Source organism: Hyla sarda, chromosome 6, assembly GCF_029499605.1.
Source record: "Hyla sarda isolate aHylSar1 chromosome 6, aHylSar1.hap1, whole genome shotgun sequence".
NCBI classification, from domain to species: Eukaryota; Metazoa; Chordata; class Amphibia; order Anura; family Hylidae; genus Hyla; species Hyla sarda.
Window position 1 is genome coordinate 218,634,110 of NC_079194.1, and position 121,896 is coordinate 218,756,005.

General features: G+C 42.4%; 1 protein-coding gene across 2 annotated transcripts; it reads right to left on the bottom strand.

Annotated features, from left to right (window-relative positions):
• Positions 1 to 15,737: 15,737 nt before the first annotated feature.
• Positions 15,738 to 121,440, bottom strand: LRP4 (LDL receptor related protein 4). Of its 2 annotated transcripts, XM_056526454.1 has the most exons (39): positions 120,969 to 121,440; positions 54,428 to 54,574; positions 54,089 to 54,205; positions 51,539 to 51,652; positions 49,934 to 50,050; positions 49,434 to 49,562; positions 49,150 to 49,269; positions 45,292 to 45,417; positions 44,587 to 44,712; positions 44,319 to 44,453; positions 43,755 to 43,880; positions 42,879 to 43,109; positions 42,497 to 42,653; positions 42,113 to 42,330; positions 41,824 to 42,000; positions 41,583 to 41,705; positions 40,308 to 40,516; positions 39,369 to 39,450; positions 38,518 to 38,623; positions 38,230 to 38,431; positions 37,964 to 38,153; positions 37,544 to 37,675; positions 37,299 to 37,439; positions 37,096 to 37,182; positions 36,814 to 36,985; positions 36,548 to 36,710; positions 34,758 to 34,983; positions 34,330 to 34,633; positions 33,224 to 33,442; positions 33,003 to 33,137; positions 32,785 to 32,893; positions 32,539 to 32,683; positions 32,346 to 32,459; positions 31,648 to 31,768; positions 31,487 to 31,551; positions 20,582 to 20,669; positions 20,193 to 20,334; positions 19,990 to 20,050; positions 18,444 to 18,574 (listed from the first exon to the last, which is right to left on the bottom strand). In XM_056526454.1, the coding sequence occupies exons 1-38, from the start codon at positions 121,018 to 121,020 to the stop codon at positions 20,009 to 20,011; spliced, it is 5,409 nt and encodes a 1,802-aa protein (XP_056382429.1). In that variant the 5' UTR covers positions 121,021 to 121,440; the 3' UTR covers positions 18,444 to 18,574; positions 19,990 to 20,008. The 2 variants fall into 2 exon arrangements, with proteins under 2 accessions (XP_056382428.1, XP_056382429.1); XM_056526453.1 differs by lacking the exon at positions 19,990 to 20,050 and having other exon boundaries at positions 15,738 to 18,574.
• Positions 121,441 to 121,896: the final 456 nt, after the last annotated feature.

Genomic DNA, 121,896 nt, shown 5'->3' on the forward strand with positions numbered 1-121,896 from the left:
AGCCACGGGGTGAGGATCGGATCAGTTAACATGGCGGACAGAGGTCCCCTCACCTGCGTTCCGGCAGACCAGAGCAGATGATCGCCGATAATACTGATCAGTGCTAGCAATCAAGTAATTGCTATAAATAGTCCCCTATGGGAACATAAAAAGTGTAAAAAAAATTAAAGGGGTATTCCAGGCCAAAACTTTTTTATATATATCAACTGGCTCCGGAAAGTTAAACAGATTTGTAAATTACTTCTATTAAAAAATCTTAATCCTTCCAATAGTTATTAGCTTCTGAAGTTGAGTTGCTGTTTTCTGTCTAACTGCTTTCTGATGACTCACGTCCCAGGAGCTGTGCAGCTCCTATGGGGATATTTTCCCATCATGCACTGCTCCCGGGACGTGACATCATCATTGAGCAGTTAGACAGAAAACTTCAGAAGCTAATAACTATTGGAAGGATTAAGATTTTTTAATAGAAGTAATTTACAAATCTGTTTAACTTTCCGGAGCCATTTGATATATATATATAAAAAAAAAAAAGTTTTTTCCCTGGAATACCCCTTTAACCCCTTAAGGACCAAGGACGTACCGGTACGTCCTTGGTCCTGCTCTTCTTATATAACGCGGGGTTACACAGTAACCCCGCGTCATATCATGGCGGGCCCGGCGTCATAGTGAAGCCGGGACCCGCCTCTAATAGCGCGCAGCGCCGATCGCGGCGCCGCGCGCTATTAACCCTTTAGCCGCGCGCTCAAAGCTGAGCCGCGCGGCTAAAAGTGAAAGTGAAAGTTCCCGGCTAGCTCAGTCGGGCTGTTCGGGATAGCCGCGGCTAATCGCGGCATCCCGAACAGCTGACAGGACAGCGGGAGGGCCCCTTCCTGCCTCCTCGCTGTCCGATCGCCGAATGACTGCTCAGTGCCTGAGATCCAGGCATGAGCAGTCATCCGGCAGAATCGTTGATCACTGGTTTCTTATGAGAAACCAGTGATAAACATAGAAGATCAGTGTGTGCAGTGTTATAGGTCCCTATGGGACCTATAACACTGCAAAAAAAAAGTGAAAAAAAAAAGTGAATAAAGATCATTTAACTCCTCCCCTATTAAAAGTTTGAATCACCCCTTTTCCAATAAAAAAAAAAACACAGTGTAAATAAAAATAAAAATAAACATATGTGGTATCACCGCGTGCGGAAATGTCCGAATTATAAAAATATATCATTAATTAAACCGCTCGGTCAATGGCGTGCGCGCAAAAAAATTCCAAAGTCCAAAATAGTGCATTTTTGGTCACTTTTTATATCATTTAAAAATGAATAAAAAGTGATCAATAAGTCCTATCAATGCAAAAATGGTACCAATAAAAACTTCAGATCACGGCGCAAAAAATGAGCCCTCAGACCGCCCCATACACGGAAAAATAAAAAAGTTATAGGGGTCAGAAGATGACAATTTTAAACGTATTAATTTTCCTGCATGTAGTTATGATTTTTTCCAGAAGTTCGACAAAATCAAACCTATATAAGTAGGGTATCATTTTAATCGTATGGACCTACAGAATACATATCAGGTGTCATTTTTACCGAAAAATGTACTACGTAGAAACGGAAGCCCCCAAAAATTACAAAACAGCGTTTTTTTTTTCAATTTTGTCGCACAATGATTTTTTTTCCCGCTTCACCATAGATTTTTGGGCAAAATGACTGACGTCATTACAAAGTAGAATTGGTGGCGCAAAAAATAAGCCATCATATGGATTTTTAGGTGTAAATTTGAAAGAGTTATGATTTTTTAAAGGCAAGGAGCAAAAAACGAAAATGCAAAAACGGAAAAACCTCCGGTCCTTAAGGGGTTAAACAAAAATAAAAAAATATGAAAAATCCCCTCCCCCAATAAAAATTACCCCCAAAAAGTGTAAAAAAAAAAAAAAGTAAATAATAAACATTATTGGTATCACCACGTGTGCAAATGTCCGAACTATTAAAATATAATATTAAGGATCCTGTACGGTGAACAGCGTGAACATAAAAAAAAATTTAAGTCCAAAATTGTTCACATTTTATTAAAAAAAAATTATTATAAAAAAATGTGTAAGAGTTTTATGTACACAAATGTGGTATCAATAAAAATTACAGATCACAGCACAAAAAAGGAGCCCTGATACCGCTGCTTATACGGAAAAATGAAAAAGTTATAGGTCGTCAAAATAGAGGGGTTTTAAAGGGGTACTCCGCCCCTAGACATCTTATCCCCTATCCAAAGGATAGGGGATAAGATGTCAGATCACCGGGGTCCCACTGCTGGGGACCCCCGGGATCGCCGCTGCGGGATCATTACTGCACAGAGCGAGTTTGGGCAATGACGGGCAATACAGGGGCCGGAGCATCGTTACGTTATGGCTCTGCCCCTCGTGACCTCACGGCCTGCCCCCTCAATACAAGTCTATGGGAGGGGGTGTCTAAGGGGGGCAGACCGTGATGTCACGAGGGGCAGAGCCACGACATCATGCTGCTCCGTCCCCTGTATCGTCATGCGCGGTGCCGCAGCGGCGATCCTGGGGGTCCCCAGCAGCGGGACCCCGGCAATCTGACATCTTATCCCCTATCCTTTGGATAGGGGATAAGATGTCTAGGGGCGGAGTACCCCTTTTTAAGTGTAACAGTAATAGAAAAGTATGTAATCATGGGTATCATTTTAATCATATTGACCCACAGAATAAAGAGCACATGACATTTTTACTGTAAATTGTACGGCATGAAAACAAAACCTTCCAAAATTAGCAAAATTGCAGTTTTCTTTTTAATTTCCCCACACAAATAGTATTTTTTTGGTTTCGCTTTACATTTTATGGTAAAATGAGTGATGTCAAATTTTTTGAAGCCAGGTAGGGGGTTAGGGCTAGATTACTACTAGGTAGGGACATATTAGATTATATAGTACTTGGTGGGAGCTACACTTTAATGAAATGATAGAGAATACAGTATGATCGCATTTCTTTGTATGCTGTGTATATTTAATTTTTACTTATCCTATATTAATTTATTTTGTGTATTATATCTGTATTTATAGATATTATTTTGTTTTTCTACCTACTTGTAGAAGATTGTTGTGACCTTTTGTTGCTCCGTGATTTTTGTTTTGTTTCCGTTCGGTCAGCTGATCATGTGGTCCGCGAGCGAGTTCAGCGTCACTTCCTCCTTGTCAGCTGACCTTATGTTCCCGGATCGACATGTAAGCCAATTAAGTCATTGATTGTATTGTATTTCTATCATATATATATTTATATGTATTGTGGTCATTCTCTCTTTGTAAACCTGATGAAGACGCCGGTCCTGGTGTTGAAACGCGTTGTTCGGATTAAACTTTTATACTTTATCTCGCCCTGCCTGATTATCTATTTGGCCATTGCTGCTACTTACCTGTTGCGCCATCTAAAATCCCTGAGTGGTTGGAGGCTGTTTCGTTATAACTTTATGATGCAAACATGAAGTATAAACAACAAATCCCCCTGGGGATTCCAGGGCAAAATATGCAAACAACAACTTTTAGGGGTGCTCCCCCAAAGGGGTTAACCCTAAAACTAGAAATCCCCCCATTTAAAAACTTCAATGTTTTATTATAACTCTTAAAATGAAACAAATAGGGAACAACATTAGTGTTTGGTGCACATACAAACATACGTTTCGTCAGCCCAGCGTGGGCTGACGAAACGTCGGGGGGCAGATGGCTAGCGATTTATTTTAAGCAGCGACCATAAAGCCAGCATAGACAGAAATACATATATGAGTCCACAGCTAAAAGCCATATGAAAGAGTGAAAGGCTGATATACAGCTCAGCTTATTGTATCTATGAATCCACTAGTATACCCCCCCTCCGCCCCTCAATGCAAGCCTATGGGAGGGGGCGTGACGCCTCCTCCTGTAGGCTTGCATTGAGGGGTGGAGCTTGACATCACAAGGGGGCGGGGGCGTGATGTCACCCGCCCCCCGCCCTGTGGTCGCCGGTAATCAGTCCCGGAGCGAACACGCTCCGGGGACTGATTACAAACGGGGTGCCATGTGCAAGATCACGGGGGTCCCCAGCGGCGGGACTCCCGGGATAAGATGTCTAAGCACCGGAGTACCCCTTTAACCTCTTAAGGACCCAGGACGTACGGGGACGTGCCCGCACCCTGGGCTTTAAGGACCCAGGACGTCCCCGTACGTCCTGGCGTTTTCCGGTCCCTGCCGCGCGCCGGGCAGAAATCGGAAGTGGATGCCTGCTGAAATGCTTCAGCAGGCATCCAGGGCAAACACCGAGGGGGGCCAAATCGCGAGGGAAATCGCCCTTGCGATCTCTGGGACCCGACCGCCCGGTAATTTTGCATGATCCCGGCTGTCACAGACAGCCAGGACCATGCTAAAGTATAGGAGCGAGGTGGCAAGCCTGCCACCTTCTCCTATCCCCTGCGATCCGTCGGTTAGCTAACCGACCAATCGCAGGGGGGGGGGGGCGGTTACTTCCTCCCGCCCTGCCCGGCCCCTTGAAGTCCGGAGAGGACGGGAGAAAGACCAGAGGACGCGGCGGGGGACGGGGGAGTGCTGGGGCCCGGCCCCGGTACTTACCTCGTCCCTGAAGACCCGGATCCCGGCGATGAAGACGGCGGCGGCGACCCGCGGTCGGGCCCTTTACAGCAATGCATGTCGCCGTAAAGCGACATGCATTGCTGTATTGGGACCCTGTATACTACAACTCCCAGCATGCCCAGACAGCCCTTGGCGTCTGGGCATGCTGGGAGTTGCAGTTTTGCAACTTCTGGAGGTCCACAGTTTTGGGACCACTGTGCCCTTCCAGATGTTGCAAAACTACACATCCTCAGCATGCCCTTACTGTCCAGGCATGCTGGGAGTTGTAGTTCTGTAACATCTGGCCCTTCAGATGTTGCAGAACTATAACTCCCAGCATGCCTGGACAGTTTTGGCATACTGGGAGTTGTAGTTTTGCAACATCTGGAAGGGCACAGATTGGAAACCACTGTATCAGTGGTCTGTAAACTGTAGTCCTCCAGATGTTGCAAAACTACAACTCCAAGCATGCTGGGAGTTGTAGTTCGGCAACATCTGGCTCTAAAGATGTTGCCGAACTACTACTTCCAGCATGCCTGAGAATGTTTGGGAGTAGGGGTTTTGCCACAACTGGAGGCACACTGGTTGGGAAACATTGTCTGTTTCCTAACTCAGTGTTTCCCAACCCGTGTGCCTCCAGCTGTTGCAAAACTATAACTACCAGCATGCACTGATAGACTGTGCATGCTGGGAGTTGTAGTTTTGCAACAGCTGGAGGTCCCCCCCTGTGAATGTACAGGGTACATTCACATGGGCAGGGGGCTTACAGTGAGTATCAGGCTGCAAGTTTGCAATGCAGCAAATTTTGCGCGGCAGCTCAAACTCGCAGCGTGTAACTCGCTGTAATCCCCCGCCCGTGTGACTGTACCCTAAAAACACTACACTACACTAACACAAAATAAAGTAAAGAACACTACATATACACATACCCCTACACAGCCCCCCTCCCCAATAAAAATGAAAAACGTCTGGTACGCCACTGTTTCCAAAATGGAGCCTCCAGCTGTTGCAAAACAACAACTCCCAGTATTGCCGGACAGCCGTTGACTGTCCAAGCATGCTGGGAGTTTTGCAACAGCTGGAGGCACCCTGTTTGGGAATCACTGGCGTAGAATACCCCTATGTCCACCCCTATGCAAATCCCTAATTCAGGCCTCAAATGCGCATGGTGCTCTCACTTCGGAGCCCTGTCGTATTTCAAGGCAACAGTTTAGGGTCACATATGGGGTATCGCCGTACTCGGGAGAAATTGCCTAACAAATTTTGGGGGCTTTTTCTTCTTTTACCCATTATGAAAAGATGAAGTTGGGGTCTACACCAGCATGTAAATACATTTTTTACACTAACATGCTGGTGTTGCCCTATACTTTTCATTTTGACAAGAGGTAAAAGGGAAAAAAGCCCCCCAAAATTTGTAATGCAATTTCTCCCGACTACGGAGATACCCCATATGTGGGCGCAAAGTGCTCTGGGGGCGCACAACAAGGCCCAGAAGGGAGAGTGCGCCATGTACATTTGAGGTGATTTGCACAGCGGTGGCTGATTGTTACAGCGGTTTTGACAAACACAAAAAAAACAAAACCCCACGTGACCCCATTTTGGAAACTACACCCCTCACGGAATGTAATGAGGGGTGCAGTGAGAATTTACACCCCACTGGTGTCTGACAGGTCTTTGGAACAGTGGGCTGTGCAAATTAAAAATTTTGTACAGCCCACTGTTGCAAAGATTTGACAGACACCAGTGGGGGGGGGGGGGGGGGTAAATGCTCACATTACGCTTTGTTAATTTCCAAATTGGTATGCCATGTGGGGGTTATTTTGCTGTCCTGGCACCATAGGGGCTTCCTAAATGTGACATGCCCCCGAGCAAAATTTGCTCTCAAAAAGCCAAATATGACTCCTCCTCTTCTGAGCATTGTAGTTCGCCCGTAGTACACTTCAGTTCAACTTATGGGGTACCTTCATACTCAGAAGAGATGGGGTTACAAATTTTGGGGGGTATTTTCTGCTATTAACCCTTGCAAAAATGTGAAATTTGGGGGGAAACACACATTTTAGTGAAATTTTATTTTTTTACATATGCAAAAGTCGTGAAACACCTATGGGGTATTAAGGCTCACTTTATTCCTTGTTACGTACCTCAAGGGGTCTAGTTTCCAAAATGGTATGCCATGTGTTTTTGTTTTTTTTTTTTGCTGTTCTGGCACCATAGGGGCTTCCTAAATGCAACATGCCCCCCAAAAACCATTTCAGAAAAACGTACTCTCCAAAATCCCTTTGTCTTTCCTTCGCTTCTGAGCCCTCTACTGCGTCCACCGAACACTTTACATAGACATATGAGGTATGTGCTTACTCGAGAGAAATTGGGCTACAAATATAAGTATAAATTTTCTCCTTTTACCCCTTGTAAAAATTCAAAAATTAAGTCTACATGAACATGCGAGTGTAAAAAATGGAGATTGTGAATTTTCTCCTTCACTTTACTGCTATTCCTGTGAAACACCTAAAGGGTTAAAACGCTGACTGAATGTTATTTTGAATACTTTGGGGGGTGCAGTTATAATGGGGTCATTTGTGGGGTATTTCTAATATGAAGACCCTTCAAATCCACTTTAAACCTGAACTGGACCCTGAAAAATTGTGAGTTTGGAAATTTTGTGAAAAAATTTAAAATTGCTGCTGAACTTTGCTGTCTGGTGTCTTCCAAAAGTAAAAACACGTAAATTTTATGATGCAAACATAAAGTGGACATGTTGTATATGTGAATAAAAAAAATAATTTAATGGAATATCCATTTTCCTTACAAGCAGAGAGCTTCAAAGTTAGAAAAATGCTAAATTTTCAAATTTTTCATCAAATTTGGGGATTTTTCACCAAGAAAGTGTTATGATTCGGCTAGCTGGATGTGGATCCTCTGTGTCAGCGAGGGATTGGCGTGGACCGTGTCGGTGGACCAGTTCTAGGGTTGCTACTGGTTTTCACCAGAGCCCGCCGCAAAGCGGGATGGTCTTGCTGCGGCGGTAGCAACCAGGTCGTATCCACCGGCAACGGCTCAACCTCGCTGACTGCTGAGAAGGTGTGGGACAGAAGGACTAGGCATAGGCAAGGTCAGACGTAGCAGAAGGTCGGGGCAGGTGGCAAGGTTTGTAGTCAATGAGGATAGCAGGAGATCTGGAACACAGGCTTTGGACAACACTAACGCTTTCTCTGGCACAAGGCAACAAGATCCGGCCAGGAAGTGCAGGGGAAGTGAGGTAATATACACAGGGAGCAGGTGGAAGCTAATTAGACTGATTGGGCCAGGCACCAATCACTGGTGCACTGGCCCTTTAAATCTTAGAGAGCTGGCGCGCACATGACAGCCGGGGACCGGGACGGGTAAGTGGCTTGGGATGTGATTCGCGAGCGGGCGCGTCCCGCTATGCGAATCGCATCCCCATTGCGAATGTCAGTGCAGTCAGCGGGTCTGACCGGGGTGCTGCAGAGAGGAGAACGCCGCGAGCACTCCGGGGAGGAGCAGGGACCCGGAGCGCTCGGCGTAACAGAAAGGATGCAAGATACCACCAAATTTTACCACTATGTTAAAGTAGAATATGTCACGAAAAAACTATCTCGGAATCAGATTGATAAGTAAAAGCATTCCAGAGTTATTAATGTTTAAAGTGACAGTGGTCAGATGTGCAAAAAATGTCCGGGTCCTAAGGTGTAAAATGGCTGGGTCCTTAAGGGGTTAAAAGAGCAGTGCGTGACAGACAGCCCAGAACTCTCAAAGAACTGGAAGACTTTTGTAAGGAAGAATCGGTAAAGAGACCTCAAACAAGAATTGAAAGACTCTTGGCTGGCTACAAAAAGCGTTTACAAGCTGTGATACTTGCCAAAGGGGGCAGTACAAGATATTAACTCTGCAGGGTGCCATTTTTTTTTGTTTTCTGTTATTTTGGAAGTGTAAATGATGGAAATAAAATCTAACTTTTGTTGACATATTATAAGAATATCTAATCTGTAATTTGATGCCTTTTGGAGATTTTTCCATCTTTCCTTGGCTTCTTTATGCACATTAATACAAATTTTTACCTGGGGTGCCCAAACTTTTGATCCCCACTGTATGTCACTTATAGATCCTCCATGGTTACTCTTGACAACAGACGCCTCAAGGTCCGGTTGGGGAGCTCTTTTGCTAGTAGGAAAGGTGGCTGAGAAATGGAATCTAGAAGAAGTTCTCTTCTCATCCAATATCAGGGAGCTAAGAGCAATCTACTATGCGCTTCTTCATTTCGAACCCCTTCTTCTAGGAAGAGCTGTCAAGGTGAGAACGGACAACATGTTAGCTGTTTATCATATTAACAAACAGGGAGGAACAAGATCTGTTCTGCTACTTCAAGAAGTGGCAAAGATCTTCCGTTGGGCAGAAACATGGATACTCCGGTTATCCGCTGTCGACATAAAGGGAGTCCAGAATATCCTTGCAGATTGCCTGAGCAGAGACTTGACAATTCCTGGAGAGTGGGCCTTAAATCAGGAGATATTTTTCCAACTCGTAGACGTTTGGGGTCTTCCAGAAGTGGATCTCATGGCCACAAGGGTCAATCGAAAACTGGACAAATTCTGCTCTCTTAATCCAACCGACATACCTTTTTGGGTAGATGCCATGACAATTCTTTGGGATTTCAATCTGGCTTACATATTTCCGCCAACTTCCATGATACCCATGGTATTGATGAAGATCAGACAGGATCAGGCCTCAGTGATCGCCATCATACCATTCTGGCCCAAGGGATCCTCGTTCTCCCATCTCATTCAGATGAGCAGGGGTACTTACTGGAGACTTCCCCTCAAGCACAACCTATTGTCTCAGGGCACTCAGCTCTGCCAGAACCTCAGAATGCTCAATCTAACTGCATGGAGGTTGATAGGTCCTTATTGAAAGCCAGAGGGTTTTTAGACAGTATACTGGAGACGCTATCTCACTCTAGCAGTGAGGCGCCTAGCAAGACCTACACCAGGATCAGAAGCATCTTCCTTACATGGTGTGATACAGGGAACATTGACTCCTCCTTCTATTCTGGAATTTTTGCAAGATGGGTTTGACCAAAGACTATCTCCAAACTCTATTAAAGTACAGCTAGCAGCCCTATATGCTTCTCTTCAGAGATGAATCACTCAGGAGCCGGTGATAAAATCTTTTATTAAAGCCATCACTAGAATCCGTCCTAGATCCGTGAAACCAGTTGCTCCATGGGATCTGGCGTTAGTCTTGCAACAACTTTGTGCTCAACCCTCAACGCTCAACGCTTAAAGTGGAACTTAGATTCCTCACTCTTAAAATAGTTTTATTACTGGCCATTACTACTGCCTAAGGGTTAGTGAACTCCAAGCTTTAGCTTCCTCCGAACCCTATACTATTTTCTTACCTAACAAGGTCCTTTTGAGATTTCTCCCATCTTTTATGCCACAAGTTCCTTCTTTTGCTAATATTAATCAGGTAATTTCTCTCCCACAGTTTTCTCCTGCGCCTGGAACTGCTCAGATGGACCTTGCGACCTTAGATATGGTAAGAGGTTTAAAAATTGATTTAGAAAGAACTAAATCCTTCAGAAGGTCAGAGAACCTTCTTATCTTACATCAGGGGTCTAAAAAAGGTGCTAAGGCATCTAAACCGTCCATCTCCAGATGGATTTGTGAATGCATACATTTATGCTATACCTCCAAGGGTTTGACTGCACTGGAGTTCACAAGAGCACACTCCACTAGGTCTATTTCTACCTCTTAGGCAGAGCGGAATTCTGTTAACCCCCTCCCTGCCTTTACATATTTATTTTTTTTACTATCTGAGAAAAAATGCCTTTTTGGCTACCTGATAGTGTGCTTACTTACCAGGTAGACAGGCAGACTTCCACAAGCAGGCGCGACATCACTGATGCCTGCTGGAGGGGGCTGACTTCGGCCCTTAGCTCATCTATACAGGGTGTCTCCAGCTGTTTCACCACTACAACTCCCAGCTTGCCCTGACATCTATTGGCTGTCAGGGCATGCTGGGAGTTGTAGTGGTGAAACAACTGGAGGCAGCCCGTGTTGAAAACAAAAACTTTGGCCATGGCCGCAGTGCTACCCCGAACCCCGCTCTGTCCCACCCCCCGAACCCCACACTCATACCAAAGTGCAGGACAGCAGCGGCGTATATGCCGGGACGCGGGGCCGGCATGTGAGGCCAGGGAGCCAATGCGCGCATCCTCTGTTCTCATCGCTTGCTCCCACCTGTCTCATTGACAGGCAGGGAGCGAGCACAGGCTGACTGAATTAGGACCGATTGCCCGGCCGGCATCGGTCCTAATTCACTAGTCACGTCATGTCAGGCTGCAGCCGGCCACTACGAGGGAGACCCCTAGTGGACAGTTTTTAAATGTAAATTACACTATTTTAATGATAAAAAAAAATAATGAAAATATATTAGAGATATGTTGTAGTAAATAAGTACTACAACATATTAAAAAAAAAAAGTTTGGTGACAGTGCCCATTTAACATTCTTAAAACATTATAGGGTGGATACTTTCTTGTCTAGTGAAACTTTTTTCACTAAGACCATCTTAAATTCTGCTATGCAGGAGAGCCTTCCCTAGGGGTTATTCTTGCTAGATTCCCACATTGTGCTGCTGAGGGACACTGGGGAAGACTAAATTTAGTAAGTTCATTTGTTTTTCCTTAGTCTCCTCAGCAGCACAAGCTTCCTTCCCTACTTAGTTTATTTGTACCTTATAATTTAGTCACTGTCCTGATTTGAGCAGGTCGCTTTATAGCCATTGTATGGGAGTTACCTAGGATTTTAATTTGATTTCATAAAAAAAAATCTCCGGTCCTAATTAGCTCACAGGGGCAGAGCCACCCCACATTGTGCTGCTGAGGAGACTAAGGGAAAACAAATTAGCTTACTAAATTTAGTCATATTTGTCACAGATGTTAAATGACTATGGACGAATTGGTCTCGGAGACTAGGTCCTTGTGTAAATGTAAGGCTGGGTTTAAACCCTACAGCTGAAATAAGGTCCTGATCTCTAGAGAGAAGATGCCAATGACTGTGTAAAATTGCCATGACTTGGTTGGTATATCAGTCATATGTTCCTATGCATCTCACTTTCTTTTGAGTGCCACTAATATGGGATTGTGATAGCAGAGAACTTCTGTCACTCACAATGGCTCTCTTATAGGCGGTCTTCAAATATTTCCGAGGATAACCTTGATGTCGGAACCACTGGTATAAGTTGTTGCTCTTGTGCTGAAACCTAACCTCCTCTGAACACTTCCTCCTAGTCCTGAGGTACTGGCCAACCGGAATGCTCCTTTTGAGAGCATCCGGATGCCAGCTCTCCCAGTGCAGGAGTGAATTGGTCGAGGTAGGCGTCCTGTAAATGTCCATTTGGATTTGATTCTCTATGTTCACATATATCTTCCAATCCAAAAAGTTTATGGTACGTCACACAACTTCTGAGGTAAAGGCCATCCCAATGTCGTTTGTGTTTAACAACCAAACAAAATCATCAAAAAGTGCACGTGACCCATCCCATAAAATGAGGACGTCATCGATGTAACATCCCCAAAATAAAATGTGCTCCGTGTAACAAACCAACTCATCAGAAAAAAACAACATGTTTTCCCACCACCACAAAAAAAGATTCGCGTAATTCTGCGCACAGGAAGCCCCCCATTGCTGTTCCCTGTGTTTGGTGATAGTAAGTGCCGTTAAAAAGAAGATAATTGTGAGTAAGGATGAATTCTTGTAGTGAGAGTACAAAAGTGCTGTGCTCATGGAAAATAGTGCTTTTGGAGGACAGAAATTGAGAGACAGCTTTAGGACCCAGATCGTAACGAATATTGTTGTACAAGCTTTCGACGTCCAGACTGATGAGTATAGTAGTGTCAGTGAGTGATATCGGAAAGTTTCAAAACGGTGTCTTTAGTGTCTCTTAAAAAGGAAGGAAGTGAAGTGACAAACTGTGCTAAAACCTTATCCATGTACAGACTTACCACCCTGTGTAAGGCAATCGTTTCCCGAAACAACTGGTCTCCCACGAATAGGATTGGTGCTCTTATGTGTTTTCAGGAGAGCATAAAAAGTGGCAATGGTTTGATGGGTGTTGTAAATAAATTTTAATTCATCTTCTGAAAGGAGGCCTTTACTCTTAGCAGACGTCAATAGATCCTTATATTCCTGTAGGTTTACATTGGTGGGGTCGGCAGAGAATATCTCATATTTCGTGCGGTGCAACAGTAGGTTCATCACCATGTCAATATAGCCCTCTCTGTCCATCAGAACAATGTTGCCTCCCTTATCACTGGGTTTGATAACCAATCATGTATTAGATTTCAGGGAATTTAATGCCTCTTGTTCCTCCCTTTCTAAATTGGAATCCGATCAGGCCTTTCTTAGGACGAATTGTGCCAAATTCTTGGGTTACAATATCAACAAAGATTTAAATATTAGGGAATTGGGAGAAAATAGGTGTCATCTTTGATTTAGGTTTGAAGTCGGTAAACAGAGCTTCAAACCTCATTTCAGCTCCTTGACTTTCGCTCAGTAATTACTCCAATGTATTCACTGCTCCCTCATCACGTTGGAACGGCGTCGTTCTGGTGTCACTATCCCTAATGCCAATTTTGTAGCACTACCTTACGCGCTAACAGGTTGATGTCCTTAACCCACGAATAATTACATTTCGGCACCGGCGTGAATGATAACCCTTTACTCAGCAGACACACCTCTGCCTCTTTCAACTGGTGGGATGATAGGTTAACTATTTACAAAGAGTCACTAGGTCTATTGGTCTCATTCACAAAAGAGGTGCTCACTGGTGTCAGGTTGACGTTGGATGTGGAGCCGTGGGAAATGCCAAAAAAAGAGGGTGTCAGCATGGTAATACTCAATGGTTGGCTTAAAAAGAGGTGGCTGGTTGCGATGTAGGAAGCATGGTGGTTTTCATAGATCTCCTTTGAGGCAAAGGCCCTGGATTTATATGTAAGGGTGCTGCTGATGGTACTTGGTTACCAGTAAATGGAATAAAGCCTGAAGCAGATGGTAAAATACCAAATGTCTGTGGGACAATGCCCATCTGTGAGGTCCTTTGATCTAGTGGTGGACATAAGTTGTTAGTGGTCTGCGGTCCAAACTGTGGGGTTTGTCGCTGCTGGGTATTACATTTTGCCTGCGGTGGTTTACCCGTGGGGTCTTATTCTTCCTCTTCATGTAGTGTCTTTGTGACTGGTTAGTATCGTATAAAAACCCATCAGTATCAGAAGTCTCCGACTGATATATCTGTCTGCTTGTGTATTGGGTTTGAAAGTTGTTGCGTTGATATTGAACCTGAGGATTATGCTGCCCACGGTAAGTATATACCTGATTTGTGGCAAAATCAGTGTAAGCCCTGATGTATTTTTTATGTTTTTTATCTTTGATCTCGTTTTTATAACTTTAACTCAAGAGTGCCAAATTCTGGCTGACCAGAAAAGTTATGAATATTCTTCAACTGATTTTCAAGGTCCCCACTGATTTTAGACAGGTGTTTCTTTTCATAATCTAGTAAATAATTGATCATGTGCAGGGAGTTCTCAGTGAGAAGTTGCTCCCAACCTTGAAGAAAAGTATTGTCTTCACGATGCGAGTTAGGGACAATAAAAACCCTCAGACCACAATACTATGCGTTGTACATGTGTTTCAAGGCTTGTCACTTCCCATACGGACCTAATGTATTGTTTATATGTCTTAGGCTCCTGAAGGCCTGTTGAAACAGAGACTACCTATTCCCTTGCTAGGCTAAGTCCCTAATCATGCGCAGTTTAGCTTTAATCCCGAGCATGCACATTAGGTCACAATTAGCCTGATATACTTCTCATCACACATAAGAACTCAGCGTTGGCCTCCCGCGCATGCGCTATGTCTGAATTGCGAAGTCAGGCGCATGCGCGAGTAAGTCTCGCGATGGGGGAATGGGACACTTTGTGATGACGTGATGGATACTACACACGGTGATCCAGTCACCAAGGAATCGCTATTGTTTACATGCCCAAGGATAGGTAGAGCATGACATCAGGACCCAGAAATGATCGTTATTATGATACCTTATTGGAAGAGTAGATATCACACTTGTAACGGAGGCATCTATAGGTAAATTCAAGTGGACAATGACTCATGATGACACCATAGTCATCTATAAATAGTACTTCCTGTATGCCGGGACCGCCATAGCCACGCTGACCTCTTGATAATGTTGTTTTAACAGCAAAACATGTCGAGGGTGGCTGTTCTATAAGATATTTTAATCTGCACGCAGTCCTAGTGCTAAATATGGGTGTACTGGAGCACCATTCATAATTGTGTACAGCAGACAATGGGCTTCTTGCCGTTATATTAGTATTGTGTACAGCACTATCATGGCACACTTTTAGTTCACTTGTGGGATTTTAAATTATATCAATAAAAGTTACATTTTAGGCGGAAGGCTACAAGAGGGGAGTTAGTGACTCCAGGCTTCGGCCCTGGAGTTTGTTGGATATTATTGAGATAGGACCCCTAACCCTCAGTTTTGTGGTAATTTGTGATTTCTTGGCTAAACATTAATATTTCTTAATACTTCATAAGAAAATTATATTTCCTTTTTATAGTATTCCTCCGTGCTCTCTCCTGTCTGATAGGACAGGAGAGAGCACAGAGGAGTCCCATCAGACAGGAGAGAGCACAGAGGAGTCCCATCAGACAGGAGAGAGCACAGAGGAGTACTAGCCCTCCCTCACTTACTGGACTTTGTCCTTCCCTATGCTTCAGCTTGGACAAAGCCATGATTTTATAAGTCATGATTTAAATAAAAAGAAAATAGGTAACATTTTCTTATCAAGTATATTAGAAGGGTTAATGTTTTGCCAAGATATACAACATATAAAATGTTTTTGTATCTGACAGTGCCCATTTAATGGTACCATTTTTTTATTCATTCTTTTTATGCTATATGAAGTGACTAAAAATATTCAATTCAGAACTTTGGTATTTTTTTTACGTGTACGCCATTGGTTTAATTAACATTTTATTTAAATAGTTCAGACATTTACGCACACAGCAACACCAGATGTTTATTTTTTTTTTTACATGATTTTATTTAAAAAAAAAAAAAAAAGGAAGGGGGGTGATCCAAATTAACTTGTTTTCAATTTTTTTTAATTTTTTTTAAACTATTTTTAGTCCCTATAGGAGACTATTACATGCAATCATAAGACTGCATACACTGTTCAATGCTATGCCAATGCATAGCATTGATCAGTCTTTTCTGTGCTCTATTGCTTGAGCGTGCCATGGCTGGCTGACTGGAGCATTGAAGCGAAGATTGGACAGCGGGACACTAGATCATCTGGAAATCTCATCCCACTGAGCTGGCTTGGATTAGTTTTCTCCGATCAGCAATGTTTGCCATTATCCAGGGGTCCCGGTTGCTGTTAGCAACTGGGACCCACCGGGTATGAAGTGCGCTCAGCTCCTGAGTGTGCTTCACATAACGGGGGCGGGCAATAGATGTAAATGTACATCCACTGTGCTTAAGGAGTTAAGGTCATTGCCAACCTGTTACATTCAACAGTCCATGCTAAATATTTTCTTTACTAAAAAGTATGTCTTTAATTACTACCACAGTATTTGGGTGAGTATTTTACATCTATATTTGTAAGCCAATACCAGGAGTGTAAGACAGAGAAAGGTATCAAGGAAAGATTTGCACCTCTTCCCAGTTTTAGACTCACTCTTTGATTTGGCTTATACTGATGCAAAGTACTGACTGAACTACGGTCATGTGAGAGTGGTCTCACAACTAAATGCTGTCAAGGCATGTTGGAAATTGGAATTTTTCAACAGTCGAGAGCCACAGGTTGCAGATTACTTCTTTAGATGAAGGTAGTGTATAAATGTGTAGAGATTTTCTTCTGAAGGAGTAACCATTCCTTCATTTAAAGAACTCTCTGACTAATTCCAATAAAACAGCCTATATATCAGTACACACTGGTCTATCCAGTAGTCATCTTCATCAAATCTGACAGGCATAACAACAAAAAAGGATTAATTTGGCATGTAATAATATTTCTGCAGTAGGGAAATTAGGTTTTTAGTCTTGTCTAAAATACAACAGTCATATTGTATAATACAGCTGAATCTGAAGAAAGAGTTCATTTATCATTAAATTATCCAGAATATCTGTTCCGCTTTCCTAGATATATCCATTTCTGTTTCTTCCCTTGTCATAAATAAAAGGGGATAATGCAATTCGCAAAAGCAGTTCCTAATACATGTTTCCAGAGCTAAATGTGTGTAGTGTGCAGTAATATAGAAGCATATGAGCCACTTACTACTTTTTAAAGTAGTTGTTCCACTAAAGCAACCTATGTCAATATCCCCATATAGAATATATGGACATCATTGAAGGTGGCCTTCTAAAGACCCCTCTGTAGCAAGGAGGTAAGAAGCAGTTAGCTAAGAACTTCTCCCTGCTTGTTCTAGCAATAGTGGGGGCTCAGTACACAAAGACCCTGACAGATCTAAACTTTTGCCATGCCTCTATGGCAAGTCAAAAGCTTTTTGAAGCTTTTAAAAACTGTATTTTTCCAATAACACCCAAATGTTATCTAGTCAAGTCTTTGGGGAAAAAAATAGATCCTCCCTATGCAAGTTCAGACAAAACCATTAGAGGTTATAATAATGGCCAAAATAAATTTTGATCATGATATTCAAACACATTGTATTAGCATTTCTCAATTTCCGATTATCGAGTATACTTGAAAAGTCCTAGATCTTGAGGAAGTTGCGACAAATAACTTTAACATCCACTTATGAAAATCTATCTTTATATTAAGTTATCACAACAAGTCTAAAATACAGAGGTTAAATAAAATAGAAAAAAAAACATCCAGAAATCCTTGTTAAAAACATTATAAAATAAACAACTCATCGCGGACAGTTTTTTTTGCTCCGACTTAGTATAAAAATTAGAATTTATCTTTATAATTCAGTGAGGATCAGTGCTTAACCCTTTCTGTGCTGACAGGGCCCGCAGATCTCTGTTCAATTCTGGTCAATTTGCAAGATGAGAAAAAGTTAGTTATGGTCTTCTCAGGTGGTCTTGGCACAGATGTTGGAGGTCAACAGTATTTGGCAAATATCGAAGAATTGTCCAAATCACGAATGCAATGGCAATGCTGGTTATCAGTAATTAACTAAGCGTTGTAGACGACTTCTGACACTTTTGTATTTTTGTTTAAAAACAACCTAAACAATCAATCAAATACAAAAGCAGAGCACTTTGCCTTGAGTGACCACTAATGCATGACAACATCTCATCTGTGTGTTCTTCACAAAAAGCTTTAGATTACTTCCATCCAAAATGGTGAATGCAGCAGCCAAACACTGACACAAGAAGGAGGGTATGTACCAAATAACGACAAGACTTGCCCTTTACGGGTGTTCAGTCACAGACCTTTGGAGAGTCCAGTTTTGTCCAAGTGTAAGGTAGCAAAGTCGAGTGCTCAAGGAAGATACGTAGACTCCCAATTAGTTGAGTAGTACTGGGCAGGGGTAAACAGAACCTATTCCTCCCTCAGCCCCATTTCTCATGTCCTACGGTGTCTCACACCTCACTCTCAGTGGAGGGTAAGTGTCTTCCTCTCCAGCCAGTGTCTGATAAGGAGACTCTATGTTCAGGACTTGGTGGCAGTGTGACACTGCCTGTCTCAGACTGTTCTTCTTGAAGCAGCTGCTGTGTCTCTGTGAGGTCCAGAGAGGCTGTACTGGCTTGTAAAGAAACAGTGTCTGTCTTGATACACACATGGTCCCGAAGGATGCTTGTTCGAGATGGCTTCACCTGTTTGAGATCATCCCACTCACTCTCATCCCCAGACAGTAAACCAAAGCCCTCCAAAATTCGGATTTTCTCCTTGGTAAAACCATTGTCAGAGACAGCCTGCAATAATGGAGGAGATGGAGAATGACTGACAAAGAAAGAAAAATGCAATAATCCCTAATAGAAGGGGCAACAATTCTAGAATGTAAGCTATGCATCCACATCTCTGCAATAAAGAGTTAAAACTGCAAGAAAGAAAATTGGAAAATAAGAAAATCACTCCAATAGCTACAATACAAAAACACAGAAGATTGTGTTATCACAGATATCTATCCTAAAGACAGAAGTCACAATAAGAGCTACAGAGTGAAGCAAAACCAAAAATTATTTCTTAAAAATCCAACAAATAGGTGATTCTTTAACAAGAATGTCTGGCAAAGGTTTTAGAGATTTAAGCTTTCAAACTGAAATGAAAACAAAAACAAGAAATGAACAGGGTATGAAGGTTACAATTTTAAAATGGTCAAGTATTTCCTGCGCAAAAAATAATGTACCAATAATAAAAATATAAGGCAGAAAACGTGTTAGGTAAAGGGCATGCTCACACAGTTAGAGATATAAATCAGGAGCACTTAAAGTCTGTCAAAAAGCAACAGGATGGGGATAAGTGTCTGATCGCAGGGGGTTTGACTGCTGGGACCCCCGATGATTTCCTGAACAAGCCCAGGCTCTCTGCGAGGAACACCTGCTACAGACGGCACTCACTCCATTAATTTCTATGGAAGTTCTGGAGATGCCTGAGTTCAGCACACAGGTATCTCCAGCCCCTCCCATAGAGAATGAATAAAGCAATAAAAAAAACATTTAAAGAAAATGAATGAAGCACATGCAGTGTGTAGCACATGCTCCTCTTAGAGAGCAAGGGCCCCATTCGGGAGATTGCAAGGGGTCCCAGCAGTAGGACCTCCTGTGATCAGACACTTATCCCCTATTTTGTGAATACGGGATACGTTGCTTTTCACTGGACCACCCCTTTAAGGCTTTGATCTTCAAAACAACCACATCCTCAATCAAAAGAAGAACATAACCAGATCCCTCATGGATGCACAGGTTAATTAGTAACCGTGGATAAACCTGCCACAGATTTAGGCAGAGCTATATGTACAGACCCAGTATAACAGTCAAATAACTAGGGGGGCTGTAAGGACGTGTGTTGCCTTTTGGTTGCTCGGTATGGCACTATATTCTTGCATAGAAGCAATTCCTCCAGGGGAGAGTATCCCATAATATAGAATGCAGTAAAGCATGCCACAATGGTTTCCTTACAAATTCATGCATTTATTAATTTCTTTTTGTACTTCATAAGATTGGAGGGAGGTAGAGTACATGTTCATAGTTTATTAAGGAGCCATTAAAATCCACAATACTACTGTAGGTGGTAGCCCTAATACACCTGGCTCCTTAGGAGATCTGGTAAAGAATTCCATAAAAGAACAGATAATCAAGCGTCATCCACGTGCAGCATCCACTAATACCTGCCGGTATCAGAAGAAATCAGAAGAGGAAAGGGGAGAGACTATCAGAGGGAGTAGAACGCTGCAGGAGAGGAGATGAGCAAGATGGAAAAGGTTAGATAAATACTTGTAACACAAATGCTAAAGTGATCCTGTGGCTCAATAGTGATACAGAATGACTACTCAATCTTTGCATTTCAGTATTCCCCTCATTCAATGCTCACCTCCTTGCGATGCCTTTGTAGATGACAAGCTCCTGGCCTGTGCACAGCCTCAATTTTTACTTCTTGAGTTGATGTGCGGTAGGAAGGATTGCTGTAGGTCAGTGTCCCCAGTGCTGGGTCTGACAACTTTGCCCGACGATGCCTTTACAAAACAAATGTATGATCTTTACACACATGGCAATTGGAAATTCACCCACATATCTAACTATGTGCTCTTTCTCAGACCTCGTGACAGAAGCAAAAGACCATTTTTCACCGAGTTTCAGAGTTCATGTCTTAATGCACTCTTCAACCATTAAAAGAGTTTCTATTGCATTCCTCATAAGGAGCTTTATTTCAGTTGTGCCAACTGCCCATCCCATTTCATTTATTTTAAGCTAGACACGCACCTGTAAATCAGCAGAGCACAGATCAAAAGCAGCAGGCACAAGAGAGACAGCGATCCAGCAATGATGTGAGGTACACGCAGCTTGTCCCCTGAACGCACAGTAAAATAATAATAAATGGAAGAAAAAACAAAAAACAGCGGTCAGCACAATATAGATGCTATCTAGAGATGGAAGGGTGCAAATGCAAAGTGTGCAGTAGTATAATCTGCAATGTACAAAAGCAGGGGGCACTTACGATATACAGTGCAAGCTTCCATGTTTCCACTTTATTAGTGCAGATACAAATTACCAACAGACCACATGACCGTAAGTAATATGTATGGGAGGATCACCTGTATACTTCCTAGCAATGCTTCATGGACACTATAAATCTGCTATGTGCAATAATACACACTATTGACCTACAGAAAAAAACAATGCAGCAGAAAGAGTATCAAACATTATTGAATATAATGGATAAAAACAACATACAAACAGTACCCTATGCAATTTCCAATACATATGTATAGTCTTTTCATACTATATAGCATATATATTTCATTCTTCAGTTGCTGACATCTATGATTACATATTTATGCATGTTGTTTTTATCCAATATTTTCAATAAAGTTTCATACTTATTTGCATATTTTCTAGTGCATAAAAACGGAATCAGGTGAAGATGCAAGTAAAAACAGCAAGGTAGCAGCTATTTTGTGCACAACTAGAGCTTTATCAGGCCACGTCCATCTGTGACGCAGGGTTGGAAAGGCACTAACAAATTACAACAGATAGAATACAAGGGTTAAAAACAAAGCTGGATCAATACCCACAATATACTATACAAAAACACTAAGGTCTATTCAATCATTTATCCCTAGTCTCCCTTGCAGTAATTGCACTTTGTTTTCCCGCACGGTGTACAAACAAATAAGTTACTCAAGGAGTACTTCAACTCCTTGTTTGTAAGTGTGAGGTCACTTTTCTCCCACACACCTGTGATCGCTTCAGTGCAATAGACCAGTGTTTTCTGATCAGGGTGCCTCCGGTTGTTGCAAAAACAGAATTATCTCCCTCCCACCCAGCAGTCGCTCCACCCATTGAAGCAGACAGGCTCCCTCTGAACACCTGACTAGTGATGTATTGTCTCGGGCCGCACTGCAACCTGGGAAAACCTGAGACAACACTCATTTTGTATGCTGTTAAAAATAAACCTTGGGGCAAAAACCACAAAAAAATTGCGAGATCACAATGAAACACAGGTACAGACACTATATTATTAACTACAATAACTTTACAGCCCCTGTATTATAGTCAAATTAAAAAAATCCCCAAATACCCCTTAATGGTCTATTCACACGTACAGTAGCCTGAGCAGATTTGATGCGCAGGATTTTCTGCTGCAGATTTCAATGTAAACTGAATGACTGAACACAGCTTCAAATCCTGCGCATCAAATCTGCACGTCAAATCTGTGCAGAATACTGTATGTGTGAATAGACCCTTAAGGGCTAAATAATGGAATAGACCTCTGAGTTTTTGTATAGTATATTGTGGGTATTGGATCCACCTTTTTTTTAAACCTCTGTTTTCTATATCTTGTAATTTTATTGTAGAAATGTTCCCAACACTGCTTTACAGATGGGTATGCATATTAACACCTGAATGCAGGAGTGAAGCGCTAGTTGTGCGCAAAACATCTGTAACTTTGCTCTGATCACTAGCGTGTGAACCTGCTTCAATTTTTATGTTGTATCTGCACTTATAAAATCGGAAGCCTAAAGCTTACTTGTTAGATCCCCCCCCCCCCCCCCAAAAAAAAAAAAAAAAAAACTGTTCTGTTACTCAGTACCTCATCCTGATCATATACCTGTTATGTCTCTATCGCCGATATTTCACTAAAAAAATAGCATAATAAAGCTGCTCAATGTCTCTCATCTATCCATAAGGAGGGGGCGTGTCTTTTTACTTGCACTGAGATGACTCCTTCCCCTCTCTCACTCTGCTGATTCACTACTCTTGGAGGAGCATAACAGCCCTGCTCTGTAACCCTTTCCTCTCTGGTTTTATGCTGTACACACACATTGGAGATTGCCTGTACTCTACCAAAGACAATATGGTGAGTGTAGAACTTAGATATTCCTAAATTAGTGAAAAGGTTTAGTGCTAAGGTATAGTGCTAAATGTACAGTTTATGTATGCATTCTTTTTATATATTTTCCCTTTGCCATTCATGTGTATAATCCTTTGCTAGTCCTGTAATGCTGGGACTTGTAATTTTGGAATAGTTGGAGGTACAGTGTTTGGATAACTCTTTTTTGCAGTAGTGTTGCCTTCAGATATGTGCCTACAGATTTTGCAAAACTACGACTCCCAGCATGCCCAGACATCCTTTGACTGTCCAGACAGCTTGGAGTTGTCAGCCAGCCATCTCGCGTCCATGACCGATGAACACACTCATGCTGCTGTGTCACTTATCAGTGTCCCAGGAGGTATGGGGACCCCTAGTGGTGGGATTTTCAAAGACAGTTTTCTTTAATGAAATGTGAATAATTATAATTTTTTTTTAAAAGTATATTAGAAAAACTTTTGTTTTGCCAAGATGTCCAACATATAATTTATTATTATTTTTTTATATCAGACAGTGGCCATTTAACCTCTTAAACCCATTTTCCGCTTAAGGACCTGAGCATTTTTTGCACATCTGACCACTGTCACTTTAAGCATTAAAGGGGTAGTCCAGTGGTGAAAAACTTATCCCCTATCCTAAGGATAGGGGATAAGTTTGAGATCGCGGGGGGTCCGACCGCTGGGGCCCCCTGCGATCTCTCTGTACGGGGCCCCGGCTCTCCGCCGAGATAGCGGGTGTCGACCCCCGCACGAGGCGGCGGCCGACACGCCCCCTCAATACATCTCTATGGCAGAGCCGGAGATTGCCGAAGGCAGCGCTTCGGCTCTGCCATAGACTTGTATTGAGGGGGCGTGTCGGCCGCCGCCTCGTGCGGAGGTCGACACGCCCCCTTCCAGCGGGCTGTCGGGGCTCCGTACAGGAGATCGCGGGGGGCCCCAGCGGTCGGACCCCCCGCGATCTGCAACTTATCCCCTATCCTTAGGATAGGGGATAAGTTGCTCACCACTGAATCACCACTGGACTACTCCTTTAATAACTCTGGGATACTTTTACTTATGAATTTAATTGAGATTGTTTTTTCGTGACATATTCTACTTTAACATAGTAGTAAATTATTGTCGATACTTGCATCATTTCTTGGTTAAAAAAATCCCAAATTTCATGAAAAGCTCTCTGCTTGTAAGCAAAATAGACATCCCAAATAAATTATATATTGATTCACATATACAATATGTCTACTTTATATTTGCATCATAAAGTTGACATGTTTTTACTTTTGGAAGACATCAGGGGGCTTCAAAGTTCAGCAGCAATTTTCCAATGTTTCACAAAATTTTCAAAATAGGAATTTTTCAGGGACCAGTTCAGTTTTGAAGTGGATTTGAGGGGCCTTCATAATACCCCATAAATGACCCCATTATAAAAACGGCAACCATTAAAGTATACATAATGACATTCAGAAAATTTGTTAACCCTTTGCGTTTCACAGGAATAGCAGCAAAGTGAAGGAGAAAATTCAAAATCTCCTTTTGTTTACACTGGCATGTTCTTGTAGACCCAGTTTTTGAATTTTTACATGGGGTAAAAGAAGAAAAATCCCCCCCAAAATTTGTAACCCAATTTCTCTTGTGTAAGGAAATACCACATATGTGACCACAGAGGGCTCAGAAGTGAAGGAGCGACAATGAGATTTTGGAGAGTGAATTTTGCTGAAATGGTTTTTGGGGGGGCATGTCACATTTAGGAATTGCATAACAGCAAAAAAATAAAATAAAACCCACATGGCATACTATTTTGGAAACTACACCCATCATGGCACTTCACATCGTACAGTGAGCCTTAACACCCCACAGGTGTTTGAAGACTTTTCTTTAAAGTCGGATGTGTACATTAAATTGTATTTTTTTTCACTCAAATACAGTTTTTTCCCAAATTTACCATTTAACAAGAGGTAATAGGAGAAAATGCCCCCCAAAATTTGTAATGTGTGGACATAAAGTGCTCTGTGGGCGCACTACAATGCTCAGAAGAGAAGGAGTCACATTTGGCTTTTTGAAAGCAAATTTTGCTGAAATTGTTTTTTGGGGGCATGATGCATTTAGGAAGCCCCTGTGGTACCAGAACAGGAAAAAAGAAGCACATGGCATACTATTTTGGGAAACAACACCCCTTAAGGAACGTAACAAGGGGTCCGGTGCGACTTTTACAAATTTCCGCTAAATTTTTAAGTGAAAATGAAAAATTAGATTTTTTCACTAAAATGCTGGCGTTACCCCAAATTCTGTCAGACACCTGTGGGGTTTAAATGCACACTACACCCCTTGTTACATTCCTTGAGGGGTGTAGTTTCCAAAATGGGGTCACATGTGGGGGGGGGGGGGGAATCCACTATTCTGTCACAATGGGGGCTTTGTAAACACACATGGCCTTCAATTCCAGACACATTCTCTCTCCAAAAGCTCCTTCTCTACTGAGCATTGTAGTGCGCCGCAGAGCACTTTACGCCCACACATGGGGTATTTATATACTCAGAAGAAATGGTGTTACAAATTTTGGGGGCTTTTTTCCTATTACCCCTTGTGAAAATGAAAAATATGGGATAACACCAGCATTTTAGTGAAAAAATAAAAAAATTTCATTTTCACGTCCAACTTTAAGGAAAATTCTTCTAACACCTGTGGGATGTTAAGGCTCACTATAAGCTTGTTACTTTCCGTGAGGGGTGTGGTTTCCAAAATGGGGTCACATGTGGCACTAAATTGTTGCCCGGGGAGGGGGGGTGGTACAGGTACGCCCTGGGTCCTTAACCCCTTAAGGACCCTTGACGTACGCGTACGTCATGACACCCTGGTACTTAAGGACCCATGACGTACGCGTACGTCATGGAAAATTTCAGCCCCCGCCACGCACCAGGCAGGGATCGGACCGGGATGCCTGCTGAAATCATTCAGCAGGCATCCCGTGCAAAGGCCCAGGGGGGTCATCAGACCCCCCCATGTCGGCGATCGCGGCAAATCGCAAGTGAATTCACACTTGCGATTTGCGTGATTCCGGGTCTATGGTGACCCGGAATAGAAGGGGGATCGCGGGTGTCCATGACACCCACAATCCCCCTGAAGGGAAAGGAGTGAGGTGGCAGGGGTGCCACCCCTTCTATCCCTGTTATTGGTGGTCTAGACGCGACCACCAATAGCAGATCGGGGGGGGGGGGGGGATTAACTTTAGTTTTCCCCGTCCTGCCCACCCACAATAGGCGGGGCAGGACGGGGAAACCCGACAGGGACCGGCGCCGAAGATCCACTTACCGATCCGGAGGCTGCGGGCGACGGAGATCGGTGGGCGGCGACGTTGTGCGGCTGGATCCTACGGAAGTCTGTGAGTTGCCTAGCGAAATCTGGAGGGTACAGTCTGAGACCACTAGATAGTGGTCTCTAACTGTAGCCCTCCAGATGTTGCAAAACTACAACTCCCAGCATGTACTGATCACCAAAGGCATGCTGGGAGATGTAGTTATGCAACAGCTGGAGGTAGGCAACTACAACTCCCAGCATGCCGAGACAGCTGTTTGAGCATGCTGGGATTTGTAGTTTTGCAACAGCTGGAGGACCACAGTTTGGAGATCACTTTGCAGTGGTCTCTAAAACTGTAGCCCTCCAGATGTTACAAAACTGCAAATCCCAGCATGCTCAAACAGCTGTCTCGGCATGCTGGGAGTTGTAGTTGCGTACCTCCAGCTGTTGCATAACTACATCTCCCAGCATGCCTTTGGTGATCAGTCAAGAAGAGGAGATGATCCAGCGTGGGTCAATAGAAATCCAGACTTTATTGGAACTCACAGTAAAAGCAGTAAAAGCAACCAGCAGATCAGACGCGTTTCAGGCGCATGCGCCCTTCCTCACTGACGAAGGGCGCATGCGCCTGAAACGCGTCTGATCTGCTGGTTGCTTTTACTGCTTTTACTGTGAGTTCCAATAAAGTCTGGATTTCTATTGACCCACGCTGGATCATCTCCTCTTCTTGTTTGAATCCATGTGCACCGGGCTGGGTGCGGATCCGTGTCGGGGGCGCATTGGTGGAGCGAGCTGGATTTTTCTGAACCATACTTTGGTGATCAGTACATGCTGGGAGTTGTAGTTTTGCAACAGCTGGAGGCACACTGGTTGGAAAATACTGAGTTAGATAACAGAACCTAACTGAAGGTTTTCCAACCAGTGTGCCTCCAGCTGTTGCAAAACTACAACTCCCAGCATGCACGGTCTGTCAGTACATGCTGGGAGTTGTAGTTTTGAAACAGCTGGAGGTTTGACCCCCCCCCCAGGTGAACGTACAGGGTACATTCACACGGGCAGATTTACAGTTAGTTTCTCGCTTCAAGTTTGGGCTGCGGCAAATTTTTTGCCACAGCGCAAACTCCTAGCAGGAAACTCACTGTAACACGCCAGTGCGAATGTACCCTAAAAACACTACAATACACTAACACATAATAAAGAGTAAAACACTACATATACACCCCCTAAGGGTGCGTTCACATGGAGTAATTCTCCGCTCCAAATTAATGCACATCTCCTCTGCCCATTGACTTTAATGTTATTTCTGCTGGCCTGTCCACACTGTGGAAATTCTGCTAGCAGAATTCCGATGCTGAATTCCTTTACGCTTGAAGAAAGAACATGTTCATTCTTCAAGTGGAATCCGCTAGCACAAATCAATTGAAGTCAATGGTAAAAAAAAATTCCGCCTGACCTCATTTTCGCGGGCAATTTGCGCGGAATTTGCGTGGAAATGGCAGAAAAACTCTTCACTTCTTTCTCCCCCATGTCCGCGCGCAATTCCACATGAATTGCGCACGAATTTCCCGTGAAAAAAAATTATTTTATCCGCCCGTAAATTTTTCAGCGTGAATTACTCTTCATTTACTCCGTGTAAATGCACCCTTACACTGTACCCCCCAATAAAAATTTAAAACTTATTGTACGGCAGTGTTTCCAAAACGGAGCCTCCAGCTGTTGCAAAACAACAACTCCCAGCATTTCTGGACAGCCACTGACTGTCCAGGCATGCTGGGAGTTTAGCAACAGCTGGAGGCACCCTGTTTGGGAATCAATGGCGTAGAATACCCCTATGTCCACCCCTATGCAATCCCTAATTTAGTCCTTAAATGTGCATGGCGCTCTCTCACTTCAGAGCCCTGTCGTATTTCAAGGAAACAGTTTAGGGCCACATATGGGGTATCTCTGTACTCGTGAGAAATTGCACTACAAATTTTGAGGGCTACACCAGCCTGTTAGTGTAAAAAAATAAAAAAATTTACACTAACATGCTGGTGTTGCCCAATACTTTTTATTTTCACAAGCATTAAAAGGAAAAAAGACCCCCAAAATTTGTAACGCAATTTCTCCTGAGTACAGAAATACCCCATATGTGGTTGTAAAATGCTCTGCGGGCGCACAACAAGGCTCAGGAGTGAGACCGCACTATGTACATTTGAGGCCTAAATTGGTGATTTGCACAGGGGTGGCCGATTTTACAGCGGTTCTGACATAAATGCAAAAAAATAAATACCCACATGTGACCCCATTTTGGAAACTACACCCCTCACGGAATGTAATAAGGGGTACAGAGAGCATTTACGCCCCACAGGTGTCTGACAGATTTTTGGAACAGTGGTACGTGAAAATGAAAAATTAAATTTTTAATTTGCACAGCCCACTGTTCCAAAGATCTGTCAACCGCCAGTGGGGTGTAAATACTCACTGCAACCCTTATTAAATTCTGTGAGGGGTGTAGTTTCCAAAATAGGGTCACATGTGTGTGGGGGGGGTCCACTGTTCTGGCACCACAGGGGGCTTTGTAAACGCACATGGCCCCTGACTTCAATTCCAAACAATTTTTTTCCCAAAAGCTCAATGGCGCTACTTCTCTTCTGAGCATTGTAGTGTGCCAGCAGAGCACTTGACGTCCACACATGGGGTATTTCCACACTCAGAAGAGATGGGGTTTCAAATTTTGGGGGGCATTTTGTCCTATTACCCCTTGTAAAAATTGAAAATTTTAGGGAAAACTAGCATTTTAGTGAAAAAAAAATAATAATCATTTTCACATCCAAATTTAACGAAAAGTCGTCAAACACCTGTGGGGTGTTAAGGCTCACTGGACCACTTGTAACGTGCCTTGAGAGGTGTAGTTTCCAAAATAGTATGCCATGTGTTTTTTTTTTTTGCTGTCCTGGTACCATAGGGGCTTCCTAAATGCGACATGCCCCCCAAAAACCATTTCAGCAAATTTTGCTTTTCTAAAGCTAAATGTGACTCCTTCTCTTCTGAGCATTGTAGTTTGCCCGCAAAGCATTTTACGTCCTAACATAGGGTATTTCCATACTCAGAAGAGATGGGGTTTAAAATTTTGGGGGTCATTTTGTCCTATTATCCCTTGTAAAAAAAAAAAAAATTTGAGGGAAAACTAGCATTTTAGTGAAAAAAATAAATAAATCATTTTCACATCCAACTTTAACGAAAAGTCGTCAAACACCTGTGGAGTGTTAAGGCTCACTGGACCACTTGTAACGTGCCTTGAGGGGTGCAGTTTCCAAAATAGTATGCCATTTGTTTTTTTTTTGCTGTTCTGGCACCATAGGGGCTTTCTAAATGTGGCATGCCCCCCAAAAACCATTTCAGAAAAACTCACTCTCCAAAATCCCACTGTCGCTCCTTCCCTTTTGAGCCCTCTACTGCGCGCGCCGAACACTTGGCATACACATATGAGGTATTTTCTTACTCGAGAGAAATTGGGTTACACATTTTAGGAAGATTTCTCTCCTTTTACCTCTTGTAAAAATTCAAAAACTGGGTCTGCAAGAACATGCGAGTGTAAAAAATTAAGATTAAGAATTTTCTCCTTCAATTTGCTGCTATTCCTGTGAAACACGTAAAAGGGTTAACATACCTTTTGAATGTCATTTTGAATACTTTGAGGGGTGTAGTTTTTATAATGGGGTCATTTGTGGGGTATTTCTAATAAGAAGGCCCTTCAAATCCACTTCAAACAGAACTAGTCCCTGAAAAATTTCGATTTTGAAAATTGTGAAAAATCGGAAAATTGCTGCTATACTTTGAAGCCCTCTAATGTCTTCCAAAAGTAAAAACATGTCAACTTTATGATGGAAACATAAAGTAGACATATTGTATATGTGAATCAATATATAATTTATTTGGAATATTAATTTTCCTTATAAGCAAAAGTTTCCTTATATTCAAAGTTAAAAAAAAAATGCAAAATTTTAAATTTTTTCATCAAATTTTGGAATTTTTCACCAAGAAATGATGCAAGTATCGACAAAATTTTACCACTAACATGAAGTAGAATATGTCACGAAAAAACAATCTCGGAATTCGAATGAAAGGTAAAAGCATCCCAGAGTTATTAATGCTTAAAGTGACAGTGGTCAGATGGCCGTGTCCTACAGTGAAAATTGGCTGGGTCCTTAAAGGGGTACTCCGCCCCTAGACATCTTATCCCCTATCCAAAGGATAGGGGATAAGATGTCAGATCGCCGGGGTCCCGCTGCTGGGGAGCCCCGGGATCCCCGCTGCGGCACTGCGCTATCATTACAGCAGAGAGCGAGTTCGCTCTGCACGTAATGACGCGCAATACAGGGGCCGGAGCATCGTTATGTCACGGCTCCGCCCCTCGTGACGCCACGGCCCGCCCCTTTCAATACAAGTCTATGGGAGGGGGCACGGCGGCCGTCACGCCCCCTGCCATAGACTTGCATTAAGGGGACGGGCCGTGATGTCATGAGGGGCGGAGCCATGACGTCACGCGGCTCAGTCCCCTGTATCGCTCTGTGCTGTAATGATAGCGCAGTGCCGCAGCGGGGATCCCGGGGCTCCCCAGCAGCGCCACCGCGGCGATCTGACATCTTATCCCCTATCCTTTGGATAGGGGATAAGATGTCTAGGGGCGGAGTACCCCTTTAAGGGGTTAAAGGGGTACTCTGGTGAAAAAAACTTTTTTTTTTTTTTTATCAACTGGTGCCAGAAAGTTAAACAGATTTTGTAAATTACTTCTATTAAAAAATCTTAATCCTTCCTGTACTTATTAGCTGCTGAATACTACAGTGGAAATTCTTTTCCGTTTCAAACACAGAGCTGTCTGCTGAATCACGAGCACAGTGCTCTCTGCTGACATCTCTGTCCATTCTAGGAACTGTCCGGGGTAAAAGGAAATCCCCATAGCAAACATATGCTGTTCTGGACAGTTCATGAGGCTAGGTTTCCACTTGTTTTTTTTTCTGGCAGTTTTTGGAAAACTGCTACTGCAGTTTTTGAGCCAAATTCAGAAGTGGATCCATAAGGGAGGAGAAGTATAAGTTCTTCTTTTATATTTCCTATTCCTTTTGAATACATTTCTGGCTTTGGCTCACAAACTGCAGTGGCAGTATTCCAAAAACTACCAGAAAAAAAACCAAGTGGAAACCTAGCCTAAAATGGACAGAGATGACAGCAGAGAGCACTGTGCTTGTGATGTCAGCAGACAGTTCTGTGTTTCAAAAAGAAAAGAATTTCTGCTGTAGTTTTTTAATAGAAGTAATTTACAAATCTGTTTAACTTTCTGGCACCAGTTGATTAAAAAAAAAAAAAAAAAAAAAAGTTTTTCACCAGAGTACCCCTTTAAGGGTATACGTTGAGTGCCTCCTGATTTTCTACATAAGAGGGCATAATATCAGCTATGAGACATTTTGTGTGTAATCATAAATATATAGGTGTACAGTGCTAGCTACTAGGTTCCCTTGTTACCTGCACTGGCTGGAATCGCACCATTGTGGGTACACAGTCCTTTTAATGCCTCTGCATCTGAGCAGCTGAAATAAAATTGTTAGAGAAATGGATCAGGGCAGATACTTAAACCAGTAATCACTTTTTTACATAATCCTACATATATCACACAATACTCTTACCTTCCTGCTGTCACCCCTGGTGTACTCTCTGCTTGCTCACCCTGGGTGTTAGGACTGGAAGGGCCAGAGATCTTTTCACTATTGTTTGTTGGATGAGGAGGGGATGGTAAAAATCCAGGAACTGGAAAAAAAAAAAAAGAATAAAAATTTACCTAAAATTTTTACATAGCTTGGAGAAATGTATGTGTGTATGTATGTATGTATGTATGTATGTGTGTATGTGTGTATGTTCCAGCATCACGTCCAAACGGCTAAAGATATAAGTAACATGTGCGAAGTTTCATGTTAATATGTCAACAACAAACATAGGATCAGTGATTTAACCCTTACTCACCCCCATTTGCCAGGGATAAGGGAGGCGGGGATAAGGGGAGGCGGGGATAAGGGGAGGCGGGGATAAGGGGAGGCGGGGATAAGGGGAGGCGGGGATAAGGGGAGGCGGGGATAAGGGGAGGCGGGGATATGGCAACAATATATGAGGACGGGATATGAAGTCAAAAGCTTCCTCCTTTGTTTATTTTCCTCCCCAACAAGGATTGGGAAGGAAAACCCGGGCAACGCTGGGTACTCAGCTAGTGGTATAATAAAGGGCAATACATGATTGGCAACATTGCAGCCCTTTGTTGGGGGTCTCAGGGAAAGGAAAGAAGTTGTTCTGACAAACTCAGCAATGACATAGCAAGAAGCTGGATACTCACTTGTGGAGCAGACTTCATTCACCAAATTGTCTGGACAAGCACATACAAAGTCATAACTTCGAGCAAAGCAAAGGTGGGAACAACCACCATTATTAACTCCACAGGGATTGCTTCCTAAATGGTGAATAAAGGTAAGAGTTTAGGCCATCAGTGGCTGCAATAAGGATAGCACAAAAATTGGGCTGTCACATACCAGTTTGTCTCAATGGAGACACCACAATAATGTCCATCAGTCCTTCCATGTTACCCAAAATGGTTTCTTGGCTTCTTCCAGAGTATTTGTCCACCCTCTGAATGGACTTTGTCTGCCAATCAGTCCAGTAGATCCAGCGGCCCTCCTGTTTGTTAAAAGTCATTAAAAAATAATGTAATGTATAGAAAATGTGAACAGTCTTTATTTTGTCACAGGAACAGAGAAGGGATTACCATGAATGGTTACCTGAGTGAGTGCAAATGGGTGAGACACCTGGCTGACAAGCACCTGACGGGTCTTGCCATTCAAATCTGCATTTTCTATGCGATCCAAGTGAGCATCCACCCAATAAATTCTGCAAATAATTGATTTACACAATAGATAGAAGTCAAATATACATGTATGACGTACTAAAATCATTATTTTAAACACATGCAGATTTACTATGATCCATGACCACTGACCTACGGGTGTCGTAATCCAAGGTCAGTCCATTGGGCCATCCAAGATCCGTATTAATGATGACCTTGCGGTCAGAACCATCCAAGTGAGACCTCTCAATTTTGGCCACATGACCCCAATCAGACCAAAACAAATAACTGTGACACAAATAGGGAAATTAATTTCAGTTTAGCATCCTACTCCTCAATAAAGTGAAGTTGGACACTGATCACAGCTTCCTTACCCTTTTCTTGGAAACACAGCAATTGCTCGAGGCTCATCTAGGCTGTTGTTGATCAGGACCTTCCGGTATCTCCCATCCACTCGTGACACCTCAATGGTGTTTGCACCAGTGTCTGTCCAGTATAGATTTCTTGCTACCCAATCGACAGCCAAACCATCTGTAGTCTTAAGCCCCTCGCCGATGACTGTCTCCATACCTGTTCCATCAAGATCCACTCTCCTAATGGGGCAAAAATAAATGAGTTCTATACAATGCATGAATTTTTTGACACTACAAAACCTATAGATCTGCAGGTAAATATGAGCTGTAAGGTTACATGGCAACACAAAGCCCCATATAGAAGCCTCAGACCATGGCAAAAAAAAAAAAACCTTGACTGTATAAAAAAATTTGGCGATAGTCAGGAGGTCATTTTCTCCCTATGAGTTGCGACTATAATTTTACCAAAATTTGTACGTGCAGTTTTAAGTTCCATCCCCTATATAGGCTTCATTCAAACATATGTAGTATTTCCATTTTGCAGTTGTATATGTCACTCTTACGTATACAAAAAAAAAAAAACAAAAAAAAAACCTCAGTGATGTCTATACTCTATAACTGGCATGTGGAAAGGGGCTATCCTTGTAAAAAAAAAAAAAAAAAAAACAACAACATTTAATAAAGCCAGGTAAAGAACCATAACTACATCTTGCCTGCAAAAGAAGGTCTTTTATAGGGGTTTTCAGGACTTTTCTACTCATGACTTTTCTATAGCTCTAGTTTATGTAGTGGCTGTGATTAGCTATTGCAGTGGGAGCTGATCTGCAGTAACAAAGCAAAACCACTACAAATGTACGGAGTGATCTCATTTCAGCACTGTTTTCGGTGTTTGTGTCCATGCCGCGGAACTGGAAAACTGACTGTTAGCACCCAACCAGTAACATATTCATGGCCTATCCTGGGGACAAGCTATTAATAAAAAGGTCCCAAAAAAGCCTTTTCAGATATTATCAGCGCAAGCAGTGGGAAAAATGGCTACTGGTATGTAAATGAACAGATTAAGCTGGAAGAAGAATCAATGCATGACATTTCAATATCCAACCCCAATGTGCCCCTTTGCTCTGCACCTGATTACATCCAGGAAAACATCTGTGTAGTAGATTTTGCCCTCTACACTGTCATAATCCAGAGAAATGACGTTGTTCAATTGTTTAATGGGAACATAAACATCAGTGTAGTCATCTGTGTCCAGAGAGATACGACGAATGGAATCTCGGCTGGAGAAAAGTAGGAAGGTATCAGGTGATGGGTCACATGTTCTGCCATCATCCTTCAGTAAAATGCCAGTGGGGCAAGCACACGAGTAGCTGGAAGGATTCGGTAGGCAGAGGTGGGAGCAGCCACCATTTTTGTCCCCACACTTGTTGTACCCTATAGGGGTAAAGAGAAAGAAATCAGAAGCCAGATACAGAAAGAAAGCAAGGAAACAAGACACCAGTGGTATACTATGACCCACTATAAGTACTTCAAGACTTCAGACGATTAATAAACTGACCTAGAGCATGAGTCCGGTCAATTGCTTGAATATCCATCAGCCCGGGAAGATTGTCTCTGACCACAATAACATTTGCTCCTGTGTCTTTATCTGCCCTTTGGATTTTGCGAGTCTGCCAGTCTGTCCAATAGATATGTGCTCCAAGGAGAGTTAAGCCATATGGATGCTGGACAGGAGATACCAAGATTCGTCGGTTCCTTCCCATCAAATCTGAGGCCTCTATTCTCTGGATAGGAAAGGAAAAAGGCGTTTAGGAATAAAAATGGAAGACTCCAATACAGTACCTGTTCCTGGGTCACAGACATCAAATATAGAAAAGTAAAGTGGAAAGCATTTAGTATATTAGCTAAATAGCTTTCCTAAATAACAGGCCAAAAGTGGTGAATTCATATTTTTTAACAGGGTTGCAATTTGACTTTAAGATTATAAATCATAACATAAACAGGGAGATTTTACTTGTAAAGTACATGTTCCCAACCCCCTGGTGCACTGTGACGGCGGACCTGGATCTTCATAATAACACTTTATATACTCTGCAGAGGCTCAGCACAGCGGGGAAAGGCATTACAATTAAGATCCAGGCCAAAAAACACAGTTCACCAGGGGGCTTGGGAGCTCTCCTCATGCACCAAGCTCCACATTGGAATATACTGAAAACCATGAATTACTGAAGGCACCAAATGAGAAATGGTAAGTATGATTGTCATCTGCGTCACTCAGCACTACAAGCCTGTACCAACAGGTTAGTGCGGCTGACACTGATGACATGATTTGATTTAGCTGTTTAAATATATGATGCCCGCACTATACAGTCTATGGTGTCTGAAGCCCTGCGCAAGTCATTGTATAGTGGAAGTGTTAAGTAACTCGGCTCCTATTGAAGTGAACTAGGCATTCGCTAAATGTCAGCACCCCACTAATCAATGATTAATGGCTTATCCTGTGGATAATCCAAAAGGTCCTGGAAACCCCCTTTAATAAAATATGTTTAACATATAAACCTGATTTAAACAATAGGTCATTTTCTGATTACCGTAAATATACTCTAGTACAAGCCGAGTTTTTCAGCGCGATTTTTCGTGCTGAAATGCCCACCTTGGCTTATAATCGAGTGAAAATTGCTTCAGGCATACCGGTGGAAGGTGGGCCAAGCCGTCCATCTTCGCTGCAGGGACCGTCCGCATTTCGTTGGGAAGGGCGAGCCAGTCTGGGCTTTCCATCTTCACCGAGTGGCCCTCTTCTCCACGCCGGCCCCAGACTAGCGACGCTGCCGCGCGGGGACATCCATGTGCAGGGATGCCCCTGACGTCACGGATGTCTGCTATGCACGGACGTCTCTGCGCGGCGTCGTAGTCAATGCAGCATCACTAGTCTGGGGCCGGCCGGGAGCGGAGAAGAGGGCCTCCCGGTGAAGATGGATGGCCCGGACCGGCTCACCCTCCCCACCATTATGCGGATGGTCCCTGCAGCTACTAGGCAACAGGAAAGGACCGAGAGAGCAACAACTGGGGAGGTGAGTAGACAACGAAAAGGGGATCTGGATAATGACAGGGGGTGATGATGACAGGGGGGGGGGGGGGGGGGTTTGACAAGGGGTGGTCTACATGATGAAGGGTAATGATGAAAGGGGGAGGGGGATGATTTATTTCCCACCCGAGGCTTATACGTGAGTCAAAGTTTTCCTAGGTTTTGGGGGGTGAAATTAGGGGCCTCAGCTTATATTCAGGTCGGCTATATACTGTATACATTTCCTTTAAAATGCCACCCACTGAAGTTAGCTGTTAACCTACCTCGGTATGTGCATCGGCCCACAGAAGCTGAGAACCAGCTTTATCTACTGCCAGTCCATTGGGCCAACCTAAGTTCATACTGATCAACACCTTCCGGTCTGAACCATCCATTCCTGCTCTTTCCAGCTTGGCATTCTCTCCCCAGTCTGACCAGTACATATATCTAACAGAAGTAAAAAAAATAATGTAAACTATTTATATGGTACCATTCCCCAGACAAGTAAATAGGGGTATAAACATTTCTTACTTAAAGTTTGTTCCCTTACCCCATTTCATGATACAAGGCAATGGCTCTGGGGCTTCCCAGATTTTGCCAAACAAGCACCTTTCTCATGGAACCATCCAAATTTCCCACTTCAATTCTGTTGGTACCAGTGTCTGTCCAATATATTTTACGACCTATAGGGTCCACCGCCAGACCATCTGTGGTCACCAAGCCTGAAATTGAAAAGTGGCTTTCAGTTATTATGGAAGAATAAAAAAAATTAAGTAACATCAATGTTCTTGTAGGTACACTTTTGCACAGTTACTATGGAATGATTTATTACCAGTGGTTATTATATCTTGGGGATTTGATCCATCAAGAGCTGCTCGGCTAATTTTACGAAGTGTGCTGTCTGTCCAGTACGCCATGCCTGCAAGGAAAAAAGGATCATGAACCGGCAGATCAACAACTTTCTGTCTAGAATTCCCCATCTTCTCTCTGATCCCTGGATATACTCATGTTTGATAAACTATCACGATAACTCACCCTCAACAGGATCCACACTAACAGCAATTGTGTTCTTCATGGTCACATTGATAGGAAGCACAACATCAGCAAAATATGGGATATCCAAAGATACAGAGCGGATGTCTGTCCTCCTCGCAAAGATAAGGAAACGATCCATGCCTGAAAAAGCAAGAGCAGAAAAGGGATTACACACATAACATCCCATGTTATAAATAATGATTAAAAAAATGTATAATAATTATAAATATATACATATAAATCACCTGAGGAACAGGTTCTGCCATCTGCTAGAAGGTTTACCCCAGTGGGGCAGGCACAGCTGTGGCCTTTTGGGTAGGGAGAGAGAAGACAGATATGGCTGCAGTCACCATTGTTTATGGAGCAAGCTGAGTGAACTGTGGGACAAAAAAAGAACAAATTATTTCTCACATTCTATTTAGCATGGCTGTATACAGGACATATGTCTCCAGAGGGTCACAATCAGGTTGTTATTAAAGAGAGAAAGCAAAGCTCATACAATATGCTGTAGAAGCAGTACATGCAAAAGTAAGGAACATTTTTACTAAAGACAAATTCAGAAAATATTTTTTTTTCTTTACTGCACCATAAGTACAAAGAAAGGACCAAAAAATAAGCTTTAAACAGAAAATAAAATAGGAAAATGAATAGATATTTTTTTATACCTTTCGGACGTTGGCGGTGGAACACATGAATATCCATAAGATTCTCCAGGTTCTCTCTTACAGTTTTCCTGTCAAGGCCAGTCTTTCGATCTGCACTCTCAATGCTCTTAGTTTGCCAGTCTGTCCAGTAAATCCGGTCTTCATACAGGGTGAGACCAAAAGGATGAGGGAGGTCTGTACCAATGAGTATCTAAAACAAGACAACAAGACATTACTCCTCCAGTCCATGAACATCTTAATTTTGTAGTGATTTAGTGACAACTCACCGTGCGATCAGCACCATCAAGTTTGGCTGTTTCTATGGTTTTCATTCCAGCATCAGCCCAGTAAAGCCTCTCGGACTCGTAATCAATGGCCAGGCCATTGGGCCAAGTAAGGTTGGAGGAGATTATGACCATACGTCCAGAAGCGTCCATCCCAGCACGCTCTATCTTAGGATTGGCTCCCCAGTCTGTCCAGTACATGAACCTACAGTGGACAACAAATTGTATTGCTCAGACAATCTCACTATTATAACAGTTTATGAGAGTTACAAGATAAAGAAAAATTCTTACCCGCCAATAGGATCCACCACAATGTCCCTTGGTCTGTCTAGGTTCTCCCAGATAAGTACACTGCGGAGTGAGCCATCAGTGTTGGAAACTTCTATCCGGTCTGTCCCTAAGTAAGAGTACACACAAGATGGAACAAATATGGAAACAGCGCAGCTACGTCCTGGCCTATATTAACGTATTTCTCATGTAGTCTAACCACTGGCAATGTTAAAGTAGCTTTTAAAATAAACTATATTAATATGGAATACTAGCTAATAATAGTAATGAACATACAATAAAAGAAATCAAACAATTTATTCAATATTTTATTGAAGGGAATGTTTGATTAAAACAATCCCTTTGTTAGAAGTGCCCTTCCCCAATAATAAGCCAATAACAGGGTGAACCATTGGCCTCCAGCAATCAGTTTTATTCTGTAAACCCAACAGCAATTTCTCTGCTGCCCCACAAAAGGATAAATGAGGTATTACATCGGTTTCATTTAAATCAGGTCGGATATTTATATAGAGGACATGGACCTGTGGGGTTCATTCTTTGGTCCATCACCCTGACTGTTTTATTTTTAAACCAACAGTCCCCTGCAACCCAGTTCCTGCTGTTGGAAGTAGTGGGGACCAGAACAGCAGCAGATTAGGGCAGGTAAGTATGCTTACTTTTTAAAGCACCAAGACTAGCTTTAAAAAAAAAAAATATATTATATATATTTTATTACTATATAGATATTTAGTGCTAAAACACTCCTTTAATACTAATAAATTAGTTAAAAGCATTACGTTTCTATTACTAGACTTGCTAAAACTCTCATAGACCTTTCGCAATAGATACAGGATCTTAGTGCCTATATGAAGTACCTGCATCCGTCCAATATAGTTTCTGTGTCACCCAGTCTATAGCCAACCCAGCAGGACTTTCTAAGCTGGTCTCTATTATGACCTGGTGAGAAGAAAGACAAAATTAAGATTCATTTTCAAGATGTACCAGTCTGGTAACTTGCCAGATATTATATCTGCACTACTCCATAACCACATCCCCATAAAAGAGACTAACCTGGGTATATAAAATAAAAAGATGGGCACTTTTAAAGCCTCTTGACCATGACTAGTAAAAACAGCAACATTTCTTTAATCCAATAAAGGGACTTTTTATCTTTCTACTCATTCCCTTTGTATTCCCTTGCTGGAGGCCTACATATGGAGCATACTGATGCATAAAGAGGACTACTTAGACTTTTATGTTTGCAGGCTTACAGCAGGGGAATACATATTCACAATAAGAATCTTTTTAACCTATTTAATGATTTTAGTTTAAGGGGATTAACCGTACCTGATGTTTAACATTATGAGATTATAGATTTTTGGATGATCACAGAAATTATACATTTACTTTTAAAAGTAAAGAACTAAGAGGAATACAAAACGTAATTGGTTCTCTTTGCTTAATTTTCTAGTTCAATATTATCACGTGGTTCCAGGAGATACAATGTATAACCAGAATTTCTGGATTACCAGAGTAAGAACATTTTACATTAATACTTTCCTGTTGCACAGATCAAAGTGTACACTCTCAGGGGAGATTTATGAAAACCTGTCCAGAGGAAAAGTTGCTGAGTTCTTTCATTTTTCAGAGGCCTTTTCAAAAATGAAAGAAGCGATCTGATTGGTTGCTATGGGCAACGCCGCAACATTTCCTCTGGACAAGTTTTGACAAATCTCATCCTCCATCATTATGTTAACCAATAGTAATAAGAACAGGGTACAATCTGTTATTTAGTATACTATCCGTCCTCTCACCTCCTGACCGCTGCCATCAGACTTTGCACGGTTGATGGAATCTGAATTTGTGTCTGTCCAGTACATGAAGTCATCTGCAGAATCCCAGTCCAGTGCAACAGCGCTGCGTACATTGGACAGTGGGATGACAAAATCGGAAAAGTCACTGGTGTCAAAGCTGATCCTCCGGATGTCCGTCCTTCGGGCAAAAAGCAGGAACTTGTCAAGACCTGATCAAAGGTCAAAGGTCATCATCTTAATTCTTCAGCATCAAAATGGCATAAAGAGCAAATGCAGGAATTTGGGCCATAGTAAGGGTGGAAACTCAACGTATTAAAATAAGACTACAAAATCTAAGTATTAGTTTAGTGCATGATCTGCTTGGACCCTTGTGGGTATTCCTAAGAGATCTTTAAATCATTGCTTTAATTTATATAAAAAAAAGAAAAGAAAGAAAAACTAAAAACTTTACACCGCTGTGAGCAAGAGTTTAAGAGTGAAGGGCACTGCCGCACAATACACTGGCTTATAGCTCTTGATCCCAGCGGGTCTAAACTTTTAGCAATAAACCACATGTAAACCATCTATGATGAAATATAAAATTATATATTTATTTTTTAAGAAAGAATTAGCAGTTTTGCGAATTGTCCTTTAAAGGGTACCTGAAGTAAAATGCAGGCATCATGTTATAGAGAAAGAGGATCCAAGCAGATTATTAAATACAGTTTTATAGGAAGAGTGCGAGGATAACTTGTCAGTAATTTATGTCAATCTCTGGTCTTTCTGGACTAATGTGGCCTGCCCTACTTTGTGAATGACATCTTTCTATGTGCACATTTTTAATGGTCAATGACTGAGTAGGACCGCCCCCAAGCCCAGAATGAGCCGAGATTTACATGAATTAGTAAATTATCTTGGAACTTTTCCTACAAAACTATATATCAATCTGCTCAGTTCCTTTTGCTCTATAATATTATGCTTACAGATTGGACTGCTTATTCCAAAACAGGTCCTCTTTAAAGAATATTTACAGTGTTTTTTGTTTAAGGATTAGAAAACCATATCCACCTTCTTTCAAAAAGAGCACCACACCAGTAGTCAGGTTGTGTGTGGTAAGCAGAGCCTCATTAACATCTATAGAACTGATCTTCAATACCACAAACCAAAATAAGAACAAGAGTGGCAATGTTTTTGCGAGAACCAGCTGTGTTTTTCTAATCCTTGCTAACTACTTTAACCTGTAAACCGTATAATATTTAAAAAAGACAAAAAAACTCTTAAGTAGATAATACTTACTTAATGCACAGGTCTTGGATGCAGTCTTTCGGAAACCAGTGGGGCAAGCACAGGTAAAGGAGTCTCCACTGGGTAAACACAAGTGGGAGCAGCCCCCATTATTGGTTCCACAGCGGTTCTTTCCTGTAGAAAAACAAGTAAAAGGAATAATTTTTTAGATGTTTTGCCAGATGTTTAAAGGCAAAAAGGAAAAGCAAAAAAAAGCAAAAAAAAATGAAAGATTTGGGCTGTATTAGTTCACCTGCAGGCTGCCTCTGTGGGTGCAGGGTATGGATGTCCATAGGGAAGTGCAGCTTGCTTCGTATCACCTCTTGGTTCTTGCCAGTGAACTTATTGGCACTGTTTATACTTTTCGTGTGCCAGTCAGTCCAGTAAAGACTGTCCTCAAATACAGTGATAGCAAATGGATGAGGAAGACCTGCAGAAAACAGATCAGCAACTGAATTATAAGCAATGTAATAAAGAGTTATATGGGCTACAAGTAAATTGTGACAAGAAGACAACTGCATGATTTTGCAGGCAGTTCCAACCTTGGTTTATCACGGCTTTCCGGTTGGATCCATCAAGATCTGCTCTCTCAATGACATGGTGCTTAGCATCAACCCAGTACATTCGTCTCCCAGCATAATCGATGGTCAGTCCATTTGGCCAGAAGAGATGAGTATCAGCAATGATTCGCCTGTTTGAGCCATCCATGCTGGAATATTCAATACGTGGTGTATTACCCCAGTCTGTCCAGTAGATGGTACTATAAGGACATAAAGATGCAGGTTTATTAGACAACAAAGAAAACAGTACGATATTAGTGTTATCAAAATTTAGAACATTAACATGTAATAAAACAGCTAAAAAACTTTAAAATTGTCTGACAACAAATGAAAGTTTTCACAGATTACAGAACACCATACACGTACCCATCCATTGGGTTCAAAGCTATGGCTCGAGGTTTCTCCAGGTTGTTCCAGAGGACAACCCTACGATGAGTCCCATCTAGATTAGATACTTCAATACGAGAGGTTCCAGAGTCTGTCCAAAACAGCTTGTCATGGATCCAATCAATGGCCAAGCCCCCTAGAAGACGGATAAAATGATTTACTCTTTACTATAGGTATATCATCTCACCACAAGCTGGAAATTAGATCTCACTACAGCCTAGGGTCAAAATGTGTAACCTGAAAATAGGAGTCCCTATTGATTAGCTGGTTAAAGGAAAGCATGTAGACCGGGCATGTGTAACCCGTTCCCAAATCTTTACAAAGCCATTTAGTTCTTCCTTTCAACTGCCCCAAAACGCACCTGGACTCTCAAGACCAGTGGACACCACCTCCTGCACATTGCTACCATTCAGGTTGGCGCTCATGATTCGATCCAGTGTGACATCTGACCAGAAGACCAACTCATGTTGATGGTGGAAATCCAAGGCAATAGCATTTTCAAGATTATTAAGAAGAAGAGTATATTCCGAACGATGTGGCAAAACTTGGCGAATGTCGATCCTATTGGCAAAGAGTAGAACTGGTTCTGGCCCTAAAAAAATAAATAAATAAAAAAATATAAATCTCTTACTATCTTACAGTCATACACAAAGATTAGCTTCAAAAAAATCAATGCCTTTGGACTGCCCATGGAACCCCTTATTGTCTCATCACTGGGGGTCTAACTACTGGGGCACCAACTTGTCCATAGTCATCTTTCCAGCAAATAAGAATGCGCCCTTCCACTCCAGTTGTCTATGAGGCTGACAGACAGCTGAGTACAGCACAATAAGGAGAAGCCAGGGGTTGGTGTTCCCATGCCGGTCAGTAGCAGGGCCCCCAGTGATAAGACATTTATCACCTATTCTGTGGATAGGTGATAAAGGGCCATTACCTAAATCCTATATATATATATATATATATATATATATATATATATATATATATATATATATATATATTATTTATATATATATATATTATAGTAAAGTAAATAATCAGGCACTCAAGATCTAGTTACGAATTCCTTAAATGCATTTGATTAGACTGCAGGTTCAATAATCCATAAAAAAAATCTATTACAGAAAATCTGGATTATTGAACTTTTACTATATTGTTACAAAAAAACACATTAGTGCAAATTATACACTGTGAAACTTCAAAGATGGCGTAGGATGGGCTTACAGAGAGATCTTACCCAAAGCCTTGCAACTACGTTTATCTGGTCTTAGTTGATATCCCGTCTCACAAAAGCACTGGAAGCCACCTTCTGTGTTACTGCAGCCTTGGCTACAATAACCTTCCTCTGCACACTCATTCACATCTGTGGGGATTGGGAATACAACCATTAAACCAATCCAATTCAGCGGTTCCAACCTCCCACCCAGGAGATTCAGTTTAAGATAAACTCTATTCTCTCAGATTGCAGGTTATAGGATTGTTTGTAATTTTTCCTAAAGAGAGTTGTACACTGTAAGAAACATGGGCTGTGCCTAGTATTGCAAGTCAGCCTCATTTAAGTCAAAGGGGTTGACCTGCAATACTAGAGAAAAAAGTGGTGTGGTTTCTAGTCTTAGGATAGGCCACATTCACAGCAGGCACAGTTCTGTACAGCTGTACCTGCTTCTTGAACAGGTTGTAGTACCAGGCACCGTCACACAGAGATGTCCCCTATAGCTACCATTGCCCCTTAAAAGCCGGAAATGTTTCTATAAACAAAAATCAGATGATCACTTCTGCTGTATAAATTATTCTCCCTTACCTTGACATGATCGACCATCCTCCATAAGCTTGTATCCAGTCTGACAAGTACATTGTACAAGCCCCCGTACAGTCTGGCACTTCTGAGCACAGCCTCCATTGTTGTGGTTGCAGTTCTCATCTCCGGTACGAGGCCCTACAAGTGAGCGAATGATCAATTCTGTATTACTGGTCATACTCCAACAAGAAAACAGAAGCAACAAATTACAGGGAAAAGTTGCTGTATAAGAGATGTGAGGTGTAGTACAGACTAGCAGAGTTATACTCACTGCAGTTTTGGTGTGGGCTCTCGTCGCTTCCATCACCACAGTCATTGACTCCATTGCACAGTTTTCTATGCCCGATGCAGCGGCCATTGCTGCACAAGAACTGGTCCTGAGCACACTGTGGGGCTCCTATCATGAAGTACCAATAAGGTATCATTTAGTATCATTAAAGTATCATAAAGTATCAAAGTATCATTGAGAAAATGCAACTGGTACAAATAAATCCATAGACTTGTTAAAAACAAATTTAGTAAAAAGGGGAAGGTATCATCACCCTTATTCCCATCTACCTTCCTACCATGACCTCCCTCTATTTACGTCCATGTCTGACCCTTCATTTCTGCCTAACCCTCACAAGCAGCATCCTCCCCTATCTGACCTGATTTCACACTGCCATTGCGCCTTGTCCAGAATGGCCATTAAGCTCTATTTTTTTTGCCTTTAAGTCCATTATCTGGACAGGGCACAACGGGTACCCGATGGATCCCATTATAGTTAACGGGGTCCTCCTGGCGGCCGTTGTTTTGTAGCGGCAGTAGCGGGAGAAAAAGACGGCGCTATTCTCCCCAGGTTTTCTAACGGCCGTCACACTGCCGTGTCATAACGGCAGTGTGAAAGCAGCCTTACTTTCTCATTTGAAACCCTAAACTGCATATCCCTATCAGTTTACCCGCAAGCAATGTATTTTTATGCCCATTCAGAATTTACCAGTTTTTTCACATTCCATCTCATCGCTATTATCAGAACAGTCATCTTCACCATCACATCTCCAGGACAATCGCACACATCGGCCTGTGCCACACCGAAACTGATCAGCTGTACACACTGAGGTCGCTGTGGGATTTAAACACAAAGTGACCTCCGATTACAATTTATTATTACAATTACTAACGGGATGTATCTAAACAAGCTGCTTTTTCGATGTATATTTAAGATTATAGAAAAACTGCTACAAAAATCTGCCAAAGTTACACAATGGGGGTTATTTACTAACTTATTCCTTATTCCTGTTTTTTTTATCGGGTTTTGCTGCTGAATTATGGCGCACAATCTGTGCCCTAGATTTTGCGCCCAAAAACCAAATGAACCCGAAGGGGAAACACTGCAAAAACACCTCTCGGGAAAAAAAAAAAAAAACACTTAGTAAATCAACCCCAATATCTAAATTGTAGCAAAACTAGTGCATTTTGTTCCTGTAACCTGCTGTTTCTTTCACACTTTTTGGTCCAACCGCAATTTAAAAAAAATATCTTGTCAAGTAAATACAACCCTAAAAGTCAGATTTTCTACCTTTACAAACAATATAAAAAAAAAAAAAAAAAAAGTGTTTGCCGTTCAAAACAATTTAGCAAGATATACAGCATATTGATATAAACACATGACTGCATGTCATGTTGGCTTTGAATTAGGGATCGACCGATTATCAGTTTTGGACATTATCGGTATCAGCAATTACCTTGCCGATATGCCGATAATGCCCCGGCCAGAGACGACCATCGCCGCCGCTGCCCCATTGCCTCTCCCCATCCTCTGCCCACATACCGCTGCCCCATTGCCTCCCCCCATCCTCTGGCCACATGCTGCTGCCCCATCGCCCCCCCCCCCCCCCCCATCTTCTGCCCACATACCGCCGCCGCCCCCCCATCCTCTGCCCACATACCGTCGCCGCCCCATCATCCCCGGTGTTATAATTACCTGTTCCCGGGGTCCGCAATCCTTCTGGCTCCTGCGCTGCGTAATGAAGAGTGACAGCGCAGGACGCCGACGGAGCCAGAAGGATCTCGAACTCCTGGGAACAGGTAATTATAACACCGGGGATGGGGGGAGGAGGTATGTGGGCAGAGGATGGGGGGGGGGCGGCATGTGGGGGTGGGTGGGGGGTAGGCAATGGGGCAACTGTGGTGGTTAGACTCAGGACAGGCAGGGGGAGAGAAGCGGGCGGCGGTGGCAGTCTCTGGCCCGGCAAAAGCCGCTGCAATTCATTGATTTAAAGCGCCCACTTTAAATCATTGATCTGCAACGGCTTCTGCCCCCCCCGGGGGGGGGGGGGGGGGGTTGAAATAGCCGATAACTTATACTGATATTCCGGTATAAGTTATCGGCTATCGACCGGAAAGGTGACAGATTATCGGTATGGGTATCGGCCCTAAAAAATCGTTATTTGTCGATCCCTACTTTGAATGTTTGAAGTGTAAAATATTTTAGCTCGTTTCTGCTTGGACTAGAACTAGATTTTTTCGCACTTTAGTTGTACAACTAATCCGTAAATTGTTTCTCCTTGCTGCTGTCAGTAAATCAGAATATTCAATAGCCCAAAATATAGGAAATGAGTCATCAGAAAAGGACATTGTTTAAATCAAGTTTTTATGTTAACCAATTTGTAAGAATTTTTGGTGACTTTTTTCCAAATTTTTGGAATTTTACTTTTTCTTTAAAGAATTCTGAAATGTCGCTATTTTCATTTTGGCCACTAGGCATAAAACTAAGTTGAAACTATCTTTTTTTGTCTGCGATAAGGAGGAGGCTGCTGGAAAGTGATCTGCACAGCATTACAGTGAAAGGGGAATTCTCTCTATATAGGTCACTAAGCATACCCGGAAGGCCTTTCCCATTCATTTCAATGGGACAGCTCCTGTCTATTATTGCATATGTCTATGGGGCTTGCAGTAAAGCATCTCTCTAAAATTTGGTAACTAGAACTCAAGATGGCACCTCCATAATAATGTACATAAAATTACATTTTAACTACAAATCAGAAAATGGAAACAAATTAGAAGGGAAAAAACATGTTTAAAGCGGTACTCCGGTGGAAAAAAAATAGAAACCTTTTCAAATTATCTGGTGCCGGAAAGTTATACAGATTTGTAGATTACTTCTATTTAAAAATCTTAATCGTTCCAGTACTTATCAACTGCTGTATGTTCCAGAGCAAGTTGTGTAGTTGTCCAGTCTGACCACAGTGCTCTCTGCTGACACTTCTGTCTGTGTCAGGAACTGTCCAGAGCAGGAGATATTTGCTATGGGGATTTGCTTCTATTCTGGACAGTTGCTGACATGAACAGAGGTGGCAGCAGAGAGCAGTGTAGTATACAGCAGTTGATAAGGACGGGAAGGCTTAAGATTTTTATGTAGAATTAAATTTACAAATTTATTTAACTTTCTGGAACCAGTTGATTTAAGAGAATTTGCGTCAATATGGTGTCAAATTTATTAAAAGGTGCATGTCTCTGGTATATCTTCTGCCGTCTTACAGACAGAAAATGAAGACTATTGGAGAGATTTATCATTTCCTGTGCAGAGAGAAAGTGGAGGAATTGCCCATAGCAACCAACCAGACTACTACTTTTAATTTTCTCATTGGTTGATATGGAGAACTACACAAATCTTCCTCTACACAGGTTTGGATAAATCTCCCCCTATGGCAAATATTCATGTAAAACTTTTGGGCCATTTTCTGTCTTTAGTAACATTTAATCCGACAAAGTAAATGGCCATATATTCCCCCAGTTAACCCTGCGAGAAAAAGGTCACATTTTTGCACAAATACGCTGTGCACCAAAATTTGCTACAACATCACCAATGATGCATACATCATTTAATAAATTCCCCACAGTTTAAATGCAGTGAGTAAAAGCCCGTTCTGACCTAGGCCCAGCTCGCACCGCTGAAGGGCGCTTTACAACACTTAACAAGCCAAGTACTCATGTCTGCTGGACATACTTTCAGACTATGAATGTAAACAATAACCCCATTAAATGACAGCAAGTTGAGAGTTTTAAATACTTGGATAATGTAACCATATATTAGAATAATGCAGAACCCGCCATTTATATTAAATTGCACTAAATTGAACAACCCCTTTAATAACAGTAATGTGACTAGAAGAAGCCTATGGTCAACTTAAAGGAGGTATCGGTTTATAAAGAACAATATCTCGTCTATCAATGAGCTTAAAAGGGGTCCTCTGCTCTTAGACATCTTATCCCCTATCCACCTGATATGCGATAAGTGTCTGATCACAGGGAGTCCAGCCACTGGGACTACGGTAAGCCACATGCATGGAGTGATCTCTGCTCCATGCTGGATTAATGGCGACCACAGCACGAAGCAGACACACCCCCTGCATATATCTCTTTGGGTGATATGGAGATACACAATCGCTGTATCTTCATCTCTCCCATAGATGTGAATAGAGGGGGTGTGACAACCATGGCCACCCAAAGCCTAGCACAGCCTTTGTATAGAGGATAAGAGGTCTATGACCAGAGTACCCCTTTAAGCCGAGAGTGGCTACAAAGCCTATCAGGACCAGCTAACATGTTCACAGACAATTTATTGATTTAAGTAGACAACATTAAATGCTTTGTTTGTCCTGTGGAGGCGCTGCATGGTGACTAAACATTGACTGCAAGGTTTTCACCAAAATTACAGCTGACTGCTGGAGACACCAAGAGCTGGGACACCATGTGACATACAAATCATTTTTAAAGGTCTGTTTATAATGGGGAACCCCTACAAAATTAACAGGAGCTGAAAGAATTCAGAAGACATATATTATATGCTTACTGCAGTTTCTCTCATCTGATTGATCATCACAGTCCGCGTCCCCATCACAGCGCCAGCCCGAGTTGATACACAGTCCACTGTTGCACATAAATTCCCCAGAGCGGCATGGTTGATGGGATGCTGCAAAGTTAATAAAGATCAGCTGAATAAAGTAGCAAAGGACAGAAACTAACCACAGTAAAGGAAAGCAAAGGAGGACTAAAAAAAGGTAAGTAGCATTAGACACGACAGGATACCAGAGAAAACTTGGGAGGATGTGACAGAAGAGACACAGAAATACTCACAGCAATCTGATTCATCAGACCAGTCTCCGCAGTCGTCATCACCATCACAGTGGTAAATGTCCAAAATGCATCGTCCATAGGCACACTGAAATTCTTCTGAGCTGCAGCTCGGGGTTGGAACATCAGATGCTGGGGGAGACACCAAAATCAAGTCTGTGGCTACACCAAAGTACTATATGATCCAATCATTCACAACAACCAGAGACAGACATCTACTACATAGGCAACTTGCAAAATCATAAGAAATCACATTCCAATGGGTAGATCCCATAAAAAATAAATAAATAAAATAAGAAGAGTGTTGCACTATTACGTTCCTTTGACTTCTTGTGAAAACCTTCCTGAAGACATTAAAACAACTACATTTTCTTAAACAGCACAAGCTCTAAGCCCATCACGAGAATACAGGTCATCAGCGCCAAACTCCATACACCTCGCCATAATATTACCCTGTCAATCTGCCACACCTGAAGAGAAAAGAAACATCAGCAAATACTTACGACAAGACTCCTCATCGGATCCATCCTTGCAGTCAGTGTCTCCATCACAAAACCAATGTTCAGCAATGCAGCTTCCATCAGAGCAACCAAACTCTTTCTCTGAGCATTTCCTCATATCTATAAAAGGAAAGAAGACTAAGTAACGATGACTACATTTCTCCACAGCCCTTACATTAATTTACGTTACATCATTCATGTATTACTCAACAACAAGCTAAACATTTCATTTGAATTTGCTCATGGTCTAAAAAGGGGCCCTCCACTTCTTATGGGTTACAAAAAGTGAAAGGTTCTGCGGACAGCTCCCATGTGATGGCTGTCATGGCTGAATTACATTAACCTGCAACATCCTGTGCTCTCCCAAGTGCCTGCCGCTCTGGACCCGCAGCTGCATGATGTCCCTGACTCTCCATCTGGCTATTCGGTGGGAGCAGAGGGAGCTGCTCCACATGACCAGTACAGTGGTCCTTCAAGTTACTATATTAATTGGTTCCAGGACGACCATTGTATGTACAGACCATAATTCTATGGAAACCTGGTAATTAGTTCTGAAGCCACCAAAAGGTCATCCAAAAATAGGAAAAAGTGAGGATTAAAGAAAACTAAGTAGATAACTAATACAGATAAAAGTCCTTACATTTAAAATGAAGAAAGATCTGCTGGGAGCTGTAAATTACTGTCTATGTAAAAGACAGGAGCTTCTTCAGGGTCCTGTACAGTACACAGTGTCCCGAAAAAGTAAAATGGAGCCGCCCTTAATTGGTGTCCAAAGAAGCAGCTAACCCTGGCACAGTTCGGGAGTAGTACAAACATGTAATACCACCCTGTACTGTAGGGTGGTGCTACCAGGCAGTCAGTCAGTGCATACACTTCAGTAATACAGGTGTTTTACCAGTGAATGCCCATTCTGATTGGTCGGTTCTTCCAGCCATTGACACTTTTCACAGATCTCTACTGTCTGTAGCATTGTATGTAGAGTCTGGTTTCAAGTTACAATGGTCCTGAAAAGACCATTGTATGTTGAAAATATTGTATGTTGAGGTCATTGTAAGTTGAGGGATCAATGTACTGTACTGACCAGTAAATAGTGACTTTAATCAGGAACACCCCCCACTAGTATGAGCCCAGGCCCTGATGGTTTTACTCCAGCCTTCTATAAAAATTTCCAGGATCTACTGGCCCTTCCTGAAAAAGTTTTTACTTCGCTGTTCTAGGACTTATGTCAGGGAGCATTGTGGGTTTTTAGTCATACCAACAATTCTGCCTGTGTCTGTGTGTGTCTGCATATATAAATAGAGAAAGTAGCATTCATTGTAAGCATTCTACAAGATGCAACATGGTAGCTATAATTAGAATTATTTATAGTATTTATGATTGGGGGAGGCAACAAGGATAAAGAAAAACCTAACTAATGACAGGTACTGTTTAACATACAAATTAAAATGAGAGGCACAAGTCATAGAACAGTTCAGCCATATGTTCAGTCCTAAATGTTTACATTTTAGGTGCCATACAATGTAAGTGTTCATTCATCAGTCACCAGGTTGGGGGCCACATAAAATTGAGAACAACAATCCAGATATATATTCATGAACATATGCTTACCACATTGCTCATCGCTGTTGTCTCCACAATCATTGTCCCCATCGCAGTGCCACAAGCTTCGGATACAATAACCATTTTGACAGGAGAATTCGTCCTCCTCACATTCGCGGGGAGCTGTAGGAAACAGACCACTCATCCTAAATATAAACAACAGGTTCTTCTCAAGAAATTAGCATATTGTGCTAAAGTTCATTATTTTCCATAATGTAATGATAAAAATTTAACTTTCATATATTTTAGATTCATTGCACACCAACTGAAATATTTCAGGTCTTTAATTGTTTTAATACTGATGATTTTGGCATACAGCTCATGAAAACCCAAAATTCCTATCTCAGAAAATTAGCATATTTCATCCAACCAATAAAAGAAAAGTCTTTTTAATACAAAAAAAGTCAACCTTCAAATAATTATGTTCAGTTCTGCACTCAATACTTGGTCGGGAATCCTTTTGCAGAAATGACTGCTTCAATGCGGCGTGGCATGGAGGCAATCAGCCTGTGGCACTGCTGAGGAGTTATGTAGGCCCAGGATGCTTCGACAGCGGCCTTAAGCTCATCCAGAGTGTTGGGTCTTGCGTCTCTCAACTTTATCTTCACAATATCCCACAGATTCTCTATGGGGTTCAGGTCAGGAGAGTTGGCAGGCCAATTGAGCACAGTAATACCATGGTCAGTAAACCATTTACCAGTGGTTTTGGCACTGTGAGCAGGTGCCAGGTCGTGCAGAAAAATGAAATCTTCATCTCCATAAAGCTTTTCAGCAGATGGAAGCATGAAGTGCTCCAAAATCTCCTAATAGCTAGCTGCATTGACCCTGCCCTTGATAAAACACAGTGGACCAACACCAGCAGCTGACATGGCACCCCAGACCATCACTGACTGTGGGTACTTGACACTGGACTTTAGGCATTTTGGCCTTTCCTTCTCCCCAGTCTTCCTCCAGACTCTGGCACCTTGATTTCTGAATGACATGCAAAATTAGCTTTCATCCGAAAAAGTACTTTGGACCACTGAGCAACAGTCCAGTGCTGCTTCTCTGTAGCCCAGGTCAGGCGCTTCTGCCGCTGTTTCTGGTTTAAAAGTGGCTTTACCTGGGGAATGCGGCACCTGTAGCCCATTTCCTGCACACGCCTGTGCACGGTCGCTCTGGATGTTTCTACTCCACACTCAGTCCACTGCTTCCGCAAGTCCCCCAAGGTCTGGAATCGGTCCTTCTCCACAATCTTCCTCAGGGTCCGGTCACCTCTTCTCGTTGTGGAGCGTTTTCTGCCACATTTTTTCCTTCCCACACACTTCCCATTGAGGTGCCTTGATACAGCACTCTGGGAACAGCCTTTTGTTCAGAAATTTCTTTCTGTGTCTTACCCTCTTGCTTAAGGGTGTCAATGATGGCCTTCTGGACAGCGGTCAGGTCGGCAGTCTTACCCATGATTGCGGTTTTGAGTAATGAACCAGGCTGGGAGTTTTTAAAAGCCTCAGGAATCTTTTGCAGGTGTTTAGAGTTAATTAGTTGATTCAGATGATTAGGTTAATCGCTCGTTTAGAGAACCTTTTCATGATATGCTAATTTTTTGTGATAGGAATTTTGGGTTTTCATGAGCTGTATGCCAAAATCATCAGTATTAAAACAATAAAAGACCTGAAATATTTCAGTTGGTGTGCAATGAATCTAAAATATATGAAAGTTTAATTTTTATGATTACAATATGGAAAATAATTAACTTTAGCACAATATGCCATTTTTTTTTTTTAGAAGAACCTGTACTAGCTCACATCACGGTAAACATATAGATTGCTAAGAAACAAAAATATAAATGTGCCGATACAATGATTTAGTGGTTGGACATAGGTCTAACCCCAGCCACGGCAAAAATCAACATAAATGTTTGCAAACATATTTCAAAAGAATACATGGGTCAGTTGGTCTTCTGTAACTGACCCTGACAAAGGCATGTATTAAAGTGTACCTGTCGTTAAAATTTTTTTTTTTATATTTTTGTCCCTGGAGCTATTTCCTGTGTGTCTATATGAGAGAGTTCTATACAGGAAGTGAGGGCAGGGCAAGCAGGGCTCTGTGCAGGCTGCTGGCTTGTCAATCATCCTGCTGTGTGAGGCGGGGGAGTGTCAAATAGCCTCACTGCACAGAGCCCTGCCTGCCCTCACTGCACAGAGCCCTGCCTGTCCTCTCTGCACAGAGCCCTGCCTGCCCTCACTGCACAGAGCCCTGCCTGTCCTCACTGCACAGAGCCCTGCCTGTCCTCACTGCACAGAGCCCTGCCTGTCCACCCACACTTCCTGTATTTGGACTCCTCACAGAGACATGCATGCAGTAGCTGCAGGGACAAAAATACAAATTTTTTAACAAATGTATGTTACAAATATACATATGATGGTATTATCTACATTAAATAAAAAAGTTTTTGTTGAAGACAGGTACACTTTAAGGCATTCTGGAGATCAACTATACATAACACTATGGCAGCAAATAACAAAAATAGTTATTTTTTTACATAAATGAAGCATCTAGTAAAGCGTAAAGAATACTCACGGCAGTCCTGCTCATCTGAGTCATCCTCGCAGTCATTGTCACCATCACACACCCATGAGCGACGAATGCACTTCCCATTATCACAGTGGAAGTCCAAAGGAGAGCAGGTGGGCAGCACTGAAAGAATGAAGCAAAATGACAATTTCACATTACATACACTACAAAGAGTACGGTACATATCAGGGGATTTCCACAAACTGATTTAAAAGGCATCACAACTGCTATTTGACTCTGTGATATGTGTTTGGAAATTGAGCCATACTTCGGCAACCAAGAATATAAAAATACATGACATGCAATAGAAACTCCGTTAAATGGTAAGATATGCAAATTACTTACTACAGCCATCTTCATCGCTATGGTCCCCACAGTCATTGTCGCCATCACATTGCCATTGTGCAGGAATACATGTGCATTCTCCAAATGCACTCACTGCACACGTGAAGTGGTTTCTTCCACACGCACACTCTGAAGTACTGGAAAACCCTGAAATATAAGAACAAAATATTTAGTGATCACATGCTCAGCTGGTTCTTCATGCATCAATTCTTAATTTGTAATTCCAACTCATCCCCAATCTTTCTTATAAGACAACATTAACCAGTGTATGAAGGAAGTCAATCTTCCCATAGACATGAAATATCTGTTGGCAGATCCAGTCAATTTTGTGGAGATCTGCTAGCACCCACCTTGAAAGGGTTCTCAAATTTTAATAAATCCCTACTTGTCAGAATAGTCCCTTGATAATATGCAAATCACAAAGTGTCCACTGTCCCTCTGCTTAGATTATCAGCATTCAGCTATAATCTGTGGAAAAACCTGGCAACAGGTGACCAACTTCTCTGCAGCGCTACCATGGGGGAGCTAAGCTTTGCACATTTCCTATCGAAATCCATGATGCCTAACCAATGCAGGACAGGTCCTCCAAAGGAATAGAAAGGTTCTGTGTAGAATTCCAACATGTGCCATCTTTAACATCCCCTCCAGTGCATACTATCAAGGGAACTGTTGGCATGTCCTCATACATAGTTTGTCAGCATTATTCTGCCAAGATGGTGGGTTAGCAAATTTTTATGTTTTGTGTATGGTCAGCTAAGGGTCAAAGCTACAGTGATGCCACGTTAAAAAAAAATAAAAAAATATGGTCAAACCATGAGCTTACACAAGAAAAAGAGATTGCTTCACAATAAGGACACAGCATATGAGAAGAATCATACAACTAAAGTAAAGTTATATGGATCAGCATACAGATAATACATAAAATAGAACACAATGGCTGCTGATCACGACCCCAAGTACACAAGAACAGATCAACACAAGGACATGCAGTGGCATATATCTGGTCAATATTAAGATGACACCCAAAGCTCCCAAACAGTAGTGAAACATTCCATGGTACCCTCGCGGATACCATGTCTAAATCACTGTGGTCGTGACAGGAGAGAAATCCAAAAGAAAAGCATTTCCTCTGTAGTATACAGCCCCCGAAATGTACTGGAAGGATGAAGATTTTTTTAATAGAAGTAATTTTCAAATCTGTTTAAACTTTCTGACACCAGTTAATAAAAAAAGTACCCATTTAAAAGGGAAACTCTAGTATAATAATTGATTTGTTAAAACAATAATTTGAAGAGGGCTCTCTTTCTTGGCACCCCATACCTCCTCCTAATTCAAGTGAATGCCAGTACACTTAAACTCTGAAGGACAGTAACATAGTAAAATCCATTGGATCTGGTTAACTGTTCCTATAAATTCAGAAAGTCAACGCATGAGGGTCACACAGGCTATTTAGCTGCGCCAATTTTTAGAAAGAGTCTGCCAATGAAAAGGTAGACCTTAAATGGGCACTGTCAGATACAAAAAGTTTTGATATGTTGTAAAGCATGCAAAACCAATAGGTTTTGCAATTGCTTTCATTAAGAAATTTTCAGTATTTCAGATTGAAAAAGCCAGTCAAACAACTGCACCCCTGCCTGCTTGGACACATACTAGTCCTGCTGTGTCCATGCATCATCACCTACATCATGGGTGTCAAAACATGCGGCCCACAATGAATATTTTTGCGGCCCGAGCAGAGCCGGTGCTTGCCCTGCAGTGGTGGATCCCCCCAACACTATAAAGTATATTCCTGTGTCCTGAAAGATGTTTTCGGGACACAGGGATGCCCCTGTCAACTCTCAGCGGCCCCGCATTAAGTTTAAAAACGCAGAGGCCACCGGGATGCCACTGACATCCCTAGCATGTGCCCATAGCAACAGAGGAGCAGAACATGGAGGTGGAAGACGCGAGCTGGCCAGCATTGTAAGTGACCAGCGGCACGTCAGCTTCGATGCTCAGACCACCGCTGATGGTCAGAACACTGAAGTGGGGCAGTACACAGGCATACAGCCTCCAGCCATACACTGTATATGGCTGGAGGGTGTATGTCTGTTGGGGGGGGGGGGAGACATACTGCATCTAATGTGGGGGAACTGTACTGCCAACCTAATGTGGGGGAACTGTACTGCCAACCTAATGTGGGGGAACTGTACTGCCAACCTAATGTGGGGGCCTCTTATTGACGTTCGCTCATGTCACGCTACAAGAATTCAAGGGCCGGCGTTACTACGTCCTTTTTTGGATGCGGCCTACATAAACTTAAACCTTGTTTTTTTTGGCCCATGTTAGCCTTTGAGTTTGACATGCTTGACCTACATCATGGACACACTTCCTTGATTGACAGCTGTGGGTGCAGGGCTCACAGCTGTAGGAAAAATCCTCCCACTGTCAGCTTGTGTCCCGCTACTGTCAGTGAGGAAAGCTGGGAGTTGTAGTTTTGCTAATGCTAGGGCAAATGTGAGAAGACAGCATACTGAGGGAGGGGGCGGAGACCTGCACTGTGAGGCCACGCCCCCTCCCTTTGAGAGGAATTCAGACTAGTGAGCTAAATTAAAAGTGTAATAAAAAAATATAGGTGCTAGACACATAAAAATTAGATGTACATGAAGATGTACATGGTCAGGATTGGGTACTGAGTGATATATTTAAAAAAAAAATTGTTGGATCTGGTGGCTACGCTTTAAGTATGAGACGCCAGAAATTCCCTTTGTTCGTTTTTGACATAATGAGAAGGTACTTCCTATTCATGTTCCTGGCAAGTGTCAGTGGTTTTTTGATTAAGTCTCTACCAATGACCAGTATTATTTGGCTGACTGTATGGATTTATTCCAAGCATCTAGTTCTCTCTTATCTACACAAGACTAGAAGGACAAAGTTGAAATCTATGACTAGAACAAATTGAAGCCTTTATAAGAAAACCTGATATTATTGCATAACTACATGTGGTCACAGACATATATGTGGTGCACTAGTTAACCTGAACTAGCCCCATGACATGCCAATCTAAGGGCCAATTTGGGAAGAAGGAAAAAAAATGGATTTAATTTTGTTAGGGTGCATTCACACCACGTTTTGTACATACGGGTGCCGGACCCGGCGGGGGGAGGGGCAAAGATCAGCCCGTGACTCCATTTACTTTAATGACCCGATCAGAGTCGAACGGTGACTCCTGTCGGCTCAGTTTTGACCCGTAGCGGTTTTCCTGACCGGACCTAAGACCATAGTTTACTACGGTTTTAGGTCCGGTCCAAAACCGCATACGGGTCAAAACTGAGCTGACCGGAGTCACCGTTTGACTCCGGTCGGATCATTAAAGTAAATGGAGTCATGGGCTGATCCGGCCGGGGTACGGGAGCGCCCGGTTTGTACTGTACAAAACGTGGTGTGAATGCACCCTTTAGGGGGAAAAGGATTAAAATGAAAATACAACAAATTCAGAAATTTTTCAGATTTTTTTTTTTTTTTTTTTACATTTTGTGGACTAGCGCTAAAAACTAGGGATCGACCGATTATCGGTATGGGCGATATTATCGGCCGATAATCACGATTTTGGGCATTATCGGTATCGGCAATTACCTTGCTGATAATGCCCCGCCCCCCGCACCGCCCCCACTCGACCCGCCGCACCGCGACCTCCCCCCCCCCCCCCGACCCACTGCACCGCGTCGCACCCCCCACCGTAGTGCTGGGCGGTATACCGGTATGAACCGGGTAGCGTTTTTTTTTTTTTTCTCCCACGGTATGGATTTTTGCCCATACCGCTATACCGGTCGGGCCCCTCCCCCACCCTCCGTGTCAATAAAAAAAATTCAACTTACCCGTAATGGGGGTGGTCCGGGCCATCCATCCTTCCTTCCTGTAGTGTCTGGCGGCATTCCGGGTGGAGGGTGAACCGGTCCGGGCTGTCCTTCTCTGGGGGTCATCTTCTCCACTCCGGGCAGGCTCCGGCCTAGTACACTGCATAGACGCTGCTACGTCGTGACGTCAGGTGCGTCGCTGCGCCCGGGCGTCACTGCGCAGTGGCGTCTATGCTGCGTTACTAGGCCGGAGCCTGCCCGGAGTGGAGATGACCCCCGGAGAAGAAGGACACCCTCCACCCGGAATGCCGCCAGACACTACAGGAAGGATGGATGGCCCGGACCACCCTGACAGGTAGGGGGAGAGAAGCGGGTGGCGGCGGCAGCCTATGGCACCGCAAAAGCCACTGCAGTGCATTGATTTAAAGCGCCCGCTTTAAAGCAATAATCTGCAGCGGTGTCGCGGGGGGATAAATAGCCAATAACTTATACTGGAATATCGGTATAAGTTATCGACTATCGGCCCTAACCTCCACCGATTATCGGTATCGGCCCTAAAAAAAACGATATCGGTCGATCCCTACTAAAAACAAAAACAAAAATCAATTTTCCCATCATTTTGCACTCAATGCCTAACAACAACAACAACAACAACAACAACAACAAAATAGAACTTCAGGATTTTTGGCAAATTATACATGAAAAACTAAGTATCCGGACTCATAGCTATGACACCTTAAAATTAGCTCTGGGCGTTTCCAATTTCTCTTGATCAACAAATAAAAAACAGTTAATTGGACATGATTTGGAAAGTTACATCCTTGTCTGTATAAAGGTCTCACAGCTGACAATGTATATCAGAGAAAGAAAAAAAAAAGCCATGAGAAGGGAAAGAAGTGCCTGAAGAGCTCTGAGACAGGATTGTTTGGAGCCAGAGCTGGAGAAGGAAACAAAAAAAATATTCTTCTGCCTTGAAAGATCCCATGATGAACACAATGGCCTCTATAATTCTTAAATGGAAGACATTTGGAACAATGGGAAGAGAAGGGCCTTGGTAAGAGAGATCACCAAGAACCCAATGATTGAGCTCCAAAGATTGTGTGTGCAGATGGGAAAACTTCCAGGTCAACCATCACTGCACCAATCTGTGTTTTACAGCACAATGGCCAAAAAGAAGCCTCTCCTCAGTAAGAGACACATGAAAGCGCCTAAAAGGACTCAACATTCTCCAAGACTGAATTATTTGGCCTCAATTCTGAGTGTCATGTCTAAAGGAAACCAGACACCACTCCTCACCTACTTACACCATCCCTACAGTGAAGCAGAGTTGCAGCAGCAGCATCATTCTGTGGGGATCTTTTTCAGATGCTGGGGCAAGAAGACTTGTCAGGGTTGGGGTAAAGCTGGATAGAGCAAAATAGAGAGATGATATAATATAAACCTGATTCACAGTGCTCTGGACCGAAGCCTGGGCCAAAGTTTTGCTTCCAACAAGACTATGGTATGGGGAGATTTATCAAAACCTATGTAACGGAAGAGTGGGGCAGTTGCACACAGCAACAAATCAGATTGTCTCTTTTATTTTTAAAGAAGCCTGTGAAAAATGAAAAACCATTTTATTGGTTGCTAGGGGCAACTGAACCACTCTTCCTTTACACAGGTTTTGAGAAATCTCCACCAATGACCTCACAAACACAGCCAAGACAACACAGTAGTAACTTAGGGACAACTCTATGAATGTCCTTGAGTGGCCCCAGATCGCGGACTTGAACCAAATCAAAGATCTCTGGAGTGGCCTAAAAACGGCTGTACACCGACTGTTCCCATCCAACAGAGCTTGAGAGGATCAGCAGAGAGGAATGACAGAAAATCCCCAGATTCTTGTGTGCAATTATCATGGTATCATACCAAAGACTACTGGAGGCTGTAATTGCAGTGAAAAGGTGTTTAAACTAAGTAGTGAGAAAGGGTCTGAATACTTATGTCAACACAAGATTCTAGTTTTTCTTTTTCAATAAATTAGCAAAGATTTCTAAACAGTCTGTTGTCACTTTGTCAATATGGGGTATTGAGTGCAGAATAATGCAGGAATACTTTAATTAGCATTTTATCCACAATATAGCAAAACTTCAAAAAAGCAAACGGGTCTAAAACCTTTCTAAATGCACCCTATGTCCGAAATGGGCAAAATACTGAAGGCCACATCAAATTCAGGAGCACTGACCCTTTTAGTGGTCAACAATAAGAACTTTTATTAAACATCAATAGAAATCAGACCAAAAAGGTAAATGAACCTTGTTCCTGTGTTTGTCAGGTCTATGACCAGCTCAATTGTAATGTATTGAACAGGTTGACAGTAGGATGAAAAAACGTACCGTACTTCTTTCATTGGCGGCAATGGTTGACAGGCAATATGGAAAGTATATGTGAGATCCTACTGATCACATACTGTAGGCGCTGCATGAGAAGTCAACAGATGCATCACAAAATCTTGTGCAATAAAATCTCCACACTGGACTTTACAATACAGCGATCCCTCAACTTCCAATGGCCTCAACATACAATAGTCTTTTCTGGACCATCATAACTTGAAATCAGACTCAACATACAATGTACGGACAGTCCAGATCTGTGAAACGTGTCAATGGCTGGAAGAACCAACCAATCAGAATCGACATTTACACCTGTACTACTGAAGTGTATGCACTGACTGTCTGGTAGCACCCCCTACAATACAGGGTGGTACTACATGTTCTGTACTCTTTACCTGTGCCACAGTTAGCTGCTCTTTGGACACCAGGTAAGGGCGGCTACATTTTGCGTTTACTGTACAGGACCTTGAAGAAGCTCCTGCCCTCTATATAGACCAGTCTTTCCCAACCAGGGTACCTCCAGCTGTTGCAAAACTACAACTCCCAGCATACCTAGAGAAAAGACACATATTCACAGTTTCCAAGTGTTTGCCCGGATACCTATAATGAAGATACAAGGTCCCAATCAATATGGGAGATGCTAGTACCTGCAATACAAGCAGTGCGCATCGCACCAGCTATCATACTCACACTCCTGTAGCCACACGTCCGGTTAGTGGTTCTCAGATGAGCGCACTAAACCCGCGTTGGCGGGGAGCCGTCTGTCTCTGACGGCTGCTTAGCGCTCACTGAGACCATGCCGGCGTCTGTCGTCATATCCTGTTTCCGGCCGGCGCCGCGTCATTACGCAACGCCCTCTCTGACGACTACAGAGGGCGTTGCTGAATCTGACAGCGGCGTCCGTAGTAACGGAAGCAGTGTATATTTAAGGGGCAATTCGCTTGTTTATAAATGAAGATATACTTAAAAGAACCTGACTAAATGTTAGGATGCACAACAGAGGATATAGATATGATACTGTAAGTAGAGCAATAAATAGGTAATGATTATTTTGCATATGATAATAAGGTTTATGAGGAGGGGGGGGGGGGGGAAACAACAAAAATCCCCAAAGACGGGGGTGCAGCATGAGGTACCCATTACTTAGTGAGACAGATACTAGGTCCCTAAAGGTAAGTTACGCTACCACCACTCGTTCTCATTAAGGATAAATGTTTTCCCCACACCTCACATATATGCAACCATATATATAATATAATATATCATATATATAGTGTATGAATATATGAAGGAAATGCTCAGGTAGGAGGGGATATGCTATCAGAGGGTGGTGGTAGCGTAACTTACCTTTAGGGACCTAGTATCTGTCTCACTAAGTAATGGGTACCTCATGCTGCACCCCCGTCTTTGGGGATTTTTGTTGTTTCCCCCCCCCCTCCTCATAAACCTTATTATCATATGCAAAATAATCATTACCTATTTATTGCTCTACTTACAGTATCATATCTATATCCTCTGTTGTGCATCCTAACATTTAGTCAGGTTCTTTTAAGTATATCTTCATTTATAAACAAGCGAATTGCCCCTTAAATATACACTGCTTCCGTTACTACGGACGCCGCTGTCAGATTCAGCAACGCCCTCTGTAGTCGTCAGAGAGGGCGTTGCGTAATGACGCGGCGCCGGCCGGAAACAGGATATGACGACAGACGCCGGCATGGTCTCAGTGAGCGCTAAGCAGCCGTCAGAGACAGACGGCTCCCCGCCAACGCGGGTTTAGTGCGCTCATCTGAGAACCACTAACCGGACGTGTGGCTACAGGAGTGTGAGTATGATAGCTGGTGCGATGCGCACTGCTTGTATTGCAGGTACTAGCATCTCCCATATTGATTGGGACCTTGTATCTTCATTATAGGTATCCGGGCAAACACTTGGAAACTGTGAATATGTGTCTTTTCTCTAGGTATTTATATTGATACTATGAATGGTCAGTAACTATGGAATACGGATGGCACATTGAAATCTTTTTCTATGTTTATGCTTTACTTACAGGTTGCCCTGAAGGATGACTGACCTCCTGTTATGATAAGCCACACTATGGCAATAGGGATTTACACTATATATCGGGTGTTTCCCTATTGGATGAGCTAAAATAATTAAGGGATATACACTGTGTATCGGGTGTTTCCCTATGAATTAAACTATTTTGTTTTATACTCTATTGATATTCTGTCATATAGCAGTATTACTATCTATTGCATACTGTATACATTTCCCCTGAGGAAGCCACGTAGTGGCAGAAACGCGTTGGGTGGTCTTTGGCAATAGTTATGCTTCTCCTTTATCGTAAATCCACATTACGTGTGGTAACTGCTATCTGTGTTGCTTCACTATTTGGGCACTTATTCTTTATCACAAGGTGTGGTGCATTTTAGAGTATTATATTAAAAGCTATGTTTTATAAGGTTTTTCCCCCTCTCAACATCGAGAATTAGGTATTTCGAGTTGATTCTGATACATTTTTACCGGGAATTTGGGCCCTTGCAGGCTCATTTATATGCAACTGTTGCAAATCTTTTCTATTTTGTATATGTAAGGACTTGCTTTATCTATATTAGTTATCAACTTATTTTTCTTTAATCCTCACTTCTCTCCTATTTTTGGATGACATTTTCGGGGCTTCAGAACCAATTACCAGGTTTCCATAGAGTTATGGACTCAACATACAATGGTTTCAACATACAATGGTCGTCCTGGAACCAATTAATATTGTAACTTGAGGGACCACTGAATTGTCATTTTTGATTAAAAGAGATTTGAGTGAGGCCCCTTTCACAGTACCATCATCACACGGTAGTGTGACTGCGGTCAGGCCGGCGGGGAAAACAGTGGGAGAAAAAAAAAAAATACAGCTTGTACCGTCTTTTTCTCCAGCTGAAAAACAGCGGTGCCCGACAGACCCCATTGACTATAACAGAGTCCCGTCAAAATGTGAATGTAGCCTTAGAGAGACAATAAGAGAAAACTGTCAGAGATCCTTTTCATTGTAGATGTTTAAAACTACCAATACAGAATGTAGAACATGGAAAGCCGCAGAAGATCGTCCACAAAATACTAAAATCTTTAACTCAAGATCACTGGAAAAACCAGCTGAAAGAAACCACTTAGGCCAAGTAAACACTGTATTATGCCCCATAAAATAAACCACACATTGACTTTTGACCTGCACAACCTATATGTGTCATCCCAATGTCATGGTCTGAAATCACCCAATTAGTAATGGGCTGCATAAATATTGTATAACTACATACATATCTTAAAAGGGGTTATCCAGGAAAAAACTTTTTTTTTATATATCAACTGGCTCCAGAAAGTTAAACAGATTTGTAAATTACTTCTATTAAAAAATCTTAATCCTTTCAGTACTTATGAGCTTCTGAAGTTTAGGTTGTTCTTTTCTGTCTAAGTGCTCTCTGATGACATGTGTCTCGGGAACCGCCCAGTTTAGAAGAGGTTTGCTATGGGAATTTGCTTCTAAACTGGGCATTTCCCGAGACACGTGTCATCAGAGATTAGACAGAAAAGAACAACCTTAACTTCAGAAGCTCATAAGTACTGAAAGGATTAAGATTTTTTTAATAGAAGTAATTTACAAATCTGTTTAACTTTCTGGAACCAGTTGATATATATAAAAAAAGTTTTTTCCTGGATAACCCCTTTAACATTCAGGCAGACATAAATGCAATGCAAAACATGTAAAATACTTAACAAAAATGTTAATGTCTTGTCTGCAAACTTACAAAAATGCAAAAAAAAAAAAAAAAAGACTGCATAGCTAGACATGAATTCCTTACATAACCATACAGGTAGAATTTCTTGTGCAACCAGCATGCAATCTGACGGATCAAAAATGTTACTCGTTTGCGGGGTAAAAGTAATGTCCAGACTGTTTGTTAAAACCATCATGTTCTTCTTTTCTACCAATCATAAGAGAGATCAGAGAACAGTAGAAACTCCAGGCCAGACATTAGCCAATGAGAAGCTTTAGCTGTTCCTAGACTACAAAATTCTGACAAACACCAATCCTACAAATTACTAGATAAAACAATGCAGCACATCAAAAACTAGTAAAACTAGAGAAACCGATGCAGTGCACCAAAAAGGTAAGCCAACTGGGAAAAATTACATCTATGTGCTTTGATAGAAGTGAAGCCAGCGAGGATATAATGCAAAGAAAGTCTTGTTTATTGATAAAAAGTCCAGAGACACAGAGTGAACAAAGTTCACTCTGTGTCTCCAGACTTGTTATCAATAAACGGGACTTTCTTTGCATTATATTCTCGTTGGCTTCTCTTCTACAATTTGGATTACTGGTGCTGCCATACACCTGCCATGCGGTGGATGGGATAACCTGCGGTGAGCTGGCCTACCTATCTTCTTTATTTTCTTTGATGCTTCATTGCTTGGTAAAACAAACCATAAGCTTTGTCTAAGATAAGAAAAACATGGCAGTTTTTTTCCCAAAAAGTGCCATGGAATGTGTCTGGCATTGCAACGGAGGCTTGTTCACTTCGATGGAGTACCAGACTCTGCCCATGGCCAGAAATTACACGATTTTTGGAAGATACAGTAGAAGGAAGAAATAATGCAGCACTCACCACAAGCTCTTTATTCACAGTCTTCTTTATTCGGTTAAAAGCATGCAGACAGGTACAGCAGGTGAGACAAGACCTGGCCTGCCACCCACATCCCCCCGCACACCAGGTCTCCTCTCACCTGCTGTACCTGTCTGCATGCTTTCAACCGAATAAAGAAGACAGAATAAAGAGCTTGTGGTGAGTGCTGCGTTATTTCTTCCTTCTACTGTTTGTTGGATTACTGCATAAAACGCAATGCACCATTGAAACTCACACAGCAAGACGGGTACGAGCACACCTCCCATATATTTGCATTAACCATTAACCTGACACTGGTGCCGGTGTATCTTTATCAATGCAATTTTTGGAAGATAGCTTATCCTAATCTTGTATAGCTCCTTTAACCCCTTAAGGACGCATGACATATTCTACTTTATTTTGGTGGTAAATTTTTGTCATTACTTGCATCCTTTTTTGGTGAAAAATCCCAAAATGTAATGAAAATTTTTGAAAATGTTGCATTTTTCTAACTTTGAAGCTCTCTGCTTGTAAGGAAAATGGATATTCACAATAAATTTTATATTTATTCACAAATACAATATGTCCACTTTATGTTGGCATCATAAAATGGACATATTTTTACTTTTTGAAAAAATTAGAGGGCTTCAAAAGTAGAGCAGCAATTTTCAAACATTTCATGAAAATTGCAAAGTCTGAAGGGACAGATGTTACAGAACTACAACTCCCAGCATGTCTGGGCAGTCTAGGCATGCTGAGAGTTGTAGTTTTGCAACATCTGGAGGGCTACCGTTTGGGCACCACTGTAACAGTGGTCTCCAAACTGTGACCCAGAGGCTGTCTGGGCATGCTGGGAGTTGCAGTTCAGCACTAAATATCGCTTACTGCCCCCTTCCTCCCCCCCCCCCCCCCCCCCCCCCCACTGTCGTTTCCCTACCTGCGCCGTGATCTCCGCTGATGTCTATGATGATCAGCGGGCCCCATCGCATATGGTCCTCAGGTAAAGGCCTCCATCTTCTCCCCCCATTCTGCCCGACATCCAGGGGTGGGCAGAACGGGGGTTCTGACTGACTAATAGCAGGGGATAGGAGGAGATCGCAGCACTGCGACCTCGCTCCTATCCCTCAGGATGATCGGGGCTGTCACTGACAGCTCCGATCATCCCTATTTTCCGGGTGATCGGGTCACCAGAGACCCGATCAGCCCGGAATAGCAGAAAATTGCATGTCTGAATTGACATGTGATTTTCTGCGATCGCCGACATGGGGGGTCTCAGGACCACCCTCGGCGATGTGCCGGGATGCCTGCTGAATGATTTCAGCAGGCATCCCGGTCCGCTCCCCAACCGGCTAGCGAATTCCCACGGGCATATGCATACGCCCGGCATCCTGAGGAGGTTAAAACACTTTATTTAATCCATAGTAAAAGAAAAAAAACATTTTTTAGTTTTTTTATTTAGGCCTATTGAAGCACAATGTAACAAAAACACTGCAAACTTCAAATACGACACAGAGACATGAAGCATGTTTTAAATTTTACAATATCAACAAAAATAATACACAGCATAAAATGTTGCAAAATGTTATGTGCGAATCAGAACAAAGCAAATGTAAGGGTGTGGGATATTTTAGTGACCTTGGCAAAATTAACTGGCTAGGTCACAGGGACATTGACAGTTGCTGAGTTGCCCATAGCAACCAGATTGCTTCTTTCATTTTTCAAAAGGCTTGTGAAAATGAAAGAAGCCATCTGAATGGTTGCTATGGGCAATAGGTTGGATAACTCTCCCCCCATTGGGTCTATATATGCTCCAACTGCAAAGTCATTGATTCTTGAGCTTTGGAAAATCCCTAGATGGTAGGAGGGTTCCTGGAAATATAGATCACAACGTCTGCCCTTGCTGGGACCCCCAGAAATCAGCTGCAAGTTGTGGGAAAACCTTGGAGTAAGGCTTGGTTTGCATTTGTCCAGTAACCCAACACTGTCCCTGATGGGAATGGATGGGTACACTCTATGCCACAGGCTAGAACTTTGGTATCCAATGTCCTTACCCTTGCCCCACAGGCTAAAATGGTGTATGATGCTAGACCTATAGACCATCTGGCATATTTGCCATCTGGTATGGATTCGCCAGATTAAAAAAAAACTATCATGAGTCTTTTTTTATCGGGCGCCTGCAAGATGGCAAATATGCTGGATCGCCAGACATATGTAAACCTTGTGTTAAATCTCCTTACAGCACCAACATAGGGAATATTAGGAGGCATCACATTTTTCCCATTTACATCAATGTGATGAATAACAGGTCCTCCATCATGCTAAGAAATAAGAATCCTTAATGGGGACCCCTACCTCCCATTGATAAGGAATGTGTCAATCTGAGGGCAACAAAAACTAGCCAGAGAGACCCCGATTCCAGTCATGTATTACCTCTACATTGTTTCATGCAATTGTTCTGATAATATCCAGGACACCGCTGATTGACAACAGTCCGTCAGTGTCCGGTGGGTGTAGAGAGCAGCAAATATCGAGGCCTACCGAGTGCATGCATACAAGGACTGGGAAAGGACTGCTACCATGTGCTCAATGTCATCAGCATCGGCAAAGATATCCGAGAAATGGCTAAATTACACAGTGTAAGTAATGCATCACTGTAACAAGCTTCTGTGTTAGGGCATACATTTAGTGACATGTTTTTATTTGAAATGTACTTTATTATTATTTTTTTTTTAATAACCCGTTTAATCTCTGAATGCCAAACACTTTGGATGTGCGTCACAAAATAACACATGTATGAGGTCATCCTAGACTAGACAAGCAGGCATTTAGAGCTTCCCCGATTACAAATGAAAAGGATTACGCTTTTTTCTTATATAGATTACAGAATTGCCTTTCAGGTACCCATAAAAACTGAGTTAAAGCCATTGTGGGAACTGCAATGATGACCACATTGAGGAACAGAGGGGTAGCTATGGGGAGGGCATAAACAGCAGTCGCACATGGGCCCTGGTTTCAGCATAAAACAAAACCTGTATTGTAAGACGGTATGTGGGGTCCGGTGACAGATTTTGTAATGAGGTCCAAGAGCTTCAAGCTACATCTCTGTAGTCAGTTTCCCAGCACGAGATATATTAAATATAATTCATAAGAATGTAAAAGACGACATTTTAAAAGTTTATATTCACTGTGGAGATTTGGGGGGATTGTGGGTACACTAATGGATACCAACTGACTACCATGTCACAATATTCTGTGTCCTGTAATAATAGGTCATTGCCACAGTTATGACCCAGATTCCCTCCACCTGTTCAGTCCCCAAATCATCCCATTGATATCAAAACAGTTGACATCATCTCCATACGGATAGTGACCCACTTCAGTCGCCCATCAATTTTATTCTTACACCCCATATCACGCAGACTCCCATCCCCCTAAATGCTGCACACTCATGTATTGTTCCTCAAAGACAATGAGCTGCTTATATTCAACCTCCATCCGGCCTGTTTGCTGTGACAGGGAGGGGAAGAGAAACAGGCATTCTATAGCATACGGGGTTAATTATTTCCACTGCCAAACAATACAGACACAACAGAGAGCGGTAAATAAAAGTGGAGATATAAAGCCAACAAAGCCAGCAGTTTATGGTACCAGACTGTAACCTTTCCAACATAATCTGGATTAAAGTTCTTTCACAACAATAGCCCCATAAAAAAATAATCCAGGACGTTTGTGAACTTTTTGAGAACCATCCAGGAGACGACAACAATTTGAATTTGAGAAATTAATTTTCCAGATTTAGTTATGAAAAAAAAAAAAAAAAAAAACCCACATACATAAAATAGGGATAAAAAGTATTACACTGGTAAACTTACAATCCTAGTAAAAATACAGATTTTTTTTCTTTGCTTCAAAGTTAAAGGGGTTGTAAAGAATTATAAAAATATATGTCTTCAAGTAACAGCACCTGTTCATAGGATGTGTCTGGTCCATTCAGCCCCCCCCTGAATGGAATCGAGGTGCCATATCATACTTTACCTATGGACAACTAAGTCACAAGTCAACAAGTTTTTTGAAGAATGCAAACTTGTTTTTCTAATCCTGGACAACCCCTCTAAAAAGGTGGTTTTTAAAGGATCAAAATGGCCCCTTCATTGTTTTTACAAGCACAATGGGGGAGATTCAAAATCTGTGCTGATGTAACCAATCAGATCGCTTCTTTCATTTTCAGAGACCCATTCAAAAATGAAAGAAGCGATCTGATTAGTTGCTATGGGCAACTGGTTGACTTTTCCTCTCCACAAGTTTTGATGAATCTCCCCCAATCTCTTGTCCACACCTGCAGATGTGTCAGGTAGCGCAGCACATGCCCTGTTAAGGGGAACACAGTAGCCCTTAATCTGATTGGAGGGATCAGCCCCCCATCATCAAGCAATGCTGGACTACCCTAAGTGTTTCCAGGATTTAATATTGAAGACCAAACCGTATCCATCAATATCAGATCACTGGGGGTCAAACTACCGCCTCTCACCTCTGACAAAGGGCTTGGTTAAAGGAGTACTTCATGGTCACGCCCCTACATGCAAGTCAATGGGAGGGGGCATGACAGCAGTCACATCCCCTCACATTGATTTGCATTGAGGGGGTGTGACCATGACATCACAAGGGGCGTGGTCGACTCCTGCAGTGTTAAAACAGCATTTGGAACATTTAGTTCCGAACGCTGGCCAGTGGAGTACCCCTTTAAGTTCTGTGGCCTATCTATTGTTTATCAGGCACAGCTACGTACAGCTGAGTCGGCCCCCCACCAATAGGATTTTGATGGCCCATCAATATCAAAGTCCCAAAAGGCGCCTTAAACAAACTGAGTGATTATCATTCCTTCCAGCAAAGAGGTGACCAGTGTCTGTTTCGGTGTTATGGAAAGATTAGGCTGCGTTTTTGGTCCAATTACACTATTTAGCAAGGTTAGGGGGGTGTATCGGGTACGGTGGGTAATCACCTATTTGGATAGTTCACAAATACAAAAATAAGGTTAGAATCAACAATCAGCTTTTCATTTTTAAAATCGCAAGAAAATACCATCCTTTTGATCCATTTTATGTCCGGTATTGCAAATCAACACTATCCACTTAAATATGACTTGAAATACTATTTACAAAGAACATGCAAGGCAGCGTTTCTGGAAATAACCATCATACAATTTCACAAACCTTCATTAATTGTGCAGCTCCATTAAAAGGGTACTTCGGTGGAAAAAAATTTTTCAAATCAAGGAGGTGGCAGAAAGTTAAACAGATTTGTAAATCACTTATATTTAAAAATCTTAATCCTTCCAGTACTTATCAGCTGCTGTATGCTACAGAGGAATTTGTATTTTTTGGGGGAGTTCTTTTCAGTCTGACCACAGTGCTCTCTGCTGACACCTCTGTGTATCAGGAACTGTCCAGAGTACAAGCAGATCCCTATAGCAAACCTCTCCTGCTCTGGACAGCACCTGACATGGACAGAGGTGTCAGCAGAGAGCACTGTGATCAGACTGAGAAGAACTCCAGAAAGAAATACAATTTCCTCTGTAGAATACAGCAGCTAATAAGTAGTGTAAGGATTAAGATTTTTTTTAATATAACTAATTTACAAATCTGTTTAACTTTCTGGCAACAGTTAAGGTAAAAGAAATAAAATAAAAAATAAAATAAAAGATTTTCCACCAGGTACAGGCAGTCCAAAACTCTCCATTTCACTGCTCGACACTGGGGTCAACTCTGTATGTTACAGTTGTGCCCAAAAGTTTACATACCATAAAAGCACCATTTTTAAAGAAAGCATCGCTTAGCAGGCAAAACACAATTATGGGATGCATATTCACATTGATTATAACAAACCGGCACAACAACAAAAGTTGGCAACATATAAAAAGTTTTAAATGGACCCTGTTTAAAACTTTGAATACCCTTAGTTCTTAATGTGTATTGCCCCCTTTAGCATCAATGCCATGCTGTTTTTTGTAATAGTTGCCACCAGATCTTGCAAATTCTTTGGTCTTCTTGAATATCCCCAGTCTCTCTCAATATTAAGGTCAGGAGATATTGATGGCAACTCCAGGACCTTTGCTTTTTTCTGCTGTAACAACTGGAAGGTCAACTTGGTTTTATGCTTTGGGTTATTGTTGTGCTGAAAAATAAAAGGATAGGTGTGGCTATAAACTTTGCTGTCCCCTCTCCGAACATAGTGCTTATGGTTCTAACTATTAAAGGAGATCTTTAGTGCTTTGAACTTTATCCCCAATGAACAAGAAAAAGGGCGTTCCATCCCCGCATGACGCGGCAGCCGGGACACCCCTCCATGTATCTCTATGGGATTCATGAAGGGACGTGCCGGCTGCCGCATCATGCGGGGACGGAACGTCCCCTTTCCAGTACATTTCCGCGGCCCCGTACAGGAGATTGCGGGGGGCCCCAGCGCTCGGACCCCCCGCGATCTAAAACTTATCCCCTATCCTTCGGATAGGGGATAAAGTTCAGAGCACTACACATCTCCTTTAAGCTCTGCTTTGGTTTCATCACTTCAAATTACAGTGTGCCAGAAGCTGTGAGGCGCGTCAAGGTGTTGTCTGGCATTTTGTAATTGGACTTTTTTGTGGCATTGGCGCTATAAAAGGCTTCTTTCTGGCAACTCTACCATAAAACACAGTTTTGTTCAAGTATCGTCATATTGTGCTCTTGAAACAACCACACTTTTTCCCAGAGCTGCCTGTATTTCTCCTGAGGTTATCTGTGGGTTTTGCTTTGTATCCTGAACAATTCTCCTGGCAGCTGTGACCGAAATCTTTCTTGGTCTACCTGACCTTGGCTTTTCTGAAAAATGTTTTCAAGTCAACTGGTGCCAGAAAATTACTTAAAAATCTCAGGCCTTCCAATAAATATCCGCTGCTGTATGCTCTGAAGGGAGTCATGTAGTCTTTCCAGTACGACACGGTGCTCTTTGCTGCCACCTATGTCCCTGGTTAGGAACTACAGGAGAGATTTGCTTTGGGAATTTGATACTGCTCTGGATAGTTCCTGACATGGAAAGAGGTGGCAGCAGGGAGCACTGTGTCGGACTGAAAAAGACTACCCTAACACACCTTCCCTAATCACCAGCTATATGTTGCGTTGCAGTGTTATGTTAGGGGGCGCAGGCACAAGGAAGAAGGATGGGCCTAGAACCGTTACATGATACTGCTGGAACATCGCTGTGGCTGGTGATTAGCTGAGCAGCAGTGTTAAGCATCAGGCACCAAAAGCCAGAAGGAGGATCGGGCCAGAGGACAGAATGGCGATATTGGCAACACTGAGGGAGAGGGTAAGTTAATGTAAGTTAATATAAGTGAAGGTAAGTTAATGTTTATTATTTTTTATTCCTGCAGCCTGGACATGGAGGGAAAAAAAACATTTTTTTACTGGAGTTCTCCTTTTATGGTCTCTACAAGGAGGGGATATTACTCACTCAGACCCTTCTCTAGGGTAGAGTGTGTTTTTGGACATATCCCCTTTGACACCGAGTAGGGTCCTAAACTTTAAGTTTAGTGCATTTGTAAAATTAATATGGCTTCTACAAGCCACAGCAAAGAACGCAACTGGGATTGAAACGTGGTTCTACATTCTATCCCAGTCCTACACGTCAAGCTTTCTCACTAACACCTATGATCATAGAGGCGTCTCAGTCTCAGACTACCCCCCTCAACACACACTGTGCCAGTAACATTGCCACACAGGCACAGCAGGGGTTCAATCCTTCCTTTTTCTATGTGAAAGGGGAAGGATCACTAAACAGCCCAGAGATTTTCTTAAACAGACCACATCAAACCAGTTTTTAACCATTTAAAAATCCTGAAAACACAGCAAAATGCCAAAAGGTCCCTGCGCTAAATATTTTACACATTAAGTTTTGCAAATTTCTCGAGTTTAAAGGTCACACACATGAGAATACAATGGCAATTACTGTAAGGGCAAAAAAATTACCTTTGTGTGAATGATAAAAACCACAATTAGGTCCTAAAACAATATTCTGATTTTCCAATACACTTTGTGCATCAATTCCCCATTTTTCAAGAACCTTCATTTTTAAAACTCAGTCTGTTGGTTACAGTAGGGTCTCAAGGTGCAGAAGCCAGAAGTCAAACCTTCAATATGTGCACACAATAAAGCTAAAAACTATGAGGGCATGCTAGTCTACATGTTTACAGTTGACAATTGTTAATAGCTGAGTAATTTTGTAAGAGGTTTACCTGTTACTATAAGGCTATGTTCACACAAGGGAAAACATGTGGAAAACAGGCAGTCATTCCGCACATTTGCTTGCTTCACCTGCACTCGGACTGCAGAAACAATGAACCTGATCATCGGAATCAGGAATTTCATGGCAGATGTTTCCGTGTGCAAAGTGCAGAAGAATCCCAGTGAAATCAAATAAGAATCCCATTAAAAATCCTAAACATTTTTCCATTAGACTCCACTTGGAAATTCCGCTGTGTGAATATGGCCTAAGGGATGTTCATTATTGGATGCATAATTTTCTAGTAAGCGGTCTTGCAAAATCATGCATCAATCTATAGAGAGCAACCTATGTGGAACAGCATGTCCAAGTGGTCTTCAACTGCAGCACAGCTAAAAGAGATATCATGCACAAAAACATCTGCCCTATTCGCAAGATAGGTCATAAGTTTTAGATCGCAGGGGTCCGACCACTGGGACCCCGTGCGATCTCCTGTACAGGGCCACGGATCTCTCCGGGAATGGGGCATGTAAACCCCCACGTGAAGAGGCAGGGACACTGCCACCTCCATATATCTCTATGGGAGAGCCATTCAACTATCTTAAACTCACCCTATAGAAATATATAAGTTTTTGCTCATGATACTTCTCCTTTAAATAATGGCTGCCTGGCTTCTACACCAGAGGACCCTACCCTTAGGACCCTAGTACATGGACTGAACCATCAAAATAAATGAGTGTCAATCTTTGAGATCGGTTCTTGTTTAAAGAACCTTTACATGAACAATTACTATTGTTTTTGCTGCCCTTTGGGGCCATCACTCGTTGTCCACACATCGCGAATTATGCAGTCCATGACGTTTTAGGCACGTTAAACCTGATCACCAGGTAACTAGAGTTTGTTAACTCGTTGGCTGGCTGAGCGCTGGCCCTACTACACAGGTAGATAAAGTCCTACAGTACCATTATCAAAGTGGGGCTTTGTAATGAGGCTTGGATGTGTCACATGAACACTATGGAAGTTCTATTAACTGGAAGTAACCAATAAAAGGTTCCTATAACATGAGAGCAAACAGAGATCTTGAAAACAAAGAGGAATTGACACAGAGTAGTTAAAAAAAAAATGGTATAAAGTTTTCATTACACAATGAATACGCTTCTTCTGTTAAAACGGGCATCCACCCTTAATATTCTACAAAGGAAGGAGAGAAGAAGCAGAGCTAGTGCCATAAATCTGCAGCTGAGCGAGACGCTGCAGGTTCTACTGTGCATTTAAAGTTTGCCTATTATCTGGAGGCACAAAAAAAATAAAAAATTGGAGGAAAAAGAAAATACAGCACAGACCCCACATAAAAGCCTCGGCCTCATTCTGGCTTAGATAGAATGGATTAGAAAAAAAGGCTTGAAATATTTGCCCAAAATCAGTGCCAGTCCTTGGGATAAATTATTGTTGCAAAGAGCTGGGGTTCTAAAAAACCAGCAGGGGGCCTAAGCGAAATATAGGGGTTGCAAGGCCACTCATTGTAAGAGTGCACTGCAGGTGCTGAGAGTCCATTGTGCAATGAGGCAAACTATATGGACAACACAACCTAACCCCAAATACATAAACACACAACAGGGGTGGCATCTCCACACACAACATGCACAAAGTAAATGGTTTCTTGTTTTCATCTATGAATGTGAAAGAGCCTTCCCCCTCCCAAGTGAGTGTAAGAAAATAAGGAAGAATTGTGCAAGGCCCCTTTAGAAACACAAGGAATCCCCTACTGTTCCCGGCCCTACATAGCCAAACTCCTGGGGTCTGCTTTCTGAAGCCACTTATTATCCGGCTCCAGGGGTGAGCGAGGACTGAAACATTCCCACAATCCCCTGCAGGGGAAGATTCGCCCCGTTACGCAGCAGGGGGGGGGGGGGGGGACAAAAAGGGAGCAGAGAGGGTGTGTGTGGGGGGGGATTACATGGCAATGGAAGGAGCGGGCTGCATGTTTGTGCATCAAATAGAAATAATAGAATTACTTCAGAGACAGGTCTGTCCACAGGGAAGGTTTACCACTTTTTTGGGTTCAAAGAAAGGCAAAGCGGTCACCCGTATAACACTTTCACCCCTGCTTGGGGTTAACGTCTCCAAAAGGATACAAATAAACCAGAGACAAAACAAAAAAAAACAACAACAAAAAAAAAAAAGTGCATTGTTGAGGGAAGAAATAAAAACTGGTAATTAAGAGTCCTAAAAAACCTTAAATTGTATCTAGTTGAGAGGCAACATTTTATTCGGGTCAGTGCAACTAGACTGTGAGCAAGTTCCAAAAGGCTCCTCCAATTGAAGGCTGGAATTTAGGGTCACACGTAATGTCCTATAGATTGACGTGATAGTATAGCGCTATAGGGTCATAGAGGATACATAGTCTGCTATATATTTTTCTTATTTTAAAAAGGGTCAGCCCATATAAAGGGCATATTCACACATACGGCAGATTTGTCGCAGAAATCTCGGACTGAAAATCAGTGATCAGATTTAGCTACATATATTTTAGCGGCAAATAGATTTGTTGCAGAAATTCCTGCAACTTTCAGAAATCCAAAGCACTAACTTATAAACAATGGTCTTCATACTGAGGACCTCCAGCAGTTGCTAAACTACAACTCCCAGCACGCCCGGACAGCCGTTGGTTGTCCGGGCATGCTGGGAGTTGTAGTTTTGCAACATCTGGAGGACCACTGTTGGGAGACCACTGCTTTAAAGTGCATCAGTCATTATTAAAGTTTTGTTGGTCGGGGTCTGAATGTTCAGTCCCCAACCAATCACTAAAAAAACGCAGAGAGATAAGGGCACAGTCACATGCTTCTCACCCTGCTCTGTTTCTGTGAGCAACACCATCCCATATAAGACCTTCTCCTTTATGGGAAACAGCGGTGGAAAGAATGCACTTTGTGCACACTTCTCTCAGCTCCTTCTTTTGATCACTGGGGTCTAGAAACTCCGATCCCAAGCGATCAAAACTTGTGTCTGTTACAAAAAAAACAAAACAAAAAAGTTTTACCCTATGAATGGGCATTAAACTGTTTTATGCCCCCCAGAGAATTTAAAAATAAAAAAAAGCCTGCCTACTTACATTCTCCCCCCCCAATCTTCTGGTCCCCAGCACAGTCTCTTTCTTTCTAATGATGTCTTGTGCTCACTCTGCCAATCACTGGGCTGGGCGGGCAGGTCCTGATGGTGCAAAACGTCATAGAATGGAGGGAGAAGACTTGACCGTTGTGGCAGTAGACGTATGTATGCAGGCTTTTTTTATTTTGAGTGCACAGGGAGGTGAATGTATTCTTTCTCCAAAAAAATTAAAAATAAAAACTTAAGCAAGGTTATGTAATAGGTTGCATGAAACTTTTTTTTTTTTTTATTTTTTTATTTTTTTTAAGTGTACCTGTCAGATCCCACAAAAAAAAAAACAACTGTTCTATGTTACTCAGTATCTCATCCTGATCATGTACATGACATTTTTATGTCTCTCTCGCCCATATATCCCTAAACAATTGATTACAGCTGCTCAATGTCTTTTCCATCTTGTCAAAAGGGAGGGGCGTGTCCATCACTTGCCTGACTCCTCCCCTCCCTCACTCTGCCTACAGCTTTTGTAAAACTACAACTCTCAGCATGCTTTGACACATCCTTTGACTGTCCAGGCATGCTTGGAGTTGTAGTTTTGCAACAGCTGGGGGCACATGTTTGGTAATACCGTGTTACAGAAGTGTTGCTGCAGGTGTTCCTACTGCTGCTTTGTCAATCAGCCATCTCATGTCCATGACCCTTGGACACGCTCATGCTGCTGTGGGACTCATCATTGTCCCAGGAGGTATGGGGACCTCTAGTGGTGGGATTTTCAAAGGCAGTTTTCTTCAATAAAATGTGAAAATAATATATTAATATTAGAAAAAATATGTTGTTGTACATCATGGCAAAACAATAGAAAAAGTTTTTATATCTGACAGTGCCCATTTAAACAATCAGTAGGGTCTGTCAGCTTGGATTCCCACAAACTGGAATAAGAGCAAGTCCAGGACCTCATCCACAGAGGGTCCAAGTCACTGATTTCAGAACAATGCCCAGTCCCCCCACAGAAAGGGTTTAAAGTGGGGATTCTCTGTTATCCAATAATATTTCTAACTGGACATATGGGCGGGGATTGCCTTCATCAGATAACCACATAATGGTTTAGTGCCCCGCTTTAAGTGACAAATGTCATTGGCATTTAGTATGCAGATTAGCTCTAATCTAGGAGTAAGAGAATTCTCTCTCTAGTACCATCTATCTATATCGGTGACACTGGAGAGAGGCAGCTTCCCTCCTTTACATTACAGGCATCGCTCAATGAAAAAAGTAACGCTCCCGAGTCCCTACAAAAGGCTGGATCTTCTTAATGAGAACTATATATCCTTTCCCCATAAGAATTGGTTTTACACAACAGACTAGTCAGTTGTTTAAAGAGAAAAGATTTCAGCTAGTTCTAGTTATGTCCTTAAAATATAAATGGGGCGTAACAGAAGAAAAGTTTAATCATATTGAATATTGTATTTTTTTTTTTTAGCAATGGATAAAGATGGGTATCATGGTTTTTACATCCATGACACATAAATGGTTACTTCCAAAGATGAACGCGATATGTCTTTTACTCATTGTAAAGAGAACAAAGATGTCCGTCACCCACACACCACCTGCAGCATCTATTGTCTCATCTATTGCAGGTTTATAAATTGAACGGAAAAAAGGAAGGAATGTAGGGGGAGATTACTGTACCAAAACCAATTCCAGAACACCTATTGGCCAGATTTCACCTCTAGGGAAAACAGCTCATTTGAAATTTTAATGAGGTGTAATTTTTTCAGAGATATTAAAGGGTCAGTTTTTAGGTGGCCAAGTCTTTCTATTGAGCCTTCACTGTTTCTGTGTTTTAAAAAGGGGTACTCCCCTGGAAAACATTTTTATTGTTTTTTTTTAAATCAACTGGTGCCAGAAAGTTAAACAGATTTGTAAATGACTTCTATTTAAAAATCTTAATCCTTCTAGTACTTATCTTCTATTTGCTCCATGGGAATTTCTTTTCTTTTTGAATTTCCTTTCTGTCTGACCACAGTACTCTCTACTGACACCTCTGTCCATGTCAGGAACTGTCCAGAGTAGGAGCATATCCCCAAAGCAAACCTCTCCTGCTCCAGGCAGTTCCTAAAATGGACAGAGGTGTCAGCAGAGAGCACTGTGGTCAGACAAAAAAGGAAATTGAAAGAGAGAATAACGTCATAGAGCAAATAGAAGCTGATAAGTACTAGAAGGATTAAGATTTTTAAATAGAAGTTATTTACAAATCTGTTTAACTTTCTGGCACCAGTTGATTTAAGGGAAAAAAAAAAAAAGTTTTCCAGGGGAATACCCCTTTAACGTCCCAGATATACATTATCCATTACCAGTGGCATCACTGTGTTTACTAAGCTTGCTCTGTGACATCATATTGTATTTATCCTGGTCTATAAAGTTACAAGAACTGTGACATTTATACAATGCTCAGGGGTGTGGGAATTTAATAAAAAAACTACTTGTCCACGGGACTAAAATGGAGCAAAATCTACTTGTCCATCATGACGATCCACTTGTCAGGACCAATTTTTGCTTTTATACTCTAATTTTTTCCTCCTCACCCTATAAATAGCCATAACTACCTACTATAATGATACCATTTAATTTTTCAATAACATATTCTCCGAAACAAAAACAAAAAAAACAAAAGAAAACATAAAACTATATATTTTGTGTGAAGTTAAATTGAAATAGTAAAAGATAATTTTGCAAGTTTGGTGGTTTTCTATTCTACGCCATTTACCTTGTGGTTGAGCTAACGTTTTGATACTTTAGGCCGGCCTGATTACAGCAATACCAGATTTGTATAGTTTCCGTCATGTTTTACTAATTTAAAAAAATTCTGAACTTTTTCGAATTTTTTTAATTGACATTTTTTTTTACCCCTGTAGCTTTTAAAAATTTCTTTTTCGCATAACAGGCTGTATGAGGGCAATTTTTTTGCGCTATAATCTGTTTTTTGTATCGGTACCATTTTGGTATTGATCTGACTTTTTAACCCCTTAAGGACCAGTGTTTTTTCCGTTTTAGCATTTTCGTTTTTTGCTCCTTGCCTTTAAAAAGTCATAATTCTTTAAATTTTGCACCTAAAAATCCATATGATGGCTTATTTTTTGCGCCACCAATTCTACTTTGTAATGACGTCAATCATTTTGCCCAAAAATCTATGGAGAAACGGGAAAAAAAATCATTGTGAGACAAAATTTAAAAAAATAAAAAAACGCTGTTTTCTAACTTTTGGGGGCTTCTGTTTCTACGTAGTACATTTTTCAGTAAAAATGACACCTTCTCTTTATTCTGTAGGTTCATACGGTTAAAATGATACCCTACTTATATAGGTTTGATTTTGTCGTACTTCTGGAAAAAATCATAACTACATGCAGGAAAATGTATAAGTTTAAAATTGTCATATTCTGACCCCTATAACTTTTTTATTTTTCTGCGTATGGGGCGGTATGAGGGCTCATTTTTTTGCGCCGTGATCTGAAGTTTTTAACGGTACCTTTTTTGCATTGATAGGACTTATTGACTTTTTTTTAGGACTTTTTATTAATTTTTTCATGATATAAAAAAAGTGACAAAAAATGAACTACTTTGGACTTTGGATTTTTTTTGCGCCTACGCCATTGACCATGCGGTTTAATTAACGATATATTTTTATAATTCGGCTGTGGCTGCAGAGTATGGAGCGAGCACAAGTCTGGAGCCCCCTCCATACAGACTGCTGAGCGCCGCCACGCGGGCTAAAGGGCCGGAAAACATCCCTGATGCTATTTACAGATTAGAATATGTGTTAACCCTATACTGTGACATATGTTTATTTTTCAGTCCCTCTAATGTGATATTGATGTGTATTAGCCCTAGTCCATAACACTAGTTTTAATAAGCCCTGTACTGTGACGTCAGTGTGTTCTTTAGCCAGGTACTGTGACGTCACAGTGTTCTTTAGCCAGGTACTGTGACGTCAGTGTTGTTCTTTAGCCAGGTACTGTGACAGTAGTGTGTTCTATAGCCAGGTACTGTGACATCACTGCATTTTATGTACTGTTATCAGACTGCATTTATTGTTCTGTACTTGTAATTAAAAAGTTATTAAAATGTTTCTATGTTCTGAATTTGGAGGTAATCGTAAACCCAATTTACATGCATTAGATTTTATTTATGTGGCAGATTTTTACTGCAGGATCTCTATAAGAAACAAAAAGACCATGCAACATGCGAACATGGCCTTGTAGTTCCAACATTGGCTGATGCTAATTGCTCATATTACTTTCATGGTATGAGTATGTAAAATATGTAAAATTTTCTTTTAGGATCCTAGGAAAGATTGGGGGGGGGGGGGTACTTAAATAATACTATAATACTTTCTTTAAACACAATATTGGTTTGGACTTTAACGTAAGGAAATAATGAATGGCTGAATAGAACTATGGTATGAATTGTATTTGAGAGGCATGACTGTCATCTGTTACAGACAAGATAATCAGGCTACCCGCATCAGAGTAATCCGCACAATCGATTCACCCCAGTACCACGCCCAAAACAGTCAGAAGTCACACACATTCCCATCTGCCCAATATAAATCCTGCCCGAAGGCTTCAGCGCTTATTGCTGTTCAAAGACAGAACAACATTCAGAAACACGCAGACTACAAGTAACCTGTTACTCCTAAATTGCTGTGGAAAGAACAAACCCAACACATCTGACTGCTCTGGAATTTGTAGTTCCACAACTAGTTGGCACAATTGTTCAGTCTGTGAATCACCCTAGTGGTTACCATCCAATGCAGCAATACATCCTTCAATCCAATACTAATCTAAAATGACACCCTGACAGTAGTTGGAGTGGATACAACGCTTCAAGGGGGAAATGTATCATTGTTTGGTGTAAGTGAAGGATTTTTGTACACACTTATTTTGTGTGGTGCCAATCTCTGTGTGAGCCTGGGCTGGTGTATATTTGCAAAACCAAGCAGAAATTCCACCCCAAACCCTTTACATAAAGGTTATATACAGACTTCCTAAAAGGGGTTTTCCCACAAAGCAAAGCAGTTTGTAGCAAACATTTATGAAAACCTGTCCAGACGAAAAGTTGCTGAGTTCTTTCATTTTTCAGAGGCCTTTTCAAAAATGAAAGAAGCGATGTGATTGGTTGCTATGGGCACCTCGGCAACATTTCCTCTGGACAAGTTTTGATAAATCTCCCCATGTGACCCTGCTGTTGGCATGCAGACACTCTCCCACAATCCCTCTTGCTTGCATACACAGGAGAGACTAAGTAATACTATGCAGTTGAATTGAGCATGCTTGACCATCTAGTGCAGGGGTACTCAACTGGCGGACCGCGGTCCAGATCCGGACGGCCCACCAACTTTCTCCTTATTCATTTGTATAGGCAGGTCAAGTAAAGTGAGATGGGGCAAAGACGCTTCCACTTCAAGACGTCTGCGCGTATGCACGCCCGACGTCACGGATGTGTCCCTGTCCCGGCTGCTACGTCGCAGAAGGAGATCCCACCGCCAAGAGCTGCAGCTTCTACAAGGTGCGGTCACTCGGGAGGTGTACAGAGGGGTGGGGGGTGGTCTGGTTTTGGCTGGGGATGAAATGTGTAGTTTAGGATGACAAAGGGGTGGGGGGCACTGTAGGAGTGTGGAGAATGACGGGGAGGAGAGGGGGGCTATAGGAGTATGGAGGATGCGGGGTTGTAGGGCTGCATAGTCTAATATGCCCGGGCCTACTTTTGATCCCAGTCTGGCCCTGTGTATAGATGTCTTTAAGACACCGATACAAATGAACAGCCACAGCCCAAAGCAAGGGAACACTGTCCTCCCTGCCTGGCGCTTCTCCAGTGATGCATGTGGCACGATTAGCGCTGCCTGCATCATCTGCTCTGGCCAGGTTTAACAAGAAGAGGCCAGAGCAGCGCGGGACCTTGGATGGGGAGCCTAATTTTCCAGGTGAACAGTCATTCCCCCCACCTGTGACTCTCCAGTTGTTCCAGAACTACAACTCCCATCATGACTGTGTGCATGATGGGAGTTGTAGTTTGCAGAAGCAGTTTATGTGGTAGCACAATGACGGTATGTATTCTGGGGGCCCAGTGGCATCATTTACTGTGGGGGCACAGTGGCATCATTTATTGTGGGGGCAAAATGTGTGGTAGTAATATACCAGGGCATACCGTGTGGGCACAGCGTGCGGCAGGAATATACCAGGGGCACAGTGTGCAGATATATATGAGGAACAGTGTGTGGCAGTAATTCAGGGGAATAGCGTGTGGCAGTAAAATATTCAGGGGAATAGTGTGCGGCAGTAATATACAAGGGGAATAGTGTGTGGCAGTAATATACCAGGGGCATAGCGTGCAGCAGTAATATACCAGGGGCATAGCATGCGGCAGTAATATACCAGGGGCATAGCATGCAGCAGTAATATACCAGGGGCATAGCGTGCAGCAGTAATATACCAGGGGCATAGCATGCGGCAGTAATATACCAGGGGCATAGCGTGCAGCAGTAATATACCAGGGGCATAGCATGCGGCAGTAAAATATTCAGGGGAATAGTGTGCGGCAGTAATATACCAGGGGCATAGCGTGCGGAATTAATATACCAGGGGTACAGTGTGCTGCAGTAATATACTCAGGATTATAGTATGTGGCAGTATTATATTTAGGGGGTATAGTGTGAGGCAGTAATATATAAGTGTGTGTGTGTGTGCATATATCGCACACAAAACACACACACACACACACACACTGTATATAATCTCAAATAGTACATTTTTAGACTTTCTTGGAACTTACGATCCCTAAGGGTGAAAACACACAAATGCAAACTCATGTGGCGATTGACAGCCCCATGTAGCCGGCAGAGTATGTGTGTTTTCACCCTAACTTAATCTGGTAGGGACTATTGGGGAGATTTATAAAAAACCTGTGCAGAGGAAATGTTGCCCATAGCAACTAATCAACTCGCTTCTTTCATTTTTAACAAGGTCTCTGCAAAATGAAAGAAGTGATCTGATTGGTTGCTATGGACAACTGGAGAACTTTTCCTTTCCACAGGTTTTGATAAATCTCCCCCTATATCTGGTGACCAGGACACTGTTCACACAAGCATCATGACTTGAAGTAATAACAGAAACCACGCCAGTTGTCTCCCTATGTGTTTCTCTCACTACCTTCATCATTTCCTGGCTAAAAAGGACATGCCATTTCATAACAAACACTATACTACAAAAGACTCACTAACCTTTCTAATAGTTCTCCCCCCACAATAAGCCATGAGGCATGTTGTTCCTAAGGCATCAGTTGATGTCACCACTTTCTAGTGAAACAAAAAGCAGTGTATTATCTCAGCTTACACGGCAGCTGTTACTAGTTACAGTATATAGGAAAGATGGCCACAGGCTTATTGGATGACTACTATTCTGCGGCATATAGTTTCCGGGCTGCCCTCATCATTAGGCATACGAGACGATATTGAAAGTTCACCACGCCAAAAGGGACACGTCTGGAGAAACAAGAATCAGAGTCTTCTATTTCACACGACAGCCATTACACAACTGCAAAACAAGTCACAGGGAGCCATCATATCCCAGCAAGTGGAATACGTATGATCCATGGTATGGTACGGAAGTCTATCCGATACGACACAGGGAATAAGCTAGGCTCTTGGGATCTTGAGTGTATTGTTCGTCTGACATCTTTAAAATAATACACGTAAAAGAGCTTTCCAGATGTTTCTGCACTCCCTCCCTTTAAGTTATGTATGGCAGGGGGAGGGGAGAGAGAAGGCCAGGCTTATTGTCTATGGAGGAACAAGTATTTACAAGCATACCCCTCTTCAGCTGGCCCGCCAAGGCACATACTAGACATACTGCCCAGCCGATTCTAAACCAGGGGAGAGGAATGTGCTACAAGGACGGTGTGAGGCGAAGTCATAGATTTATCTGCTTTTTAACCAAATCCTTCACATACTGATAAGACTGACAGTAAAGAAACAAAAATGAACATTTTATAATTATCTGTAGAACTCCAGTGGAAGCCTTATCGTGCTATGCCAGCCCTGTAGATCTACGGCGCCAAGGCACTCTACAGTAGTCACAACTATAAGAGGAGGCTATAAAACAGTGTTTCCCCACAGAGTGTGCCTCCAGCTGTTGAAAAACTTCAACTTACAGCCTGTAAATTGTAGTATTGCAAGTTTGCAACAGCTGAAGGCACACTCTGTGGGAAACACTGCTATAAATTGAGATATAAAAAAAATAGTGATCGCAATGGTGCTTTCATGGTTTCCAAATGAAGGACGGGGAGAGTCGAATGTGACCTTCCAACTATGGTAGATTCTCAAAATCACTATTTTACCATGATTCATCATGATCCTGAGGGGGGGAAAAAAGGGATCGTGTCTGAAAATTGGCAATAGTTCAGATTTTGCTAGAACAATCCCACAAACCCCAGATTTTTGTGTTGAGCAGGGTAAACTTAGTAGCAGGAAACCCAAGTAAAATGCTCTACTGTTCTTTTAAGGTTATTTAGATTTGATAATACAGCGGATGACAGATTGAGCTCCCAATCGGTAGTGCGCTATTTTCATGAGCTGCCGCTCTGGATCACCCGCCCATGATTGGCAGCGTTTTGTCAATAGTGGAGACAGAATGCCAAGTCCTGAGTTCACACACCGGAATTTCCAACCGGAATTCCACTTCTGAATTCCAGCTGCCTGAGGGTAAAAGGCAAGTGAATGGGTTTTCCGTTAAAGCATTCACTCATAGGATATTATGCCCCAAAAATTCCACAAACGTCCACAATGGTTACCATTTGCGCACACTTGCTTCACCACACGAAAAGCAATGTCCTTGATAGTCGGGCTCTACGGACCCCACAGCACAAACTTCCAACACAATATCAAGGTGTAACATCAGCAGACAGGTAGAATATATATTAAAAAACCTTTTCAAACCAGGCAACTCGAAAAAAAAATTCTGGTATATTCTTATTTATTCATTAAACTTCATTTATAATACTTCATGGTGTGGAATATAGATAATTCCATATAGCAAGATGAACAAAGCACATACCTCATTAGATGGACATGAGTACAAACCTGCCGCGCTACGTTTCAGGGGCACGCCCCTTTAGTCATGCGCACAGGATCGTGGCTCAGGCGAGTTTAAATGTGTGAGCAGTGGAGGTGGAAGAGAGGATTAACCATTCACATACTGCACGTACTTCCATTATACTTATATATAATATTATACTTGTATAATCTATACTTATATATTATACTTAGCACACTGTTCACACAGAAAACACACCTGTACATTAATATTTACAAAAACACTTTAAAATTACAGTGCTCATTTAGACCGCTAGGTTCCAAAGATTCTAGTTCTACGATTCAAAAGGTTTCCCTTTTCAATTAGTTTTGCCTAATAACATCCACGTTACTGTTTACCGGTACCTCTTCAATTATCTGCCATGTAAGATCTGATGCCACATGACCATTTTCTTTAAAATGTCTGGCTACCGTCGTCTTGCCATACTGCGGTACCGCACCAGCACAAGCTTCCACATGTGTATAACGTCTAATAGCTGATTTATGTTCGCTTATTCTTATAGCACGGGACAACTGTCCAATGTATACAAACCCACAAGGACACTATAAGGGTCTATTCACACGTACAGTATTCTGCACAGATTTGATGCGCAGGATTTCAAGCCCTGTTCAGTCATTCTTTTTACATTGAAATCTGCAGCCGAAAATCCTGTGAATCAAATCTGCACAGAATACTGTACGTGTGAATAGACCATAAAAGATAAAGTCACATTGGTGCTATTGCAGGTGTGGTACCCCCTGACGGGAATTTTTTTGCCTTTTGTAGGGTGTGGAATGTCACTACCCTTAATAATGTCATTACACTGAGTGAAAGATAAACATGAGAATGTATCTTTTTTTCTCGCTGCAATAAATGTTTTTATATCAAAAGTGGGTCCCAGCATTCGGTGGATAGGGGGATAAGTGTTTTCCGCTGCAGACGTCCTTTAAAATGTTAAAAACTATGCATGTAGCCCCAGCCTACGATGGCTTACGTTGAGAGGAATCCAAATAAAAAAAAATCTTTTATTAATTTAAAATTAATTTAGGATACATATCCTTTTTTCTCATCTTTATTTTCGGAATTTTGTTAAGCTATTATCTGTACCTGATTATGGGTGCTGCCATCTTGCCTGTGCTGCTAGCAGCAGAGATGTATTTTACAGTGGCCACAATGACCATAGAAGCTAGAAATGGAAAGTTTACAGTAAATTCATACTTGTCTGAACTTCACTTAGCAGCCATCGATTGGTTTCATCTAAAAAAGCAGTGCTGCATTTAAAGCGTTCCTACTGTATGGAAAAAATCCAGGACTTCTGAAAACAAATCATTTGCTGCATCAAATTCAAAATCCAAACTTCCTGTAAATTAGCTTATCTCTAAAAGAAACCTGTAGTCTGGAGAGGTCTTGTTATCTTCTAAGGAAGAGTGTTATGGGAATGCTATGTGACCTGTGAAGAAGTCAGTAAGCAGAAAGGGGGAGAACAGTTGTGACCGTAACCTGTCAGTGGTAGATCCTGAGATATTTATACACAGTCAATTTTCATTATAATGCTGAAGTGAGCTCTACAGAACAGGAAGTAGCAGATTCATCATATACTTTGTGGCCACAGTTTTCAATATATATTCAATATATACGTATGCTGTACGCTTGTATCTCCGGAACTCCAATAGACAGTGCATGGAGTGTGTGCCAAGCCCTCCGCTTCATGCACAGGGAGAGTTGGGGCCCCATTCTGATGATTGCAGGGGTCTCCGCAATTGAACCCCCTGTAATTAGACACATTCTCTATCCTGCGGATAGGGGGTTAGTTTTAAAATACTGAACTACACCTATAAGAAGTTAAATGTAACAAAGATCAGAAGAGCCACTAGCAGTTACCATGTAGAATCCATACATGTACCACGCAAACAATCCGATTTCTTAAAACATACCAGCTTCCACCAGCCGACAATTTGATTAGTAATACAAATAAGGAAAGTAGAATGTAAACCTGGAACCAGGCCTGTACACTGTCCATTTCCCTGAGGTTTATGTAACATTTCTCTATTCACAAGGCTCTGCCCAATCTGTAAATAGCTAAATAAATTCAACCTATGTTAAACATCCTGATACCAGAGGGCATGGCTGACACAGCCAACAGGTACTTACACACACAAAAGGTTCACAGACTACACAATAGTAACTACACAATTATATCCAGTTCTTTTTATTTGACAGCATGCTAGCATACAGACTGTATTCCATACACTGCTTTGCCTCTACTAGTGTAGGTGTAGACTACAAAATTCATGTACAGTTACCTCATAAAGATCAAGTCTTTATGACCCCGGGCTGGCCGTCTGGATCTAATGAACCACCATTGGTGCAGATGAGTGACGACCGTATTCATGCATAAAATGAAATCATCAAAACGCTGTCTACCATCTGTCTTCGGTAACACATTTCCATCACATTTATGTTATGCTTCCCAGTCTCTTTGATCTTCTTCCTTGCTAAGGGCAGCATAATATAGAGAGTGAAATGCGGTTTCCAGTGGTCCATTAATATAGGATGCACTTTAGGTTCAGAGAACCTAGACCAGAAAGAAGGCAGCGCATGACTACATATCACCGATGCCCCCGCCTACCCACCAATGAATGACATATCTTCCTATGCAATGATAGCATACACAATATACTGGAAGGCATCCTATTCACTTCTATGAAAAAGAGTCAAGGGGAGGGTAGGGACCAAGAGGGTGAGCTATGTGCATCACCTATTGTTAATTAATCTTGTCTCATCTATATATACTGGTGTCCCTTTTCACTGTAATCCTGCATGTGATGATAAGAAGGAAACTAAGAAAATTACCTATTGGACAAGTTAAGGATATGTTCACACGGGCAGATACTTTTTGCCAGTTTACCGCTGCAGGTCTTAGCCGCTTTTCCATGGCAGATTTTTCACAAAGGAAGACTCAAAACATCTGCCCTTCTAAATATACCCTAAAGGGGTATTCCAATGTCACATTTCCAAAAAAATATGCTGTTGGAGCAGGGGAAAAACTAAGAGCTAAACCTATACTAACCTAACCCTGGTCTATTGCTGGTCCCCCACAGCTCTCATTCGGCTCTGGCCAATCCTCCCTCTGTCATCTTCCCGCTTTCGACAGGAATGCTCTGTGCAAGACCAGCCAGGTCAGACAATCACTGATTGAGACAGGACACTGCTGTGTCCAAAGATTGACTGTGCCCACAGGTTCTGCACTGAACGAATGTCTAATCAAAACTGCAGGGGACTGCGGCTAGATAGGTATAGCTTCTTTTTAATATATTTATTTCTTTTCAATAGAACACTGGAAGACCTATTTGAGGCACCTTTTGAGCAGCAAAGTATAATCCTCTGTACTGATGAGAGGCAAAAGTTGTAAAAACAGCTGTCTTCAAACCAACGACTATTCTTTTTAGAAGAGTCTTGTTTGGCTAAATGTAAGACTTTATTTTCCGTTTTCCCAGCTAATTTGAATACTAATTTCCAATATAGCATTGCACCATTGTACTTTCTCTTTTCTTTCCCAATGCACTACATTTACCTGTATTCTGTTTTGGTGACCTATGTTCCCTTCACCCCCACCCCCCTTTACCTTCCATAGGTAGCCCTTTGATGTATTTTTTTTTTAAACGAATATATATAAATATATATTATTATAATCTTTAATGAGAAAGAGTCTTAAAAAAAAAAATCTAAGTACTTTGCAATATATCAATGGACATAAAACATCTGTAACCTTTAATGGTATGTAAGGTGTTACTTGTTCTTCTTGGTACCTCTTAGGTAATGTCTGAGGGTCTAATGAAGCTCATAATAATGACCTTATCACATTCTTGGTATTTCTCCAAAAATGCTCCCCCCTCTCCATCTTCAGGGATATCAGTCAGGCCTGTTTCGCTCCATCATTTGTTTTTTAAGCACACAAAGCAATGAAAAGATTGAAGGACAGAACACAGAGGGCTGTTGACAAAGCTCTTCAATGTAGGAATGTTCCCTAAATGGCAGCCTGCCAGGGTGAGAGTAATAGACCCTTACATGTCTGCAAAGACAGTCATTTCCAAATATAACCTGGAGCCTGACAGGAACCGATGGCTGCACATGGCATGCTGCATCACAATAAGGAGACACTATCAGCCAGAAGATCCAGCCAAAGTATGTACAGAACCTTGGTCATGACCTACATTCAGCCATACTGTAACTTGGACCAATATTCGTGGGTTCCCAAAATACTTTTGACCTCATTGAGCCATGGGGTATTTTGAGGGTCTAAATGTCCCATGCTAATATGGCAAGGGAAATGAGACAGCTTGTGCCAGGTGTTAAAATACCAAGTGCTATAGGAGTGCAAATAAAAATACTTTGCAGCAAAATAACCCTTCTGGAGTGACACAGGATAATTTGTGTATTCTTATACACTATTCGTCTATATATTTAAATGGGCACTGTGAGATTCAAGAACATTTGATATAGGTTATATGCAAAAGCAATTTATGTTTTGCAATTGCTTTCATCAGAAAACTTTCAGTATTTCATACTGAAGAAAAACTGTCAAAAAAAAAAACTGGCCACTAGGGGTCCCCTTGCCTCCTGGGACACATACCAGTCCTGCAGTGTCCAGTGGTTATTGACATGTCAAAGACACCGTGAATGATTGACAGGGCTGCAGGGCTCTCTGAGCCAGAGCAGAGTGAGGGAGGGGGAGGAGTCATCACAGTGAGGAGAAGAGAGGGACACACCCCATGCCTCTGCATGAACAGAAACCTCACTGAGCAATGATGGCAAGTAAATAAACAATAATATAGGTCGTAGAGACATAAAAGTTAGATGTACATGATCAGGATGAGATACTGAGCAACATATAACTTTTTTTTCCCCCCTTTCTTGGGCCTCATGATAAATTGGGACAAATATATCCATCTTCTGTTAGTTTCAAGCATTGTTGAGATAATCTAATCCAACACCCAGATCCAAATTGTGGACAAGTGTAAATATGTGGATACGTTAGGGCTGATCCCAAGGATAGTGGAGAGTTATGAAGAGAAATAATGGAGCAGTTCACCATAACCACTTAATTTTTTTAAAATAGGCATCTAAAAAATTTAAAGCAGCAATCTAACTGGTTTCTATGCAACTACCCCACTTTTTTTTTTTTGGCAAAAGTGTTATTAAATCCCCCATTGTCTTTCTTCTTGTCCCAAGTTAGGGTGGGTTCACACTACATTTCTCCCATACGGGAGCGCATACGGCAGGGGGGAGCTAAAACCTCGCGCTCCCGTATGTCATTCATTTCAATGAGCCGGCCGGAGTGAAACGTTCGGTCCGGTTGGCTCATTTTTGCGCCGTATGCGCTTTTACGACAGGACCTCAAACCGTGGTTGACCAGAGTTTTAGGTCCGGTTGTAAAAGCGCATACGGCGCAAAAATGAGCCGACCGGACCGAACGTTTCACTCCGGCCGGCTCATTGAAATGAATGACATACGGGAGCGCATACGGTGGCATATGGGAGCGCAAGGTTTTAGCTCCCCCCTGCCGTATGCGCTCCCGTATGGGAGAAAACGTAGTGTGAACCCACCCTTAGATCAATATTTCAAAAATAAAAAATAAAATAAAAAGAATAGAGTCTGATGCAAACTTTTTTTTTTTTTTATTGGTGATCGAAAGGGCTAACTATCTGGTTCTCAAGGAGGAGTTGTTTTACAAAGTCCATGGAACCTTGATATGGATTAAAAAAAAAATTAAAAAAAATAAAACCAACAATAAAGGAGCAGGGGGCCTGGTAGTCTCAATTTAGTGCTATGCATCACAAGCGATCGTTTAGAGATTAGGGTCATTTGAGGAAATTAAAGGTCAGTAGATACTGGTTTCCCAATTACTAGGGGACATTCAACATTTTATATGTTGGAGATGGGCGCAATAGGTAGACCCTCAGATGGGACACCAACCATGTTAATGCTGCACTGCTGTGGGATGTATCTGCTGAGAGTTTCACTAATTGTGTAGTTATGCTAGTAAGCTCCTTAAAAGGGGGTACTCCCATGGAAAACTTTTTTTTTTTTTTTTTTTTTTTATCAACTGGTGCCAGAAAGTTAAACAGATTTGTAAATTACTTTTATTAAAAAATCTTAATCCTTCCAGTACTTTTTAGGGGCTATATACTACAGAGGAAATGCTTTACTTTTTAGATTTCTCTGATGTCATGACCACAGTGCTCTCTGCTGACATCTCTGTCCATTTTAGGAACTGTCCAGAGCAGCATGTGTTTGCTATGGTGATTTTCTACTGCTCTGGACAGTTCCTAAAATGGACAGAGATGTCAGCAGAGAGCACTGTGGTCATGACATCAGAGAAATCTAAAAAGTAAAGCATTTCCTCTGTACTACATTGCCCCTAAAAAGTACTGGAAGGATCAGGATTTTTTAATAGAAGTAATTTACAAATCGGTTTAACTTTCTGGCACCAGTTGATTGAAAAAACAAAAATAAAAATAAAAAAAAAGTTTTCCACGGGAGTACCCCTTTAACCTCTTAAGGACCAAGGACGTACCAGTAGGTCCCGAGTCCTCTCCCGTTCTACAACGTAGGGCCACTGCGTGGCCTGCGTCATATTGGGTCGGGCCCGACCTCTAACAACAGGCGGGACCCATGGCTAATAGCGCGTGGCACTGATCGCGGTGCTGCACGCTATTAACCCTTTAGATGTGGCGTTCAAAGTTGAACGCCGCGTCTAAAGTGAAACTAAAACATTGCCCGCTAGCTCAGGGGGCTGTTCGGGATCGCCGCGGCAAAATTGCAGCATCCCGAAAAGCTGAGGCACAGCAGGAGGGTTCCTTACCTTGCCTCCTGGTGTACGATCGCCAAATGACTGTTCAGTCAAGCGGCAGAATCATTGATCAATAGTTTCCTATGAGAAACCATTGAACAATGTAAAAGATCAGTGTGTGCAGTGTTATATCCCCTATGGGAGCTATAACATTGCAAAAAAAAAAGTGAAAAAAAAAATTTGGAATAAAGACCATATAACCCCTTTTGAAGTTTGAATCACCCCCCTTTTCCCATAAAAAAATAAAATAAAAATAAGAAGTAGTGTAAATAAAAATAAAACATATGTGGTATCGCCGCAAGCGGAAAAGTCCAAATTATAAAAATATATTGTTAATTAAACCGCACGGTCAATGGCGTACGCGCAAAGTTCCAAAGTCCAAGATAGCGTATTTTTGGTCACTTTTTATAATCATTAAAAAAAAATGAATAAAAAGCGATCAAAAAGTCCAATCAATACAAAAATGGTACCGCTAAAAACTTCAGATCAAGGCGCAAAAAATGAGCCTTCATACTGGCCCATAAAGTTATAGGGGGTTAGAAAATGACAATTTTAAAACATATAAATTCTCGTGCATGTAGTTATGATTTTTTTCAGAAGTACAACAAAATCAAACCTATATAAGTAGGGTATCATTTTAATCGTATGGACCTACAGAATAAAGAGGTGTCATTTTTACTGAAAATTGTACGGTGTAGAAACAGAAGCCCCCAAAAATTAAAAAATGTGTTTTTTTTTTTCAATTTTGTTTCACTTTTTTTTTTCCATTTCACCGTAAATTTTTGGGTAAAATAACTGTAATTAGAAAAGTAGAATTGATGGCGCAAAAAATAAGCCATAATATGGATTTTTAGGTGCAAAATTAAAAGAGTTATGATTTTTCAAAAGGTAAGGAGGAAAAAACTAATGTGCAAAAACGGAAAAAACCCGGGTCCTTAAGGGATCAAAATAAAAAAACTGGGGGGGGGGGGGAATTTTAGAGGTGGGAAAAAAATGCATTCATTGTATGTGCGAGGACTTGTTTGAAGAATTTTTTTTCCCCAACAGCTGCAATCCGGGTTTGACCTACCACCTAGCGCTTTCACCAATACCAGCAGCTTTATGATGACCTGAAGACTCAAGCCAACTTATTTGGTTTGACAGAACATACAGACTAGGTTTTCAACTAGGTGTATTTGCTGGGGAGTATAAAAGAATTTATCTTCCCCCATTCATCAACATCTTATTTATCACAGAAAATTCCTCCTGAATATTAAAACTAAAAGGGAATCAGACATATGCCCGACATCAGATGAACAGTGGTCAGAGACGGTACCCACTCTTTCCATATGTGAAGCACTCAGGTTATCCTACCTGCCTGAGAACTCTGTTTCTTCTCCATAAAATTGGTCTCAGAGGGAGCACAGTGTGTCCAAGGTGTGGGTCTGAAGGAGCACATTTAATGCTCATATTTAGGGAATGCCAGTTATTAAGATCTTTTACAGGGAAATGCTCCAACTTATACAACGAGTCTATGGCATGGACTTCCCATCTTATGGGAGGGGATGAATAATACACATATGATGGGATAACCGGTTACTTAAAGTTAACTAGCTCTAAATATTAATGCTCAGTGTAGTAATATAGTCCCTCTGCATTATTAGCAACTATGTTACATTATTTTGCAAACACAGATTTGTGTATGCCTATTATTTGCTATGAATATTTTATGACCTACCTTCTTTATATACTGTATATAGAATTATCTCGGGGCTTGGGGGGGGGACTTTGGTTTTTCGTATTTGCACATAAAACATAACGGTTTTCTTTTGGAAAATTACTAATCAAAGCGCAACTGTCATGAAATCTGGGTGCAATAACCTGCACACAGCCTTTGTACTGTGTGCAGGTGGTGGGTATAGCAATGTTTTTACCTAATATTTGCAGGCTTTCATGAACCCCAAAAAATGCTTTTGATCAAAGCCACTGACGGTCGGATAGGTGTGGCGTGATGCACCCATGCTGCCGCCACGCCTACCCCCTGTATATCAGTGCTGGGACCGCTGTGTGATTGACACACAGGTCCCAGCGCATGCGCCCTTCAGCTAATCTAACGTGGCACTGCTGCATGTAATACAGCTAGCACTGCGCAGGCGCACTGAGGAGGAAGACGGCGGCGGGAGCGAGCACTTGCTGGATGACACACAGCGACTGAATTAGCTGAAGGGCGCATGCGCTGGGACCTGTGTGGACCTGTGTGTCAATCACACAGCGGTCACAGCGCTGACATACAAGGGGTGGGCGCGGTGGCGGCAGAGCATCGCGTACCTCGCCGCACGCCTATCTGACCATCAGTGGCTTTGATCACAAGCATTTTTTTGGGGTCATGAAAGCCTGCAAATATTAGGTAAAAACATTGCTATACCCACCACCTGCACACAGTACAAAGGCTGTGTACAGGTTATTGCACCAAGATTTCTTGACAGTTACGCTTTAAAAAATGCTGGCTAAATAAAATAAAAATGCATAAATAAATCCCTGGCTTTCCTTGAGGGAACTTCCAACTTCCTCTAAATAGATCCATTCCCATTCTTGACAAAAATTAAATAAATAAATATGTGAGAAAACATACAACCCTGTCAACATGGTCTTGCTTTAACCCCTTAAGGACTGGGTTTTTTTTCAGTTTTTGCACTTTCGTTTTTTACTCCTTGCCTTTAAAAAATCATAACTCTTTCAATGTTGCACCTAAAAATCCATATGATTGCTTATTTTTTGCGCCACCTATTCTATTTTGTAATGACGTCAGTCATTTTGCCCAAAAATCTACGGTGAAACGGAAAAAAAAAATCATTGTGAGACAAAATTGAAAAAAAAAAAAATGCTGTTTTGTAACTTTTGGGGGCTTCCGTTTCTACGTAGTAAATTTTTCGGTAAAAATGACACCTTATCATTATTCTGTAGGTTCATACGATTAAAATGATCCCCTACTTATATAAGTTTGATTTTGTCGTACTTTTGGAAAAATCACAACTACATGCAGGAAAATTAATAAGTTTAAAATTGTCATCTTCTGACCCCTATAACTTTTTTATTTTTCCCGCGTATGGGGCGGTATGAGGGCCCATTTTTTGCACCGTGATCTGAAGTTTTTAACAGTACCATTTTTGCATTCATAGGACTTATTGATCGCTTTTTATTCATTTTTTCAGGATATAAAAAGTGACCAAAAATGCACTATTTTGGACTTTGGAATTTTGTTGCGCGTACGCCATTGACCGTGCAGTTTAATTAACGATATACTTTTATCATTCGGACATTTCCGCACGCGACGATACCATATACGTTTATTTTTATTTACACTTTTTTTTATGGGAAAAGGGGGGTGATTCAAACTTTGAATACGGGAGGGGTTAAATGATCTTTATTCACTTTTTTTTTGCAGTGTTATAGCTCCCATAGGGACCCTATAACACTGCACACACTGATCTTTTACATTGATCACTGGTTTCTCATAGGAAACCAGTGATCTATGATTCTGCCGCTTGACTGCTCATGCCTGGATCTCAGGCACTGAGCAGTCATTCGGCGATTGGACAGAGAGGAGGCAGGTAGGGACCCTCCGGCTGTCCTGTAAGCTGTTCAGGATGCCGCGATTTCGCCGCGGCTATCCCGAACAGCCCACTGAGCTAATCGGCACTTTTTACTTTCACTTTTAGCCACGTGGCTCAGCTTTGAGCGCGCGGCTAAAGGGTTAATAGCGCGCGGCACCCCGATCAGTGCCGCTTGCTATTAGCGGCGGGTCCCGGCTTCACTATGACGCCGGGCCCGCCGTGATATGATGCGGGGTCACCTTGGGACCCCGCGTTATATCACGGGAGCGGGACCAAGGACGCACTCATACGTCCTTGGTCCTTAAGAGGTTAAAAGGGGTTATCCACCATAAGGTGATTTTAGTATGTACCTTGGCAGATAGTAATGGACATGCTTAGGAAGGATCTGCGCTTGTCTTGGGGCTAAATGGCTATGTCACGAGATTACCATAACACTGTGGCTAGCTTTTTGTGAACTTTCATTTCCTGTTTGAGTTTTCTACAAATCCCACAATTCCATTTTCCTCCCTCCCACACATCAGCCACCCCACCCATTGAAACAAAATCCCTGTGGTTTTCAATCAGGGTGCCTCCAGCTGTTGCATTAGTTGCAGATTGATCCCTCCACCCATTGAAGCAGACAGGCTCCCTGTCATCAGCTGACTAGTGAATCAGGTCTCAGCCGCATTGCAAGCTGGAAAAAATCTGAGACAACAGTCATTTTGTATGCTGTCAAAAATAAATATTGGGGTGAAAATCACATAAGAATTGTGAGAAAACCGTCACACATAGATACAGACATTATATTATGAACTACACTAACTTTACAGCCCCTGTAGCATCGTCAAATAAAAAAAAAAATCCTGGAATACCCCTTTAATGTTCTAGTCTGGGACAAGCGTTTTTCCCCCTGACAATAAGCAGATCACTAAGTCTCCTGCTGCTGGGACCTCTTTTGATCAGCTGTAATCTGTGAAGAAACCTGGAAGCCAGTGTTTAGTTTCCCCTACAGCGCCACCACAGGGGGAAAAAAAGCATTACACATTATTTAAACGAGTGGTCTCTCTGTGTATTGCAAGGATATGTTGGAACTTCCACATGGATAGACACTCTTTATCTATTTTCTACACTGAAAATGGACTACAAAGACCCATAATCAACTTATTATTCCACTATATGGTAGGTGGAAATGGGTTTGTAAATTTAAAAAAATAAAAAATAAAAAAAGGGGTATTCCAGGATTTTTTTTTATTTGACTGTGCTACAGGGGCTGTAAAGTTAGTGTAGTCCATAATATAATGTCTGTCTGTACCTGTGTGTGACGGTTTTCTCACAATTCTTATGTGATTTTCCTCCCAATATTTATTTTTATCAGCATACAATAGGACTGCTGTCTCGGATTTTTCCCAGGTTGCAATGCGGTCGAGACCTGACTCACTAGTCAGCTGATGACAGGGAGCCTGTCTGCTTCAATGGGTGGAGAGAGCAATCTGCAAGTAATGCAACAGCTGGAGGCACTCTGATTGAAAACCACAGGTCTTCAGCTCATTTATGTTTTCATGGGTGGTGTGACTGATGTGTGGGAAGGAGGAAAATGGAATCATGGGATTTAAAGGGGTTACCCAGCATAAGGTGATTTTAGTACATACCTGGCAGACAATAATGGACATGCTTAGGAAGGATCTGCACTTGTCGTTGGCTAAATGGCTATGCTGTGATATTACCATAACACTGTGGCTAGCTTTCTGTGAACTTGTATTTCCTGTTTTCAGTTTTCTTGTTTGCCTACAAATCCCATGATACCATTTTCCTCCTTCCCACACATCAGCTACCCCACCCATTGAAACATAAATGAGCTGCAGACCTGTGGTCTTCAATCAGGATGCCTACAGCTGTTGCATTAGTTGCTGATTGACCCCTCCACCCATTGAAGTAGACAGGCTCCCTGTCATCAACTGACTAGAGAGGTCAGGTCTCGACCGGATTTTTCCCAGCTTGCAATGCGAGACAGCAGTCATTTTGTATGCTGTTAAAAATAAATATTGGGGTGAAAATCACAGAAGAATTGTAAGAAAACCGTCACACATAGGTACAGACACTATATTATGAACCACACTAACTTTACAGCCCCTGTAGCATAGTCAAATAAAAAAAAATCCTGGAATACCCCTTTAAACTAACATACAATATGGCTGACTGAACAGTTCCCACAGTTGTTGTTATGCAGATTTTGCAGTCCAGTTGGTAGAGTTCTTAGTCAACACCTCCTAAAAGGTAAAAAGGAAGAAAAGAAAAAAAAAAAAAAAAAAAAAAAAAAAAAAGAGAAAATAAAAATAAAAAAAACAGTGGAGCTGAATTTTTTCATTCAATCTATACAAGACAAACAAAATACTTTTTGGGAGGGTAAGGTGTAAGGGTGAGGATGAATGCTTAGCAATAAAACATGTATCAAAAGTATAAAAAGTACTTAAATTTATCTTTTAAGTGTGTAAAGAAAATAAAGTTGGTATGCAGCGGGTCACCGGCTTCCACAGACAACAATCTATTTCCAGAAACTCTTACTAACTTTCTGACTTTCTCCGCTTAGTATGGGGTCTCCTAATTCTATTCCCCATCACCATAGCATTCCTACCTCCCATCCCCCATTTGGTCTCAGTACCTCTTAAATTCCCAGGGCGTGAAATTCCTTTTATTCCCCTTGTAGCCACCACCTGTGCCAGGCCATTATGATTCCTTGTTGTCCTAAAACCTAATTTTAACTTCATCCAAAGAGCGACGGGTCTTTGGTTCCATCGGTCTTCCTGTAACCTAGTGCCTCTATTTTTAACAGGTCATAGTCTTATTGTTGGCATACCCCGGGTGTTCCGGCAATCAGGAGACATAAAAAAAAGAGACATTGAATAACTATTTTGCATTAAATTCAATTAATGTTACAAAACACTTTTCAATTCCGTCTCGGCTGGCCATTTCCCATAGAGGAATTTAAAGACACAAAATGAATACAAAGAACATAGCATTACGTTTTTGCAATGAAAAGCCCAGGAAAATAAGCACAAATATTTGAGGAAAAAAAAAAATTTAAGAAAACTCATAGCCTATTGGTGCAGATAAGTTAGAGGTCTATTATGTGTAATTAGGGCATCTCTCTTAATTCCAAGATATAGGAAACACAATAAACACCAGGCCCCATCGCCATATAATGGATGGTTGTTAGTGTTGACACAAAGAGTCTAATTGACTTCTAATGAACCTCCTGAAGACAATGCTTTGGTCATCCGGAAGTGACGCCACAGACTCAGCACTTGACAGACCCGTCATGAATAGGTCTGCACTCTATAGTCTGCAGATCAAAGAAAAAGGAAGTTTTAAATAACAATATCAAGGGAAGACCAAGACGCTATTTACACACAGCAGGAAAAAAGAAACAGTAAAAGCAATTAACTAGTGTCTGACAAATGTGCACTTTACACAGCTACATAGCAAAAATGTATGATTTTACTGGCAGAAGGGACTGCAAAAATAATGAACGTGTTTGTCTGGGATGCAAATGGTCCAAAAGGGGCAGTACTTTTTTTTTTTTTCTGGAACCCAAATTCCATGCTAAATTTTCACTACAATTCCGCACCAATTCAGCTCCAATTCTGGCCAAAATTGAAAAAAATCCATACACCCCTGAAAAGAACGGCAGATTTAGATCAGAGCGGACAGTCTGACATTCAGCAGTGTGGAATGGTCCTAAGGGTCCCACATAACTTATCTGCTGCGGGTTTTCTGCAGCTACAATTCCTAAAGGTCTCTCCCCATTTTGGACGATGTCCACTGGGACTGCCCCCCTGCATATGGTTCCCATACTTTACCCAGTTTTCTGTCCCTGTCTTTTTGTCTACTTGTTGTCCCCTTCTATGGTTTATTTGATATGGTGATTTGACTCTTTGCCTCACTTGACTTCCGTTCTGTTATCTATACAATTGTGACACTTGTTGGAGTTCTACCTATCAGGTCCGGTACCCTATCTTGTATGTGCATTTTATGACTGTTTTGGTTACACTCTGTTTATTGATGTTTCTTCAAAAATGTTTCAAATAAAAAAAATAAAAATAAAAAAACAGTTCAATTATTACAAAAATAAAAAAACACCTCAGTCCTCTTTCTCTGTATACAGTCTGCAGCTGGTGGCATGCCCTACTACATTACTGTACCCTAGTCAAGCAGGCAGCATACGTTATACAAAATAGACTGTGCGCAGGCCAGAAAGGAGAATGACAAAAGCGATGCTTCCCAATAGAGATGCGCTTTGTGATGGTGTAGGTCCTGGATAGGTCCCCCCAATGTGAGCAGCCACTTTGCTTGAGCAGGGAAGATGTAAGATAGCTGATGCTTCTCGTGGATGGCCATGCAGCAGTGTAGGCTCCCCCTGGACCCTGTTACAGTCAATCCAAGGCTGTCATGCCCCCGAGTAAAAGGAGGTTACGTTAAAAAAAAGGTACAAGAACATGGAAAATGCTTTGTAAGTCCAGTGATATTCATTTCCATTGGTGATGAACAATCACACGTGCTAAAGGAGAGAGATTTACCAAACTAGACACCGTCACAAAGAATGGCCGCACATCAATGCAAGTCTGTACTACAGTAAGAACGGCACCCCTATATGTATTTTATAAGGCACCATATTATTTCCAAAAGTAATACCATAATATGGTATGCAATTAAACATTCCATTTTTCCACACAAATGAGTAAAACAATTATAAACATGACTCCATAGCCAGTCATAAAATATTCCCTACAGCATATACACGTAAAGCCCAGCATATGCCACCCAAACTAAGGCCAAAATGACCCCTTTTCTGGTTCCATCAGGTAATGGGGGTCTATGGATTTGTTTACCATATGCGCCAGGGGCTTTCCTTTTATATACAGCACTTCCCCTTAGTTCAGTTTAGAAGATTTAGCATACAGCAGAACCACTTTTATATTTTTGTTGTTTTTTTCCATGCCGCTTCCTTCTGACTCATATTAATAGATTCAAAAACTGCGGCCAATTATGGTTTCCATGGGAACTGGTTTAAGAGTGACAATAATGAGGACACTGCCTGCTGGATTCTGTCACTTTTCCAACATTACCAAGGACAGCAATGAGTATACCGGGCCTCATGTATAACTAGGGCAGACAAATGGTGGACGTGCCAGCAGTAACAAACCAATCAGCTGCCAGATTTTCTACTGAGTTTAAAAAGGAGTGTTCTGATTGGTTACTGTACACCATAACCTTTTGTCTGCACTGGTTTTCATGTATGAGGCCCATGTCTGTAATGTCTGCAAATTTTGAGGAGTGCAAGCTTATGCAAGAGCTCCAAAGCTAAAAGGGGTACTCTGCCCCTAGACATCTTATCCCCTATCCAAAAAGATAGGGGAATTTATGTCTGATTGGTTCCCCCCACAATCTCTCCTGAATCACCCCCATTTCTCAGCTGCACAGAGCGAGGTTCGCTCTGTGGCCGATGATGGCAATGCAGGGGACGGAGTATCATGACATCACGCCCTCTCGTGACGTTACGCCCCACCCCATCAATGCAAGTCTACGGAAGGGGGGCGGGTCGTGACCTCACAAGGGGTCGGGGCTGTAACATCACGATACTCCGTCCCCTGCATCGCCCGTCATCAGCCACAGAGCGATCCTCGCTCTGTGCAGCTGAGAAACAGGGGGTGCTGCAGGAGAGATTGCGGGGGTCCCCAGCAGTGGGACCCCCACGATCAGACATCTTATCCTCTATCCTTTGGATAGGGGATAAGATGTCTAGGGGTGGCATACCCCTTTAAAGGGGTATTCCAGGGAAAAAAAACTTTTTTTAATATTAACCGGCTCCAGAAAGAAACAGATTTGAATATTACTTCTATTAAAAAAATCTTAATCCCTCCAATAATTATCAACTGCTGAAGTGGAGTTGTTCTTTTCTGTCTGGCAACAGTACTCTCTGCTGACATCTCTGCTTGTCTTGGGAACTGCACAGAGTAGAAGAGGTTTGCTATGGGGATTTGCTTCTACTCTGGACAGTTCCTGAGACACGTGTCATCAGAAAGCACTTAGGCAGAAAAGAACAACTCAACTTTAGCAGCTCATAAGTAGTGAAAGAGTTAAGGTTTTTTAATAGAAGTAATTTACAAATCTGTTTAACTTTCTGGAGCCAGTTGAAATATATATATATTTCAACTGGCTCCAGAAAGTTAAACAGATTTGTAAATTACTTCTATTAAAAATTATAGCGGGTGATATGGTAAAATGGCTGACCGTTCATCCTATGGCTGTGTTATGTGTATGGCCAGCTTAAAGGGGTTATCCAGGAAAAAAAAAAACTATATATATATATATATATATATATATATATATATATATATATATATATATATATAGTTTTTTTTTTCCTGGATAACCCCTTTAAGCTGGCCATACACATAACACAGCCATAGGATGAACGGTCAGCCATTTTACCATATCACCCGCTCAGCTCACGGGCATATGAAAGCTTCCCGCTGACAAACACTACCTGAATCCTATAGTGAAGGACAAGAGTGCACTAGAAGCAGTAGATCTAACAAGGAAATGTAAATTTCATGGAAGTTACACCCCCCCCCCCCCATATACACATTAGGCAAAAGTGCACTAACATGCAGTTCTTGACAGCACAGATTGACTAATGTGTATGGAAGGCCTCCCAAGGATCAGGCATGTTGAACATCAATGCCTGATCCTTTTCTGGCAGCAGTTTTCCGTCCCCTCCCCCCTGACAGCACATGTACACTCAGCCAAGCCAGGCTTGCACATGTCCGTGGAAGAACAGATATGTTTGCATACCTTTAGGCTGTCTACACACATACAATACAGTAGATGTCAGCCAAAAGCACTGTTTTTAATGGGGATAGGAAAATAAGCAAATGTTAGGACTGGGCATGCTGAATTATAGATGTCAGAGAAAGATTGGGACATTCCATACACATTAGCCAGCCCAACTTACCAAACTTAAAAGGGATACTCCAGTAGAATTATTTTTTTTTTTTTTCCAACTGGTGCCAGAAAGTTAAACAGATTTGTAAAATTACTTCTATATAAAAATCTTAATCCTTCCAGTACTTATCAGCTGCTGTATGCTCCACAGGAAGTTCTTTTCTGTCTGGCTGACACCTCTGTCCATGTCAGGAACTGTCCAGAGCAGGAGAGGTTTGCTATGGGGATTTGCTCCTGCTCTGGACAGTTCCTGACATGGACAGAGGCGTCAGCAGAGAGCACTGTGGTCAGACAAAAAAAGAACAGCTCAACTTCCTCTGTAGTATACAGCATCTCATAACGAATGGAAGGATTAAGATTTTAATTTACAAATCTGTTTAACTTTCTGGCACCAGATGAAAAAAAAATATATATATATTTTCCACAGGAGTACCCCTTTAATGTATATGGGCACTGTTAACCCCTTAAGGACCCAGCCATTTTTTGCAAATCTGACCACTGTCACTTTAAACATTAATAACTCTGGAATGCTTTTAGTTATCATTCTGATTCCGAGATAGTTTTTTCGTGACATATTCTACTTTAACATAGTGGTAACATTTTGTGGTAACTTGCATCCTTTCTTGGTGAAAAATCCCAAAATTTGATGAAAAATTTGAAAATTTAGCATTTTTCTAAATTTGAAGCTCTCTGCTTGTAAGGAAAATGGATATTCCAAATAATTTTTTTTTTAATTCACATATACAATATGTCTACTTTATGTTTGCATCATAAAATGTATGAGTTTTTACTTTTGGAAGACACCAGAGGGCTTCAAAGTTCAGCAGCAATTTTCCAATTTTTCACAAAATTTCCAAACTCACAATTTTTCAGGGACCAGTTCAGGTTTGAAGTGGATTTGAAGGGTCTTCATATTAGAAATACCCCATTATAAAAACTGCACCCCCCCCCCCAAAGTATTCAAAATGACATTCAGTCAGCATTTTAACCCTTTAGGTGTTTCACAGGAATAGCAGCAAAGTGAAGGAGAAAATTCACAATCTTAATTTTTTTACACTCGCATGTTCTTGTAGACCCAATTTTTTCATTTTTACAAGGGGTAAAAGGAGAAAATGTATACTTCTATTTGTAGCCCAATTTCTCTTGAGTAAGCACATACCTCATATGTCTATGTAAAGTGTTAGGCGGGCGCAGTAGAGGGCTCAGACGCGACAAGGGGATTTTGGAAAGTATGTTTTTCTGAAATGGTTTTTGGGAGGCATGTTGCATTTAGGAAGCCCCTATGGTGCCAGGACAGCAAAAAATACCCACATGGCCTACCATTTTGGAAACTAGACCCCTTGAGGAACGTAACAAGGAATAAAGTGAGCCTTAATACCCCACAGGGGTTTCACGACTTTTGCATATGTAAAAAAAAAAAAAATTCACTAAAATGTGTTCCCCCCCCAAATTTCACATTTTTGCAAGGGTTAATAGCAGAAAATACCCCCTGAAATTTGTAACCCCATCTCTTCTGAGTATGGAGGTACCCCATAAGTTGACCTGCAGTGCACTACGGGCAAACTACAATGCTCAGAAGAGAAGGAGTCACATTTGGCTTTTTGAGAGCAAATTTTGCTCGGGGGGCATGTCGCATTTAGGAAGCCCCTATGGTGCCAGGACAGCAAAATAACCCCCACATGGCATACCATTTTGGAAACTAGACCCCTCGAGGAACGTAACAAGGGGTACAGTGAGCATTTACCCCCCCACTGGTGTCTGTCAGATCTTTGGAACAGTGGGCTGTACAACATTTTTAATTTGCACAGCCCTCTGTTCCAAAGATATGTCAGACACCAGTGGGGTGTAAATTCTCACTGCACCCCTTATTACATTCCGTGAGGGGTGTAGTTTCCGAAATGGGGTCACGTTTTTTTTTTTTTTTTTTTTTTTTTTTGCGTTTGTCAAAACCACTGTAACAAATCAGCCACCCCTGTGCAAATCACCTCAAATGTACATGGTGCACTCTCCCTTCTGGGCCTTGTTGTGCGCCCACATATGGGGCATCTTCGTAGTCGGGAGAAATTGCATTACAAATTTTGGGGGGCTTTTTTCCCCCTTTTACCTCTTGTCAAAATGAAAAGTATAGGGCAACACCAGCATGTTAGTGTAAAAATTTTTTATTTTATTTATTTATTTATTTTTTACACTAACATGCTGGTGTAGACCCCAACTTCACCTTTTCATAAGGGGTGAAAGGAGAAAAAGCCCCCCAAAATTTGTTAGGCAATTTCTCCCGAGTACGGCGATACCCCATATGTGGCCCTAAACTGTTGCCTTGAAATATGACAGGGCTCCAAAGTGAGAGAGCGCCATGCGCATTTGAGGCCCGAATTAGGGATTTGCATAGGGGTGGACATAGGGGTATTCTACGCTGGCGATTCCCAAACAGGGTGCCTCCAGCTGTTGAAAAACCCCCAGCATGCTCTGACAGTCAACGGCTGTCCGGCAATACTGGGAGTTGTTGTTTTGCAACAGCTGGAGGCTCCATTTTGGAAACAGTGGCGTACCAGAAGTTTTTCATTTTTATTGGGGAGGGGGGCTGTGTAGGGGTATGTGTATATGTAGTGTTCTTTACTTTTTATTTTATTTTGTGTTAGTGTAGTGTAGTGTTTTTAGGGTACAGTCATACGGGCGGGGGATTACAGCGAGTTTCCCGCTGCGAGTTTGAGCTGCGGCGCAAAATTTGCTGCATCGCAAACTTGCAGCCTGATCACACTCACTGTTAGCCCCCTGCCCATGTGAATGTACCCTGCACATTCAACATCTAGAGGACTACAGTTTGCAGACCACTAATACAGTGGTTCCCAATCTGTGCCCTTCCAGATGTTGCAAAACTACAACTCCCAGTATGCCAAAACTGTCCTGGCATGCTGGGAGTTGTAGTTCTGCAACATCTGAAGGGCCAGATGTTACAGAAATACAAATCCCAGAATGCCTGGACAATAAGGGCATGCTGAGGATGTGTAGTTTTGCAACATCTGGAAGGGCACAATGGTCCCAAAACTGCGGACCTCCAGATGTTGCAAAACTGCAACTCCCAGCATGCCCGGACGCCAAGGGCTGTCTGGGCATGCTGGGAGTTGTAGTGTAAGGGGACCAGATCGAGCAGTCCAGATCGCTTTACGGCGGTCTGGACTGCTGCAAAGGTCCCGCGCCGCCGCCGAAGATCCACTCACCTGTCGCCACCTCTGGGTCTTCAGGGACGAGGTAAGTACCGGGGCCGGTCCCCAGCACTCCCCCGTCCCCCTCCCCGTCCTCCAGACTTCCAGGGCGGGAGGAAGTAACCGCCCCCCCTGCGATTGGTCGGTTAGCTAACCGAAGAATTGCCACCTCGCTCCTATACTTCAGCATGGTCCTGGCTGTCTGACAGCCGGGATCATGCAAAATTACCGGGCGGTCGGGTCCCAGAGACCCGATCAGTCCGGTATCGCAGCAGATCGCAGGGGCGATTTCCCTCATGATTTGCGACGATCGCCGACATGGGGGGCCTACATGGCCCCTCTCCGCGTTTGCCCTGGATGCCTGCTGAAGCATTTCAGCAGGCATCCGCTTCCGATCTCTGCCCGGCGCGCGGCAGGGACCAGAAAACGCCAGGACGTACTCATACGTCATGGGTCCTTAAAGCCCAGGGTGCGGAGACGTATGCATACGCCATGGGTCCTTAAGGGGTTAAAGCAGACTGGTCGGCAGGAAAACAGGGGTGTAAGAAAGCCCATGGCTAGATAGTGTTTCGCATCAGGATTCCAAGAATACCATGTTCCTCTGCATAGTACTTTCTAGTGACAAGATTTATAAGCCTTTTTGTTTAAATGTAAGTGAGGCTTAAGTGCCCAGGGGGTGTTCCAAAACACAGCAAGTGCCCAGGGTTAACCAGCTCATCTCCTCTGAGCTTTCCAATGATCACTACATCATCAGTCCAAAGCAGCTGTATGCTAGTGAACCAGTCTCTTTACAGGCCTTCTTATATAAGTGGCTACTTTAGGACACTAATAGCTCAAGTTGTGTTTGGTTGCACATGGAGTGCAAATGATGGGAATACATTTTATACATGCAAGATTAACATACAGAAACAATAGTATAGTATAAAAATTATGAAAGTTGAAAGTTGCAGGATCTCACAGTTCTATATCAGCATATACATGCCAGCAATAAGGATTAGAGCAAGAGTCATCACCCAACAAGGCTGATGTGCTGTGTTGAAAGCATGCTTGGAGGGTTGGACCCTTATAGAATATATATATTTTTTGTTTTATTAGTTCTGAGATATATATCAGAACAAGCTGCAGATGTGTAGATAACAGGAGAGATAGATATTAGATTATAATAAAAAAAAAAAATTATATATATATATATATTATATATATATATATAACATTTTTATTATAATCTAATATAATCTATCTATCTCTCCCTCCTGTTATCTACACATCTGCAGCTTGTTCTGATCTTTGCAAACTTCTAAAAACTCTCCTCAATCTCCTGAAGAATTCTCATACTGAAGGGAGTGTCCGTCTATAGCATGTTCTTCTAATCATATCACCACAATATCCCGAGGCCTCCGTTTTAATTAAATTAGAATTTCAAGGAGCACTTCAAACACATTAGAACATAAGTAACATTGATTAAAAGGAGACCTTACATGACTTTTTACATCTCGAGAAATATCCGGATAGCACAATGGCAATTCTCCAAAGATGTAAAACTACAAGTTAAAGAATACTGTGTCTGTCCTTTAAAGTAGTACTCTAGGCAAAACTGTTTACCTGCAGGGCCAGAGGGGTGGGGCATGACACAGTGAAATCTGGTAGCACGCATCAGTTTTGCCCATAATATTCCTTTAAAAAGGAAAAACTGTCACCCTGATCACCCACACTAAACCCAATACACAGGATTATAGTGTGGGTGACCAGGAGTACAAAGAGGTGTCACATACCAAAATTTGGTCCAGTGGTTCCTGTGATATTGCCAAGAGATAGGGCCGGCTCTGCCTATAGGCAAAATAGGCAGCCTTGAGCGCCCTCTAGATGGGGGCGCCGCTCTTTCTGACACAAGAAAGTTAGGCAACCAGCATCCAAACCACTTGCCTAGCCAACAGCATGAAGAGGAGGTTTGTTACAGTGTGTCACAAAGTAGTAAGCTAATTACATGAGATGGGGACCTGGTACAGTGTGTCACCCCAGTGGTAAGGTGAGGCGTGTCAAAGGGCGGGCCAATGGGTGGAATCAAGGGGGTGGGTGGGGCGGAAAAATTTACTTTCACCAAGGGTTGCAAAAATCCTGCCTGGAGAAGTTCCCATGCTCAATCAATTGTGTGCAGGAGGGGGATAATACCAGATACCATGGACAGTTGTGATGACAATTTGGGAAGAAAGACACCATGTTTTTTAATCCTGGACAGCCCTTATAAATATCTAAACAGTAAAGTCATGGGTTGTGGTTTATTATCTACTGACAAACCATCAGATTCGGCATGACCAGCATCTAGAAACATCAAGAGTGGGAGTCCTCATTATTTGTAAGCGCTGTAGCTGAACATACAAGCACCAGCATCATGGACCATAGGAAGAGGCCTTCTACACCTCCTATTATGCCTCAATAAGAAGAAGAAAAAAATAAAAATAAAAAGGAGCTGTAATAAGGCCATGAGCTTGAGCTCATTTTATTCTCTTTATGTACTCATGGCATTTCCTTACATAAGAGATTCTTTCACCATTCCTATAAAAAGACATGGTTGATATATGGCTCCATTATACAAGTATCATTACCTTTTCGTTTTTCTTTTTTAATCATATGCTGGCCTGGATCACAGCAGAAGGGTAACCTTTTCCTTAATGAAAGTTGTTGTGCTTCCTCTTGCTGTAATCCTATTACTTTATTTTGTGTAAAGGGGTACTTCCAGTTATCAGACATTTCTAGATAGATATGCCACAAATGTGAGTTCCACTTCATGAACCCCTATCTATGTAGGTTTAAGTTGGTTAGCATGTAGGGGAAGACGAAACAGATAGGTGACTGTGCATGCACAGTCACCTATCAAAATCTATGGAATTTACAGAAACAGCTAAGGACAGACATAGCAATGACTATAATAATAGATAATCTCAATCTCAAGCCTGTCTAGTTTAGAGTACGGTCATTTCTATATTAAAACTTTTTAATATTTGAGAAGAGAATATGAACATTAGAAAAAATCTACACATATAAATGTTATCCCACCCCCCCCCCTCAAGCTAGTTCACAGTGTAAGAACACAGATACTGGACCTGTTTGTCATCAAAACTTGACAGACTACATTGACATAGTAACAGGGTCCATCAGGTTTCTAATGTATTTCTGATTACGAGAATGGAGCTTTAGACTGTTCTATTTTTGTTGTTAAAAATTAGAGATGAGCGAACTTACAGTAAATTCGATTCGTCACGAACTTCTCAGCTCGGCAGTTGATGACTTATGCTGCATAAATGAGTTCAGCATTCAGGTGCTCCGGTGGGCTGAAAAAGGTGGATACAGTCCTAGGAAAGAGTCTCCTAGGACTGTATCCACCTTTTCCAGCCCACCGGAGCACCTGAAAGCTGAACTCATTTATGCAGGAAAAGTCATCAACTGCCGAGCCGAGAAGTTCGTGACGAATCGAGTTTACTGTAAGTTCGCTCATCTCTATTAAAAATAAAAACTAAACTGAAAGCGAGAAAACGTGAACAGTGACTTAGCAAAAATTGGAGTAGTGAGTGATGCAACCACATTCTATAAAACAAAACTTAGCACACATCAGGTGTAGCTTAAAAGGGGTACTCCGGCACTAAGACATCTTATCCCCTATCCAAAAGGATAGGGGATAAGATGCCTGATCGTGGGCGTCCTGCCGCTGGGGACCCCACCGTGATCTTCCACACCGCACCTAGTTGGAATCAGTCGCCGGAGCGTGCTCGCTCCGGGTCTGATTACTGGCGATCACGGAGACGGAGCATAGTGATGTCACGGCTCCGCCCCCTCAATGTAAGCCTATGGAGGGGTTGTGTCACACAGGGCGGAGCCGTGACGTCACTATGCTCCGTCCCCGTGATCGCCAGTAATCAGACCCAGAGCGAGCACGCTCCAGGGGCTGATACTAATGGGGTGCGGCGTGGAAGATCATGGGGGTCCCCAGCGGCGGGACCCCCGCGATCAGGCATCTTATCCCCTATCCTTTTGATAGGGGATAAGATGTCTTAGTGACGGAGTACCCCTTTAAAGTCTATGGACACCTTTTAACTTTTTTTGGTGGTGGATTTGGTTTTCTAAATTTAAAATAAAGCAACTTTCTTACTTTTCTAGCATTTTACTGCTTATCGTAGATAGGGGTGTCAGAGCCTGAAGTACTTTCTGCTCTCTTCATTTCAGAGATAACAAGCTCACTGGACCTTAGATAGTACACGGGAAGGAAAAACCCTGGAGGACAGCTCACATGGGCTGGAAAAAGAGTGGAGCAGATACAAGGCACTCAGCAAGGGAGAATCATATATTAGAGAAGAATAGAGCTTATACCACACACTGAACCCTCTATAGCTACACCCAACACTATGTATATATTATGGACAAAGAATTTTACAAGCATTCAAGTTTGTGGAAATAGAATTCCTCCATATTTGCATATGCTGAACCAACAAGTACACAGGCCTTTCTATCTAACTAGGAGTGTTTAGCGCTAACATCCAGCTAATTACATTCTTGTCAAACTAAAGATGGCGCCATAATTACTATAGAAACAAAGAGCCGTACAATTAATTACCGCCATGGTGTCTTCAAGATGACAGCACAAGGAAATACCAGGAAAAAAAAAAAAACACACAACAATTGCTGTAGAAAAATGTAACACTACACAGGGAAGTCAAAATTTCCCACCAAGATTGTCACCTCTCTCAGCATAGCATGGGCGCAGTATACATCCACTGTTTCTAAGAATATATTTTTTCCTGTTTCAGCCTAAGGCTAGGTTTCCACTTGGTTTTTCTCTGGCAGTTTTTGGAATACTGCCACTGCAGATTTGAGCCAAAGCCAGAAATGTATTCAAAAAGAATAGGACATATAAAAGAAGGACTTACACTTCTCCTCCCTTATGGATCCACTTCGGACTTTAGCTCAAAAACTACAGTGGCAGATTTCCAAAAACTGCCAGAAAAAAAACCCAAGTGGAAACTTAGACTTATGCTAAGTTTGCAAAATGTAGTGTCTTATTGGCACACAGCATTGATCCACCCACTTTCTGGTATGCCACGACCCTTTGTTGAGAAAGGCACAAAAGCTTCTAAGAAGTGTCCAAAACACCTTGACAAAATGGTATGAATCATTTATAAGGTGTACTCCTGGGAACTAAACCCATAGCTCATCCTTTCCCTCTCACCAACCTATGTATTTGTTTAAATATCATTCATTAGCTATATAGAGCAGTTTCCCTCTTTCAGCTGTCACTTACATGCAGGGAGTGAGAAAAAGTAGTAATTCTCTGATCCTGCTGCTCTTGGTTTAAACCCCACAGTGAGACCTAGCCCCCGCCCTTCAAGACAACACCATGTGATTTCTGTCTGGTCTAGAGCTCTGGCTTCACAGCCACACCTCCCCTCCCTGTGTGCAGAGAAGCTCAGTACGCTGCTCTTTTCCTGCTGTAGATCTTATCACTGACTTCTGCCATTCAGAGCATAGCATGATTTATTGCTGGGGGGGGGGGGTTAATAGTCTGAAAGAAAAGACCTGTACGGTGTGTATACAACTACATAGCATGCACACAGATTATTACACAGAGCTGCATTGACTTCTGGGGGTTGTAGTCTGTGCTGCAAGCAAGGAAAGAATATTTTAGGAGACATCAGGGGCCTAACGAGCTGCCAAAACCACATGGATAACAACAGGGGACACAGAACAGGTAGTGTGGTGGCTTTGGGGCATTTCTATTTTTCTTAAGTTCCCCGGAGTACCCCTTTAAAGGGGTACTCCACCCCTAAACATCTTATCTCCTATCCAAAGGATAGGGGATAAGATGTCTGATCGTGGGTGTCCCGCCACTGGGGACCTCCGCAATATAACATGCGGCACCCACCTGTTAGTACTCCGGAAGCGCTGGAGGGTCTGGTTCCGTGTGCCATCACGCCCCGCTGTCACGCCCCCTCCCATAGACTTACATTGAGGGGGCGGGGCATGATGGCACACGGGGGCGGAGTTGTGACGGCACGATCTTCCGTTCCTGTGGTCGGGAGGCAGATCCTCCAGCGCTTCCGGAGCAGTAACAGGTGGGTGCCGCATGCTATATTGCGGTGGTCCCCAGCGGTGGTACCCCCCACGATCAGACATCTTATCCCCTATCCTTTGGATAGGGGATAAGATGTCTAGGGGGTGGAGTACCCCTTTAAGCCTGTTTTGCTTTAGCCACATATTGCACCAAATTCTGATGGTTTGTCTTATTTATTCTCCCCAAAGCATTTAAAAATCCTAACTTCAGTGTCTGATCGTGCAGGTCCAACCACCCCCTCCATGCACCTCAATGGGTGAACTGGAGATACACAAGTACAATGCATATGCCTGGTGTTCCCATCAAGAATAATAAAAGGGATGTGTCAACCCTGCACTCAGTGCACAGGGACATTTGCCCCCCCCCCCCCCCCCCCCCCCCCCCTCTGTGATCAGACATTTATTCCCAACCCACAGGGCAAGTGTCAAACACTGGAGTACCTCTAAGTAAATTGGGAAAATCCACACTTACCAACATTGACATTCAAAAGCCACACTGCAGATTTTGTGCAGTGTGTGGATGAGATTTTTGACACTTCTCCCACTGCTACTGCAAATGCTGCAGATCCTGAAATCCGCAGCATGTTTATTATTATGTTGTAGAAATGACACAGACTTTAACCACCGATTTCACCTCCACAACAAACAGGGGTGAAATCTACAGTCAATACGCAACACAATCCACAAATAATATGCAGGGAGATCGGTGATGGAAATATCCCACCACATCTTGTCTTACCTTTATGGCACACGGTGAGTGGGTGCCCTATTACAGATTTTGCATTGAGGCCCAGTCTTATAGTTACATTTTTGCTTATTTATACATTTGCATGATATAATGTTGAAAGTTGATCACATGTTGTGCCAGAAGAATGCCCATAGCAGCCAAACAGGTTGCTTAGGAGCTGTAGTCTGCTTGGGGCAGCTGCCCATTGAAACTAGTTTTCCTATCAAAAGTTTTTTTTAGCTCCCCTATTATCTACAGCCTGAGAAACGCTGTAGGACCTTTAGCCTATATATATATATATATATATATCGAATAAAAAATGCTTTTACCCAGTGTCCTTTGCAACAAGTCTGACCCCTAAAGAGAATTCTCTAACATGTGTCAATCAAAGTAACTAAACCATCCGAGCTCAAACCCTAACCCCCTCCCATACTGGGATATTTAAAGGTCCGACATGGCTGAAAGTGTGCCCCACTGTCACTCATCAAAATACCAGAGCCCCTTAACCCATTGTGCATCAGCAAGGTTTAGACACCATCTCCCCTCAGGCACTAAATGGATTAAGAACGGATTCGGCTTTCCAATAACAGAGCCGCATACTCCGTTCCCAACCCCGAGGGCATCCAGATTTGAGGAGTAACCAATTAGTCCACATGACAATGTGCCTGCTTTACATGTGAATAAAATATATTGGTTTGGGGTATTCCCAAAACACGGCCCTGCCAAGGTTCCCGCGGGACTGGAGTGAAAGCTCCTGAATTTAGCGGCCAAATCTGGTCAATTAGAGAGGTTTCGCAGCACATCAAGACTAAGCGGCTTCCAGATATCTGCATTAATTATAAAATAGTGTAATTAGCCATCTGACAGGGATCGGGACGGGTAATGTGCTTACCTATACAGCCAGCAAATAACAATCCCACTTTACACTTGTAATCTGTCTGTAGTCCTACTTTATGCAGGACAAATATTAATGTCATGACAAACCGAAAAGGTTTCAACTAGGGATCGACCGATATCTTTTATCTTTTTTAGGGCAGATACTGATAGCCGATAACTTATACCGATATTCCAGTATAAATTATCGGCTATTTATCCCCCCCCCCCCCCCCCCCCCCGGCGACACCGCTGCAGATCATTGATTTAAAGGGGGCGCTTTAAATCAATGAACTGCAGCGGCTTTTGCGGTGCCAGAGACCGCCGCCGCCACCCGCTTCTCTCCCCCTGCCTGTCCGGGGGTCCTGAGTCCTATCACCGCCACCGCGGAACTTTATTGGGGCATAACTCAGCGGCAATTTAAGGGAGAAAAGTAAGTGACCCCTCATTGGATTCCTGTTCACCCACACTATAACCCAGGGCATTGGATTAAGTGTGGGTGAACTTGGTGACAGTTTTCCTTTAAAAACAGGTCTGAAAAGTTTTCCTAATAATTTTGATTACTTGTATTATCAGAGCCGATCCATTTTATTCTAAAGGTACAGTCACTTGTTGGAGCTTTTGCATGCAGGCAAGACCAACCCAACAAACAGCAGTTTTACAAGCAAATAGTTTGCCCACTGGCAACCATATACGGGCATGGTTTTGTCCAAAAGCAGCACCCATAACATCGGACCGTATCATACAGATTAGGATTATCACGACTCATAATTGGCACTGGTAGGCATTACAGATTCCACTCAATAGATAAGCGACTGTCATGCACTTTAGTTGCTGCTCATCTATTGGGAGAATATATGTCCCAACCTGGCATCCATGCTGTAATGCTTCATGCACACCCCGTGTGTTACTGTATTCTGGAAATATTCTCCATACATCCATAATACAGCGTTTCTCAAGCACCCCCAACAGGTCATGTTTTCAGGATTTCCTTCGTCTTTCACAGATAACTGTGGTGATATCTGATTCATTGACCATAATTATATCAACTGTGAAAGACTAAGGAAATCCAGAAAACATGACCTGTGCGGGGTACTTGAGGACCGCGCGTGAGAAACACTGTGCTATTGAACATTATAGGATTTCTGCCCACAGAACAGCCCATCAGTATTGTACAGCAGAGGCGAAGCTTATAGCTTCTGGGCCCCAATGCAAAATCTGCAACAGGGCCCCAATACTTTTCCGCTTATGGGGAAGATGTGCTTTGGGGCCCCCTTATGCACCAGGGCCCCAGAGCGACGGCTTCCTCTATAGCTATGCCATGTCTGGAGAGGGCATTGCAGACTGCAGCAAACGCTCAGCCGTGAAGTATTACGTCAGTAACAGAAGTCTTCTAAGTGAAACACATGGGATGTGTATTGGAAATCATTATCCATATTAAATGCTGTCTTATCAACACAACCCCAACCACATCAGCTGATCATCTGTCATCTGACTTCAGAACCCCCCCCCCCCCCCCCAACAAGTTTATCATACAAACGCTGTGAAGCGCCCAACCTCATGCAGCTTCCTTGTGAAAACCTGTGAGCATTTGCCATCATATGGCGTGTCTGCTTCTAGGGACGAATACCACTTGGCATGTGATGGCATATGACACATGGGCATATATTTGAGCACTGGCCACTGAGAAGAAGAAGATGTAGCAGCAATGAGAACAGACTGGCACAGTATTCAGGAGTGATCACTCCATACTGACTGGTCCCCTGTTAGAAAAAAGAACATTTCATAATGCTTAGATCAGAGTAAGGTTCCCAACCTGTGGCTTTCTAGCTGTTGCAAAACTACAACCACAACCATTCCATAACAGTGGAATGCTGTCAGGGCATGATGGAAGTTGCAGCATCGTAACATTCTATGCACATAACATATTGACATCTTAAAGGGGTACTCCACCGAAAAACTTTTTTTTTTAAATCAACTGGTGCTAGAAAGTTAAGCATATTTGTGAATTACTTCTTTAAAAAAAATCTTAATCCTTCCAGTACTTATCAGCTGCTGTATGATCCACAGGAAGTTCTTTTCTTTTGGAATTTCCTGTCTGTCTGACCACAGTGCTCTCTGCTGACACCTCTGTCCAGAGCAGGAGAGGTTTGCTATGGGGATTTGCTTCTACTCTGGACAGTTCCTAAAATGGATTGTTACACCGGCTTGAAGAAGCACTGATAGCGTGAAACAGTCTGTCCCGGCTGTGCTCCCCGCTTCCACCTGGGCATTAATGTAATACCATCGCACATCTGCAATAAAGTTTGGTTGGATGGCGAGTGCTGTCCTGTCCTTTCTATTGTTACTTCGTCATGCACCTTATGGACTTTGCACCACAAGACATCCACGACTATTCGGTGGACACTGCTGCCAGCTCCAAGTAGCGAGTTCACCCTATTGTTGTCAGTGCCGGACCTCACTGCTCTCCATACGTTGTGCTAAAATGGATTGAGGTGTCGGCAAAGAGCACTAATTCAAAAAGAAAATAACTTCCTGTGGAGTATATAACAGCTGATAAGTACTGGAAGGATTAAGATATTTTTAATAGAAGTAATTTACAAATCTAACTTTCTGGTAGGGATCGACCGATATCGTTTTTTTTTTAGGGCCGATAGCGATAATCGGTGGAGGTTAGGGCCGATAGCCGATAACTTATACCGATATTCCGGTATAAGTTATCGGCTATTTATCCCCCCCGAGACACCGCTGCAGATCATTAATTTAAAGCGGGCCCTTTAAATCAATGCATGCAGTGGCTTTTGCGGCGCCATAGGCCGCCGCCACCCGCTTCTCTCCCCTACCTGTCACGGTGGTCCGGGACATCCATCCATCCTTCCTGTAGTGTCCGGCGGCATTCCGGGTGGAGGGTGAACCGGTCCGGGCTGTCCTTCTCTGGGGTTCCTCTTCTCCACTCCGGGCAGGCTCCGGTCTAGTAACGCAGCATAGACGCCGCTGCGCAGCGACGCACCTGATGTCACGGCGTAGCGGTGTCTATGCAGCGTACTAGGCCGGAGCATGCCCGGAGTGGAGAAGATGACCACCAGAGAAGAAGGACAGCCCGGACCGGTTCACCCTCCACCCGGAATGCCGCCGGACACTACAGGAAGGATGGATGGCCCGGACCACCCCCATTACTGGTAAGTTTAATTTTTTTAATTGACTCGGAGGGTGGGGGAGGGGCCCGACCGGTATTGCGGTATGGGCAAAAATCCATACCGCGGGGAAAAAAAAAACGATATCCGGTTCACACCGGTATACCGCCCAGCACTACGGTGGGGGGGTGCGATGCGGTACGGTGGGTCGGGGGGGGGGGGGGGGTCGATCGTGGTGCGGCGGGTCGGGGGCGGTCGCGGTGCGGGTGGCATTATCGGCAAGGTAATTGCTGATACCGATAATGCCCAAAATGGTGATTATCAGCCGATCCCTACTTTCTGGCACCAGTTGATTTAGAAAAAAAAAAGTTTTCCACGGGAATACCCATTTAATGATATCACATCATGTGTCTTCTTTGTGTCTAAAGACATGTGGGAATTGTTGCCTCTCACACCCTTCCCCATTACATGGGCTTTCAATAGCTGGTTTTGTTTCTAGCTAGCTTAGGATGGAAGCTTGGGAATTTTCAAGGTTGCCGAAGGGCAATCCATATACTGTAGAGCAATTCAATATCTAGCCTACACATCCCACTGGCAAGACCCTCATCATCCTTGTGCAGCTTTAGACCCCTACAGCAAATGAGATACGAGAAGTCTCTTCTAAATCTATCTAGGATGATTTCCACAAAGCATCAGCTATCTTGTAGAACGTTACTTGAGCCATTAGGTCAATTGTACATACTGTAAGTGGAGGCATAATAAACAGGATTAAAGGAAGTTTCACCAAAATGTGTCTTCAGGTCAGAACACCGATAGGTTTACGAGACCAACACTTCTCAAAATCAAGCGGCCATTGCTTTCTGTACCCAAAACCCTTTAGTGCTGTTATAAACTTAGGCTATGTTTACACGCTAGAATTTCAGCATGAACTTATAGCCAATACACTTCACTGGGATTCCACTGTCCCATTCACACAGCAGAATTTCCACTGACGTGAAAGGGCAATTCATTTCTGTGGAATTTTCTGCAGAATTTTCATGCAGAATTCTGCCGTGTGAACATAGCTTAGGCAGTGTTTTTCAACCAGGGTGCCCATAGCTGTTGCAAAACTACGACTCCCAGCATGCCCGGACAGCCGTTGGCTGTCCGGGCATGCTGGGAGTCATAGATTTGCAACAGCTGGAGGCACCCTGGTTGAAAAATACTGGACATAAAACTGATAGTCTTTTTTGGGAACCAATGGGTGTCCTAGCTTATGTACCCTGTCCAATGTAATCTTATGACACATCTCTATATCCTATCAGTAAACACATCAAAGTGGAGGAGGCAGAAATACATTCATCCAAGAAGTCAGTGAACAGGTATGGTTCCTCTACTCAAAGCCATATCTGGAACTAAACATGGTAATAGACCTGACAACTGGTGCTCAGCAGCTACTCTGCCTGAGGTTTCTATATTAAAGGGGTACTCCACTGGAAAACTTTTTTTTTTTCTAAATCAACTGGTGCCAGAAAGTTAGACAGATTTGTAAATTACTTCTTTTTAAAAATCTTAACCCTTCCAGTACTTATCAGCTGTTATATACTCCACAGGAAGTTCTTTTCTTTTTGAATTTCCTTCCTGTCTGGCACCTCTGTTCATTTTAGGAACTGTACAGAGTAAAAGCAGATCCGTCCTGCTCTGGACAGTTCCTAAAAAAGGACAGAGGTGTCAGCAGAGAGCACTGTGGTCAGACAGAAAGGAAATTCAAAAAAGAAAAGATCTTCCTGTGGATCATACAGCAGCTGATAAGCAATGGATTTACAAAGTAAATTGTAATTTACAAAGATGCTTAACTTTCTGGCACCAGTTGATAAAAAAAAAAAAAAAAATTATATATATATATATATATATATATATATATATATATATATATATGCGTCTGCCAGATACCTTACCTACCAATGAAACATGGAAGCCAATATGGCTGGTTTCTTGCCCCCAACAACAGATGCCAAGAGACGTTACGAAATTGGCAAAATGCACCAGTGTGGCCCAGCTGGTAGTACTGTTACCGAACAGCACTTAGGTCCTTAGCTAGTTTCCAGACATTAGGTAGCCGCAGCACAGATTCCCCACATTAGGTAGCCGCAGCACAGATTCCCCACATTAGGTAGCCGCAGCACAGATTCCCCACATTAGGTAGCCGCAGCACAGATTCCCCACATTAGGTAGCCGCAGCACAGATTCCCCACCCTGACAGCGCTACTTACATCTGCCTGCGGGGACTTCCTGGCGGAGGTGCGCGCTATAAGTGACATCATCGCACACGCTGCACAGGACGTCTACGTCCCTGTGCGGCGCTTGCGATGACATCACTCACCGCGCGCACCTCCGCCAGGAAGTCCCCGCAGGCAGATGTAAGTAGCAGTTTAGTGACGGGGCAAGACTGGTTGCCCCGTCATATGTGAACCAGGTCCCATGTAGCAGTGTTTGCCAAAATGTGTGAAGTCTTCCGGAATTTAGCCCTGCTTGCCCCAAGTGTCGGCCGATACAAATTCCAGATCCCTGGTGCGGGCCGCAAAATTTTGTTCAGCGGGCCCCTGGATTGGACAAAGAATCTATGACAAAGTACAATATCTAATCAGACAAACACTCACTGTATGAACAGATTAAGATTCTGCCCTAGTGATATGAATGCTACTGTATCCCACCATGTAATGTATTCTGCGTTTCGTAAATTCTGGTTCGGAAAAAAAAAAATAGAAAAAATAAAAATACCCAAAAAAGATGTTATGTTACAATTATATTAAAGATGACGTCTTCTGACCAATGGAATTAATTATTCATCGTTCATTCTTATTCCCCAGGGTAAACGGACAAAGGGTTACAGTGGTCAGGTCACGCCAGTTGTGAAAAGTGGCACCAGACTGTACAGTCCATGCGAAGGACATCCTGTCACCCTGGACAGTATAGTGATGAGACCTGCAAATACCGTGAGATTTACAGCAGAACGTGCACAGGAGATCCACAGGCACAGCAATGATAACCAGCAAACCTGCGGGCACATGGGAAGCAATAATAACACAGTGGGCATAGGTTCATGGATTCTGTGTATATCCACTAGTAAATAAGCACTGACCTGCATATAAACAGGGCACAGCGGAGGGGGGGGGGGAATTAGCCAACAAAACGGGCTGAGTGGCGTGACAACACTGAGTCACAATGCATATACTAAGAGACCCATTTAGGGGGATGGGGGCATAGTGACACCCACCATTGATAAACACGAGGGGAGCGGATGCAGGCGATATTTGGGGGGGGGGGTAATCGCCATTTATTATTTAATTCATATATTTTGCAGGTGATCACATGACTCAAAATGATTTCTCATCATGACCTTGTGGCTAAAGCAAGTCTTCTTCTGGATACATAAACAGCACAGGTACATATAGGATGTGGCCCAATGCAAACCTGTGGGATCCATTCCAACGCATAAGGAGCAAACCATTGCATATGCCAGTATTTTACCCAACCAGGATGCCTGCGGCTGTTGCAAAACTACAACTCCCAGCATGCCCGGACAGCCGAAGGCTGTCCGGGCATGCTGGGAGTTGTAGTTTTGTAAAAAAAAAAAAAAAAAAACTGGAATTTCCTATTGATCCCTATTAATTTCCTATTGATCGGTTGTGTAAATGGCAACATTTAAAAACAAAAACAATACACACTATGGCAACACTGTAACAGGGCACTCACCTGGCAGACAAAGTAGCAGCAGAGCCAGGTAAGTACACTCCAGCAGCCTCATTCCCAAGGTCCCCAGGACGTGTCTCCTCCACAGAGCCAAATCCTTCCAGCTGCAGGTGAGTATCAGATTAAAGGATGCACATAGAGTGATTCCTCCCACAGATCAGTGATCCTCCTCGATCTCTCATTGCCAGCAACTCCTCATGTGCCCAGATCTGCTGGAGTGCCAGTGCATGCCCTACACATGCGGCACCAGTAGCCTCGCCTGCTCCCTTGTCCTCAGTGCCCTGCAGCCTTCCCTGCTGGAGTCCCCCAGTTTGGCCCAGGATAAGCTTCAGGGTCCCCCTCAGCTCGCTCTATGCCTGGGCTGCAATGAATGGCAGTGCCCGCTGTAGCGTGCCCAGTCCAGCGCCCCCACTCGGCTGTCTCCCTGATTTACTGCCTGTCCGCCTTCCCTGCCTGCGCTCACTGTGTCTCCCCCTCTGAGCTTCACTTTATTCTGTGTCCTTCTCCCCTCACTACCTCCCAAGCCTCTTGTGGAACAAACCAACTGAGACAACAGCAGGGGGGGGCGGGAGAGAGAACACCTCCCGTATGTTTTCCTTCATAAACCTCGAGGATTGACTAAGGGGTTTATGAGGGAGCTGTAGGGGGGGAAAGCTGAGTAGTTGTGAAAATAAGGGAGGGGTCTTTTAATAGGGGGTGCTGTGTTATTCTGGGAGGAAGGATAGCCCCTCTCACCTGAGTGTGAAGTCCCATAGTCTCCTGTTGGATCTTTTTACAAACTTGTAAAGACTAGGTGAATGGGTCACAATGGATTGTAATAATGAAAAACATACTGGGGGCGATGTAACAACAAAACCCATAAGAGCAGATAAAGAGCAATGAAATCCTAGACACTGCAGGCACATGTGGACTTCATCATGTAGGGCTCTGC

What these genes read in the sequence shown, in the direction of transcription:
- LRP4 (XM_056526453.1), bottom strand. Translation starts at nt 121,020, where the DNA reads ATGAGGCTGCTGGAGTGTACTTACCTGGCTCTGCTGCTACTTTGTCTG. An exon ending in GTCTGATGAATCAGATTGCT is followed by an intron (nt 49,270 to 49,433) that starts GTGAGTATTTCT and finishes TTAACTTTGCAG; the next exon opens with CATCCCATCAACCATGCCGC. An exon ending in CCCACAGAGGCAGCCTGCAG is followed by an intron (nt 41,706 to 41,823) that starts GTGAACTAATAC and finishes GTTTTTCTACAG; the next exon opens with GAAAGAACCGCTGTGGAACC.